Below are 107,380 nucleotides of genomic sequence, written 5' to 3'. Positions count from 1 at the left end.
TCTCGATCGGTCGGGATCCAAGCCTCGATCGGTAGTCGGGCTTCGGCACCGTAAACCAGGGCGAAAGGGGTCTCCAAAGTAGCTTCTCTCGGGGTCGTCCGATAAGTCCATAAGACATATGGCAACTCATCGGCCCAACTACGACCGGCCGAGTGTAACTTCTTCTTCAGACCTTCCAGTATCGTCCGGTTAGCATTTTCCACCTGTCCATTTCCCCGCGGGTAAGCGACAGACGACCGGACATGAGTCGTCCCGATCGTGGCCAGGAAATTCTGAAAATATTGGCTCACAAATTGGCGACCGTTATCGCTGATGAGATGTACGGGCACGCCAAAACGGGAAACGACATTGCGCCAAAGGAACCGAGCACACTGCTGAGATGTGATCGTGGCTAAGGGCTCGGCTTCTATCCATTTAGAGAAGTAATCCACGGCGACGATCACGAACCTTCTCCTACCGGACAGCTGAGGAAAGGGGCCCAAGATGTCTACCCCCCACCTAGCGAAAGGAACTGCGGTCGTGACGGGCTGGTAGAACGTTGCAGGTCGTCCAGGCATCCGGGCGTACAGTTGGCACGTCTCACATTCCCGAGCTAGCTTCTCACAGTCTAGCTGGAGGGACGGCCAGTAGTACCCGATCAGCATGATACGACGGGCCAGGGATCGACCTCCCTGATGTGAGGAGCAGATTCCTGAGTGAAGCTCCTTCATTACTAAATCCGCCTCGAACGCGGTTAGGCATCGCATGAGAGGGCCTCCATACGATCGTCGATACAGACGATCGTTCACGACTTGGAACCTCGGGGCTCTCAGCTTAGCTTTTCGAGCACGCTGCGGGTCGTCTGGGAGTCGACCGTGCTCGAGATATTCCTTCAGATCGGTGATCCAGCTATCTTCCACCGGTTGGATTGGATTGACCGGCAAGCGATGGATACTGTGTTTGGGGATCACCAAGATCCGGGCTATCTTCGACATGTGTTCCGGGGCATCTTGGGCCAATTTGGACAAGATATCCGCATCGGCGTTATCCAATCGGGGTATATGTCGGACGGTGTACCCCCGGAACTGTGCAAGCTTCTCCACGGCGAGGTCTCGGTATAGTTGTAGACGTTCTCCGTTGACCTCATAATCTCCGAGAACTTGCCCGACTACGAGCGCAGAATCGGTTTGGGCTCGGATGTATTCAGCCCCCAAGTCCCGAGCGCATTGCAAGCCATTCACAAATGCTTCATACTCGGCTTCGTTGTTGGTCGGGTGGAACTGATACATCAGAGCGAAATACACCTTGAAACCTTCTGGGCTCATGACCACTACTCCTCCGCCCGCTCCTTTTTTGCTACTTGACCCGTCAGTAGCTAGCGACCACCACTCGGCCTCGGGATCCTCAACCTCGGGGGGTCGGGTATCCCGGGCGGTGCACTCGACCAAGAAATCTGCCAGAGCCTGACCATTGATTGCTGGTCTCGGTCGGTATTCGATCGCGTACTGGGTCAGCATTAACGCCCATTTGACTAGGCGACCGGATGAAGAGGCGGTGCGAAGGACTGGTCCGATCGGCTGATCGGTCAACACGCGAATCGCTCGACCCTTGAAGTAGGGAGCCAACTTCTTCGCGGCGGTATAGAGGGCGTAGACGACCTTCTCTAACCGGGAGTACCGGAGCTCGGGACCATGTAGCGCGTGGCTTACATAGTACACCGGTCGCTGGACCCCTTCCGGATCGGTTCGGCACAATACTGCGCTTACTGCACGATCGGAGACGGCGAGGTACACGTCTAGCTCTTCCCCGAGCTCGGGCTTTGAGAGCACAATAGGTGACATGAGGTACTCCTTCAACTCGTCAAAAGCTGCTCGGCATTCTTCGTCCCAGACGAACCCACTAACTTTTCGCAATACCTTGAAGAAAGGTAGAGCACGCTCGGCTAACTTGGAGAGGAACCGGCTAAGGGCCGCCAACCGACCGGTCAATTGCTGGACCTCCCGAACGGTAGAAGGTGGTTGCATGTCCAGAATCGCTTTAACTTTGGCCGGGTTGGGCTCAATTCCTCTCTTGGTCATCATGTAGCCGAGGAACTTGCCGGTCTGAACCGCGAATGTACACTTGGTCGGGGTTCAGCCGCAACTGGTACTTCCTCATGATCTGGAAGCACTCCCGGAGGTCCCGAGTATGGTCGGACCGGTCCCGACTCTTGACCAGCATATCATCAATGTAAGCCTCCATTGTTCGGCCCAATAGATCGGCGAAGAGCATATTGACCATTCTCTGATAGGTCGCTCCTGCATTCCGGAGGCCAAACGGCATCACTCGGTAACAATACAGCCCGTCCGGGGTTACGAAGGCTGTCTTGCTCTCGTCTTCATGGTGCATCATTATTTGGTGATATCCCTTGAAGGCATCCATGAAGCTCATCAACTCGGCCCCGGCCGTCTCGTCGACCATTTGATGAATGCTCGGTAGAGGATAAGGGTCGAGCGGACAGGCCTTGTTGAGGTCCGTGAAGTCTATGCACATCCTCCAAGCTGGGGGCTTTGGAACTAGAACAATGTTTGCCACCCACTCGGGGTAGATAACCGGGCGGATGTGCTCGATCGCCGCCATTTTCTTGACCTCTTCTCTGACAAACTCGCGGCGATCGGAAGATAGGTGTCGTGTCTTCTGCACGACCGGCCTCGCCGCGGGATCGACGGCTAGCTTATGGCAAATGACCGATCGATCGATCCCGGGCATGTCCTCGGGTCCCCACGCAAAAATATCAGCATACTCCCTGAGTATGCTCAGAACCTCCGCTCGGAGCTCGGGGGTGAGGGCCCGGCCAATTTTAATCTTCCTATCCGGGCGGTCCTCGGATAGGGGAACTTCTTCTATCTCTTCGGAAGGTTCGGGTTGCTCCTTCCGTTCTTTGGCCTCCTCTTTGGCTATAGTGTTCACCCGGGAAGACGGACCGGAATCGCGTCTGTTGACCGCTCGGGTGTAGCACTTCCGGGCGGACTGGACATCGCCACGGACCACACCGACCCCACTTGGGGTGGGGAATTTCATGCAGAGATGGGGCATGGAAATTATCCCACCGATCTTCATGATGGCGGGTCGGCCTAGGATGATGTTGTGGACGCAATGGAGGTTGACCACAACGAACTCAAGCTCTGTCTTGATCGACTTCGGGGGGGTGCCGATCTCGACCGGGAGAGTGACTTTGCCTTCGGGGTAAATGAGGGCCCCGGTAAACCCCGACAGTGGTACACCGACCGGAGTCAGCTCCTTCCTGTCAAGGCCAAGCTTCTCGAACACGTCCAAGTACAGGACGTTCACACTGCTACCCGTGTCCATCATAACCCTCTGGACGTCCGTTCCCTTGACGTCGATTGTGACCACGAGCGCCTCCATGCCGTGGTCACTGCTGCTAGGTTGGTCCTCTAAGGTAAAGGTTATGGGCTCCATTTTTTGTCTTTTCCCGGTCTCTCGGGAATCCACGATCGCAACCGGGCAATTCGTCCTCGGCTGGGAAGCGTCTTCTAAGCCACCAAATATGACATGGATGGTGGGCTTGCCGACCGGGCGACTGCTGGTCGGGGGATCAGGGTCCCGTCGGTCTTCATGACGATCGTCCCTTCGATCGTCTCTTCGGTCCTGACCCGACCGATCGGAGCGGTGATGAGATCGCCTGTGATCCCTCCGATCGGTATTCCTCTTGCTTTCTTCTCTCTTCCCCACGCACTTGTCCAATTTTCCCAAATTGAGCAAATCTTCCAACAAGTGGCGCAGGTGGGTGCACTCCTCGGTATCATGCCCGGCGCATCGGTGGTAAGCACAGTGCTTACTCTTATCAGGGCCGTCTCGATCGGGATGGGGGAGTTTGATGAGGTTGCAAGATTGAGCATACTGCATGGCCTCCGCTGCAGATCGGTTTAAGGCCGTAAACTCCGCAGGCCTGGTGCGGGATCGGGGACGATCGTGTCCCGATTGATGTTCCGCCCGGCCGGCCGGTTTACGGGACGAAGAACCGACCTCTTGTGAACGTTTCACGGCATTCGCCTCACCAGCATTGGCGTAATCCGTGACCCTTCGGAGGGCCTCCTCATACGTGGTCGGGGGGTGGAGGATAAAATCCTGGTACAGGTACCCCGCCCGAAGGGAGATATGGAGCATGTGGGTGGCGGTCGCATCATCCATGGGTTCGACCTCCCCGACCGCTGCTTTCCACTTGATGAGGAAGTCGGTCAAGCTTTCCCCTTCGAGCTGCTTGGCCTTCTCGAGGTACATGTAAGACTTCCTCACCACTTTGGAAGTAATGAACTTCCGTACAAACTTGATCGCCAGGGTCTCAAATTTGTCGATCGACCCCGGGGGCAAGGTGCGGAACCACTCTGCTGCCCGACCGGTGAGGGTTGAGTAGAAGGCCCTGCACATCACGGCGTCTGAAACGCCCTTCAGCATCATGTTGCTGAAAAAATCGTTCACGTGAGCCTCAGGATCTGTCCGACCGTCGTAGCTCTTCTCTCCCGAGACCTTTAAGTCGAGCGGGTAAGGCTGAGCCATTACCGCTGCTGTGAAAGGCGTCTAGTGGAGGGTCGATCGGTCGGCCGAGGGTGCTGTAGGATATGCACTCCTGAGCTGCGCAACTTCGGCCTGGAGATTGTAGAGCAATCCTCGGGTTTCGTTGAGCTCGGCGTTCTGGGCGGCTTGGGCTGTATCCCGAGCGCGTCGACGTCGATGTGATCTCGACCCGCTGTACCCGGATGAAGCCTCGTGGCTAGCTTCCTGCATTTGTTCGTCCTCTTGCCTGGGGTTCGGGTCCTGGGGTCCCAGACGCTGGCGCATCTATGGTCGGAGACGGTCGAAAGCTACCGCTCGGGCAACTTCCTCGGGGTCCTCCGCTTGAACGGCCTGAACTGGTGCCTCCATCGCATCAGCACCCCCCGACCCCAACCGCGAATGAGCCGAGCGTCGAGCCCGGGAAGTGGACTGACGCTGCGGCTCTACCTGTGCGATTGGTTGTACTGGAGGGGCGGCGGCTGGAGCTGTATAGCCAGGCGTATATGGTGGATGGCCAACCGGGGAAGTGTAGCACATCGGTTGGCCTGGCCAAAACCCGTATGGTGGAGGTGGAACTGGATACGGGTACTGGGCGGGATACATCATCGGCTGCTGCTGGTATGGCAGACCGGGTGGTGGGTATCCCGGTTGTATATAATTCACCGGCTGCTGGGCGGCCGGGTACGTATTTGACGGATGTGGCGGTGAGAGATTGAGGTTGAGGTCCATCGTCTGACCCTGCTGTTGGGTAGCATAGTGGTCGGAGGAGCTCGCCGCATCCGCCTGGTCGTCGGCGAAGTTGTTGTGTGCCCACGGATACATGTTGGAAAAGAGACCGGGTGCTCGTCAAGATGTTGGCTCGTTGCACGGGTCCCCACAGACGGCGCCAAAATGATACTGCTAATTCTACGTAAGCAATATAAATAACACAAGACCAATTAAAGCAGGTAAAGTCTTTATTGATCAAGGTAGAGTTCCTAAGTACAATCTACTTGGTTGCTCTGAGTACCGACTGAGTGCGGTCGGGATTCTCTAATAACAACCTATCGATCGTCCAAAAGTCCCCTACACTGTAGCTACTGTGGGTATTTATAGCCGCGACGCCGGAGACAAGCTTCCGGCCGTTCGGCATGCTCTCCACGTAGCCTCCACGCGTCCTCCTCCCGGGTGCCCTGCCTGTCGTCGTAGAAAGCCGCCACGTGTCTTTAGCCAGCTCTCTCGCCTAAGGACCACCGCTCGGGGTTCATAGCATCGCTCGGGCAACTCCCGGTCGGTCACCGACCGGGTTCTCCTCAAGGAGCCCGACCTGTTACCTGCAAAGATATAGGCAAATGGACAAAGGCATCTCGGTCGTGGTGGAGCTATGTCGGTCGGGATATTCCCTACCATATATATATATATATATATATATATATATATATATATATATATATATATATATATATATATATATATATATGTGGTTCCCGGGAAAATGTACGGTCATTGACCATTAGGTATGTAAGAATGCACTACAACGTGTTCAGAAATGCACCAGAGTATAGTCATTGTTTGGTTAACAGCGGTTTGGAGCAGCGAATTGCTCCAAACCGCTGATTTTAGAGTTTCTCTTTAGCGTTTTGGGCAAAAATGCCCAAAACACCCTTATATTAAAAAAAAATTTAATGTTATTATTAAAATGAGAAGCCTCAGTGCCTGAGGCTTCTAATTCCCTGCCCATCCGATGTGGAAATCAGATGGGCTGGGATGCAAAATGGGGTGTTGAGTTTCCCTTTTAATGAGGAAGCTCAACGCCCTTTTTTTTTTATTTGTTTTCGATTTGGGATCAGATTTGATCCCACATCACATTTATCTTTTTTATTTTATTTTTTTTTTTAATTTTGATGATGATGATGATGATGATGATGATGGTGATGATGTGATGGTGATGGTGATGGTGATGGTGATGGTGATGATGATGATGATGGTGATGGTGATGATGATGATGATGATTATTATTATTATTATTATTATTATTATTATTATTATTATACCATTTTGGTCATTATACATGTTAACCGTTAATCTAAACCGCTAATTTTACCAAACATATTTTTATAGACCGCTGATATAATCCGCTAGTCAAACCCGCTAACACAATCCGCAATTTGTAACCGCTAACCGCTGTTTGCCAAACAAGGCCATAGTGCATTTTTGTGGTGCATTTCACCTTAGTGCATTTATGAACATGTTGTGATGCATTTATGTATACCTAATGCTGCATAACCGCATGTCACAGGGTTGTGCATTTGTGCATTTCACCCTGGTGCATTTTTGAATATTTTGTGATGCATATCTAATGGTGTAATTCGCACTAGAACATAACGCAACATTTGAACCACTATATATAGGATCTGGTTCGTGTCCGGTCATGCACCATTAGGTATGCAAAAATGCACCATGACATATTCAAAAATGTATCAAGGAGTACTGCATTTTTTTGGTGCATTTCAACCTGGTGCGTTACTAAACATCTGGTGGTGCATTTATGCATACATGTTAGTGCATGACTACACGTCCTAAGGAGGGTGTGGTGTATTTGTAGATTTTATCTTGATACATTTTTTGAATATGTTATGATACATTTATGCATAATTAATAGTACATTACCGCATATTTGCACCAAAAAACCTGTCTACATTTGATCAAGTATTTATATAAAAGTCGTTCTGTGGAAGGAAATATTTTTAGTCAAATGTTCATACTTCGTCACATACAACGTAAAAGCAAACCATGGTAGGTGGTCAAACTTGTATTTATTACTATTAATTATTAAATTTATTTGTTTTAAATTCGCCTCATACAATGCGAAAGCTAAGTAGCTAACCATGGGGCATGGTAGATAGTCAAACTTGTATTTATTACTTCAGTATTTATTTGTTTTTAATTTTATTTATTAAATTGTACTTTGACAAATATCACAATCACTAATATTTGTTGCCTACACATATTAATCTCACATTGATGCACCACTTCTTCCTATTCATTAAGCATTGATTGATTTTTATCACAAATATAATAAAAATGTTTTAAATTTGAAATTACGATTAAATATTGCCTAAAAACACAAGAAGTTAAGAATAATACTACACTTACTTTTTACACCCGTAATACAATATTTTTTATACTTTGAAATATGTTACGTATTAATGTATGTCTTCAGTGTATAATGTAATTCAACTAGTTGACCAGTTTAAAGTTAGATGTGTTTGAATTTGTATAAGATTAATCATATTGTTGTATGTGTAAAAATACATTTTGAAGAATTTATAAATTGTTGTAACGTAACACATTTATTATTGCAACGGAATCGGACATGTAACCGGGGTAAAATTTGTTACAAATATACTTATATAATTATAATTATTGGGAAGCTAAGCAAATTGAAATGGAAAGAAAATGAAGCATATAGGTAAAGATAGGATGTTGCAACAATAATTGGCCTGGAAGGGGTAGCAGCATTGCATTAGTGATCTCTTGAGGATACGGGCAGGTGTTGAATATGGCGTTGCGCTACTGTCATGGGCCCCACTTCTTAATACTCACAATTTCAACTCCTTTTTTGCACCCTTTTCAGTTTTCGCACTAGCACACGTTATCTCCTTCACTGTACCCCCCTCGCCATTTTTTTCCTTTTTTGTTTTTAATTAAATTCATTATTATAAAAATAAATCGGTAGCCAGTAGCATTCAAAAAAATAAATCGGTATTCATAATTTTGAATTTCAAACCTAAGGTCCATTGCATGTCCTTTGGTGGTTTAGGATTATATATAGATAGTTTTGATTAAAGAATTAATATGATTAAAGAATTCCAAAGTAGGCTAACTCATAATCTAAATTTAGGTGGCAAGGAATTAAATTCTGTTAAATGTTTAACTCATATTAAAAAAGAAAAAAAATATTTCCTCAATACGGAATATCTTATGCCAAAGACCTTGACAGTATATAACTATGGCTCTCTCAAATAAAAGGTTACAGGTTTAAATTGATTTTTTATATTTCAATAGATTAAAAAAATATAGAAAAATAATATATTGTATTGAGTTAGCAGTACCTAAAAAAAAATACCTTACAAAATTGTTACACATTTTTTAATAATAAAAAAAATATCATCATATTATAATCAACCACAAAAATTGTAAAATTTTTTTGAATGCTACTGGCCCTATTACAATGTAGTATCTGTTCATATACTTTCTCAACCTACTAAACACAAAGAACCAATAACACCTCCAAAAATTGAAAAACTTAATTGTAGTATTACACATTTTTCACCGCTTTATTTGGTATTGATGATACAAATACTGTTAATATAATGTTAATATAAAGTATAATTTATACTAAATTATACTCCGTATTATTTAGTATTGATAATACAAATACTGTTAATATCAAGTATAATCTATACTTAATTATATTATTTAGTATTAATAATAAATATATTGTTAATATAAAGTATAATCTATACTTAATTATATTACTCTGTATTTAGTATTGATAATACAGATATTGTTAATTAATATCAAATATAATCTATACTTAATTATATTACTCCGTATTTAGTATTGATAATAATACAGATATTGTTGCCTGCATGGGTAGCTCAATTGGTTATAGAGGTGAAAGTTTGGAAGAATGACTAGGGATCGAGTCTCACCAGTGGCAGTGAGGAGGGCTCCTTGTGCGCAGTGAGCACCGGTCTAGTTGATTTACATGTGTGTGGGGGGCAACCTTTAGGGTTGGGGTTCTTCCTTTTGGAAGAATAATACAGGTATTGTTAATATAAAGTAGGGAAAATAACACTTTTTCCCCCTGAGTTATATACTTATAGTCTTTTAGGGTTGGGGTTCTTCCTTTTGGAAGAATAATACAGGTATTGTTAATATAAAGTAGGGAAAATGACAATTTTCCCCCTGAGTTATATACTTATAGTCTTTTTTCCTCCTCAATTATTTAGGTAAACACATTAGCCCCCTCAATTATTTAAAAAATGTTCAGTTGAGTTACCATGATTTACATGGGTGTGGGGGGCCTTTAGGGTTGTGGTTCTTCCTTTTGGAAGAATAATACAGATACTGTTAATATCAATTATAATCTATACTTAATTATATTACTCCATTTAATATTGATAATACGGGTATTGTTAATATAAAGTAGGGAAAATGGCACTTTTCCCCCTGAGTTATATACTTATAGTCTTTTTTCCCCCTCAATTATTTAGGTAAGCACATTAGTCCCCTCAATTATTTTAAAAGTGGTAGTTTTTCCCCCCTGATATATTAAATTGACATTTCTACCCTTAAAGTAAACATTTTATTTATTTTACTTTTCCAAAAAATTTCGCATATACGTAGGGATGACCACGGTTCGGATCAAACTGAACCGGACACTATAGCAATTGAATTAAAAGTTTCCGGTTATGATTCAGATCTAGAACCTAATATTTGGATTTCAATTTATTAAAATTATGAATAAAAAAATTGGATCTTGAACCGTGAATCGGCGGTTCGCGATTTTGAACCGTCTTTATTTTAAAATTTTATTTTTTATTTTAAATAGTCTAAATTCAACAATAAATGTATTTTATTTTTTCAGTTCGGAACATGAACTGTCGTTCCGGTTCGCGATTTTAATAAACTCTAAATATCGAGTTTCGATTCTAAATTGTAATTGGAATATTTCGGTTTGGTTGCTATAGTGTTTGTTTGGTTTGAACCAAATTATGGTCATAATTTGTTGGAGAAGGAAAATAAATGAAATATTTATTTTAAGGGTAAATATGTCCATTTAACATTTCAGGGGGAAAAACAGCCACTTGAATAATTCAGGGGGGGGGGGGGGGGGGGGGGGGGGAATGCTATAAGTATATAACTTAGGGGGAAGAAGTGTCATTTTCCCTATAAAGTATAATCTATACTTAATTATATTACTCCGTATTTAGTATTGACAATACAGATACAGTTAATATCAAGTATAATCTGTACGTAATTATATTATTTAGAATTTGATAATACAAATATTGTTAATATCAAGTATAATCTATACTTAATTACATTAGATACTATATATAATAAAAGAAAATATAAAAAAAGGTACTCCGTATTTGGTAAATCATTATACAAAATATTTTGTGTTCGAGTCACATGATTATTACGTTCACAAATCCTGTGGGGTTAAGATGTTGGACTCGGTGAGAATTTTTGCCTTTTGTGAGCGAGTACACACTTTGGGATTGAATGACATAATTTACCACATTTATGAACCCTATTGAATTTAAACTTCAAAAGTGAGAAATTTTATTTTTAGTGGAGAAGATAAAGCAAAACACTTGTCCAAAATATTAGTGATATGTATGAAATTAATAATTAATTAATAATAATAATAATAATAGGAGGAGGAGGAAGAAAAAGAAGGTGATGATGGCAGGGCATAATCTATACTTAATTATATTACTCCGTATTTAGTATCGATAATAATACAGATATTATTAATATCAATTATAATCTATACTTAATTATATTAGTCCATTTAATATTGATAATACAGGTATTGTTAATATAAAGTATAATCTGTACTTAATTATATTACTCCGTATTTAGTATTGACAATACAGATACGGTTAATATCAAGTATAATCTATACGTAATTATATTATTTAGAATTTGATAATACAAATATTGTTAATATCAAGTATAATATATACTTAATTACATTAGATACTATATATAATAAAAGAAAATATAAAAAAGGTACTCCGTATTTGGTAAATCATTATACAAAATATTTTGTGTTCGAGTCACATGATTACTACGTTCACAAATCGTGTGGGGTCAAGATGTGGGGCTCGGTAAGAATTTTTGCCTTTTGTGCGTGACAGTATTTTGTGATTAAATGACATAGTTTACCACATTCATGAACCTTATTGAATTTAAACTTCAAAAGTGTGAAATTTTATCTTTTGTGGAGAAGATAAAGCAAAACACTTTGTCCAAAATATTAGTGATATGAATGAAATTAATAATTAATAATAATAATGATAATAATAAGAGAATTGAAGCATGTGTTCCATGTTAACTAAAAATTTAATTTGATAGTTTTGCAACTTAATGGTAATATGTTCAACACGCTCCTCACCGTATGCGGTGGATTCCACTCTGATATCAAGTATGTGTTTTATCTCAATTAAAAGGTTAAATTGATAGTTAGATTACACATTAATGGTTATATAGTCAACAAGGAGGAGGAAGAAAAAGAAGGTGATGATGGCACGGCATGGCATATCTGCCTGTCTTTCCCGAAAAGCTAACACAGCATACCCCCATGATCCTTGTCCTCTCACCACACCTGACTCTCTCCCTCTCTCCTCTTTTTTCATTTGCATTATTCCCTTTTTCATTTAAACATTACACTTTCAATTCTTTATTTCCTCCACTCCACTCACTTCATTCCCTCTCCCTCTCTCTCTCTGTAAACTCCGATCCATCTCTAAGTTGATACAAAAAACACAGCCATGAAGAAGCTGGAGATGGAGCTGAGCTCCCCGGAGCCAAAACAGATGGAGTCGCAAGTGGAAGAAGAAGAAGAAGGAGCAGCAGGAACAGCTACATTCCCAAGGGAAGCCAGATCAAAGGGTGGTCTTGTCACCATGCCATTCGTCATAGGTGACAACCTGCGCGGTTTAGCTTGCTCTCGATGTTTCTTGTTTGATTAATGGGTGTCGGGAATTTTTTTTTTTTTGGTTGCAGCGAATGAGGCATTGGAGAAGGTGTCAAGCTATGGGCTTGCGCCCAACATGATTCTGTATTTGATGAAAGATTATGGAATGGGTGTGACCAAAGGCCAAAACTTGCTCTTCTTCTGGTCCGCTGCCACCAATTTCATGCCTTTGCTTGGGGCTTTTGTTGCAGATTCTTATCTGGGTCGTTTCCTCACCATTGCTCTTGGCTCTGTGTTTAGCTTCCTGGTAAAAATCTAATCTTTTTCCTTTCTTTTCATTTAAAATGATATGTTTCTGTTGTTTTCTTCTTTAATTTGTTGGTATCTGCAACTTCCCTTTTAAGCTTTTTCTTCTCCCTTCTTCTGATTTCTACTTGGTTTTTAGCGCACCATTTGTTTACTAGTTAAATGTGAAGAAACCGATGCGTTCTGTGAATTTATTATTACTTGTTTCAGCGTATTAACATCGTTTTCTCGCTAGTTGTTCCAAATACGCTTCTCTGCGAAGGTAAATTATAAATGTCGAATTAGACAAAACAAATTGTCATGGTTTCCGCTGATATGGTCAGAGGATCCAATGCATGTGAATTTGCTATAATGATGAGCTCTCACTTGGTAGCACAGTGTTTCCTAATTAATTGTTTGATGGCTGGACCAATAGTGACATGTTTGACCAATAATCAATTGTTTGGGATAGTGACATCTTGTGGGATGATTGTTGCTGAAACCTTAAGTTCTTGTCTTCAACAACACAAACCAATTCCATTTTAAAATGATGCCCTCCACCCAAATTGGTCAGACTGGTGATTTGGTAATCATAAAGTTACAAATTCGACTTTCAACGAAAGCAGTCTATTTGTTTTCTTGGTTTGAACTGGTCAGCTTAAGCATTTTGTGGGTTGAAAACATGAAATGAATTGGGACATAATAACCTTAAACTGCTTGTTTACAGGGAATGGTTGTTTTGTGGTTAACTGCAATGATTAGGCAGTTAAGGCCTGCATGCACTCAATTAGGGCAGCCCTGTAAAACTGCTTCACCAGCACAATACTTTGTGCTGATATCTTCATTTGTGCTCATGTCGATTGGCGCGGGTGGGATAAGACCATGTTCTCTAGCATTTGGAGCAGACCAGTTGGACAAGAAAGATAATCCCGAGAATCGGAGGGTACTAGAGAGCTTCTTTGGTTGGTACTATGCTTCGGCTGCTGTTTCGGTTGTGATTGCTCTGACTGGCATTGTCTACATTCAAGATCACTTGGGTTGGAAAGTCGGGTTTGGAGTTCCAGCAATCCTCATGTTGGTCTCGGTCATTCTCTTCATTGTTGCCTCCCCGTTGTATGTGAAGCGAAAAAGAGGAAGGAATTTGTTCAGTGGCTTTGCGCGTGTGCTGGTGGCTGCTTACAAGAATAGGAAGCTCTCTTACCCATCTAAGGCTTCTGATTATCATTGCGACAAAGGTTCAGACTTTATAGTGCCCAGTGGCAAATTAAGGTATGAATCTAACAAAAGTACAAAACTTTTCTTTTCTTGATATGATCTTTAACATTTATCTGCTCTGATATGATCTTAGGTTCTTAAACAAAGCTTGCATTATCAAGAACCCTGAAGACTTGAAGCCAGATGGCGTTCCAACGAATCCATGGGGTCTTTGCACAGTCGAGCAGGTTGAGGAGCTAAAAGCTCTGATTAGAGTGATCCCATTGTGGTCTACTGGGATCATGTTGTCCATAAACCTAAGCCAGAGTTCATTCCCTTTACTTCAAGCGAATTCGATGAACAGACATGTGACAAAAAGCTTTCAAATCCCAGCAGGATCTTTTGGCTTGTTTACAATCTCAGCTCTAACAATATGGGTAGTCCTGTATGATCGCGTGATCCTTCCATTGGCCTCGAAGGTGAGAGGGAAACCGGTTTGTCTCAGCCCCAAATCAAGAATGGGAATTGGGATATTCCTGTCTGCCTTGGGGATGCTAACCTCGGGGGTTGTGGAGCATGTTCGACGAGGAAGAGCAATCGAGCAAGGGCTGTTGAACAACCCAAAAGGCATGGTGGAGATGTCAGCAATGTGGCTCGTGCCACAACACTGCCTGAACGGATTAGCTGAGGCTTTTAACGCGATAGGGCAGACTGAATTCTACTACTCCGAGCTCCCGAAAAGCATGTCCAGCATTGCCTCGTCTATGTTCGGGCTGGGGATGGCGGTGGCAAACCTGTTGGCAAGTGTGATTCTGAGCACGGTGGATCGTTCCACAGGAGGAGAAGGGAAAGAGAGCTGGGTTTCGAGCAACATAAACAAGGGTCACTATGAGTATTACTACTGGCTTCTGGCTATCATGACGACGATTAATCTGCTCTACTTTTGTGGTTGTAGTTGGCTTTATGGACCTTGTGTTCAAAAGTTGAGGAGCAAAGAAAACATTGAGGGTGATAATAATGCACCCAAGGAAAGGCTTTCAACACCAGGAGTCCAGGAGCACCATTGAGAGTAATTGGCTAGTGTAGTAGATATAGTTGTATTTTAAGGATATATATATATGATGTGATTTTGATTACTAAATTTTACTGTTATTTGCAATAGTTTTATTGAGTGTCCAATCTGCTAGCTGCTCTTTTGTCTTGGAATTGGTATGTGTATGGGTCCAGATATAAAGAGGAAAGGTTGCCATGGCCCATCCGCCCATGGGAACAAGTATTATAAGGCAACTCAAGGAGGGCAAAGAAGATGTAAGGTCTGCTTTCATTGAGAGTCGAACTCAAGACCTCCCGCTTACTAAACGGGTGCTCTAACCAACTGAGCTATGAAAGCTTGATGGCAAAATTGGAACGACTATTTATATGATTAATTATATTCTATGCGATTTCAAATAGAGTCTACGGTTTTGAGTTGAGATATAACATTTTGGTTTCTTAGGTGTAGTTGTATATATGAATATGACACTATATCATCATAATTTTTTATTTAAAAAGTACCAATAGTAAAAAAATAATAATAATAAATCAAATTTCTCATTTATGAATTAATTGTAGTATACTAATTGAGTAGAAAAGAATCAAGAAATAGAGCGACGGAAGATGTGAATAGTAACTTAATGGAGGCATAATGACTTGGAATGGGCTAAGCTACCGGTTAGGAACACAAAAGGCCAACATTAAGCTTGGGGAGTTAGGGATGGTGAAAGCATGTTCCAGTATATTTAATAATGGAAGACATCCTCTTCAAACTCAAAACTTATTCTTAAATATTCATAGTCATATATCAAAATTTCATTAACTAATAAAATACTATTGGAACTCAAATAGGTCCATAATTTGTTCAAATTTACTTGTTTACACTTCTACTACACTATACAGAAAGAATTGAACAATGCTAAAAATGACATGCCATAAACGTTAATATGCTTTAGCTTTGTACTCTTTCTTTCCACCTGATGTGAAAATAGGCATAATGTCCATCAGTGTTATTATTATTATTATTAAAGTAAATAAATGAAGTTCCTTATTATTTGTTTCCACCCGAAAAGTTGAGATACAGGGTTGAATTCTGGTGCAAACAAGGTTTCGCATGAGAATGTGTGGATGCACCTTCAAACAAGTATAAATATACCGTAAAACATTTTTAAATGTACCGGCACTATTGATTGTTAACCTTTGATATGCACCGTCAATCATTTCTGAATGCACCAGTTAAAAATCAATGAGAATCAAGGAAGCATTTCTAAAATGCACCATGAAGCATTTACCAATACACCGTCAAGCATTTTTAATTTCTAAATGTCTGAGACTTGACAATCAATGAGAATCAAGAAGTGCACTATGCATTTAGACATACTTTACAATGCATAATTGCTTGCCAGTACATCCCACGTGTTCACACCTAGCAACCTGTCCGCATCTAATCTCACTCCTAGAGATACATAAGTAAAAGGAGGTATGCCAAGTAGACTTAAAAATAAGAACTGATAAATATAGTGCCTGAAATCCCATTACAAAATTTCCCGCATGAAACCGAGTAACAATATTTCAAAAAAAAAAGTCTCAAGAATTCTTGTGTTACAAATGTAATGGTAATGGAGGAATTATTTGTGTTTCTTGCATCACTCCAACTATTATCTGGAACCCAAGCTAAGGGCATCCCACACCAAACTATTATTCATGGACACTAATGAGGAGCTGATCTTACGCTATTTTCCTACTTGTACACAACCTCACATTGTCACTGTGACTAATATCACACGTCCCATTTACCCTATAAATATGCGTACTTGTGTTGTGTATATATACTATACTAGTAGTAGAGTATGCATGCACAGACCTCCACACTGAAGAGCATTGCAGATTCTAGAGTCCACATCCTGCATTGAATGGCGAGAGTAATTGGTGCATATGAGAACGGAGGGTTCTGTACCTGTGTCCAATGTACTGATTCACAAACAGCTGGGATGTGCATAGATCCATCCCCAAACTAATGAGACAGGACGAGGGCAAACTCGATTTCTTGAAGTGTTTTCCCCTTCGTTTCCACCACATTCTTCCGCACAAAGACCACTGCTATCAAGCAAAATGAGGCAAACGTTGTATACACAACTTGCGGCCCAAGTTGTTCTAGCATACGGAGAAACAAAAGACCAACGAAAAAATTTATGACCTGCCATATCCCAAAAGACTATTTAGTAAAATGCCACTGTCTCGCAGTTCTCACTCAATGAATGAGCAAAAGAAGAAAGAGAAGAAATTACCCAATGCACAGCCATGCAGATAGCCATTGCCTTTGCCCTAATCCGCCCAGGGAATATCTCTGACAGGAGAAGACTAGGTACTGGCCCAGCGCCGAAAGAAAATGTCAGGACACACCTACATAATCAACTCTAAATTAGTGGGTCTTTATGTCATGCCAAGCCATCTAAAGCTCCATAGTTCCTATTTTTAGTTTCATCAACCACTTCATAAGAGACCTCATACTATAATTTTCAGTCAGGCTGGAAACAATCATCCACAGCTTCTTAAATTGTCATAATATGGGATCTGAACTTCAGTTACAAATAAGACAGCCATTTTATTTATAATGACCTAACTTTCAAGTAGATTACTCACATTAGGATGCCACCAACAGATAGATACACTTTTGCTGAGTCTGGAACAAATGAGGCTGCTGCCAATACTTGAGAAAACATTGAGCATGCCTGAAACAAGAAATCAATCTCAATTCTCAAAAATCCTTATAAAAGCTTTTAAAATGAACTCTCTCATTGCAGCATTATTGATTGGCCAATAATAACTCCGGAAAAGAATATTTCTATTACCATGCCAAAGAAACTCCAAAGAAGAAGCACCTTCCTTCCTAGTCTATCCATTAAAGTCATTGCAATAAAGGACCCTACAGTCAATAGATGCAACAGATTAATTAATAACCATCCACATGTATATCTTGCTTTCAAGGATAAAACAGTTGGCAAAAACATGAAAGTCAAAGAGCTCTCCATACCTGTCAAATTTACAATCCCTATGCAGATGTTTGCAATATCTGAAGGTACTCCAGCACTTTTAAACACCGTTGAAGAGAAATAGAAGACAGCATTTATACCAGATAGTTGTTGCAAAGCAAATAAGGAAGACCCGATGAATACCACTGCCCAAATCATAGTGAGCATTTATATTTATGAAGAGAGAATGATACACTGAAATTGCATTTTCAACATTAAATACCTCTAAAGTGAAGACCATAAAGTAAATCTGACATTTTAACATTATCACCCTCATCCACTTTTTCAGTCTTGGAAAATTCTGCCATAGCAGATTTAACATGTGATCCTCCGACAAGTTTCTCAAGTTCTTCTTCAGCTGCTCCAATTCTTCCTCTCTGTGCCAAGTTCAGAAAAAAAAAAAAGAAAAAAAAAAAAAAAACTCAAAACTCAAGTGAAAATGACCAATACAAGAACAAGTAGATATTGACAAGTATGAGAGCACACGGTTTAGAGCTTGGTGCTTTCTTTGTAGTTTGTACATAGTGCAGAATATATGCATATATGAAGACACTTTTAGGTTTATAGGCTTCTAAAAGGTGCTTTGTCTGAATATAGTGCAGAACTTATTTCTTTTCAAACCACCTATTAGGAATAACAATTCTCAACATATTAAAAATTTCAGCATCCCTATCCAAGTAAAGACAAATGACTAAAATGCACAGTGGTCAATGAAATTCTCACCTTAACAAGCCAATGGGGGCTTTCAACACAAAACTCCATCAAAATAGCAAGTAGTGCAGCAGGTACAGTAGATGCCCAAAAGCAAATTCGCCACCTGTAGATCATTACACAAGACAACAGTAATCAAGTGTTTAAGCTAACAAGTGGCTTATTGTGATTAAAAGTGACGACCTATACTGTATCTAAGTATGAAGTGAGCCAAAAACAAAATTGTGTCAAATGCTTCTTCACAAGCAGGTTGTGGCCTATGAAAGTCTAGATGATGCAAATACAGATCATGATCCAACTCAAAAGCATCTTACCAACCAACAACATTCTTGGATGGAATACCAATGAAGAGAGAGCCCATAATACCAAGGCATGTTGCAATCTGAGTGAAGCTCCCATAAGTGCCTCTTACAAAAGCAGGTGAAACCTGCTCAAATAGATAACCATAATGCAAGGTAAATGTAATAGTTGAATGAGACTTAGATATATCTCTTGGTTGGAAAAAGATATATAGAGATATAAAGTGTGTACCTCTGCCACATAGAGAGCAGCAACAGGAGGACCGAGACCCATTCCTGTACCAACAAAAAGTCTTCCTAGAAGCATACTTCCAATAGTACTTGTTGTGGCACTGCACTTAAGTGATTGAAAAGCCTTCAGTTAAATTAAGAAATAGTAGACAATTTCATCAAATTCAAGGTCAGAATTTCTCATTTTGCTCTTATATTCATTCTGATCCCTATAACAACCATGTCAAATTTTACAATAAGAGCTAAACATGGCCTCATTTTGGCAAAGCAAAAATAAAAGGACTCTTTCTATACTCCTTAATATGCATTCCATGTCAAATTTTACAATAAGAGCAGAGAATGTGAGACTCCAACCAGTCTCTAGTAATTACCATTCATGTGAGCATGTAATAAACTATTGGACATATTTTACCTCATAGAAGCACCAATAATCATTGGTAGAGCAGACAGTTGAAATGCTCTGCGCCGACCAACCCCATCTGCTATCCAACCACTAAATACGGAGCCAACAAATGCACCTGCTAAACATGTACTCACAACCAGACCTACAGTTGAAAACAACAGCTCCATAAAGAGACTAAATTGCAAAAGACTAAACAAGAAAAGTTAAGGGGAACAGACTACAAAGGCAAATAAAGTGAAGATCCATCTCAGAAGATACCTTCAGCCATAGTACTACCACCAAAGCCAAGATCCAAAGAAATAGTTTCTAGAGTCTCATTAACCACCCTATAAACCAAAGAGTCCAAAATTAAAGGCATAGAAAGATATTTAATTTGCAAGATAGTGTTTAACAGATTGAATTTCAAAATTGAATATATACCCAAGGTGGTAGCCAAATAAGAATGAAGAAAGTGTAGCCACCAGTATGTGTGGCAAGGGCCGCTTCCAGGAGGGATTCCCAAGTTCTTTATAAAACCCATTTTGTAAAAGGCCTAGGCATTCAAACCAAGAACTAAAGATCAGGTATCTAATCTTATGTTAATCTTTTACATTGCATCATCCATCAGGTATGTTCATCAAAGCATAGGATGTCCTCACATATACCAACTATTATTATTCAATTATATACCCTTTACTTTACTTTATCTGGGGAGCATTAATATATTATTGGAACTGCAAGTTGCAAGTTTACCAATATGCAGACTAAAAAAATAATAGAAATAGCCCCTTATATATAATCTGCTCTAAAATCACACAGATTTCTACACAACTGAGGCTCAAAAAGGTAGATGTTTAAATATCTCAAAATGAGTATGTAACTTTACCTGCTTCTTCCTTATCGTGAGGATAGGGATGTTCCTCCCTCTCGTAAGAATGGGAATGTTCCTCCCTCTCGTGAGGTTGTGGATGATCCTTACTAAATGCACGTTTGTACATCGAGTATATATCTCCCTCACGCCCTCGCATATCAACAGCTGCTTAGGAACTCAAATCAACTCTGCCAACACAAATTCATATCGTCATTTTATTACAATGGCAATCAATCCATGCAAACAACGCAAGGAGATCGATCATCTACACTACATCAGAAATTTAAAAATGAATTCTAGATCTGATATCTCCACTTAACAGTGAATAAAATTGTTTCCAGATCTGACGCCTCCACTTAAAACTAAATAAAAAATGAATTCCAACACAACCACCGATATCTCTACAAACAACAAAGAATGAGAGATTTGCGAAATAATTATGACACTCTAAAACGTTACGATTACGCACATTACATAGAGACACGATCATCAAAGGTGGCAGGGGAAGACAGAGCAAACATGCAGATTGCAGAGTATTACCTGGAGCTGGCAGAAAGTTTGAAATCCTGAAATTGGTAAAAATAAAAATGCAGAGATTGTATATAGAGGTGGGAGGTGGCTAAAATGCGCCCGTGGCGAAAGAGTTGGAGTTACGTAAAGGCGCCACGAGAAAAATGCAGAAATGGATGCTAGAGTGCGCCGTGAGTAAAGGTTTTGTGTTTCGGTCGGTGGACGGTGGTATTGCTTTGGCGGTGAGAGTGATCCACCGGAAACCAAATCTTATATAAATCGCCGGTGAGAGTTCTGTGTAGATTTTTTTTCTGTTGTCTCTTCTGTGAGAGAGAGAGAAGTGTCTAGAACGCTGCGAGAGCACGGGGACCAACATGGCTCCTGGCGTTTATGATTTTGTGTTTCACCGATTAGTTACAGAAAGTTTCGTCGTTGTCCCTGTCATCTATTGACACGTAGAGATTCAGGTCGCCTTTTTCTTTGTCCTCAAGTTTTATAAACATTTTCCATCTTTTCATTTGTACAAATTTAATCTTTTTGATTATGAGACGATCACTAATATAGTAATATGAATTTAAAAAGTTGGAGTATGATTTTGTATGCACAGATAGTTCAGTTGATTTTAGTGTTGAAATTAATAAAATATTTAGAGAAAAGTGTAATATCAAGATATTCAAGACAATAAATATTCAATTAGCATAATTAATTTAAAAAATTAAATAAATCAAATTTCAAAATTTCGAATCAACGTAAATGTGATTAAGTTATTTTATCTTCTTTGTGAGAGGTTGATTGTTGTTAGGTTGTTGATAGGCTCACTATCATACTTGATTGCTCAAGAAAGCTTTAAGGCCAAGCTTTCTACATGAATTTTTAAAGAACAATAAACATTAGTTTTCTAGTTTAAGAAGAAGAAAATATTGTAATGATAATCTTAAAAGTTACGGAATATTTTTTTTCTTTATTTAATTTTTTGTTCTCTAAAGACATCGGGGAAGACATGATTGATTTTGAAAAAAAAAAAAAAGAGAAATGACATGGGAAAAGAAAAATAGAAAAACTCATATGAACACACACACCAATATATATATATATATATATATATATATATATATATATATATATATATAATACACTCTAACTCTTGTGATTGTACTATCAAAATTAAGCAAGAAATGAGTATAAAATTGAAAATAAACAATAAGGCATCCATCAAAAGTTAAAGATACAACCATTTTCACTTGAAAAATGCATAACGTTGACAAAAGACTAAAAGCACTTCACGCTTTATAAGTACACATAGATATGCAAGAAAATGTTCTCTTCTTTTTAGGTTAATGCAAAAAACACCCTTATAAATATGTACAAACAAAACCTCGTGATCTATCATTATGGTTTTCACTTTTACCTCGTAATCAAAGCATGAATTAGCTATAATGAATATATCTACGTGTATTCAAAAGCGATGAACGTTCAATTTCAATTGAAATAACAATAACAACGAAATTGGGATATAAAATATGACTCCCAATTAATCACAAATTCGATTCTTATTAACACATTCTCAATCAAATCGTATAAAAAAATAAAAATAAAGCAAACAAACGAGCCCCACAATCAATAAAATTGATTTCCCCACTCACCAGTTACAACTATGACACTTTGTGCAATACCTTTTTTTCTTTTTAATTTCCTAAGAAAACCAAGAATGAATATTGTAAGTTGAAACATGTGCAGAGTACCTAGTAAGGTGATATTGACGTTAGCTTTGCATTCAATGCATCAGTTCACATTATCATATGAAACTTCTTTTTTTTTTTTTGGTTCAATATGAAACTTAGCAAACACTATTTATATGTATGCTAAAACATTTAATTCAAAATCATATTTACGTTGAGAATGACAAAAGTAGTTGAACCAAAAAGGCAAAAATAATATGTAATTTACCAAACCAAAAAGAAACAAAAAAAAATAAATAAATAAATCACCAAAGATCACAATACCATATGAACATCACAGCACAAACAGCAGGGTTTTATAACCAATATTTCTCTTCACATAGGTGTATAGAGATTACATTACATAAATTACATATTCATAATCCTTTCGAGTTACTGACCCAAGACATCTGAGATCAATTTATTCACTGATCGATACAACTCTTCTCTGCACGAAAAATAAAATAGAGTAAATTTCGTAAGACAAGAATACTACAACTCGCAGTGCACAACCAGTTTTGAGCATGTCACTTTTAGAGACTTGAATAGTGGGTAAATCAAAACTAAGATCCAATGCAAAGAATGTTTTGCAATGACCAACCCTATGAGGTTTATCGATACTTTCACCGATAGCAATAGTTTAAAAGACGAGGATGGTGAGGGGGGTAAAACTGTAGATCATAAGACTTTGTTTAGTAGAGTTGTTTTTACCTGTCAGGTTTGAACAGGAGGTAGCGATATACGAACCACTGAAAATAAAGGAGGAAACAGAAGATCAAGTTAATAACTGAAGATATATTAGACAAGATAAATAATGAAAAAATAAATAAAAGATAAAGCATCCACCACAGGTTTTTAACATTTTTTGCTTCCATTATTTCAGAAAGATTTAGCGGGATATTAGGAGTGGCAGAGAACTTACAGAAGAAAACAATATTCCTATAAATTCAAGCGTACTTGGGACTATAGGAAGTTTGTCGATAGCCTGTTTGTAGGAGGAATTTTGAAGGAGGTTAGAAGATAATTATTATCAGTATGAACAAATCTGTCATGAACACGTCAAAAAGAATATCATGGGAAGTATGGAATATAAATATAAGCCACGAAAAAGATGACTCCAAAACTATTACCGCAACAAGATTTATTGCTGCCCAAACACCAACAATACCAGCAAATCCCAATCCAATCAATGCAATACGGTCTTCTGATTTATCCCACTGTTCAACAATGAAATAACACATCAGACAATAAATAAATAAATAAATATGCTTAAACCAGTTAGGAAGACAATTAACAGCAACTAGAAACTGCAATGATCTTTGAACTTATAAGAGGATCAGTTAAAAAATAAGAAACCACAAAAAGTACTCTATAGTGTATTTCAACCGGGGAAAAAGAATCTAATAATTAGTAGAAAACTATATCAAAATGCAAAATTTGTGTTGGAAATTTTGGTTATAATAACAACAATTATGAAACAGAAGGTGTATCTACTGTGTAAGGATAGGAAAAATAAAGGCTGATCTGATGGCAGTGACGGGTACTCACAACATTCCGTATAGATTTAAAAGAAATCGAGGTAGAAGATTCAGAGCCTTGACTAGTGGCCTTTGCAGCAATTGTTGAACGAACTGGTTTCTCTGAAATAGAAGAATAACACAAATCAATGAAAATAAGTGATGGAATGGAACTTTCAACTCTACCCATGTACCAAGAGTGTTTGCTTTAGTGTTTTTTTCAATCAAATTGTATCAAGTAGAGCATTTCTGGTTTTGGAGTTTCATTGGTCTCTTTCTCTCTTTCCACACATTACGATTTGATTTGAAAAATATAAAGCAAATAACTAAGGATTTCACCTATGTTTTCTTAATATTCACCGTTGGGGTTGTTTGGTAAATAGCAATTAGCTGATTGAGTTAGTAGGTTTGACTAGTTGATATCATTAGTTGATTGTAGAAAAGTGTTTGGTAAATTAGCTGTTAGCTGATAGCTGATTATATGCAAAACGACTTTCTCAAAAAGCTGATCGAAAAAAGCTACTTTCTCAAAAAGCTAATTAATTAAACACTCATATTGATTGTTTAACCAAGTCAAACAGCTAATAGTGGCCAAATAAGCCAAAGATGGCAGATAAGCTAACTATGTTACCAAACAGGACCAGTATCTAATCAAAACTTAAAAGGGTTATGGCATTTGCTAGATTTTGCACCATTTGTTAACATTCATCTTTACTATATCCTTACAAATTTTGTTGATCATAATTCTAACAGCCTTGCATCTTTTAACATAATAAAAGCATGAATAGCACCTCCCGAACCAAATCTTATACTTTGGCATTAGTAGTTTTAACATCTGCACTATCCAAATGCCGATAGAAGGTTGCATTCACCAACAACATAAATTATTTAGACATAGAAACCCTTAGACAATGAAATGTAATAAACTTTTTAGTTCCATCAATCTAGTCAACATTTCCACATTATGAGAAGCAGTCGCATCTCACGCTTTAATTGGAACCACTTTATAGTGTCAGGATCTTCCAGAGCAAACCAGTTCTACGAAATTCTTTTTGAATAGAAATACTATGCTGGCTAAGAGAGCATGCCATATACAGTACTTTCTTCATCTTCTTAAGCAAAAATATATTTCTATCAAATGGACAGACAACAGACTTCCACGAATAGAAGAAATGCATAAAAACCTAATTAGAATACAGTGCTCCATCTGTCATGTGAGCAAGCTGTCAAAATCTGATCCCAAAAAGCTAGAATGACAGAATTAATCATCTATTTCATCCCAAAGATCTAAAATCTTCAGCAACCTCAAGCATTGTACTTATTTACATAACTCTTTTCTAACTTAAATATGACACAATAACAAAAAAAGGCAAAATTCCCTTAAAAAGCTTGCATCTTTACTCGAGCTCAACAATCTAGGTTTCTTGATTGAATCATAACTTCTAATGTCACAAAAAAATTACCCAAATTCAAGGTCAAATTTTTGAACCTTGAAGGGCTAATATATATATATATATACATAGTACCATAAAAAGAAGCCTACCCGAAAAAGTACGAAGAGTAGATATCGGACTAAGTCCAAAAAGAGGCCGTCTTCCATTGATAGACACAGCTGGGTGGGGAGGCAACCTCGCTATGACGGAGGCCATCTGAAAAATAACTTGGCAAAAAGTGGAAGCGAAAAATTGAGGAGGAGAAGCTGTGGGTGTGGCTGAGTAGTATACCTGGGTGAGGTTGGATTGTTTGAATGGTATTTGGGAGTGTAGTACAATCTCAATCTCATATTCGTACTAGTACACTTTCATATTCTTAGTACACTTTTTTAGTCATCCTAGATGAATGGATCAAAAATTAGTTCATATTTGATCATGTTTATATATATATATATATATATATATATATATATATATATATATATATATATATATATATATATATGGTAGGGAATATCCCGACCGACATAGCTTCACCACGACCGAGAGGTCTTTGTCTTTTTCTCTTTGTCTTTGCAGGTAACAGGTCGGGCTCCTTGAGAAGAACCCGGTCGGGGGCCGACCGAGAGTTGCCCGAGCGACGGTGTTGACCACCAAGCGGTAGCCCTTTGGCGAGAGAGCTGACGAAAGACACGTGGCGATTCTCTACGACGACAGACAGGGCACCCGGGAGGACGACACGTGGTGGCTACGTGGAGGACATGCCGAACGGCTGGAATCCTGTCCCCGGCATAGCGGCTATAAATACCCACAGTAGCTACAGTGTGGGGGACTTTTGGACGATCGATAGGTTGTTGTTAGAGAATCCCCACCACAGTCAGTCGGTACTCAGAGCAACCAAGTAGATTGTACTTAGGGCCTTTACCGTGATCAATAAAGACATTTACTTGCTTTATTCGGTCTCGGCTTATTTCATATTGCTTACGTATAATTAGCAGTATCATTTTGGCGCCGTCTGTGGGGATCGTGCAAGAAACCAACGTCTTGACGAGCACTCGGTCTCTATATCAACATGTATCCGTGGGCACACAACAACTTTGCCGACGACCAGGCGGATGCGGCGAGCTCCTCCGACCACTATGCTACCCAACAGCAGGGTCAGACGATGGACCTCAACCTCAACCTCTCACCACCGCATCCATCAAATGCGTACCCGGCCACCCAACAGCCGGTGAATTACATACAACCGGGGTACCCAACACCCGGTCTGCCATACCAGCAGCAGCCGATGATGTATCCCGCCCAGTATCCATACCCGGTCCCACCTCCATCGTACGGATATTGGCCAGGCCAACCGATGTGCTACACTCCCCCGGTTGGTTATCCACCATATACGCCTGCTTATACAGCTCCAGCCGCCGCCCCTCCAGTACAACCGACCGCACAGGTAGAGCCGCAGCGTCAGTCCGCGTCCCGGGCTCGACGCTCGGCTCATTCGCGGTTGGGGTCGAGGGGTGCTGATGCGATGGAGGCACCAGCTCAGGCCGTCCAAGCGGAGGACCCTGAAGAAGTTGCCCGAGCGGTAGCTTTTGATCGTCTTCGACCGGAGATGCGCCAGCGTTTGGGACCCCAAGACCCGAACCGCAGGCAAGAAGACGTACAGATGCAGGAGGCTAGTCAGGAGGCCTCATCTGGGTATAGCGGGTCGAGATCTCACCGACGGCGACGCGCTCGGGATACAGCCCAAGCCGCCGAGCTCAACGAAACCCGAGGATTGCTCTATAACCTCCAGACGGAAGTTGCGCAGCTCAGGAATGCGTACCCTGCAACACCCCCGGTCAACCAATCGACCCTGCACCAGACGCCTTTCACGGCAGCGGTAATGGCCCAGCCTTACCCGCTTGACTTAAAGGTCTCTGGAGAGAAGAGTTATGACGGACGGGCAGATCCTGAGGCCCACGTGAATGATTTTTTCAGCAACATGATGCTGAAGGGCGTTTCGGACGTCGTGATGTGCAGGGCCTTCTACTCGACCCTCACCGGTCGGGCGGCAGAATGGTTCCGTACCCTGCAACCGGGGTCTATCGATAAATTTGAGACTCTGGCGATTAAATTTGTGAGGAAGTTCATCACTTCCAAAGTGGTGAGGAAGTCCTACATGTATCTCGAGAAGGCCAAGCAGCTAGAAGGGGAAAGCTTGACCGATTTCCTCATCAAATGGAAAGCAGCGGTTGGGGAGGTCGAGCCTATGGACGATGCGACCGCCACCCACATGCTCCACATATCTCTCCGGGCGGGGCATTTGTATCAGGACTTCATCCTACACCCCCCGACCAGTTATGAGGAGGCCCTTCGGAGGGTCACAGATTACGCCAACGCCGGCGAGGCGAACGCCGTAAAGCGCTTGCAGGAGGTCGGCTCTTCGTCCCGTAAGCCGGCCGGGCGGGCGGAGCATCGGTCGGGAGATGACAATCCCCGATCCCGCACCAGGCCTGGCGAGTTTACGGCCTTGAACCGATCCGCAGCGGAGGCCATGCAATACGCCCAGTCCTGCAATCTCATCAAACTCCCCCATCCCGATCGAGACGGCCCTGACAAGAGTAAGCACTGTGCTTACCATCGATGCGCCGAGCATGATACCGAGGAGTGTACCCACTTGCGCCAATTGTTGGAAGATCTGCTCAACCTGGGAAAATTGGACAAGTGTGTGGGGAAGAGAGAGGACAACAGGAAGAATGCCGATCGGAGAGATCATAGGCGTTCTCATCACCGCTCCGATCGGTCAGGTCAGGACCGAAGAGACGACCGAAGGGACGATCGTCATGATGACCGACGGGACCCTGACCCTCCGTCCGGTAGCCGCCCGTCCGGAAAGCCTACCATCCACGTCATTTTTGGTGGGCTGGAAGATGCTTCCCGACCGCGGACTAATTGCCCGGTCGCAATAGTGGATTCCCGGGAGACCGGGAAGAGGCAGAAGATGGAGCCCATAACCTTCACCCTCGAGGACCAACCTACCAGCAGCGACCACGGCATGGAGGCGCTCGTGGTCACGATTGACGTTAAGGGGACGGACGTCCAAAGGGTTATGGTGGACACGGGTAGCAGTGTGAACGTCCTATACTTGGACGTGTTTGAGAAGCTTGGCCTCGACAGGAAGGAGCTGACTCCGGTCGGTGTACCACTGTCAGGATTTACCGGGGCTCTCATTTACCCCGAGGGAAAGATAACGCTCCCGGTCGAGATCGGCGCGCCTCCAAAGTCGATCAAGACGGAGCTGGAATTTGTTGTGGTCAACCTCCATTGCGTCCACAACATTATCTTGGGCCGACCCGCCATTATGAAGATCGGTGGGATAATTTCTATGCCCCACCTGTGCATGAAATTCCCCACCCCCAATGGGGTCGGCGTGGTCCGTGGTGATGTCCAATCCGCCCGGAAATGTTACACCCGAGCGGTCAATAGACGTGACTCTGGTCCATCTTCCCGGGTGAACACCATAGCCAAAGAGGAGGCTAAGGAACGGAAGGAGCAGCCCGAGCCTTCCGAGGAAATAGAAGAAGTTCCCCTATCTGAGGATCGCCCGGATAGGAGGGTCAAGATTGGCCGAGCCCTCACCCCCGAGCTTCGAGCGGAAGTTTTGGCCATACTCCGGGAGTATGCTGATATCTTTGCGTGGGGGCCCGAAGACATGCCCGGAATCGATCGGTCGGTCATCTGTCACAAGTTAGCCGTCGATCCCGCAGCCAAGCCGGTCGTGCAGAAAACACGACACCTTTCCTCCGATCGCCGCGAGTTTGTCAGAGAAGAAGTCAAAAAGATGGCGGCGATCGAGCACATCCGTCCGGTGGTTTATCCCGAGTGGGTGGCAAATATCGTTCTTGTTCCTAAGCCCCCAGCATGGAGGATGTGCATCGATTTCACGGACCTCAACAAAGCCTGTCCGCTCGACCCGTATCCTCTACCGAGCATTCACCAGATGGTCGACGAGACGGCCGAGGCCGAGTTAATGAGCTTCATGGATGCCTTCAAGGGGTACCATCAGATCATGATGCACCATGAAGACGAGAGCAAGACAGCCTTCGTGACCCCGGATGGGCTGTATTGTTACCGAGTAATGCCGTTCGGCCTCCGGAACGCAGGAGCGACCTACCAGAGGATGGTCAACATGCTCTTTGCCGACCTACTGGGCCGGACGATGGAAGCTTACATCGACGATATGCTGGTCAAGAGTTGGGACCGGTCCGACCACACTCGGGACCTCCGGGAGTGCTTCCAGATCATGAGGAAGTACCAGTTGCGGCTGAACCCGACCAAGTGCACATTCGCGGTTCAGACCGGCAAGTTCCTCGGCTATATGATGACCAAGAGAGGAATCGAGCCTAACCCGGCCAAAGTAAAAGCGATCCTGGACATGCAGCCACCTTCCACCGTTCGGGAAGTCCAGCAATTGACCGGTCGGTTGGCAGCCCTCAGCCGGTTCCTCTCCAAGCTAGCCGAGCGCGCTTTACCTTTCTTCAAGGTATTGCGGAAGGTTAATGGTTTCGTCTGGAACGAAGAATGCCGAGCGGCTTTTGATGAGTTGAAGGAATATCTCATGTCACCGATCGTGCTCTCAAAGCCTGAGCTCGGAGAAGAGCTAGACGTGTACCTCGCCGTGTCCGATCGTGCAGTAAGCGCAGTGTTGTGCCGAACCGATCCGGAAGGGGTCCAGCGACCGGTGTACTATGTAAGCCACGCGCTACATGGTCCCGAGCTCCGGTACTCCCGGCTAGAGAAGGTCGTCTACGCCTTATACATTGCCGCGAAGAAGTTGGCTCCCTACTTCCAAGGTCGAGCAATTCGCGTGTTGACCGATCAGCCGATCGGGCCAGTCCTCCGAACCGCTTCATCATCAGGTCGCCTAGTCAAATGGGCGTTAATGTTGACCCAGTACGCGATCGAATACCGACCGAGACCGGCTATTAAAGGTCAAGCTCTTGCGGACTTCTTGGTTGAGTGCACCGCCCGGGATACCCGGCCTCCTGAGGTTGCGGATCCCGAGGCTGAGTGGTGGTCGCTGGCTACAGATGGGTCAAGTAGCAGGAAAGGGGCAGGAGGAGGAGTGGTGGTCACGAGCCCGGAAGGATTCAAGGTCTATTTTGCTCTCATGTACCAGTTCCACCCGACCAACAACGAAGCCGAGTACGAAGCGTTCATTAACGGCTTACAGTGCGCTCGGGACTTGGGGGCTGAATACATCCGGGCTCAAACCGATTCCGCCCTCGTGGTTGGCCAAGTTCTCGGAGATTATGAAGTCAACGGTGAGCGTTTGCAGTTATACCGAGACCTTGCCATGGAGAAGCTCGCTCAATTCCGGGGATATACCGTCCGGCACATACCCCGATTGGATAACGTCGATGCAGATATCTTATCCAAATTAGCTCAAGACGCCCCGGAACACATGTCGAAGATAGCTCGGATCTTGGTGATCCCGAGGCACAGTATTCACCGGCTACCGGTCAATCCCATCCAACCGGTATATGACAATTGGATCACCGATCTGAAGGAATACCTCGAGCACGGTCGCCTCCCAGACGACCCACAGCGTGCTCGGAAGGCCAAGCTTAGAGCCCCAAGGTTCCAAGTCTTGGACGGTCGCCTATATCGACGATCGTATGGAGGCCCCCTCATGCGTTGCTTGACCGCCTTTGAGGCCGATATAGTTATGAAGGAACTGCACTCGGGAATTTGCTCTTCACATCAAGGAGGCCGATCCCTGGCCCGTCGTATCATGCTGATCGGGTACTATTGGCCGTCCCTCCAGCTAGACTGTGAAAAGTTAGCTCGGGTATGTGAGACGTGCCAACTGTACGCCCGGATGCCTGGACGACCGGCAACCTTTTATCAGCCGGTCACGACCGCAATTCCTTTCGCGAGGTGGGGGGTAGACATCTTGGGCCCTTTCCCTCAGCTCTCTGGTCGGAGAAAGTTCGTGATCGTCGCCATTGATTACTTCTCCAAGTGGATAGAAGCCGAGCCCTTAGCTACAATCACCTCTCAGCAATGTGCTCGTTTTCTTTGGCGCAATGTGGTTTCCCGCTTTGGCGTGCCCGTACACCTCATCAGCGACAATGGCCGCCAATTCGTAAGCCAATATTTCCAGAACTTCTTGGCCACGATCGGGACGACTCACGTCCGGTCGTCGGTGGCTTACCCTCAGGGAAACGGTCAAGTGGAGAACGCGAACCGGACGATTTTGGGCCGATGAGTTGCCATATGTCTTATGGACTTATCGGACGACCCCGAGGGAAGCTACTTTGGAGACCCCTTTCGCCCTGGTTTATGGGGCTGAAGCCCGACTCCCGATCGAGGCTTGGATCCCGACCGATCGAGAGAGAACCTACAATGCCGAGGAAAATGAACATGCTATGGCGGTGGATCTCGATGGGGTCGAAGAAAAAAGAGAGCTAGCCGCTCGACGTATGGCCGAGTATCAGAAGCGAGTTAAGAGTTCTAAAGATGTTCGGGTCAACCCTCGTTATTTTCAGGTTGGAGACTATGTTCTGCGACGAAGGGAGGCCAGTCAGCCTTTGGAGGGCGGAAAATTGGCTCAAAATTGGGAAGGGCCGTACATCATCAGTGCGATCATACGGCCGGGTACATACCGACTGGAGACGACAACTGGTCGGGTAATCGAGGGGACTTGGAATTCCGAGCACCTCGTTATGTTTAGGCATTAAGCCTCTTTTTTTTGTAATCTTTGGACGAAGAGGGGGCTTGACCTGCGTGTAGGGCCCGGTCGTCGTTTGTAATTAAATTCCTATGTTTGTAAATATTTACTTAACCGCCTGCGAGCGGGAAGGATTAATGTATATACGATCGGTGATTGCTCGACCGTTTGCATACGGCGGCCTGATCGGTTATTTTCTATACATTCAGTGCATGCAGATCAATTTATCTTCAAGCTACACCGACCGGGCGAATCTATCGACCGGTCAGATGCGCTCCACATCGGCGGACATTCGAGTCACGCCATTGATCGGGGAAGCCAGGAGCCCTCAGCATAATTCCCCGATCCGTCCAACTTCTGTCCACTATCGCACCCACTCGTGCCTCGAGGGCACAATAGTGTGGGGGCTGGGATAAATGAAGTGGTGATAGGCCCATATCGCTCGGAAAATTCGTCAAGACCTGGAGACCGGGTAAACTTGGTCGGGTAGGTCAATATTATGACGAATCTACTTTCAAAAAATCGTCAAGGCCGGAAGATCGGGTAAACTCGGTCAGATTGGCCAATGTTACGACGAAACATCAGATGTGCGACCAAGCCATAGGCCTTAAGGTCGGGCGTTAGCAGGGTCGAGTATTGCAAGACCGGGCCTGAAGGCCGGGCGGTCAAGCGATGGAGATCAGTGGGTGCTCGAAGATGAAAGGGATAAGTTGGAAAAAAAGTTAATTAATTTTATTAATCAGCAAAAGCGCCCGGTACAAAATTCGGGACCGGGCTCCCGATCAGTGTCCCTTTACAAAAAAAACAGACAGAAGCTTATCCCTACTTCTTCGCTTCCCGAGTTCCAGCAGCTTCCCGAGCACCGGCAGCTTCCTTCTCGCTCGCGGCGGCCGCAGAAGACCCGCCTTGCTCAGTTGTCTTCTCTTTGGGGCTGAAGGGAGAAGGACCGGGATCAGCCAAGTCCGGGGGCAGCGTCGAGAGAACCAGCTGAAGGTCCTCCCCCTCGAGAGCTTGCTCCATCCGAGTACGAGCCCGCTCGAGCATCTTCCGTTGCCCGGCCTTGAAGGCCCACCGCCCGAACGAGAGGATCAGATCCTCCCCGATCTTTGTCCCCCGGGCTGCTGTGAGGAAGGCTGAGCCCGAGTCGCTGTCTTTGAAGACCGCTTGCGCCAACTCGCTCGGGTTACCGAGCTGAGCCTTCAGCTGTTTGGCCTCCTCGATTGCCCGATGGGCAACCTTCTCCGCCAGGGCCCGGTCCTCGTCGCTCTTTTTTAAGGCCTTTTGAGCCTTCTCGAGCTCAGCTTGGAGCTCTTTAACCTCCAGAAGGCGACGGGCGGCCGTCTTCCTATGGTGGTCGGCTTCCTCAGCCAGCATGGCCCGACCCTGTAATAATTGGGCCGCTCGGGAGATCTGCAAAGACAAAGACAGTCGGGGTTAGCCCGGTCGAAGACACAAAAAAGATGAATAGCTAAAGAAGGCTTACCTCGGCCAGATCATAGCCGATCCTCTCGGCTACCTGTGTGGGGGTCATCTTCCCCAGATCTTCTTTGGCTCGCCCCGCATTGCCAATCCGGGCCAATATGGACGAAGCGTCCCTTTCTCGCCCGACCGAAGGGCTCGGGCTGCGTTGCTCGCGGCGGCGTTTCATGCCGCCCACCTCCCTCACGCCCTGCTCGGGCACCTTCTCTTTTTCCCGGGCGACTTCCACCCGGGTGACTAGGACGTCAGATGGTTCCACGACGAAGCCCTCGGCCGTCGTCACGGTCGAGGCGCTTAGCGGTCGGGCCAAGGGGATCTCCTTTTCCCCCGCTGGCTTCGCCTTCGTTTTCTTCTTGCCGCCAAGGGAGATCTTGGCGGGCGGGGGAAGGGGGGCATCTTCATCACCGAACTCTGCCATAGCTGCAAACAAAGAAATCAAGTTAGTGTGATCGAGGCATAAAGTTAAGTCGGGAGGGTTAGCTCGAGTTAAAACCTTTCTTCGTTCACCTCGACGGTTTGGCGACCGTCACGCCCGTCGGCACGGGCAGATATTTCTCCTGTAGCTCGTATGTAGGGGGCGGGAGTTTAGCCGCCTCGAGGCTCTCGGCCGTTCGGAAGATTGTATACTCGTGCAGCTCGCTCGAGATCCGACTGACCGTCTCCCTGAGCGCTTGCGTCTCGTCCGGCACCACTTGTTTCCGAAAGTGGGTGCTCCAAGCGCGGTCAACCGGGAGAATCCAGGAGTCGTATTTGAGGGAGAAAATCCTATTCTTCCACCCCTTGTTGTTCCCGGGCAGGCCTCTGATTGCGCACATGTCGGCTCGGGACTGTAGCATCAAGAACCCGCCCCCGTAGCTACCCGGGAGAACTTTGACTTGGTAGATGAAGTTGAACAGCTCCATCGTGCAGGCGGCTTCATGCCGAGCGCATATCTGCGGAAAGCAGGCGATGATCCGGTGCGCATTGGGGCAAATCTGGGCCGGGACGACCCGGTAGTAGGCCAAGAAGGCGTTCAGGAGGGGGGTGAAGGGAATGGCGATCGGAGCCATCAGGGAGTCGTAATGCATCCCGATCCATTTGCCCCGATGCCGATCGATGACATTCCCTAACTTCCGGCTCGTATCGAATTCCACCCGACCTACGAGCCTTTCAGCAATCTTAGCCGCCTCGCCTGTGGTCAATCGGCTCATTTGTTGTTCGACATTCTCGCTGTTCAAGAATTCGAACTCTGTGGCGGCTGGTGCGGCCGGCCCGGTCGTGTCTTCCTCGGCTTGCTCGGGGGTGTTTTCCCGGTCGCTTCCTCGAGCAACGGCTTCCGGGTGGTCCCCAACCACCCGGGTCGGCGTTTCCTTAGCACCTTCGACCGGTGAACCCCGTCTGCCTGACGAGGGTCCTTCTTCCTCTTCTCCGGAGCTCCCCGATCCGCTTGAGCTGGAACTCGATGACTCGGAGGAGCTTGACGCGTCATTTTGTTCGGAAGCCCGCTCGGGGGCTGGCGCCGGTCGGTGAATGGCCTCGGGAGAGTAGGACATGATGTCCACTTCCTCATCGCTGAGGTACTCGACCTCCTCGTCGTAGTCCGCAATTGAGGCGTTTTGGCTGTCAGAGTCCGTCATTTCGATCTACCTAAAGGTCGGTCGGGGTTAGTAAAGGACTTGAGACGTCCGGGACAGTTAGTTGACCTAACGATTCTACTTATAAATGAAAGCGTAAAGTAAAAGAAGGGTTGAGAACTTACCAAATGGAAGAACTTTGCGAATGAAAGCTTGAAGTCTTTTAGCTCGACTGCCTCGCTAAGGTGCTCTGCTCGGGGCTCTCTGAGGGTACCGATTGAAGCAAAAGAGTGAGGAAAGTTCAAATGAGGGCCTCAAGGGCCTATTTATAGAAGAGCATTTAGGCGGGAAAGTCGTCCACTTGCGTGACACGACCAGCGCTGATTCCGAGGCGACGGTTGCAGTCGCAGAGGCCGGCAGTGGCCGACACGTGGCGGAGAAGGGAATGACAGCTGGCCGGTCGGTTTAGCGACCGGCGGTTGGGCTTCTTCATCCCGGCCCATTTTTTCCCGGACGATCAAAAAGGCCCGGGCTGGGGAGCTCTTGGTAGGGAATATCCCGACCGACATAGCTTCACCACGACCGAGAGGCCTTTGTCTTTTTCTCTTTGTCTTTGCAGGTAACAGGTCGGGCTCCTTGAGAAGAACCCGGTCGGGGGCCAACCGGGAGTTGCCCGAGCGACGGTGTTGACCACCAAGCGGTAGCCCTTTGGCGAGAGAGCTGACGAAAGACACGTGGCGATTCTCTACGACGACAGACAGGGCACCCGGGAGGACGACACGTGGTGGCTACGTGGAGGACATGCCGAACGGCTGGAATCCTGTCCCCGGCATAGCGGCTATAAATACCCACAGTAGCTACAGTGTGGGGGACTTTTGGACGATCGATAGGTTGTTGTTAGAGAATCCCGACCGCAGTCAGTCGGTACTCAGAGCAACCAAGTAGATTGTACTTAGGGCCTTTACCGTGATCAATAAAGACATTTACTTGCTTTATTCGGTCTCGGCTTATTTCATATTGCTTACGTATAATTAGCAGTATCAATATATATATATAAATAAAAGAGCGCTCATATGCGGCGGGGTCTTACGGTGCGGCGGTGCGGTCAAATTCCAGAATACACCAACAGTGTAATAAAAACACACCCCAATGAAATGTAATAAAACATCACAAAATACACTACAGACTCAAAAAAAACACACCATATAACTCAACACCCCCAATGGTGTATTTTCGAACAGTGTATGGTGTTTTTACTCACACCTAATGGTGTGTGTTTGGTGATGCAGGACTCTGTTTACTCTGTTTTGTGTGGTGTATTTCCTAACGTTCATGGTGCATATTTGGTGAACTATTGGTGTTGCCGCACCGTAAGAAATAACCGCACCGTAAGACACTGCCGCACCTGAACCCGCCTCTATATATATATATATATATATATATATATATATATATATATATATATATATATATATATATATATATATATATATATATATATATATATATATATATATAGTAGGGTTCCAATGAGAACACTTGTTTAGGTGAGAACGTGAATACAAATCATGCGTATTCATCTAATATTTTTTTAATAGTCTAGATTACTCTCCCTCCCTCCCTCCCCCCACCCCCACCCCCCAAACTTGAAATCCATCCTAACATGGCGTATAACAATTGGATGTCATGAATTGGAGCCCCACTAATTTATTATCAAAGACTACATCATCAAATGAAAAGTGTATTTTGCTTGATAAAAAATAATAGTACAATATTTATAAAGTAATGTACAATTGCACTAATATAAAAATACAAACAAAGAATAGTAATACCATAATAACCTAAATTATTCCCAATAATACAAAAGCATTGTTAAAATATTTAGTATTGTTCTAAATAATAACAAGAATATTAATTTAAAAAAAAAAAAAAACTTTACCAAGATTTGATTTTTCAAAAAAATACAAGAAAACAACTTTCAAGATTCTTTATTTGTAATCTTTCATACTCAACCTTGAATTCCTTATTTTGATAGAATGCGTATTTAGGAAAAGTAAATGATATAATAAAGTGTCAATTAAAAAAATATTACTTATTTTCTTCACATTTCTAATAATTCAATTCCTCCCTACCAAAGAATTTAATTCGAATTCCTACTTTATTTTTATCTTATTCTTTTCACGCCAAATTATAAAATTTTCACCCTAATTCTCTATTCTCAAATCCCAACCAAACTCCCCGTAAAGGATCTCCTTATGGCCAATGCTATCGACAACCCTAGCTAGTACACAACATGGAGGACTAAGTAGCTTGACCTTTGGGATCGTTGATGTACCAATATATATAATCAAATGATACCATCTTTTCCCGTGACACGATTTTTAAATGCATATAAGTTACTACACGAATGCACACAGACTAGATTGTATGATAAACATAAACGGAAAAAAGGGAAATAATTACACACAATTCCAAACTTGAAACTCTTCAAAATTAGTATGTAAAATTGATCAGATTAATGCTATGTTGATGTGTGAGATGTTATCAAATTTTGATTGAATTCCAACTTTTATAGTCATAAAAGTAGTCTTAGAATGCTTGAAAGAGATAGTCAAATAAGTAAAATATGATTTTTAGTCAAGTCTGTTGCATATTATCTTTCTGTTGTAGTTGTAAAATGCACAAAAATTTGAAAAGAAAACTCTAATTCTTTAAAACGTGTGCATGAATTAACTATAATCTTGGTCCATTGATTACAGTTTTCACATTGATTGTAGAGATTAGAACTTCGAATTGCTGTGTGAGTGACCTAAATTTGAATGCTTATAATATTTTCATATGATATGATAAATAACAAGAATCATACTTCCAGAGAAAAATCGAAATATTCTATGTTGCATCGAAATTAAGCAAAATCATACAAAGATCCTTCTTTAATGGGTTAGCTTCTTGGACCTTTTGTCCGACCTCTTAGGCCCAAGTCCAAACAATGTTTCTGGAAGCCTCATCGAGTAGGTTTGAATTCCTGTCTTTGGGCCACATTCAATCACATAAAAAATTATATATTATACTCAAAATCATCGATCGTTATGCCATGAAACCGTGTTCACCATCCATGGTGAACACGGTCCCAACGGTGTTAGTGCACCGTTATCTTTTTTCTTTTTTCTTTTTTCTTTTTTTTTTAATCGCGTGACTTTTCTTCTTCATTTTCACAATTCGCGGTTTCACTTTAATTTGAGGTGAGCAATGATTTCGGACATTCATAAATTATGAATCCATGCTTGCACATTCACTTTGGACCCGTGCCTACACATTCCCGTCCGAAACCATGACTGCTCCTCTGTAACGCAAGCTTCTTCAACATTCATAAATTTTGAATTTCCTGTTATGAAATTATGAATTTTCTGTTATGAGATTATGAATTTTCTGTTTTGAGATTATGAATTTTCTGTTTTGAGATTATGAATTTTCTGTTATGAGATTATGAATTTACAGTAAATTCACTCATAACAGAAAATTCATAATTTAATACGGAGTAAATGTTTTTCTTTTATGCGATTATGAATTTTCTGTTATGAGATTATGAATTTACAGTGCATTCATAATCTCATAACAGAAAATTCATAATCTGACCAAACGAGCGCCGTTAACACCACATCCGCGAATTTATTTTTATTTTTTATTTTTTACGTAAAAACAGCGTCGTTTGGACCCGTGTTCACCATTCATGGTGAACACGTTTCCAGGGCATAATTTGCCCAAAATCATGGTTCTGGCAAATTATTCCGTCGATCCGGATCCATATTGCAAGGTGGATTCTGATTCAAAATACACAATTTATATACTGAATATTTACAATTTTGTAAAAGGTAAATTGTGAACATTAAGTATGTAAATTGTATACGTAAATTATGAACATTTAATATGTAAATTGTGTATTTTAGACCCGGATCCATGATATAAGTATTGCATGGTTCAGTCTGCAATATGGCCACTAATATATATATTCATTTTTAGTATACTAAAAGTTTATTTTTAATGTATTATAAGTTTATTTTTAATATATTATAAATTAATTTTTAACATATTATTTTTAAAAATGAACATGTAGTACATTAAAAATAGACTTTCAGTATACTAAAAATGAATATTTATAATGATTCATAGTATAAGTTGTCAAAAATTACTCAGGATTCTTTAAATTAATAGTTCTAATGTGGCTGATCACATAATTACGTATGAAAAAAATATTAAGTCTACTCTTAAAAATATATATTATTCCCACGTTTTAATTATAATGAATGAAAAAAAAAAATTGTACTACTATCATACACAGAGCTACAGGTGGGTGGTGGGTCATTGTCCTGATTTACAATTCAATTTTTATTTTTTGTCATAATGTGATATCAATCAAAATCATTTTACTAATTAAGTAATAGTGTGGTGGAACAATTTACTAATATCCAATTATCTCGCATCATATTATTTGCTAAATATTGGTCCAAATAACATTATTTTTTTTGTAAGTAAAAATTAAATTCGAATTGTGATGAAACTTGTACTTAAATAAATAACTAATTTGAAAACTATTGGAGAAGTGTCAAATACACACTTAAACTAGCAGCAATAGTGTAATAAAGCTGTTGAACTAAAAAAAAAAAAATCAATTAAATCATTAAACTTGTAAAAGAAACTAGTATTTTTACTAGGTCATTATTATGTAATATGTTGAAAACATGACATGTAATTTTTTTTATCTGATCTAGTATTGAGTTGTATATATTTTAGAATTATGTGACAATGTAATAATAATAATAATAATAATAATAATAATAATAATAATAATAATAATAATGTTTGATTGTTATATTAAAAAAAAAAAAAAAAAAAAAAAAAACTTGGCTAGCAAGTAGCAACAAAGCTTTCGTCTTTGTCCCTACTAGGAAAAAAATACGAGGCTTTTCATCTTTGTCCCAATCAAGGACAAAGGCGAAGTTATTATCATCGGAATAAGACAAGTTTAGGCGGAAGGCGTATGCCGACGGTAAGTAGTTGTGCCCGGAGGATTTAAAATAGTTTTTAATTTTGTTTTAATCTTTTAATTTCAAAATTCAGATATTATTATTATTATTATTATTATTATTATTATTATTATTATTATTATTATTATTATTATTATTATTATTATTATTATTATTATTATTATTATTATTATTATTATCACCTAAAAAAAATCACATAATAATATATTGTCCAATTAATAAGTTACCTGCTTAAATTATTACTTAGGGTGTGTTTGGTTGGTGGGTTTTGCCCATAGGAATGAGTATGAAAGTGATTGTTGTTGTTTGGTTGATAGATTTTTAGAACACTACTATGGGTTTCGAATACCCCATCAATTGAAAAACTCATACCTAAATACAATAAGGGTTTCATTCCCTTATTCATTCTCAAGCACTAGTATTAGTAACCATTCCCATTTCACCCTACTACCAAACATGTTAAATATTTTCACCAAAACCCATTATCGTTACCAAGTATTTGATACCCATTCCGATTCCGATTCCTATGTGCGAACCAAACACACCCTTAGTGTGTGTTTGGTTCGCACATGGGAATCGGAATCGGAACGGAATAGGAATCAAATACTTGGTAATGGTAATATGTTTTGGTGAAAGTATTTTGCATGTTTGGTAGTATGATGGAATTGAATTGATTACCAATATTGATACATGTTTGGTTGTGTATGACCCTATAATGGGGATAAATGTTTTAAAAATACAAAAATAAAAAAATGAATGTAATTAATCCTAATATAATGACATCCAAAGCATCGATATGAACAAAAAAAATCAAAACAAAAATCTAGAAGTACTCATCCAAATTTAAAAATTAGATTACCAATAAGATGGAATGATACTAATTTTTAATTAGGGAATGGAATTTTTAATTGAAGGAATAATTAAAACCCATAGTTGTGCCATTCAAAAAAAAAAAAAAAAGAAGAAAAAACCATAGTTATGTTTTAAAAAGTTATCAACCAAATATTAACTATGACTTTGATTCTCATTCCTAAGGTGTAAATTCATGGACCAAATTAAACACACTCTTAGTTTTTTTTTTTTTTTTTTTTCTTTTACGAATTTAAATGTCTAATTAAAGTTTTCTTTAAAAATTTATTTATTTTGTTTAGAATGTAAATGTAATTACACTATTACTACTGGTTGGATGAGTTATTTAAGTATTTGAAGTTTTCAAAAAAAAAAAAAAAAAAAAAAAAAAGTATTTGATGATACCTAAAAGGATTTGGGTTGGAGGCGTTGGCGGTGGACCGTCGGTTAAAATGGTAGGTATTTGATTGCTACTCTTTTACGTGTTGTTGATAAGTAGGCCCTTTGGCATAATCCGCACCTACGTGGATCATGGCTTTAGTTTTTCTTTTTATATACTACTAGTGAAGTACTGGTATTATTTTAGGGGTGTTCACCTAAAATTATATACAATAATTATGGTGGTATTCTATGAGCATAGTTGCCTCAGTACTTTTTTTTTTTTTTTTTTGAAAATTACTGATTTTATTACATTGTAGTATCTGTTCATTTATTTTTTTTAATCTGTTAAAGCACAAAGAGTCAACATTACCTTAATTGAGATTCGATAAATGTTAAAAATGTATGAATTTATAACTTTTTTTTGGTAGAGAATGAGTTTATAACTATATATATATATATATATATATATATATATATATATATATATATATTTCTCTCGCATCATCAACTTATATATAATAATATTCCATATATCTCATTTTATCTATCATGTTTATTATTTATTAGTTAAATTAACCTTTATAAAGTGAATTATAGTCAATAGTCTCTACCAAAAAAATAATAATAATAATAATAATCAACAGTAATGATTGATATCTAATATGTTCCTCTTAAAAAATATAAAATAAACAAACGAGAAATAAAAGTTAAAAAACATATTTTTCCCCCCAAAATTTGACTTTATACTAAACATATGAGTTAATTTCATTTTTGGTGTTATATTTATAGGTAACAGTTCACTTTTGGTCATTTTTTTTAAAACATCTCACTTTGGTCATAGTATTATTGTGACATGGCCATTTTGTCATCTACCAACAAAATCGTTGAAATATCGTTAAATACAAGAATATTTAATTTTATTTTTTTTTTGTATAAAATCGGTTAAACCGTTATATTTTTATTCTTACTTTTTTCAAAATATTCATAATTAAAGACCTAAATGTCCTTATATTTTAGAGAATTTAAACTATTTTGTTGATGGATGACAAAAAATGACCATACCACAAAAATACTTAAACTAAAAAAGATTACAAATGAATGGCCACCCATAGATTAAAAAAAAAAAAAAAAAAAAAAAAAAAAAAAAAAACTCTAAACATATTTATTTTACTTTTTATGATGAAAATCAACACGGATGGTGCAACAGTAACCCCGTTGGCAGCATATAGTCCCATATTGTTGATGAAAAATATCTGACAAATTATGCCCCGGAAACGTGTTCACCATGAATGGTGAACACGGATCCAAACGGCGTTGTTTTTACGTAAAATAAAAAATAAAAAAATCATGGATGTGGTGTTAACGGCGCGCGTTTGGTCAGATTATGAATTTTCTGTTATGAGATTATGAATGTACTGTAAATTCATAATCTCATAACAGAAAATTCATAATCGCATAAAAGAAAAACATTTATTAAATTATGAATTTTCTGTTATGAGATTATGAATTTACTGTAAATTCATAATCTCATAACAGAAAATTCATAATCTCATAATAGAAAATTCATAATTTCATAACAGAAAATTCATAATTTATGAATGTTGAAGAAGCTTGCGCTACAGAGGAACAGTCATGGTTTCGGACGGGAATGTGTAGGCACGGGTCCAAAGTGAATGTGCAGGCATGGATTCATAATTTATGAATGTCCGAAATCATTGCTCACCTCAAATTAAAGTGAAACCGCGAAATGTGAAAATGAAGAAGAAAAGTCACGCGATTAATTTAAAAAAAAAAAAAAAGATAACGGTGCACTAACACCGTTGAGACCGTGTTCACCATGGATGGTGAACACGGTTCCATGGCATAACGATTGAAAATATCTTCTGCTGCCTTCTTGCTTTATTTAAATCTAATGTGGTCCAATAATAAATTCATTAACAAAATAAATACTATTGCCTAAAATCCGGGCAAATTATGCTGTGCATCATGCATGGTGCACACGAATGTAAAAACGACGTTGTTTTGAATAAAACACGTGTCCCGCTTAAAAAAAAATCAATTTCGATTCCCGGCTACAACATTATGTTGTGCATAATTTGAACTATATATCCAGAATTAATGAACTAAAAATTCAGAATCAATGAACTAAAAATCCAGAATGAATGAATTAAAAATACAGAATGAATGAACTAAAAATCCATAATGAATGAAGTAAATATACATAATGAATGATCTAAATATTCAGCATGAATGAAAAAAAAAATCAGTTTCGATTTCCGTCTAAATATCAGAATCAATGAACTAAAAATTCAGAATCAATGAACTAAAAATTCATAATCTATGAACTAAAAATCCAGAATTTATGAATTAAAAATCCAGAATGAATGAACAACATAATGCTGTTGAGGAGAATTGAAACTGATTTTTTTTTTAGTAGAACGCATATTTTTAATCAAAATGACGTCGTTTTTGCATCCGTATACACCATGCATGGTGCATGGTGCATACGGATGCACAACATAAAGATGGTAAAATCCGCTTTTGGAGTTAATTACTGACCTACGGCTCTGGAAAACAGTTTATTTTAGTGTGCTCTTTTAGCTTTGTACTGTTTTAATAATTAACTTTCTTTAATGTATTACGTTGCATATTTCGTAACGTCTATTTAGTGTATCATACGTGAAAATTAACTTTGGTCACGAGTTAAATTGACAATCTTCTTTTGATTAAATTTATTTTAAAATGATCTTTTTAATATGATTTATCTCTGTAATTATAAGTTATTACACAATAATAAATTTACATGCATACCGTTCGATAATGATTTATGATTTCCCTCATTAAAATAAATAAATAAATAAATAATTTCATTATATTGAAAATATTTCATGCAATTCTTTGTTACATGTTTTTGTCTTTTTTTTTTCGGTTCTTTTGTTTTGTTTTTTTTTTTTTTTTCGGTTTTTTTTTTTGTTTTTGTTTTTGTTTTTTTTTTTTTTGTTTTTTGTTTTTGTTTTTTTGAATATGGGCACACAAGTACACTAAATATAAATAATTTTGTTTTATTATAATTTTTGTTCATTTTGAAAAAAGGGGTTAATAAATGTGTTTTTCACTCTTTCTTTTTAAAGGAAAATGTTATTTTTGTCCCTAACATTTTTTCCCATGAGGTCATGCATGATGTGACTTATAATCGTTTTTTGAGAGGATATAAATCAACTGAACATGAGGCTAGGTTAAACCTTTGCTCACTGCGCACAAGGAACCCAATCAACTGAACATGAGGCTAGGTTAAACCTTTGCTCACTGCACACAAGGAACCCCCCTCAATTTGAGAGGTAGCTCTCACACTGTTGCTCGTGAGACTCGATCCCTGATTATTCTTCCAAAATTTCATCTCTATGACCAGTTGAGCTGCTCATGCGGGTATAATTGTTGGTATCATAAATTAGGTGATTACAGCATTAATTAAAAAAGTTAGTTGTATAATTAGAAAATGTTATATAAATTCTTCTAAAAGGTTGAACCTCAACTCTAAGGCCTCCCACACTCCGATTCGATAGAGTATTTGGGAGGATGTAAATCACGGTAATTCAACTGTATGAACCACATAGACTAGAAAATGTTATATAAATTAAAAATTGGAATGGATTTGGATGGATAGATATCGTTACTCTCTTTTTAATTGGAAAGTACACTTAATAAAAACAATACTATTGAGCAAGTTTTTTTATTATCCATTAAAAAATGAAAATTTAAAACATATTGTAGAAAATACAAATCAAAGAATGAAACACCGTACCAGGGTCTCATGTTCTAAAATTCTTCAATAATATTTTATGAACATTTCATCAAACCCTATCATTTAGGCTCTGTTTGGCAAAGCTTATTTAGGAGCTTATATCTTATTTTAAACTACTAATAAGTTATAAGCTCTGTTTGGTAATGTTCTCAAATAAGTTCGTAGTTTAAAATAAAAGCTTATTTTGGAACACCACCGTAGGTAGCGTTTCAAAATAAGCTAGTAGCGTCCTAACTTTTTTTTTCATCTTTGACCTTATTATTTTAAAGAAATGACATCCTTTTCCCTTCCCAAGTAAAATCCTTTTATGTTCTCCTTTATCCGCAACTTTCACCGCAATTATTATTATTATTATTATTATTATTATTATTATTATTATTATTATTATATGAAAGAGATTTGCAACAATATTGCTACTTCATTATGTGATGCTAGATCATGATTATGCTAATAATTTTATTTCAAAATGTTAATTTTTTAAAGACAAAATGTTAAAATTTAATATGTAAACAAATTAATTTGAATTTTATGAAGATATCCTTTTTTGTGGCTTATCAAAAAGCTAATTTTACCAAACACTTTCAAGCATAACATCTCTTCAGTTTTCAGCTCCTAACTTATAACTTTTCAATTTTCAGCTAAGTTTGCCAAACATAGCCTAAACATATGAGGATATTGTAAATATTTAATTAGACTGAATATAAAATAATTTAAAACAATTTAAAAATTAAAAAAAAAATGAATGTTTTCTATCTAAACTACAAAGGTGAAAAGTATTTCTGATCTGATCCCCCATGCATTTATTAGCAATTAATTGAATTGGTCCATCACTCATCACCACCACATGGAAGTGGATACTATCCTTTGTTCTTGCACATTTATATTATTATGAAATTAGTTCCTTTCGTATTATTTCCCATCATTATTGCGTATACCAAGATCCAATGTTTTGATCATACTATCAAATAATGTTCATTTAATACATAAATTATGTATTGTTAATATATTAACAATGTAACTGTATTCAGAAAAAATACATTATTTAAGTATTAAAATACATTATTTTAGATTATGTATATACATTCAGTATTCAAATAATATACTTTTGGTATATTTAAAATATATTTTTTGTTATGATCTACGTAGCATTGTGTGAACTATAGAATACACAATAATTTGCTTATTACCTCATTGTTGGCTAGGGTTTCGTGTCTGTGAGTGGAGGGACCAATTTAGCAACGAACGGGGACTAATTCGATCAATAACAATAATGTAAAATAAAATTTATGACAACGATGGAAGAAATCAAGTAGTTCTGATCGAATAATAAAAAAAAGTTTTTGTTCTAAACTAAAAATTCAAACCGTCACTTAATATACAAATTTATTATTTTATATTATTTATTCTCAATAAATCTTCATGTGTTAACTATGACATCAAGATTTAAAAGTGTCTCCAATAGTTAAGATCTGCTGACATCTTGTAGTTTAACTAAAAACTATGACATCAGTTTTTACATGGGCTTAAACCCATTCTTTTGTCCGAAAGAATACATTCTATCAAAATTAAAAATTTAATAAATTATTAATGAATATAAAGTTATAAACATTATTTGTTATCAACAATAATAACATATAACATTCTATTTGGTTGGAGGGGAGGAAATTAGGTGGGAAGAGAAGTACAATTCTATGTGAGAGAAATAATGTGGGAATAAAGTGAAAATTTAAATTCCAGTATTTGATTTGTAGAAATAAAATTACTGGGATTTTCAATTCCAACATTTAGTATACATGGGAATTGAAAGGAAATAAGTAGCATAAATATCAATATGCTAGTACTTATTATTATTATTATTATTATTATTATTATTATTATTATTATTATTTGTTGTTGTTGTTGTTATTATTATCATTATTATTAAAAATCTTAAATGACCAAATTCAAATTTTAATTTTGAAAATTTATGTAACACACTGTAAATAAACATCTAGAATTGCATAACGAAAGCTAAAAAATAGATAAGAGAGTTTTGAGAAAAACATACTTGATTGAGGTTGCCCTACTGATTGATTTACATTCCGTGTTGAGAGTAGAAAGACGACATGCTATGATAGAAAGGGAGATGTCAAACATCAATTTTTGGTTAAATAAACGAAAGGGGTAATTTTGTCTTAATGTTCTTTTTTACTTTCTAAAATCCATGGAATTAAAATATTAACATGGCGTTTGGTTGGAGAGAATTTAAATTCCATTTCCACTTAATTCCCACATAATTCTAAAGGCCACTAAATTCATTAATTTGGTTGGAAGGAATTGCAATTACACGTAATTGCAATTCCCTCATTTTCATGGAATTTAAATCTCATGCTCCCCTCCCCCTCCCCCCACTTGGGATTTTAATTCCATGGATTTTAAGAAGAAAAAAAAAAAAGGATAATGATGAGACAAAATTACTCTCCCATTTTGTAACCTAAAATTGATGTCTAACAACAACAATGGACATTTTGGACTTTATACTACTTATTCCCTTTCAATTCCCATGTATAACAAATTTTGGAATTGAAATTTTCAGTAATTTTATTCATGTAAACCAAACACTGGAATTTAAATTCTCACTTTATTCCAGTAATTCCTCTTCCATGAAATTACAATTCCTTTCCCACGTAATTCTCTCCCTTCAACCAAACGCCCCGTAAGGGGAGCATATGATTCTAATTCAATGAAAATGAGGGAATTTCAATTCCACCTCCAACCAAACGAAGTAATTTACTTGCCTTCAGAATTATGTGGGAATGAAATTGTAATCCCTCCAATGTAACCAAACTCCCTGTAAATTTATTGTAACTGCAAAATATTAAGTAGTGATGGAGGTACTAAAAATGACCCAAGAATATAGACATGAGGTTCGAGAGCGCATGACCTGGGACCCAATAAAAGCCATGGCCTTAGGAGAGCCATGACACACGGCCCAAGAAGAGCCAGTGACTCGGGGGCTAAGAGAAAGGTTGGGCTATTCTGGGCAAAGGGCGAAGGTACCCGGGGCCGGTCTTCGGAGTTGGTATCAGGCCGCTAGTCGTACCTGCCCCGGAGCCTGTAATGGTGGACGCCGACCTTGACTTAGTTTCACGACCCACTCTGTTTTTAGAAGTTTGTTGGACATCTTTTTTTGTATAAATTATCATTGCTTTATCATTACAAATCATGTTCAATTCTATTACTAATCTTGTAATATATTATCTAAAAGAATATTACTATAATTATTCGACTTACTATTTTACCTTCATAATCTATGCGAACTACCCAAGTGAATTAGTATAGTATAGCTAATTAAGGTGTAAAAGATCAGAGGTAGTGAAATGTAAAGTGTATGGTTAAAGGGGAGCTTTCAATAAGTTAGAAGAGACAAAGAGAGGTGGGAGAATCTGTTTCCTCTTTAATTTTGTCATTGCATGGGAGGGGTGGGCAGATTCATTTTTTTTTAAATTATTTTTTTTTTTTTGAAAAGACAGTGGGCAAAGATATATATGGATCATTGATCATCATCATCATCATCAACTACGAACAAACAACATTAAAGAAAAGTGTCCGGACACTCATCAGTCTCTTTTTGGCCTGCCCAGAAACAACAGACGAGATAATATCATTCATTCATGACCCCTCCATTCTTTATTGTCGTCTTAACACTATCATCATTTTCTTCATTTCTACCTTCTTTTTACTGCTTTGCCCCATATATTATTATTATTATTATTATTATTATTATTATTATTATTATTATTATTATATCTCTCTCGGATCCGACCCCCTGACCTTCAACCGGTCATCGCCATCGCCCTTTTCTGTCCCTCGACTTTTAACCGCCCAGCTGCCCGCCCTAAATCTCCAACATAATTCATAATCAGGTGCGAAGTGATCTTAATCTACGAACTTCTGAAATATTACACCGCATTTACTATATAATTACAGTATACCCTGATACAATTACACCACATGCAAGATCCTCCAAACATGTTTGGAAATCGAATTTACAAATTCGCAGGTTAATGTTAATTATCACCTGATTATGATTCTATATATATCATGCATCATATCCATCAAAAGTTGAGGATGGACGGTATCGGATTAACGCGCTGATTAATTAGTGCAAACTACTTTAATTTGTCCTCAAGTCTAATAAAGATGTTCATAAATAAACCTAAAAATAGGAAATGTTAGATGAACTGGGTCTGGGTGGCAAATTAAAGGCATTATTATTACATGATAGTAACTTTTTACCTGACTTCAAAACTAACATTTCCTACGTCTACTCTTCCGATCCTCAGCTAACGGTCGCGTTCAAAAGTCAAAGCTTCATTTATACTACCAAACCATGTTTTCAACATCAAATCATGCTAATTAATTATGTTCATCTTTTTCTTTTTTTTTTTCTTAACTTTTATTTTCTCTTGTTTCCCAACCAAAGTCCCAAGAGGGAAAATGAAAATTAAATAATATCTGGAAAAAATATTGCAATCCATTAACTATGATCATAAACAAATAGTCAAATACTAATCATTATGAATTTCAAATGTAAGACTCACTTATTGTTTATATCTATGACCTCGAAATATTTGTACACTAAATGACTAAAACTTAAAATAGGATCAAATTTATATTTCTTTTTTATTCTTGATAGGATTCAAATCTTATATCTAGCAGTGGGTAGCAACATATATTTTGGGTAATGGAATAGTTAATATTATACACAAATATTACATACTATAATCACACCTTTTCTCACGGCAACTTCTCCAACCATGATTATTAGCCTTTTTGTTCATCGATAATAATTACTGTAACACCTAATTATATGAAAGAATACAAATCCAGAAAAAAAAAAGATAGATCTGATTTGATTGGGAGGATCTTACCATTATATTCTATTTTAAAAACTACTTTAAACATTATATTATGGAGTTAATTCTATTTTTTGTCATAAATTTATAGATGACAGTCCTTATTTATCATACCATTCACTTTTGATTCTAGTATTAAAGTCTATGATCATAAATAAACATACTACTGCAATTATAATTGAATGAGTAAAAATAAAATAAACTTTAACAAGTTATGAACCTGAGTAATTAAACTTAATCACGTTAAGTGTAACAAAATTATTATGTTACATTTTCCATTTCTCCTTAATTCCCATGCCTTTCCACGGCTCTATGATTGTGTTCTCACTCGAATTAATTTAATGTCTTTTATTTACTTAGAGAGTAGGTCCATGACTTGGTTTGCAAGGAACCATTAAGAAAAATTGGAATTAAAGCAATAATCAAGTAAGCTATCTTTTATGGTCCTAATTAACTTCTATTAAATTTCATATGTTTCATTTTATTTGTCCCTTAATTAGAATTAGTTCAAAAATATTATAAATTTTGTTTTTTTTTTTAATTTATTTCAATTTTTTATATTGACCGTACTTCAAAAAAGTATATGATGCATATGCAAAAAATGACAACTTTACACGTCTATAATTGACAGATGTGTAAAGTGATCTTTTAAAAACTTTTGATCATACGCGCTTGTACCTTATCGAACCACTGTCAGTCTTGGGTACGTTTGACTAAATCATTAAATATACAATTCCAGTCTATTTTGTGAACTAAAGATGCTATAATATTTTGAACCAAAATGATTATTTTGACCATTTTGGAATATGAAAGTTGCTATTTTTTACCACTCCATTGTAAGTGTTCAATAACACCAACAAATGTCGAAATTGATCATTATATATATATATATATATATATATATATATATATATATATATATATATATATAAGGTTTGGCCTCCATGAGAACCATGTTTTGGGTTAGAAACTATGGAGAAACCCAAATAATACATTTAAATTTACTATAATCCTGTTTGGTAAAATAGTTAGCCTATGCGTCAATTTTGAATTATTTGACTACTGTTATTTGTTTGACTTTGTTAAAAAATCAACATAAGTGTTTGGTTAATTAGCTTTTTGTATTTCAAAATGTTAAAATTCAAAAAGCTACTTAAAACAATTTTTTTCAATTAATTTTTTTAGAAAAGAATTTATACCAAACAACTATCGGCTAACAGCTAATTTACCAAATACCTTTCTACAATCAGCTAATGTTATCAATTAGTTATACCCTCTAATTAATTCAATTAGCTAACAGCTAGCAGCTAACCGCCATTTATCAAACAGAACATATATGAATAACCCAAATTTACCCACAATTGTTAGGGAAAGTTATTTTCACATTAACTATAATTCATATGCATACACACACACGGGGCTTGCTAAGGTTTGTGTAAAAGTAGTAACGTAGGATGTATGCAACTGAAGCGTTACTGTCGTGTCTGCCGACATTAGGAAAGCTCCTTAGTCCTTGCCCATTGGAAGTTTAATTTAAAGAAGGGCGGCAACAAGTTGAAGGTAACTCTTCGCATGTGATGAAACTGGATGGTTTGGCTGTTCTAGGGTTAATGCCTTTTATCTTTTAGTCCCCATATAAATTGAATTAACGTCCGTTACGACAACAATAATTAACCACTCCTGCAATTTTCAAAAAGACAATAATGAATAGACCTCACATATTATATACCATGAATCTCTCTCATCATATATTAGGATCCCCTTCTCCTCATTTCTTTCCACTTTTTCCTTGCTATCTCATTCTTAGTACCGTTTATTTCTCTGGTATGATTTGTAGATTATTACATAAGTACACAATTTATTCATTAACATAAGTCACAAATTTGATTGGTAATAATACTAAATTTTATGTACAATTTACCTTTTTTAATTTATGTAACTTACGTAGTACAAACTATTTTATTCAATGAATATTTTCAAATACTCAAAAAATAATAGTGCATTAATTAGTTTGTAGTGATTTAAATGGGATAAGGACACATAGATTAGACATGTGTGATGATAAGAAAATCTGGTAAGGACCCCTACCATCCTCCACGTGTGTTATCTGCTCTGTGCTTCCACCAGTTAATAGCCGCCGTACGGTTTGACCAATTTAATTTATAATATTATATTTTTGTAGGAAAAACAATTTCTAATATTATATAATCACTTTTTATTTTATTTTTTAAAATTTATATTAACAGTAATATGCTCTAATTAATATTCAAAAGGAGATGAATTATAATTTTTATATTTTTCCCTTTCAACAAAACTTGAACATATAATAATGAGATTTGTATCTTATGAAAGTACACACATATTATTTTGCTTAGATATTACTGTCAAATAATGCGTGACACTCATCAATGGCCTTTTCATGGGCGGTCCCCCCTACTTGATTTCGTTTCTTTTCATCCCAAATCACCGACTAGCGATTCCGTTGCATTTGGGTAAATCAGCTTTAGACCAGCAATCCGTACAGTGAATTGTGAACAAGGAAAATGGGGATAGAAATTTAATAATTTGAGAAATATTTTAATGTGGTGGATTTTTTGTGATCTAGAGTATAATAACATGTTTGGTTCATATAATTTTTTTTTTTAAATTTAATGAAAAAATTTTACTAAGAATACTAATTTTATTATTTGTTTCATGCAAATATTATTTCAAGAAATAATATGTATAAAGACTAACACTATAATAATAATAATAATAATAGTAATAATAATAATAATAATAATAATAATAATATAATGGTACTTGGCTCTATGGCTTTTACACATATATTTTGCAAAACACAAAAACTACCCTTTGTATTTTAATTGATGTGAATGATGTGTTCTTCAAAAATTTTACTCCTACAAAAATCACGAGAATTAAAAAATGCACTTCGCACCCTAAGCGGGGGCGTCAGAGTGATTGCCAGCCGGAGGCCACTCTGACTCAAAAACCATTGTTTGCTATTTTTTTTCTTTTTCTTTTTTCTTCCTCCCTCCCTTCTCGCTCATATGTAGCACTTAAAAACCACAAAAAATTTTCACTACTATTGATGCTCTTAGAATGTCTACATTTCTTCCCAATGACATTAGAAAATAAAATATTAAGGGAAATGCGTAGAACTTATTTTCCTCAATTTTGGAAAATTTATTTTCCACTCAACCAAATATTTCATAAGAATTATGCAAGTTACTCAACACCTTAGAAGTGGTTTGGATTTGTCCACAAGTTTTCACATGAACCAGATTCTATATATATATATATGTGTGTGTGTGTGTGTGTGCACCCGTGCGTGTGTGCGTGTGTGTGTGTGTGTGTGTGTGTGTGTGTGTGTGTGTTCTCCTATAAGAATCATTTCTCATATGAGAACTATGGATAAATTTGGATGTCTATTTAGTAGATCTAACTATTGAAAAATGAAAAAAAAAAGAAAAGGAAAATGAGGTTATATATATATATATATATATATATATATATATATATATATATATATATATATATATATATATATATATATATTAAAAATTTCAAAATTTATAGTATTTATAAAATTGACTTTACTCATTTTTAACTATTAAATTTACTATATGGATAATTCAAATTTACCCACAATCCTTAGCGAAAGTGATTTTCACATTAACTATAATTCATATACATATACACACACGGGGCCTTTTGAACAAAGAAACTGAATCAAAATTTACTATATGGATAATCCAAATTTACCCACAGTTTCTTTTCATCTAGGTTGGCCTGCACTAGTTTTGTAATATGACGGGTTAAGGCCACAAAAACCATGGACAACAAAAATGCGGGCTTGACGAGCTTGACATGCGCGGGCTGCTGGCCATGCTCTTTATATACGTGTGTGTGAGAGAGATTAATGTTTATTCTTGTAATATATTTTTTGTTATTTTCTTTTTATTCTTGTAACTTTTTTTTATTTATCCATTAATAATGATTTTAATTGTTAATTACCACATGGGACATATTGAGTTACAAGAATTCTAGCCGTGGATTTTGAGGGTCGGAGTGCAATAACACCACCCCCCTCCAAAAAAAAAAAAAAAAAAAAACCTGCGGTGGGACAGACCAATCCGTTTTGACAATACTAGCTCCAATCGTAGCACTTATACTGATAACTGAATCATTTCTATTCCCATTAAACAAATTGATAATAATAAATCGTTACAAATAAATGAAATCATCACTTTCTGAAAGGCATCCTTAATTAATACTCCGTAATTAGTGTACAATAAAACACTCTGGATGGGTGTTGGCCTATCGGCACCAACTTCAAGTCGTATGCATAGTAGATGGAGGTTAGAACTACTGCCTTCAGTGCCTTTTTTAATACTCTATGTAACGCTTGCATGGACAACTCAATTGGTTATAGGGGTGAATTTTAGAAAATATAATCAGGAATTGTGTCTCACCAGCGACAGTGTGGAACCAATCTCTTAAAGTGAGGGGCACTTTGTGTGCGCGCAGTAAACAAATAATCTAACCTCTATGATTCAATTGAGTTACTATAATTTACATCCTCTCAGATATTCTGTTGGATCGAAATTAGAGATTCAACCTTTTAGGAAGAATAATGTATGTAACATGCATACATTTATATCCACTTCCGATCCATTTGCGCATCCAATAAAGCGGTTCATTACATTATTGTGAAATTAATATCTTTTGCCGACTGCTGTACTTAGCTTGTTTGACTCCAATCATGGGCTAAAATTTACAAGATGAAAGCAACAAGGCAGTAAGACATAAACAACATAAATTAAAGATGATGTAAATCTTACATAAGTAAGAAAAGAAGGTCATAGTAAAATAGTAAAACAAGATATATATATATATATATATATATATATATATATATATATATATATATATATATATATAGTAGTATACCAAACCAACAATTAGGCAAAAGGAGGAATAAGGCCAACAATAAGACATGCAAGCACTATCAAACTATCTTTTCAAGATATATATATATATCGGATCGTCTAGGAGGTTCTCAAAACAAATCAAACATTATATGAGGTATCTCACTATTAATTTTGAACCTTGACACATTGATAAATGTTGATCATTGTCTAAACAAGCAAGTTGCATAAAAAGGAGTGAAAAGTCTGAACTTAAGGATAAGTTGTAAGCAACAGTTGGTTAAACGTCTACGTAGGAGTGTCGGGATGATACATAATTGCATATTTCAAAATTGTTTCTTTCCAACGAGAAAATTTGAATCCAAATATAAAGAAGTGTGAAGAATATTACTAATAAATTTTTCCTCTAGTCAAAAAAAGGAAAATATAGAGTATATGACTTATATCATCCTCAAACTACTATAAATATTACTCTCACTCCTTTATTGCACTATATATTCATACTTATAAGTTTTATTATTCATTATTAAAAATGTTCTTACATTTATAAATTATTCAAATGTGCTAAACAATTTTTTTTTTTGAAGAATGTGCTAAACAAATTTTTTGTTGCCAAAATTTCTTAAATTATTTATTGCTATCTAGTTAAATTTCAACATATCGTTAAAACGTCTGGTTGAAAAATAACTCACTTATTCAGTCTTAAAAAATTTCTATACAATTGTTAACAAGTTTTAAAATTGCCTATAATAATTCTATTAACTCTTCCAGACTTATACTTATAATGGGACAATTTGTCCTCAACCATTATTAAACTTTGACGGTGCAGAGACACAAATGTTTAAGCCGATCAATATTTATTATTTAACTAGTTTTATACGTGCATTGTGATACTGATTTAATATCTAATATTTATATTTAAATAAGTACTACAAAATATATACGAGAAAATTATTATTGTTGACATTAAAATTAATGTTTAATTTGCACTTTTCTAAAAACAATTATCTAATACTTCACAACTTGTATTGAGACCCTTGCATACTCCTCAATCGTGGGCAAATTATGCTGTGCATCCGTATGCACCATGCATGGTGCATACGGATGCAAAAACGACGTCGTTTTAATAAAACGCGCGTCTCCCCTTAAAAAAAAAAATCAGGTTCGATTCCCAGCAACAACATATGAACTAAAATTCCATAATCGATGAACTATAATTCCATAATCTAATCTATGAACTAAAAATTCCAGAATGAATGAACTAAAATTCCATAATCTATAAACTAAAATTTCAGAATCGATGAACTACAATTCCATAATCGATGAACTATGATTCCATAATCAATGAACTATAATTCCATAATCTATGAACTAAAATTCCAGAATGAATGAACAATATAATGTTGTTGCTGGGAATCGAACCTGAATTTTTTTTAAAGGGGAGACGCGCGTTTTTTAATAAAACGACGTCGTTTTGACATCCGTATGCACCATGCATGGTGCATACGGATGCACAGCATAACGATTGTCAATCGTGCCCTTAATGATATTGTTCTCTCACTCATTTGCCTTACAAAAAAATATAAAATAGTTATTGGTGAACAAGTGAGTAATTGTCGGAGCTCCTCTTGCAACCCAAATATCATGCACCCCTCGCCCATTTCCCCGCTTGTTTAATTATTAAGTAGTAGATGCTGCTTTTGGTTAGAATTACTCTAAATTTTGTTAATCCACTTTTGGATAGGTTAGTCATTGTCTTCGTTTTCATTGCTTGTCCGCTTATTTTATTTTTTGTTGGTAGTACAATGTCTCATGTGCAATTGGGTTATTGGTGTTAGTTTACAAAAAGAACATATTTGGTCTAATTAGTTTTTACATTAAAAAAATAGATACACGAAATTCCTAAGTTGATTCACTTATACTAATATTTATAAAATTGATCCCGTCATCTTTTAGCCATTGATCATTCTAGATGGATGGATCAAATTAATCCGCACTTGTCATGAGAAAACCTAGTTTAATTTACATTTGATCATGATATTTATGGATGACATACAAAAACCCTTTATATATATAGGATTTATATAATATCAAATAATATTAAAACTTTATTATATTAGACCAATTACAAAATTCTAACTTTCATAATTGCACGCACTCCAATAATATATAATTTGTTAGACAGAAGTTTAGAAAGTCTAGTCTAATATCATGCCATCAAAACATGACACTACTGTTACATAATTATAGTTTTTAATGTAATAATAAGCTGTTTATATAACAATTGATATTAGAACATGTCTCGTCCCTACCAGCTTCATCCTCACATCATTCTACTTATACTCTAACATGACCCCTACCCCTACGAACATGTGAATTATACAAAAGGTTGCCCCAAAAGTCTTTAGATATAGGTCATCATCACAAATTATATCCTTAGAGATATCATGGTTGTGTGACTAGGTTGACTAAAGAACCTGGCCGGCCGGTTCGCAAGTTCTGGTGATTAAGGTGTTGGCACAAAGATAACAATGATACAATGATGCGAAGATGAGACTGTGACATACTATACGGTGCTTATTGCCATTGCTTTGTGGTCTTTGGGCATTTATGATCCATAGATCAAAATTATCTTTTTAATTTCCTCCGTCCAAATCGACTGGCTGGGAAGCTTTACAATGCTTTCAATTCAATTATTAACTACTTTTATAATTATGATATTATTTTTAATAATACAAATAAAGATAATAGTTAAAACAATAACTAATAATAATAAGTTTAAAAATAAACTTATTTTAAACTTTACATCTAAAACTAAAAATAATTTAATTATAATTCAAAAATAAAACAATAGACTTGTATCCTTATAAATCATTTTACGTGTTATCTGCTAATTAGTAAACAACTAATTTATTTATTTTTTCAAACCGTTAATACTACATGTTGGTCAAAACTGTTAACACAATTAACTTTTAGTTATTTGCAAACACAATCAATTATCAAATGTTGGTTAATTGTCAAACACTCCAATATTTAATTGATAATTAGATTGGAATTTTTTTTTTAAAAAAAAGGTTTTTAAACCATATTTGTCATAATAAATAATAGTCATAGAGAAGTGTCCATTTACTTGAATTTAGAATTTGATTTAATTGGCGTAATCCTAGTTGAGTTGGTCAGATAATTGATTTCGTAATCACAAGGAAGTTTTATATTGATCTTTTTAGTTTGAGTCTCAGTTATGCAAAATTAGACTAATTTTATTATGATCAGTTTTACTTAAAATGCAACTTCACGTAATGGTTACGAGCTTTTTTTGGAAATCAAAGAATTTGATTTAATTCTTTAGTTTTTATGAATTGTATAAAATTTTACATAACTCTTCTCTTTCCTCTTTCTTGATTTTTTATAATGACTTATTTGGTAAATAACATTTTGGCTCAACTTTTAACTGTTTGACACGCTCCATTAAACTTTATTTGAAACATTAATGGTGGGATGTATTATAATTAAAAGACTATATGGCGTGTCATGTAAGTTAGGTCAGGTTTATTTTTCAAAATTTAATTTAGACATTTAGTTTTTTTTTTTGAAAACAATTTAGACATTTAGTTAATATTGTAGAACGTGTCCCCAAGTTTGTAAGTATATAGTTTACTAAAATAATTAAGAATTTTGACCAACGTTGTTAAAAACAAAATATAGAAAATTTTATAATATCTTTACCAACACTATTTTTAAATGAAAAATAAAGTATTTTGATCATGTTAACTTGATTGAGGAAAACAGATTAATATATATATATATATATATATATATATATATATATATATATATATATATATGTCTAAATTACAAAAATGTCGCTATTATCTCTTTTTGTCAAACAAAAAAGAAAAAATATTGTAAAACTTTCCTGATGTCTTATACACGATCAAGAATCATATTTTTCAAATTATCTTAAAACATTATGTTCAATGAACAAGGTAGCCCATCTGTTAGCTAGGGAATCTGGTTCTTCGTCTGATCGTGTAGTTTGGATTTCTGTTCCTCCTTTGTTCCTTGTGACTTTTGATAACGAAGTTTAATTCCTTTGGTGTCAATAAAAAAAATGTCATAGATCACACATTATAAGATAAAATATTATTTTCCGGATTTCTAGTGTTTGACTAGAGGTGAAAAATTGAAGTCAATGGAAAATAAGAGTGTGTTCAATGAAAAATAGATGGAATTTTTCGAAAAATAACTTCCTTTTTTTATTTTTGAAAGTTATTTTCCGTTTGCAATAGTGGAGCAGCCAATCACCCGTCACCGCCGCCGCCACCACCACACCTTCATTGTATATTTTAAATATTTAAAATTAAAAATAATTATGCTCATTTATAGGAAATGACCCAAACACATCAAGAAAGTTTTCTAGAATGCAACTAAACACGGCAAATAAAAATATTTTCTGAAAAATAACATATTTTTCAAATCATTTTTCTGTTTTCTAAAAACACCATAGAAGAAAAATAGTTTTTTTGTTATAAATATAGTTTGGTGTATGTATAGTTGTTTGGATTAACACAAGTAGTGAAATCAAGGTGTTGCGCAGCCAAATAAACCATATACATTTTAGGAAGAACAGTTGAATCGAATAAAGTTAGTTGAGTCCAAAAGCTTAAACCCTTCTCCCTCATATCTAACGGTCAACTCCTACCAGCCCCCACACGGCCAAGCGGAACCCCCCTCTCTCTCTCTCTTAAACCGCCCTATCCATCTCCATCAGTTCTTCATTTCATTGTTTTATATCCTTAAATCAATCATACCCCACCCCCACCCCCACCCCACCCCTACCCTACCCCCACTACTCCTACTACTCCCTCGTCGCTCCACTCACTCACGCAACGCTTTCCTTCCTTCAAATCGACCATGTCTTCCTTCCCCATAAATTAAAACTGACGCCATTTTTCACAGCTTAACTGCCATGGGAGTTGTGGAAATGTCGAATAACCCCCCCGACTCCTTTGCCTCTCCGGCTCTCTCCCTCAGCCTCGTAAGTCTCCTTCAACTTCAATTCTTCTCGCTCCGATTTTCTTATCTTCTGTGTTTTAATCCGCTCTCGATTGTGCTGTTTTCGTGTCTGGATTCAAGGCCGGGATATTCCGAGATGCGGCGGCCGCCAGGGCGGCGAACGCCGACGCGGAAGAAGGGAGCGCCGGAGGACCGCGGCGAGAGGAGACGGTGGAGATTAGCAGCGAGAATTCTGGCCCGGCCAGATCGCGCTCCGACGATGATTTCGACGGTGATAGGGAGCACGACGATAATTACAACGATGAAGACGACGATAACGCCAAGAAGAAAAAGAGGAAAAAATATCACAGGCACACCGCCGAGCAAATTAGAGAAATGGAAGCGTATGTATACTCAATTCTCCTTTTTCATCTTCTTTTTTAAGGTTTTTTTTTTCTTTTTTTTTTTTTAATTTCAAAAATATATATATTTCCCCCGAAGATTAGGTTATACATGACACATTCCTTGGATTTCATGTCGGTGTGCATGCATTTAATTAATTAATTAATTACTCCTTTATACAATACGATTATCCCTAATTAAACTACTAATAAAGGAAATAGTTTTTAAAGTGGATTTGGTAGTAGGATTCCTCCTTTGTCAGTTTTCTTCTGAGTTCTGACTTTGAACACGAAGACTTCAGAAAATCAAATTAAAAAAAAAAAAAAAAACAATTCCACTAAGGGATTTAATTTATTCTACTACTTCTAATGACATGCATGAACTACTTAATTACATTTAATTTGGATTTTTGGTTTAATTCTTCCTCCTAAAGTATTATATATATCTTTATTATCTTGAAAATAAAAAGAGCTACATGCAAATTAAATTAAAACAAATGTTTTCTTAACGATTAACAGATTGTATTAATAACTAAACGTTAACCCGCTTTTCAGGTTATTCAAAGAGTCCCCTCATCCAGATGAGAAACAAAGGCAGCAACTAAGCAAGCAACTAGGCCTTCATCCAAGGCAAGTCAAGTTCTGGTTCCAAAATCGACGAACACAAATCAAGGTACAGCTAATAGCTATTTACCAAACATCCCAATAAATTTTTAGTTGAAACAGAATATATATCAATTTTGTTATTAAATTATTTGAGTTGCATATATTAGTGGTTGGGTTTTGATTGAACTAATCACGCTCTACCGACAATTACATAGTAATTGATTAATGTTCGTCATTTTGTGTCTGCGCAACTACTGTCTTACTGAACATTTTCTTGGATGCGAAAATAATAGCGTCAGTCGTACCCCCAGGGAACAACTTGTTGTTATGCAATTTAAGACCTTGTTTGGCTGCATTTGTACAAATTATGATGACTACTGGTGCCTGCAGGCCATACAGGAACGCCATGAAAATTCATTGTTGAAATCGGAGATAGAGAAACTCCGGGACCAAAACAAGGAATTAAGGGAGACCATTAAGAATAATTGTTGTCCTAATTGTGGATTTGCCGGCAGCGCCGCCGGCAAAGACCCCATGGTCGCCGCCGGAGGAGAACAGCAGCTGCGGATTGAAAATGCCAGACTCCGAGCTGAGGTAGTTTCAAAACATCATTAAATCATTAAATTAAATAATGCTATATCATCATCGTGACTTAAACGGATTATATATAATTAATGCAGTAATTATAATTAAAAAATTACGATATATTATTCTAGTGAATATCTTGCCTGCATGTCGGATACTATAATCTAAATTTATTTATTTTTTTCAACTATACGTTAAAAAACACAAACACATAAATTTTTAAATTAACACATGATATGCATGCGATTTGTGCTTATTGTTTAACCACCCCCCCCCCCCCCCCGCCCCCCCCCCCCCCCCCCCCAAAAAGCTTTAATTTAATGTGCATCTCCAAAAATGGCTACTGCACACAGTACATAAATGCAATATTTCAATTCACTTGTTTAAACATGACATGTGCATTATTGTATACTTATATTGATAGCAACCAAGAACTTTCATTGGTAACAAAAAATGTATATTAAAACTTACATATACTTAATTATTTACTATTATAATTAATCTATAATAGATGAAATTTTTTACAATGCAGGATAGTTTATAAGTTTTTATCCATTATAAATAAAAAGAAGGGTGTCATTTTTGTTTATAGTGAAAATAAAACTTTTATTTGATTTATAAAGATGTCATTGTCTCATACTTGTAGTATTCAACATTCTTAATATATGACTTTGTAAAAATTCACATAATAAAATAGTGTACAAAAGTTAGCCTCATGGTTAAATTAGTCAAGATATAGTAATTAGTGTTGTGTGTTTTAAAGATACAAGGAGAATATGTGTTATTTGACCTAAATCTATATATAATAGAATAAAAAGTTTTATAATGCAGAATAATTAATAAGATTGTTTAATTTACCATTATAAAATAGAAAGAAGGGTGACATTTTTGTCTATAGTGAAAATAAAATTATTATTATTATTATTTTAAAATGTCATTGTTTCATACTTGTATTCAATATTCTTAATATCTGACTTTGTAGAATTTCTCATAATAAAATAGTGCACAAAAGTTAGCCTCATGGTGAAATTAGTCAAGATGGCAATTAGTGTTGCATAGATACCAAAATGATGGTTTTTTTTAAAGACACAATTACTATATATGCTAGTTTACCTAATCTTGCCTACAAAATTGTGCCTTTAAGTAAATATATTTTAGCTAATTAATTTATAATTATATCATTAGAAAATATAAATCTTAGTATAAAGTAAAAAAAAAATTATTTTGAACAAAATTCAAAATTGAGACAAGTACACTCCCTTTGTCTCAGTTTACCTATACTCTTTACAAATCATTTTTGTTGTCTCAGTTTACCTATACTCTTTACAAATCATTTTTGGCCAAACTAATGTTCTTTACTTGTTCATTTTCTTTAATATTTTAAATAATTTTTAAATGTAATAATTTATGATTAATACTTCTCTGTTCCATTTTATGTGGCTGGTTCAATTAACCATATTTAATTGAAGTTATTTTATATTCAATTTTTCATAATATTAAATTTAATATTAGTATCCAAAATGTATATATTTAGAAATTACACTAAAAGTAGTATTAAACACAAAACATCAAATTTAAAAATAAGTAAATTATACTAAAAAAAAAGTTGGTTTGACAAATAAATAGTGAGTATGAGAGATAAAATGGGACAGAAAGAGTAATACTTTTAATGTAATTTTTAAATATATGAATTTTTCACACACTAAACTAAATATGTATGCAGGTGGAGAAGCTCCGGGCAGCGGTGGGAAAATACCCAGCAGGAACATCGCCAAACAACTCATCATCATGTTCAGGAGGGAACGAGCAAGAGAGCAGAAGTGCACTGGATTTCTACACCGGCATTTTCGGCCTGGAAAAATCTCGGATTATGGACGTGGTTAACGTAGCCCTGGAAGAGCTGAAAAAGATGGCCTCCTCGGCGGCACCATTGTGGATAAGAAGCTTTGAGACCGGTCGGGAGATTCTTAATTACGACGAATATGTGAAGGCCTTTTCCGTCGACAAATCTGCACCCACCACTGCTCTGCCGCCTAAGAGATCCTCCATCGAGGCCTCCAGAGACACAGGGATTGTGTTCATGGAGCCTCATCGCCTCGTTCAAAGTTTCATGGATGCGGTAATTAATTAAGACCATATCATATCTACGTACTAAACTATGTTACGTTATTTTGATGGTTTGTTTCATTTACGTACGTTGTAGAATCAATGGAAAGAAATGTTCCCGTGCATGATCTCAAAGGCAGCCACGGTAGATGTTATCAGCGTTGGAGATGGAGCTAATGGTAACTGGAATGGCGCAGCTCAGTTGGTAAGTTGTCTTTTAAATGAGAACCATTCTTAATGTAAGACCGTGCTAACAAGTGCATGAGTGCACACTAACTAGTCAAAGGGTTTACACCGTCATTCAGGCACGCTTGGAAGTAGTTAGTGTGCATTTATATATTCATATACATATATATAATAGATTACATTTTTCAGTAATATTGTTTTAAGAAAAATAATATTATGTGAACTCTCATTTTGTATTTTTTTTAAACACTTGATAGAAATTATATTCTACCCCTACCATTTTCAATATATATATATATATATATATATATATATATATATATATATGTGTGTGTGTGTGTGTGTGTGTGTGTGTGTTGGATTGGTTAGCTTGAGAGCGTAGGAGATGCATGGACAGGAGATACGAAAATGGCAGTAAGAAATGATTGAAGGACCCACACAGGAAGAGAACAAAAAGCTGGTGAAAATAGGGTACATGGGTAGTAGATAGGGGAGAAAAAAGAGATAGGTCATATCTTTGATATGATGATGATAAGATTCAGATCAGCTAGTGTAAATACACGCAGGAGAGCTATATATATATAGAGAGAGAGAGAGTTGTACTATATAGACTCCCAAATTTTACTCCTAATGTGTCGGGTACTGATATGTTACTTTTTTCATTTGAGTCTCAATACACGTGTTTACATCAAGAAGATTTTGTGTGTGAGAGTACAAATTGGAAGTTGAAAATGAGAGTACGTGTTTTCCATATACATATATAGAGAGAGAGAGAAAGTGAAAAATGTATTAATTGATGGTGGTACAGTGGTACATATATAATAGTAAAAGTAAAAGAAAAATAAAATGGGGTTGCATGGCATGCACAGATGTTTGCAGAAGTGCAGATGCTAACACCAGTGGTGGGCACAAGAGAAGTGTATTTTGTCCGTTACTGTAAGCAGTTAAGTGGAGATGAGTGGGCGATTGTTGACGTTTCAGTTGACAAGGTAGAGGACAACATTGATGCCTCTCTTGTCAAATGCAGAAAGCGTCCCTCGGGCTGCATTATCCACGATAACTCCAATGGTCACTGCAAGGTACTCTGTCCTGCTCGGACTTCTCTTTTCTCTCATCTCATATCTCTTCTTTTATTTCTTTCTACCTTGTACCATTATTATTATTATTTTTCAACAAATAAGGATAACATGTCAGACAAATTAGTTGGCCGTTAACTTAGTAACTATAATGTTATAAGTATAACTTGCAACAGGAGTAGTTTATTAATTTTCTTGATTTTCGATCCCTTTTCAGGTGACCTGGGTGGAGCACTTGGAATGCCAAAAGAGCACAGTTCACTCGCTGTACCGTGCCATAGTTAACAGTGGTTCAGCTTTTGGTGCGCATCACTGGATGGTAACGCTACAGCAACACTGCGAGCGCCTCGTCTTCTACATGGCAACAAATGTTCCCACAAAAGATTCAACTGGTGAACTTCCACTCATATTTAAGTCCGTTCAACTATCAGCTTAGCGTTCTAGTTGAGATAGAGCACATGTTTCAATTTTGTATGTCAGAAATGCTTTTCTAATTAAGCAGGTGTTGCCACTCTTGCGGGGCGGAAAAGCATACTGACATTGGCGCAGAGGATGTGTTTGGCCTTTTTCCGTGCACTTGGAGCTTCAAGTTACAACACATGGAACAAGATCCCCACCAAAACTGGGGATGATATCAGGGTGGCTTCTAGAAAGAACTTAAGTGATCCTGGAGAGCCCCTTGGGGTCATCTTGTCTGCAGTTTCTTCTGTCTGGTTGCCAGTTTCTCACCATGCTCTTTTCGAATTCCTCAGAGATGAAACTCATAGACATGAGGTAATTAATTAGTATTTACTATTAAGGTTTCGTTTTGGGAAATTAAAACTGAGAGGTTAGTTTCAATGATTTCTATCTGTTGTGTTTGTCAAAGTGGGACATCATGTCAAACCGAGGTCCAGTGGAATCCATTGCAAATCTAGCAAAAGGGCAGGACCGAGGAAACGCTGTCACCATTCTTGTGAGTAATCTGATATCACTGCTGGAAATTATGGAATTTCCGACCAAATGTATCTTTTCAATCCTCGTACCTTAAACAAATGTATGTACATTCAACTTATAATGTTGTGTCTGCCCAGGCAACGAAATCGAAAGAAAACAACATGTGGCTCCTCCAAGACACATGCACAAATGTTTACGAATCGATGGTGGTGTATGCCCCTGTAGACATTGGCAGCATGCAAGCTGTGATGACGGGCTGCGACTCCAGCAACACAGCAGTCTTAGCTTCGGGTTTCTCAATTCTCCCCGATGGCCTCGACTCCAGGCCATTGCTAATCACTTCTAAACCAGAAGAAAAGAGCACAGAAGGGGGATCCTTGCTAACAATTGCCTTCCAAATCCTAACCAGCAACTCTCCAACAGCCAAGCTTTCTATGGACTCGATCGACTCACTCAACAACCTCGTATCGTGCACTTTGCAAAAGATCAAAAAATGTTTGCAATGTGAAGATGGATAATAATAATCATCATACCTCAACTGATGATTATTATAGTAGGAACCGAATTGAACACCTTCTAATCATATCTCAACTGATGTAATGTGAACACCATAACAGCTGCTAGAACAAAGCTATATATATATATTACTACAACATATATAGAGATCAATGTATATGGTCCCCCATAATAATTATATATTGCAGGCAAACACTTTCTATACTTTATCGTTTTTATATTGATACAATATGTGAATTTTACTACAGCAACAACTTACATGTCTATTATTTAATACATGGAAGAAGGTTGGCTTGAATCAATCATGTCCCAAAAACCCGGTAAATGTACTAACTTTCACTACTTACAAAATGGGTTACCGAGTGAAGTGGCAGTTGGGGTTTGATGAATCCGAGGTTGAATCAGCTGCCAAGTGTTTATTGGCGTGCTATGGGACTTCCATAACTGCCTATGCTCTCGACGTAGGAGCCTTTCTTGTTGGCTGCTGGTATGTCCGGTGGCTTATTTGCTGCCATGTCGCCTTCTTTGCCTGAATCATCGCTACCATCGTTCCTTGGGGTGCCGCTATCTCCTTGGTCCAGCCCCCATCCCATGAAATCCAACAATGTCATCGATGTTGTTCTGTCTGTGGCAGCACATGCCCTCTCCCCGCTTTCTTCCTCTTCTGGGGGATTCGTTGCAATTTGATCCGCGTGGAGGACATCTTCTATTCGTGATAACACCGTGAATGCCAGGCTTTCAATTATTCGCGAATAGCTCTCCAGAATTGCATGCCCCACATCCTGAAGGAGCATTATTCAAGAATCAGAAATGAAATGAAATATAAAGAGAAAATATATGTGTGAGTGTGAAGGATAGTTTAAATTTTACTCGGTTATATTGGATTTTGCTGATGTCTAGGGAAGACTGAGGAATTCCAGGGAAGCGATGCTTGAGAATGAGCAATATAGTCTCTGCTCGCTCTTCAAACAGCTCTCGTTTCTCAATACTCACAGCAGAGCTCCAAGTTGATTTCTCGTTTTTAGCAGTCATCTTCCTTTTCCAAATCACCACAGAAGCCTCAATTCTATCTTTAAGGTCTAGGATTTTATGTTCTGAAGTTAAGTCCATGGACGACAGGAAATAATCTGGGTCGAAGTATTCATCCGTGATGCTCCTATAAATCGAGTCCCCAAGGCTTGCTCTCCCATTCTAGCATAAACATAACAAAAAAGACAAAACTTTAAGGAGCCTGCAGGATTCCAAGAATTCTAATTAGTAGTGTTCGTTACGTTACCTTTGGCAAAGCTTCTATATAACTCTCGGGGATCTCCATTTCTGCAATGACTTGAGCATTTATAGCCATAGCTGCTTTATGCACCTGGTTTACGGAGTCCTTCTGAGACTGTATCCATTTCTTTGAAGCTTCAGTCAAGCCATTTGGAGGGACTTTCGGAATAGGTAACCACCATTTGTCATCTTTCCTGCCCTTCCCTTTTGAATCTGGATCATCCTTCGATGCATAGGTGAACTCGTTTTGATCTTTAAAGCTATCAAGACACGCCTGTTCGTTACCCATTTTTTTAAAAAAAATCATCAGATCAATATAAGGAACACATATTTGAACAGATACTACAATGTAATAGAGTCAGGAGCATTCAAAAAAATATATATATATAAGGAACACATACCAAATAATATAATGCATAAATTAAAAGAAGTGCATTATATCTAATCTTACACCAAGCATTCCATCTAGCTTGCGAAGTGCAGGAATGTTCATGTGTAGATCATTTCTCTGCCTTGTTACCATAATCTGTGACAAACATCATCATCATTGTTATTATTATTATCAGTTTTGAATGTTTGGTGGTTAAAGAACTAATTACCTCCATGGTTGATCCATCTTTACCCTTCTGTTTGGAAGGAACAAGTTCAACAATGTAATCAGTGACAGATAAAAGCCAATCAATTTCCTTTCTCCATCTCGCCTTCCTTTCTGGCGGCATTGGCTCTAATCTCTTTATTTCTCCAAACACAGAAGCTGTGATGAATATCGGTTTGGAGGAACAGATCATTAGATTCGTCTCATAGTATCTGATACAATCATGCATACTATAATACCAGATACAATCCGAATAACATATTAGATTGTATCAGATACAATAAAGCATATTATAATAATGGATACAATCAAATCAAATATAAGATTATACATATATACCTGCTGTATTTGTGATGGCATTTGACAATGCCAGTGCTGATGAAACACCCTTTCCACCACCAGACATATCTTCTCCCAGAAGTAACTTTGCAAACCTCTCCTTCATCAGAGCAATGTCTAGATCAATGGCAGCAAAAAACAAAACACATATTAAAGAGAATCTTAAAAAGCCTGATCCATAAAACATATATTTCATAAAATAAAATAAAATAAAACATGAAAAAAGCAGAATTGCCTGATGGGTGTTTGTCTGTGGCCTTAGGGCTGTTGGTGCTTCCTCCTCCATTTTCACTCATTCCTTTGGAATCACTGTTATTAGCGTTCTGGGAATTCTCCTTTTCTTCCTCAACAACTCCAACCATGTTTTTGATGATTCAAGCTGATGATGTTGGTTTTGATTTATGGATTAGGAAACCATGAAGAGGAAAATATCCCTTGATTAATTCATTTTTTTTTTTTTTTGGTTTTTGTTTTGTTGTTTTTTTTTTTTGTTTTTTTTTTGGGGTTGGAATGGGGAAAATGGAGGCAATGGTTTGATGGGAATGGAGAATGGATGTTTGTGCTGAGCCTTCAGCTGTTTAATGTTGTTGAATGGCTGAGAGTATGTTGTGGTGCATGTTTTCCAGAATGAAATCAAACTATGACACCTCAGCACTAAGTAGTTTCGATTTCACACAAATCCTCTTTTTTTTTTTTTTTTTTTTTTTTTATTAGGAAATTAATTATTCATGGTTGTCATTAACATATATACTCCGTAATTATTAATTAATAGGATTGAAATACTTACCATAAATGATTATTTATCATATATTTCATTGTTAAGCTATTAATTAATTTTGGTAATAAACAATACCTATAGTCTATTTAGCAACATTACTACTATTATTTGTTGGCATGGGGTGGTACTAGGGCAATTGTTATGATGTGGAATAGTGTGTAAGGTGGATACAGTTTTTATGTTCATAATTATTGAATTATATGTTATAATTATAAAATTATATATATTCATAATTTTTAAATTTTATATTCATAATTATTGAACTCTACATTCACAATTACAGAACTTTATGTTCTTAATTACTGAATTATATGTTTATAATTATAGAGTTATATATTCATAATTTTTGAACTTCATATCCACAATTATTGAATCTCTATATTCATAATTACAAAATTATATGTTCATAATTATGTTCACAACTCTATGTTTATAATTATAAAATTATATGTTCATAATTTTTGAACTATATATTCATAATTATGAACATTGCAAGGTGGACACAGTTCCACAGCACAATTTGCCAATACTAGGGCCTACCTGGTAGGTCAATGAGCGATTTATTAATTGGGCCTAGCAACTGCTCAGTGAGAGCCCAAAAGGTGAGGAGGCAATCGTTATGCTATGGACCCATGTCCAGCAGAGTGTGGACACGGTAACGGTGCCGTTAGTGGCACCGTTATCTTCCACTTTTTTTTTTTTTTTTTTTTTTTTTTAAATTTCAGACTGCTTCGTTATAGGAGCATATGTTCATAATTTTATCACTATATGTTCATAATTGTAAGTTCATAATGTCAGAGTTCTGTGTTCAAATAATTTCATAACTGTACATTCATAATTCCGTAACTGTACATTCATAATTCAATAACTGTAAATTCATAATTTTCGAAGCTCTATGTTCACAATTTTAGAGCTCTATGTTCATAATTTTATCACTCATAATTGTAAGTTCATAATGTCAAAGCTCTGTGTTCATAATTCAATAACAGTTCATTCATAATTCCATAACTGCACATTCATAATCACATAACTGTACATTCATAACTCCATAACATACATTTATAATTTTCGAAGCTCTATGTTCACAATTTTAGAGATCTATGTTTATAATTTTATCACTATATGTTCATAATTGTAAGTTCATAATGTCAGAGCTCTGTGTTCATAATTCCATAACTGTACATTCATATATAACGTCATAATTGTACATTCAAAATCGCACAAACGAATAACGTCGTTAACGGTGAGACAAAATCAATTATTTTTTTAAAACTGGAATGACACGTTTTCCCTAAAAACGACGTCGTTTTGGACTCGTGTCCACAATGCATTGTGGACACGAGTCCAGAGCAAATTTGCGGTGAGAAAGCATAGCGGTTAACGCCGTTAACAGCGTTAACGGCGAGACAAAATCATTTTTTTTTTTAAAAAAAAAAAAACTGAAATGACGCGTTTTTTCTGAAAACAACGTCGTTTTAGACTCATGTCCACAATGCATTGTGAACACGGGTCCAGGGCATAATTTGCGGTGAGAAAGCATACCGACCAGTCAAAGACTCAAAGTGATAGGAATAATATTTATGGCAATCTAGCATTAAATGAAAGTAATTATGACGATCTTATAGTTATGGAAAAACAACCCGATCAACTTATATTATTTATACTTTCTTAAATATTCTTTACTTTCCTAAGTGACCTTTACTACTTATTACTTAAAGGGAAAAGTGTCAAATTGGCCCCCTAAGTCGATCAGATAGTGCAATTGGGTCCCCTAATTAAAAAAAGCTCCATTCAGATCCCTTAAACCTGTAAAATTGTTCAATTAAGTCCAAAGTGACTTGTTTAACAAGTTAAATCTTCACATTGTTGACATGTGTCATTTTTTAAAAAAATATATTTTTTAAAAATTATTTATTTATTTATTAAAATATATATTATATATAAAAAATAAAATAAAATAAAATAAAATAAAAAAAACAGCCACCTACAGCTTTGTGCGTTTTCAAAAAAAAAAACAGCTTTGTTTTTTTTTTTAATTTATTTTTTTTATATAATATATTTTTAATAAATAAATCATTTAAAAAAAACAACTTTTTTTTAAATGACACGTGTCAACAATGTGAAGATTTATAACCTGTTAAACAGGTCACCTTGGACTTAATTGAACAATTTTACAGGTTTAGGGGATCTGAATGGAGCTTTTTTAAGTTGGGTGTCACCTTGGACTTAATTGAACAATTTTACAGGTTTAGGGAATCTGAATGGAGCTTTTTAAAGTTAGGAGACCCAATTGAACTATCCGATTGACTTAAGGGGCCAATTGACACTTTTCCCTTACTTAAATATCTTTACCTCCCTAAACTCACCTCCACTGCCTAAATATATTTATCTTTCTTAAGTTACCTCTATATTCCAAAATATTCCATTCTACCGTAGATAATCATATACGCAAACCCCATTACAATATGCAAATATGCAATACTGTTGTTGAACTATAAAAGGAACACAATTGGAGACCAAAAGGGACGAACACAACATCTACACAATGGCATACTCAAAGTACCTATGACGTCCTGTACTATAGTGTTTTGTTCAATTTAGCCTTTCTACTTTAATTTTGTTCATATTAGTCCATATACTTTAAAAATTGAAACAATTAAAGACAATAGTTTATGTGAGCAAATATTTATGTATTTATTTTGGACATATTAATGTAATATATTGATAGTAAAAGTAATTAATTTTAAATATTTATAAAATAATACGTGAGTTGGCATGTAATTATGATGACATGGCAAAGATAATGTCAGCGCTACATAAGCTATTGTCCTTAATTGTTTCGCTTTTTAAAGTACAGGGACTAAATTGAACAAAATTAAGGTAGAAGGCCTAAATTGAACAAAACACAATAGTACAGAGACCTTATAGATACTTTGATTCAATGGCATCTCCTCATCTCTCTCTATACAAAAATTGTGGCTCTGTTTGGTAAATGATGTTAATTGTTAGTTGATTGAGTTAATTAGAATGTATAACTAGTTGATAATATTAGCTGATTATAGAAAAGTATTTGGTAAATTAGATAATTCATTTTTTCAAAAAGCTAATTGAGAAAGTTGCTTTGAGTAATTTTTTTAAATTTTAACAATTTAGAGTTACAAAAAGCTAATTAACCAAAGACTTACATCAATTTGTTAACCAAGTCAAATAATTAATAGTGGTCAAATAAGCAAAAATTGACTATATGTTAACATTTTACCAAACAGGGCCTGTATTTGAATTAAATTATGCAAATATAGTGAATTTTGGCAAACCATCACCATTATTATGTCTAGCCCAACGAGTTGATACCATATCCATAAACTCCCTCTCATTTGAAAGAGTCACTTCATGTCACTTGACCACAAGGTCTTTTACACATAACATTATCATCTACTTCTATGAAAATGTCACTAATCTTTACTTCCCAGTATTGTCGCAATTTCTTTCTAAACCATGAGATTAGGGAATCATTATTGTGTGGATCGTGATTCACATAGCTGTGTGGATTATGTTAAAAAAAAAACATATAAAATGTATTATTTTAACACATAAAATATATTATTCTAACACATATAATACATTACTCTAACCCATAAAATACATTATTTTACCTTAGAGTGTACATTATTCTAATACGCGGAGTAAGAATTTTTTTGACATCAAACAACATCGTATTGGACCGTGATGGAGAAAGCTACAATAATTTGCCTGTTGCCTTGCTATTCAACCCGACCCAGACCTGTCACAGTCCGCTTCGCTCTGCTTTGAACTTCACTCGCTGCTGCAACCAAACTTGAGAAGCCACACTGAATCAAAAATGGAGAACGCGGGCGTGTTGATGACGTGTCCAATGTCATCCTATCTCGAAGCGCAACTCCAGAAGCGGTTCAAGCTCTTCCGATTCTGGGACGCTCCTTCCAACTCCGATTTCCTGAAGCACAACTCCGGGTCAATCCGAGCCGTAGTCGGAAACGCCTCGTGCGGGGCTGATTCATGGCTCATCGATTCCCTGCCCAACCTGGAAATCGTCTCCACCTACAGCGTGGGGTTCGATAAGATTGACTTGCCTAAATGCAGAGAGCGGGGAATTAGAGTTACCAACACTCCCGATGTGCTCACTGACGAAGTCGCCGATACGGCAATCGCACTGGTCTTGGCTACGTTGAGGAGAATATGCGTGGCTGATAGCTTCGTAAGAAGTCGGTTGTGGAGGAATGGCGATTTTGAGCTCGCTACTAAGGTTTGTCAAACTCATTCTCATAACCGGATTAGTAGTTTGATTATTCGTAATTGATTGGCATCATTGTTTTGTTCTATAAAGTTATACAAATTTTAGGAATAAATCTCAAATAGTTTGTGTAATTGGCTCATGAATCAAATAACATATATTTTGATTGTTTGATGATTTGATTGCTACTCGATTGCACAAACGCAATAAGTTTCAGTGACTTATTTGACACTTTTTCTTAATTTTTATGCTGAAAATGAAAATGTTACTCCTGATAGTGATAGTTGTATGTTTTTCGTGGTCCAATTCAAGGGATTGAACTTGAATTTGGTTATGGGACAATCATTTCTGCAAGGAATACCAGAAAAATGGCAAAGCTTCCATTGAAGATGAAGTTGAATAAGAACATTTGAAGTATCATGTGTTTATATTTGCTTCTGTGTCCCCTCTTCAATTTCTTGATTTTAATCTTTTGTTCTTCCAGTTCAGCGGTAAATCAGTTGGCATACTTGGATTAGGCAGAATTGGTACAGCAATAGCTAAGAGAGCTGAAGCATTTGGCTGCAGAATTAGCTACACCGCCAGGTCGAAGAAGCCGAATAACAACTACAAATACTACTCGAATGTTGTAGATTTGGCTGCCAATTGCCAAATCCTTGTTGTTGCTTGTTCGTTGACAGAAGAAACCCGGCACATTGTCAATCGTCAGGTGATTGATGCGTTAGGTCCCAACGGCGTTCTCATCAATATAGGGCGAGGCGCTCATGTAGATGAACCTGAACTTGTGTCTGCTTTACTTGAAGGCCGGTTAGGTGGGGCTGGGCTTGATGTTTTCGAGAATGAGCCTGGCGTGCCTGAACAGTTTCTTGGGCTAAAGAACGTTGTTCTTCTGCCTCACGTTGGAAGCGACACTGTTGAAACTTGCAGAGCCATGGCTGATCTTGTCATTGCAAATCTGGAGGCTCATTTTCTTAACAAACCATTACTCACTCCTGTGGTTTGAGCATAAGTTCAGACCTCTTCAGATTTCTCTAATGTGCTATTCTCTTACTTGGTGTTAGGATCAAACGCTTACCAAAAGCTATAGCTAGTAGCGAAGGCACAACTTTTTTCCTTATACCGCCACCAGATTTTCGAGAGCCAGACGCTAGACTTGACCCTTTACTGGTCTCGCCTAACAATTCCTCAAGCCACATGGTGCTGGAGTTGGCCTTTTAGTGGCCTCCGCCCAATAGTTGCTACATAAAAATCTCACCTCTTTCTTTACAATAGAGCACTGGAGGCTTGAATTCCTGAAATTAGGTCTTGCGAGTCTGCATTTGACTAAATGCCTACTGATATTAGCATATGCAATCAATTCATCTGCAGTATAGTTTTTGTCATGCCTCCATAATTGCTGAAGCAAGGTATCAGATTAGATGAGTACCAATAATACAGTGGAGAAAGTGGAGCAGACAACATAAATATAGGATATGAGGTGCTTAATGTCCTTTGATATTGTATTCTTCAATTGATCTATTTGTCTTAAGCATGGGTTTCCAGATTATATTGAGATATACTCCGTCCGTCTCATTTTATGTGTATAGTTCGATTAACGAGGCTTGACTGAAGTTATTTTTAATTCCATTTTCCGTAATATTAAGTTTAGTATTAATATACAAAATTTATATATTTAGAAACTACACTAAATCTATACTATATATAAAAACAAAATCTTGAAAATTTAACTTCCCGCCCAATTCCTAAAATATCTCTCTTCCTAATAAAATATATTGATTTCTACTTTCCCATTCGTACAATAATTCTGCGTTAAAATTCTGTTCTAATATTATAAAATAGTGTAATACAATCTATCTATCCTGAAATTTTAACTTCCCGCCCAATTCCTAAAATATCTCTCTTTCTAATAAAATATATCGATTTCTACTTTCCCATTCGTACAATAATTCTGCGTTAAAATTCTGTTCTAATATTATAAAATAGTGTAATACAATTTATCTATAATATATATAAAAACAAACTCCTGAAATTTTAACTTCCTACCCAATTCCTAAAAAATCACTCTTCCTAATAAAATATATTGATTTCTACAATAATTCTGGGTTAAAATTTTATTGTATTATTATAAAATTGTGTAATACTATTCTTATTCTAATCTATATCTATTTTATATATCAGTGTTGCAAAAATTGTGTCGCTGGGCGCGGCGAGGAATGCCGGAATCGGCCTCCTCAGCGGCCGCCTTGCCGGTTGAACCGGCCTTTAATTTTTTTTTTTTAAGTTGTAAAGTGTCAAAAGTTCGGCAAGGCATAACTTTTGAATCCGTTGTCCGTTTTGGACAAATGTTTTTTTGAAATCGCATATTTTTTCGAGATCTATCCACCACAAACTGCCGTAGGCGGTTTGGCCCACCAATTTCTAAAAAAAAAAATACTTTATTAAAGTGTTTCTAAGAAAAAACTATGAGAACCTTATGTTTTATTAATGAATTTTTAAAATTTTTAATTAAACAATTGTCCCGTGCATTATTTAATAATCTTTCTTTATAATTGGTCAAATTATTTAATTATGGTAAATTTGGGAATAATTAATGATGGTAATAGAAATCCTAGAAGAATATAGAATTGAACAATATTTAATTATTGTTATATTATTATTGTGACTCACGGAATACAAGAGTTAATGCCATTTTTGGTCCTAGACTTATTGGGGCAGTGACACTTTTCATCATCCATAATAAAAATTGCCACTTAGTAGCCACTGTTATTGATCGTTGGACAGTTTTGATCCTCCGTCAATGACGCCGTTTGTTGACCGTGAATTAGAAGGGTTTTTCTTTCTTTTTATGTTCTAATCCTTGTATTTCTCCATCCATTGGTCACTGCTACATCAATTTCTTCAAACTGAGGTTATCCGCTTCAGTCCTTTCTAACATTAAGAAACCATCTTCACCCAACTAACAATCACGAATTTTACATGTGACATCAATCTCACGATAATGGAAACAAGTGCGGTTGGAATAGAAAGGGCGTTAGTCCATGCTTGTGGAAATTTTGTCGAGCATACAACATAACTAGCAAAGTCAGGAATATCACCCAACCCATCCCTTAACCTTTCTGCATCAACTATAATAGGTATGCCCCTACTCTTTGCCTCCTGCACTACAATCAAAGCAGTCTCATGCAGCCTTCCATCTAAGTAGACAATATTTACTCTAAGCGCTGAAGACAATTTTGATTTGGGCATGTAGACCCTCAGATATTATGGGTGGATATCCTGGAGTGAAAATGCATGTGCGAGTTTTTTTTTTTTTTTTTTTGGTTGTCAACAATGACATATGTGAATGGTGAGTTTCCTCCTTTGGACACCACCATAAAAGATGTATCAACACCATCCCTTTCAAGCTCATCAAGTATTCTTTCGCCATGCGAGTCATCAGCAACCTTAGATATGATCCTTGGATTAAGACCAAGACGAATTTTATCATCCGGGTTTTTCCAAAGCATTGCCAGTGTTACCACCTCCTTGAACCTCAAAGATGGTGCTATGAATTTTATCATCCGGGTTGGGGAATGAAGCTACAGCAGCCAGGAAGTCAACACCGGCCATTCCAACACCTCAGACAATGCGATTTTTGGGGAACGGCGGATTCCACATTTTCAGCTTGAAACTTCAATGAATTTCAGGTAGAATAACAGAGTTTTTGAGGTTGTGCACCAAGTAGTTGTGGTCAGAGAGAGAGAGAGAGAGAGAGAGATGTGAAGGATATTTGTGGTCAATATGGAAGGGGGGACTTACAGGTGCAAATTCTACATCGCGCCATCTACAACTACAACTGATATTTACCATAGGAGGGTTCGCCGACCTGCTGCCCTCTCTGCTTCACCGAACCAAAAACCACCGGTGAAGGCCCCAACCTCGCCGGATCTGTTGCTGCACCGCCAGATCTGCCTTACTGGTCCGTCGCCGGAAGGAGTTACTGCCTCGTATGCTCGCCGCCGTACCCACAACTCGTCGGAGAAGAACCTCGCTGCTACTCACTACCGACGGTTACTACTTAGCCGCCAAGTCTCGCCACCTCGCCTCACAGGAGTCACAGTAGTGCTGGTCTAAACAAGATTAGAAGAATAAGACATAAAAAGCCAGAAAAGCCCTTCTAATTCACGGTCAACAAACGGCTTCATTGACGGAGGATCAAAACTGTCCAACGACCAATAACAGTGTCTACTAAGTGGCAATTTTTATTATGGAGGATGAAAAATGTCAATGTCTAAATAAGTCTAGGACCAAAAATGGCATTAACTCCAGAATACAATACAAGAATATTTAATTATGGTTATATTATTATTGTGCCTCACGACCATTATATACTAACAGTACTTGAAAAGAAACTAATAATAATAATAATAATAATAATAATAATAATATAATAATAATAATAATAATAATATAAGTGGTAATAATAATATTTAAAAGTAATTAAGTGTTAATAATAATAGTAAGAATATTAACGTAAGAGTTGTAACATAGAATAAATTGTAATAATTAATAACTATAGTCTAGAATTAAATTTGGAATTGTCAGGAAAGATAAACGACCTCGGGTGAAATTAACTCTTAAATAATTATATATCAATTTAAATATTCTTAATATATTACAACAATTCCACTCCGTGCATCGCACGGGTGAAAATACTAGTACTATTAAACACAACAAAATCAAATTTAAAAAACAAATAAAAAATAAAGGGAAAATGACACTTTTTCCCCTGAGTTATATACCTATAGCATTTTTCCCCCCTGAATTATTGAAATGGCTATTTTTCCCCCTAAAATGTTAAATGGACATATTTACCCTTAAAATAAATATTTCATTTATTATTTTTTTTTCCAACAAATTATGACCATAATTTGGTTCAAACCAAACAAACACTATAGCAACCAAACTGAAATATTCCAATTACAATTTAGAATCGAAACCCAATATTTAGAGTTTATTAAAATCGTGAACCGGAACGGACGGTTCATGTTCCGAACTGAAAAAATAAAATACATTTATTGTTGAATTTAGACTATTTTAAAATAAAAAATAAAATTTTAAAATAAAGACGGTTCAAAATCGTGAACCGCATCCGGAACCGCCGGTTCACGGTTCAAGATTCAATTTTTTTGAAACATAATTTTAATAAATTGACATCTAAATATTGGGTTCTAGATCTGAATCATAACCGAAAACTTTTAATTCGATTGCTTTATTGTCCGGTTCAGTTCAAACCGAACCGTGGTCATCCCTACGTATACGCAATAATTTGGAGAAGTAAAATAAATCAAATGTTTACATTAAGAGTAGAAATGTCAATTTAATATATCAAGGGAAAAAAGCACCACTTTTTAAATAATTGAGGGGGATAATGTGCTTACCTAAATAATTGAGGGGGAAAAAGTGCTATAAGTATATAACTCAGGGGAAAAAGTGCCATTTTTTCAAAAATAAACAAAGAAGACAGAGTTGATTTGACCAATAAATAATAAGTAGGATAAATAAAATGGAACAAAGGGAAAAATCTTTAGAATTTGGCAAAAAGAGTGAGATTATCTCCCAGATCTTTATCTATAAAATTGATCGCGTTGTAGACAATAGGGTGTGCAAGTATCACAATTTCAATTATAAATATTATAATATTTATCATTAGTAACAATCAATTTTTATTCTAAATAGTATCACAATTTCATATGTAAATATTACAATATATCTATCATAACAACAGTATCACAATTTCATTGAACATAACATGGCATTAAACAAATAAGAAGCATAAATAAGGCTTTTCAATGGCAATTATGGTGATCCACAAAGAGCTTTTGCAGGAATTTCAGCCTGCAAAATCTTCAACTCTACCATTACCACTAACCTCACAGCCTATTCAGATGTAGCTTAGCAGACAAAAATCCCACTGGCTGGGAAATAACAGAGAGGAAGGGGTAATTACACCACCTGTTTCTTTGACTACCTAATTAATCTCTCCTCCTTCAAAGTTGAAAGTTGAAAGTTGAAACCACCCAGCAGCTTTGATCAAACTAAGGAATAGTTGGGGGAGAAGCAGTAGCTCCTTTGAAGATGAGGAAATTTAGAGTCTCCAATGTGAAATAGATGAAAGTTCCTTTAGTATGTGTGAAGAAACACCCAAAATTTGTTCCCACCACACATTGCCACCCATTCCCATATCTCTTGTCAAAATCCTGCAAATCAAATCAAAAACCCAAAACTTTCAGGACAAATTAAAGCTAGGAAGAAGCTAAGCTAGAGATCGAGCATGCACCCAGATTACCTTCTTGATATGAGCAGCAATGGATTTGCAGTCCAGAACATCATAAAGATCCAGAGCTTGATAAGCACAAGACATAGCCTGAATCTGCATCTTCATCGGCATGTCGGTATCTTCAATTAAACCTTTACCTTCTAACATCTTCTCCCAGTCCCACAATGAAAAAAGGATAAGTCTTGGTTTATGTTAACTGGAGAATATATGGGCTCTATCTCCATATATTTATCTTCTAAGCCTTTGCTCTCCGTGTCTTCCAAGGATTGACATGTAATGTAACTTCCTCACTTTAAGGACATCATAACCTTATTCTAATAGCTGTCTACGTCATCATGCGATGGAGATACTGGATAACGATGTTAGAGATAAAGATGGGCATGGGCTTAATTGGGGAAAGTTTCACGCCGCATTCCAATTTATATATTCTATTTAACTCAATATTTCATGGATAGTTACCTATTAAGATTATGTATTTTATCAATTTTAAGTTTTAACATTCTTATTCCATCTTTGAATATTAATGGAACTCTATTTTGTGTATCAATAATAAAATCCTTTCTAGGAATTATTATGCTCGCGGGATATCTTGCCAATTAATCAATAAGATCATATTAGATATTTTGTCTTTTTTTTTTTGAATGATAAGTGAAACTCGCAGCTACAATTCAAAAGTGTGCACTAAGTAAACATGTCACTGCATGTCTCCCGTTAAATGGGGTTGCTTGATTGCTTCTAATTGTACAAAAATTTAAATTTAGTATGAAATTAGTATTTATCTTAAAAAAAAAGTATGAAATTAGTATTTTAAAAGGTTTAAAATATAATTGGTACGACAATAATTTTTTTTCAATTTAAAATATTAGAGCATCCCTATCAGTAGTTTATTTTGGACTATTGGAAGAGTAAATGAGGATGTATTTTCAAAAAAAAAAAAAATGAGGATGTGGAGGGAAGAGTGATTTGGGTTCTTCTAGAAAGGATGAATATTAAAACAGTATTTTTTTTTTGAAATTATCACTTGTTGTGCGCGTTTCGCGCACAGCAGGTGGCCACACGGGCACTTGCATTGCACGCACTTTGTGGTGCGTCAGGCGCGCTCAGCGCCCCTTACGCATTGTTTCTTTCTTTTTCTTTTTTTTTTTTTTTTTTTTTTTTGTAAATTCAGTTTTTTTTTTTTTTTTTTTTTTCATTTTTCCCTCCATATTTTCTTTCCTAATCACACTTACAAAAACTCATCAAAAACCGCAAAAAAACTCTACTACTATGGATGCTCTTAGTCTAACAAAATTAAAATATGAGTTATACTATGCGTACTCCCAAATTTTACTCCCTTACTTATACTCCCTAAGGTGTCAAACAAGGATGGATTATTTTCATCATGTGGGTCCACAGCAAAATGTATATATCAAGAATATATAAGATAGAATACAAGTTAAGAGTATAAAATGAGAGTACATCAAATATTTTTCTTAAAAATATACTCCCCGGATTTGAGATACGGTGATAATCCCCGTGTAAGTTAATCCACTTTTAGGGATTTGGTGAGGGAAAAGTTGATTGTAATATTGCTTTTTGGCACATACAGCTCAGAAAGCATCATCTTTTTCCTATTTTCTGGTAAAGTGCTTTGTATATAGGTAGAGATGCTGACAGAATTATTATGAACTACGATAGTACGATGATACGCATTTTCGTTTCTTTGTTGTAAATAAATGGATAAGTATCATTTGGTACTGAAAAAAAAAAAAAGAAAAGAAGAAGCAGCATATACTCCAACAATTGAACGTATGTACGTGGTCCCTAAAGAAACTATTTTGATGAAATTATGGCAATTTTTTTAGTACTATCTAACCTATGGTATTTAGAAAGAAAATTAGATAAACTATCTTAAAATTTACTCTGTATATGTAAAAGTAGTAATTTCTTAAATTTTTAAAAATTGTAATTAAATATTTAAACTCAATAAAAGTATTGCAATCAAATCCACTTTATAAGTTATCAGTAAAAGAACGATGACATGACATTTTTTTGTTATAATTTTTCAAATTTTTTTCAACAACAAGAATGGAAAATGATCACATATTTAAGGAAGACTTCGTCCACGATTTGAAGAAGGTGACCATCGGTCACACTCATTTTCTTTTGTTTGAAGAAGTGATCGATGAACGTGTGCTGGTGTGTTGTAATGGGGAAAGTATTGATGATTTTTTTATAAGGGCATCCCAAAAGGATATTTTGAAGGGATTTTGGCACAATATTTTAGGAGACAAGGGTGAGTTGGAAGAGAGATAAAGAGGAGGGAGTTTTTTTTTTTTTTTTTTCTCTTGCAAGCACCCCAAAATTATCAAAATGTGGGATCCACAATTTGAATGGAGTGCCTGAGGCGCAACTCTCGCGCACGCGCCAGCCTGGGCGCGTAAATCACTTTATTTTTTTTTCTTTTATAGCTTTTAATTTTAATTTCTTTTTTTTTTTCCTCCAATCCTATTTTTTGTTTCATAATCACACTTACAAAAACTCCTCAAAATCCACACCAAAATCCTCACTATTGAGGATGCCTTAATAGTTTTATTATTTTAAATATATTTTAGTTTATTTTGAAAAGTAAGCTGCCACTTAGTACATATTCAGTTACTCATCAATTATAATGATTTATTCAATTTTGATGGTTTTATTGGGACCGGGTCCACCATAAATCGGGTATAGGAACATAGGACGGGGGCATGAAAGTATTGACTTTATTACCCGGACGGGGGCATGAAAGTATTGACTTTATTACCCGGGGCGCTAGGCCCTAAACAATACGTATAAAGCCCGAGGTACAGGCCCAGAATGATGGCCCAAATACAAAGAATAAAGCCCACGTGGTGGGGTATAGCTAACTATGCTAGTGGTAGGAATCGAACCCAGGTAGCTGGGTTGAAAGTATAGATCAAGACCACTAGACCGTAGTGCTTGTCGTGTCTGAGTTGCCCTTTGCTAAGGATCCAGGACCCCTATTTATAGCATACCCCTCTCCTCCCTTGGCATCTACGTGCCCCACGTAATTCCTTGTCACTCCCTCATTTGTCGCTACGCATGCGGGCACGTTCACCATAGCACCACACCTTACCGTCCGCACCACGCGACCCTCACGACCCAACACCCCCTTGGGAAGGGGGGGATGCCGTTGACAAGCTCGGGGGCGCACCGCCCCCGCTGGCCGCGCCTCGGCCTGAGATGGCCGGCGGGACCCGGCGCCGGCCAGTCGCCGGCCGCCCAACGGCCGGCCATGGAGGCTGCCCACTATTATCGGAACAAATATATGCTGTCGCGCCTTAGTACTCATGTGATGGTGTGGTCTGATAGTCTTGGCTTCACGCTGCAATGCAGGAGGGCGGGGGTTCGAAACCTGTTTGCTAGTGCGCCCTCTTTGATTATAGCTTTTTACCCCCATGGCCAGTGGCCTTCGCTGGCCACGCCCCGCCGCCGGGAGTCCGGCGGGCCACCACCCCGGTGGATCTCCGGCCGGCCGCCGGCGGTTTTTGCCCCGGAAATCCCTTCTCTCTCCTCCTTTGTGCTTTCCTGGGCCACCATGTCCCCTTAGCCCAATAAAACTTGGATCAACCTCTTTTCTTCACCACCCTAACATGGGTCCATACTTTTTAATAAAATGGACCCCCGGGTCCCATATCCCTATCAGATTTAGTCTAAACATCTTTTGTTCTTAATTAGGCTATTGACTTTGATAATTTTACTCAATTGAGTCCTCAACTTTAATAGTTTTATGTTTAAAAAAAAAAAACTTTAATAATTTTATCTAAGTTAATCTTCGACTAGTAAGAATCGAACCTTGGGCTTTTCACTTGATTCTGTGCACCATAAATTATATATGGGCGGGGACACAATGGAAGCTTTGAAGAGGAGAATGAATGGATGGCAGTAATTATAACTTATAAGCAAGAAGAAGATGGTGGAGACGTTGCAGAAATGGGCAAATGGGTGACGAAGGCAGAACCAAACCCCACAAAGAAAGTGGACTTTCTGTATTTTCAAGTACAGTATGGTCCCCTCTCAATTCTCATCAATCATTCATTATTAATTGGAATATTGTCGCCTACCCTACTTTCTTTAAAAATTAAATCCCTCCACTACTTTCTTGTTTTTTGGTTCTCCACTTACTATTTATCATCTCTAAATTCTTCTTATACCCTCATAAAATGCATCATTTCTCTAATTTTACCAACCATATTCAGAGATCGAATCAATTTTGGTCTCCACTATTATGCTTTCATACGTATTAAAAATACAGAGTATGCCATTTTTAACCACAAGAAGTTGACTTTCAACTATTAAAAATACTTCATTTTTTAAAATCTCTTATGAGAACTAAAAGAGACAATAATCGATGAATAATCAAATTTAGTCAATTTTAAACTAAATAATTAAAATTTTAGAAACACTATAGTTGAAAGATCAAAATTAGAACTAACTTCTTATTTGTTTAATATTTTAGTAAAGAACCATTTTCTATACATTTGTTGTAACTTTTTTATTTAAAGAATTTTTACATATTGAGAATTAAATCTCTTATTGTTGTTGTTGACTTTTTTTTACTAATCTCCTACAGATGACTCTTCCACTCAACCACACCCCTAAGTTAAAGTATAATTTTGAAAGAATAATACTCTGTATTATTTTTTCTCTTAATTTTTTATCTCTTGACATGGTAGTATAATTTTTATTAGCTACCGTGAATTGCCCGAACTCATCTAACATAAAAAAAAAAAAAAAAAAAAAAAAATTACTTATTACACCCACTCACCGAAGGTATTAGAGAGGATACAAAAATTAAGAACTAAAATCAAAAGAGAAGATAGCACTACTCTTTGTAAAATGAGTGCCCGTTATTTTTATTTTTTTTTCATAAATCAAACAGTGATTATTATTAACCAAGACTATGTGGTCTAATGGTACCCGGGTTGGACTTCCATTTAGAAGGTTGTGAGTTTGAGCTTCAGTGGAGGCGTTATTGGTTCTTTGTGTTTCAGTAGGTTGAGAAAATATATGAACAGATACTACATTGTAATAGAGCCAATAGCAATAGCATTCAAAAAAAACAGTGATTATTAGAACGCCAGCATTTAATCTTTCAAAAAAAAAAAAAGGAGCATTTAATACAATTATGAGCACAACTCATAATTATATTAATTAATTCATAGGCAGCCTCGCATGCTAATTAAAGATGGCAATAAAAATAGGGTAGGTAGTGGAACACCACAGCAATAAGCAGTGACGGGCGCAATAAAATCCAGAATCCAAATTAGGTGAAATGCCCAACATTCATACTGCATGCTGCCTATGCCCTACCTACTGCACACCCTTCACTCTTATTATAAAATATAATACTTTGTCAGCATGTGGCAGCTCAGTTGGTCACAAAGGTAAAGTTTGAGAACAATGATTCGGGATCAAGTCTCAATGTAAGAGCAATCTCTCAAAGTGAAAGGAATTCTTTGTGCGTAATAAGCAAAGGTCTACTCTCTATTTCAACTGAATTACCATAATTTACATCATCCCATATGCTTTGTCGGACCCTTGAATTGTGGATTCGATCAACATTTTGAGAACAACAATAAAATATAATACTCACAATGTCCCATTATATGTGTTGGGTTCACTTAACGAAAGATAAAATGAGATGACAGAGAGAAAAAATTATTAAATTATTATCAAGTACAACCCAACCATTTTATTATTTCATTATTTATGCATATATCACACATTTGTGAAAGTGTTAAGTGATACTCCATCATATTTTTACAACTTAAATCTTATTTTAAGGAAAATCACATTTTTGATCAGTTTTTCCGTTGTCATCGTAGTTTAAATGTAGCTCATCAGTTGTTCATTGTGTAGATATAATTTTTAAATTCTTAGGTATTCTACACACTGGTAATATGTATGAATTGCAAGCTAAATATCCATTTTCACATTATTTTTTTTAGTCTAGGTGTATTGCAAGGATTTCTAGCAAATATAACACCATCAAACTTGTGGCCTTGGAGCCCAATCTTTTAAAAAAATAAAGTTAAATGTTATTATTATTATTATTATTATTATTATTATTATTATTATTGTTGTTGTTGTTGTTGTTGTTGTTGTTGTTGTTGTTGTTGTTGTTGTTGTTGTTGTTATTATTATTATTATTATTATTATTATTATTTGTGAATAAGTTAGGAATTATTATAAGGATATAGATAAAATAGAGGTGAATTATAAATATAAGTTTGAACCACAAACTTAAGCGTCTCTCACCGCTCTTATCTTTGAGACTGGTAGAGGAGGTAAATCGTGAAATGCACATCAATTAACCTACAATGTCCAAATGCTTGTACGCTAATGCACAGAACAAGGCCAAGTTATCAAATTTAAATAAACCTTGTGAACTTATTTTGGGTTAATTAGTTGACAAGTTGAGTTGTTTTCTAAGGGCAATGAATTGCAATTTGCAGATATGATAATATGGTAGTACGACTTACTTTTAAAAGTGTAAAAGTATTTAATGGATGTGGATAATAAAGTGGTAGATAATCACTAAAGTCTTTTTAAAAATCCCATTATGAATTAAATTTGTCACTTTACAAAAATAAAAAATTAAGAACTAAATATACGCCAAGGAACTAAATATGCTCTATGATTACAATTGAGAGCATTTTAAAATATATTTTCTTATGAATGATCCCACATAATAATGTAGAAAATCTTATCATAGGCAATTATACATAAATAATTTAAGTACAGCGTCTTCTAATTATGTATGGAACGTACTACTTTAAATATTGAATAATTATAGTTAGTCAAATACTATATATAGTTTCCTTACCCAAAAAAAAAAAAAATACTACGGAGTATATATAGTTTACCAATTCAGTGTCAATCATTAGGTGGTAAGAAGTGGAGGACTTGCATAAATCGATCTAATTAAAAAGATGTTAAACTATAACTATCTACACCTTATCTTATTAAAATAAAGAATTTATTTTATATCGCTCATTTTATATAACTTATAATTCACTATTTATTAATTAATCAAATAAATTCTTCTTCTTCTTTGTTTTTTTGAAAGCTACTGATTCTATTACAATCAGGGTTGTAAAAATCGGTCTAGGCGCCCGCCTAGGCGCTAGGCGCCTCTAGACCGTGGCGATTTCCCCCCTAAGCGCCCGCTTAGGTTACCGGCCGCCTAGGCGTCCGCCTAGCGCCTAACTCGGCCGATTTGGCCGCCTAGCATCTAAGTTAGTCGAGTTAACTCGTTCATTTCATTCGAGTTAACCTGATTGGCTCGGCCTATTTTTTTTTATTATATATGTGTGTGTGCGCGCACGCATACATATATATAATATGACATATATACACTCGTAGACTAGTTTGATACTTTGAATCTTTGGATGATTGAATATTTGAGTATTTTTAATTTTTAATATTGTTTTAATGTTCTTTATACATATATATAATATGACATATATACACTCGTAGACTAGTTTGATACTTTGAATCTTTGGATGATTGAAGTATTTGAGTATTTTTAATTTTTAATATTGTTTTAATGTTCTTTTTTAAAATCATTGTTTTGATGTTATGACTTATGAATTATCATTAATTCATTTATTTGGATGTGTTATTTGATTAAATATTGAAAACAACCTCATTAAAATTGTCAAACTGCAAGTCTACCACTGTTTTTTTGGCGTCCAACCATGATTACAATGTAGTATCTATATTGATTGCACAAAGAGTCAACACCTCCTCCATTGAGGCTCGATCTCATGACCTCCCATATGAGAGAGTCACTACATGTCATCTGAGCACAAGATGTTGGGCTAAATTCTTCTTCTTAGTTTACTCTTAAAAAAAAAAAAAGGAGAGTAACAATAACATCTTAATTTATTCTTTTGCGTTTAATACACACCCAAAACTTTAAAAAAGTGTACAATATTAAAAAGACATTGTGCTATTAGATATGCACGGTGTAATTTTTGTGAACAATTATCATTATATTTAAAATATAGAAATTTTATATTTTCAAACAAATATAACTAACATTGGTTATCTTACATATATGTTGAATCAAACACACTCTAAATGTAATATATGGTGAAGTTTGGTGAAATGTTAACAAAATGCGGGCATTTTAAACATTTAAAACAAAAAATTGAACAAATCAAAATTGAGAACCAAGATAGAAATACTCAAATACAAATACCACTATAAACAATTGAATGACCAAGTATAACGATATTGACTTAAGCGAAAATATTTTAGTTTCAATAAAAAAAAATGTTTCAATTCAAACCTAATAAAGAGAATAACATACAGAATCTTAAACAATAACTTAATTTTGAATCAATTAAGAGTTCAGTATAATTATAAAATACTTGAAGTTATATCTTCAAAAAAAAAAAAAAACATGAAGTTATAGTGCAACAAAAGAAATAATAAGTAATGATAAATATATTAATTTGATCCATACATTATACTATTTTTACAAATTTTAAACCAAATTATTAAATTTCAACAAAAAAAAAAAAAAAACAAGGAGGGGGGGGGGGGGGGGGGGGGGACAACATTTGACAAAATCCAAATAAATTAAAATGTATAGTTTTGTGAATAAAAAATATTACATATAGGTTCTGTTTTTTTTTTTTTTTTTTTTTTGAAGGGATAGTTTCTGTTTGATATATTTTAGTTTAAGCTACTTTTTTTTTTTTTTTTTTTTGAAAGCTACTGACTCTATTACATTGTAATGTATCTGTTCAAACATACTTTCTCAACCTATTGAAGCACAAAGAGTCAACAACGCCTCCACTGAGACTCGATCTCATGACTTCCCATATGGAAGAAGTCACTACATGCCATCTGAGCTACTTATGAATTATATAACTTTATTTGGCAAAAGTCAAACATCTTTAAAAATAACTTATTCTGAAATGATATTCTTCATATCATTTCAAAATAAGGCTGAACTTTTCATTTTTATCCTTTTTACTTTAAAAAAATAATTTAATATATCCATTCCTATTAAAACCTAATTCCTCCCCATTCCAACTATAATATTATATGTTTATTATGAGATATTAGATGATAAGTGACATAATTTTATTATTATGTTTATTATTTAATTTTTTTTTATTATTTAACAGGGTTTATCAATATATGTATCTTAGTATATTAATGAGTTAATACCCAAAATCGTCCTCGACTATAGTGGTTTTTCTCAATTTCGTCCTAAACGACTTTGGTGACCTAATATCGTCTCAGACTTTTGTGTTTCGCTCAATTTAGTCCCAGACTTTTGTGTTTTTGCTCAATTTAGTCCCTCATTTGTTATTTTGTCCATTTGGTGTTAAATAAATAGACAATTCAGTAATTTTAATATTGGCATCTCTTTACTCATAGACATGTGAACTGCGAAATCTTTTTTTTTTTTACGAATTACTCCCATAATTACTCCTAAAACTACGAATATAAAATTTGATTTGCAGGTCCGGGAGTAATTCTGGGTGTAATTCGTACAAGAAAGAGGAATTTCGCACTTCACAAATTGAAAGTAAAGAGAGATCAATATTGACATTACTGAATTGTCCCTTAATTTAACACCAATTTGACGAAATAACAAATGGAGGACTAAATTGAGCGAAACACAAAAGTCTGGGACGATATTAGGTCACCAAAGTCGTTTAGGACGAAATTGAGAAAAACCACTATAGTCGAGGACGATTTTGGTTATTAACTCGTATATTAATTATACACATAACTTTTAACTATACTCTATGAGTTTTTTACACTTTTGGTCCCACGACTATAGTGGCACTAGCAGAGTTGATCCACGACTTTTGAACCTTGCAACTTTAGTCCACGACTATTAATTTTTTTTTGCAAAAATGGTCCTTCTGGCCACTTTTCCATCAAAATTCCACCGGAAAAAAAAATTCTCCATTTTTGACAGGGCTAAAATTGATATTTTACTTATCTCAACAAAAAATATATATATAAGCGATTGCATTTGAGAATTTCCGCCGCTTCTCTCGCCGAAAATCTATAAAGCGAAGCTTTTCCGATGTCTTCGAATGATCCGGTAGGCGTGCTTGCTCCGCTTCCAATGCTGCTGCCGGATAACCCAACTAGCCCAGGGAACGCCACGGCCGCTCCACCGCTTACTGATAGCCCTGTCTGCTCCAGGAACTCCGCCGCCTGAGGCAGTAGTATGTAGCCCAGTAATATTGTATGTACTATGTAGTCAAATGTCAATTTTTTTCTTTTTTTTGTTGAGATAAGTAAAATGTCAATTTTAGCCTTGTTAAAAATGGAGAATTTTTTTTCCAGTGAAATTTTGACGAAAAAGTGGCCGGAAGGATCATTTTTTACAAAAAAATCAATAGTCGTAGATTAAAATTACAAGATTCAAAAATCGTGGATCAATTCTACTAGTGACACTATAATTGTGGGACTAAAAGTGCAAAAAACTCTATCTTTCTAGTAAACTATTGAGTTAAGTCAATGAAGACTTTAACTCTAGTATTTTACTTGCACTAATCCCTATCATTTTCCCATAATTTGTAGTAATGATTATCTCGTGGCAGGCCCCCTATGTGATAGTGACGCCTTGCTGCCGACACTTATTTCTGAACCACCCAGCTTTTCTTGCTTTACTCTTTTCTTCTACTCCCACAAAAACCTCCATTTCCATGCACATATATAAATTTATATATATAATTTGTACAATTTTGATGGCAATTAGGAACTGAAAATCAAGAATTAAAGTCGCCGGAAGATGTTGCATACGAAATCAGAGTCCGATATAACCAGTTTAGCTCCATCTTCCCCTTCAAGATCACCCAAGAGGCCTGTCTACTTTGTCCAGAGCCCTTCAAGGGATTCTCACGATGGCGACAAGTCGGCGTCCATGCAGCCGACTCCCAGCTATAGCCCCATGGAATCGCCGTCGCACCCTTCTTTTGGGCGCCACTCCCGGAATTCCTCGGCCAGCCGGTTTTCCGGCATATTCCGGCAGTCGTCCGGGAGGAAGAACAGGGGGAAGAGGAACGATAAGGGGTGGCCGGAGTGTAATGTGATTGTTGAGGAGGGGAAGTACGATGAATTTGAGGAAAAAGGGTTTACTCGGAGGTTTCAAGCTTTAATGGCTTTTTGTGGATTTATTGCTCTTTTTACTGTCTTTTGTTTGATCATCTGGGGCGCAGCTAGGCCTTTCAAACCACAGATTACTGTCAAGGTTTAATTTAATTTTCTTTTTCTTTACTATATTATTTCATATTCAATTCTCTCCCTTTTTTTTCCTGCGGAGAATTCAAGAATTTGATCCATTTTTGCAGAGCTTGTCCATGAGTAACATCTATGCCGGCGAAGGTTCCGACTCCACCGGAGTTCCGACTAGGTTGCTGTCGGTGAATGGGTCTCTGAAGATAAGCGTCTATAACCCAGCTACTTTTTACGGTATTCATGTCAGCTCTACACCCATCAATCTCGTCTATTCCGACATTACTGTCGCCACTGGACAGGTAACGGAAAATATTTCCGTGATAATTATTATAATATCACAATTAATAAAAGAATAGTTTCAGTCAATTCCTGTTCTCGAGATTATAAACTAAAACGGGTCTTTCCTCGTATTATTAGTTGAAAAAGTATTTTCAGCCGAGGAAGAGTCACCGGACCGTGGACGTGAATATACAAGGAACAAAAGTGCCGTTGTACGGCGCGGGATCCAGTCTGGTGGTGTCGACCACCGGCGCCGTCCAAGTTCCGTTGACGCTGGATTTTGAACTGAAGACGAAGGGAGATGTGGTCGGAAAATTGGTGACGACGAGGCGCCGGAGAAGGATCTCCTGTGACGTGGTTATTGACTCTGCCAGCAATAAACCTATCAAGTTCAAGAAGAGTTCGTGCGTTTACAGGTGAAGATCGAAACTGTACTCCATGGTTTTTGTGACCATTTTGGTGTATCAGATTTCTGTAAAATTGTTTCAATTTTTTTTTTTTTTTTTTTTTTTTTGAGGCATCATATATCATAGTAATAAGGCAAAATAGTCCTTTTGAAGTTGTTTAATTAAAATGTGGATGTACAGAGTGAGAGGTGAAACATGTTCATCCGAAATGAATAAATGTTCAGCAACTGATTGTGTATAATACATTGAAAGAAGTATGAATTTGTGAGTGTTCAGAATTGATATATCTGTAAGTTTTGCCAATAAATGTTGCAGAATAAGAGAGAGATTGTAAAAATTATTTAGAGTGATAAACACATTTTTAGTTCATCATTTATTTGTTAGATCTTTTCTTTCAAATATAATGAGTATGAACAACCTTAGCTTCAGACAATCAAAGTTATCTGTTGTTGCTGGTGTAAAATGTATATCAGGGGGGTCAAAATTACATAAAAAAATTTGTAATGTCAATCAACAATAGTTCCAATCATGCATGATATCATTATATACCATACATTATATACCATACATAATTATACTATATATGATCGATAATAGTTTTTAATGATAATTTATGTAACAATAGATATCGATGTCAATCGATACTCTAAAATTTTTTACATAGCACAAAATATATACAATAATAATTTTGCTTGTCACTCTTATATCAAATATAAAAGTTGTCATTTATTTTGTTGGCAACATTTATTTTTACTAATTAATTAATATTCATTTTACTAATTAACTTAATATTCCAAAATTTAAGGAACTTTCAAAACTAGTCTTTTGAATTAGCAAATGTACATCCTAAAGTGTAAATAAATAATAAATATACATAATAGTTAATTAATTAATTACTTGATTTATTTATTTTTATTTGGTGAATTTGGACTTCAATATATGTCCTAGACTTATTTAATATATACATATTAGAATTTTTTTAAACAAAAAATTGAGGGGGACAAAAGAAATTTTTTATTCTTAATATAAAATATATACATAAACACAGAGTATTTATTAATAAGTTTTGGATAGGGTAGACGTTAAGTTTTTACCTTTGCAATATACATCCCTAACTCTTCAAAAAAGTTACATTTTTAACATCTGAAGCAACAAAACTATTAAAATTTTACTTAATACATAATTTTTTAAAAAAATTGTATTATCTTTGTTTTTTCCTAATTTTTCCTTTTAATTGTTGCACATCTTCCATATTTCCCTACACAACTCATTTAAAATCATGTTATTTATTTTACAAATGAAATATCGAGACTAAACAAGAGTATAATTAAAAATAAAAAGTACTAAAATACACGTGTTAGCTAAGTAAAATTTTAATCGAGTACAATAATTTTGTTGTCTCATGTGTTAAAACTACAATTTTTTAAAAGAGTTAAATGTGTATATTGCAACAGTAAAAAGTTAAGATCTAAAACAACTAGCAAAGAACAATTAAGGGGCTCTAATTTTTATTTAGACCCGGTCCATGATATAAATCATATAATTGCCTAAAATGAAATATGCATTGAAAAAATTGTAGTTTCATAAAGACACCACCGTAATTCGTCAAGTGAAGAAAAAAGAATCCCAATACTAATCACCCCCTGAATTACACTTGGAGATAATCAAGAATCTTAAAACTACACAACCATACACACTAGATATGGGTTACAATTAACAGCATATAATCAAATTGAATTACTGAATTCGTTCCAGACCGAAAACAGACATTGAAATGAGAAAGCACTTCAACACTCGCATCCTGTTGATCTTTGTTGATGCCCACCCGCAACATCAATGGTGTCTGGGAGATATCTGCCACATAACAAGCATGTGAATGTTTAATACGAGTTGAACACCAAAATTAGCATGGTGTTAATCACACTTGGTGGAATATCAAAGGAAAAACAGTCTTAGCAAATCGTATGGGAAACATGCTTAAAACGTTTTATTTTTTTGTTAGAAGTGTAATTGTGTAATTATAGATCTTCCGTCAAGTGTGGGAGAAGCAATTATGGACAAGTGTAACTAGGTAGATCAAAAGCATGCATTTTAACTTTATATTTTACCCTTCAAAGATGGAAAGATGAAGAAAGACTGATGGAGAGGAGTCTCAGGATCAAAGATGGAAAGATGAAGAAAGACTGATGGAGAGGAGTCTCAGGATCACATGATTAGTAAATGTATTATATTGATATATGGAGTACTTACATTTCTTCTTCAGGTTCATTCTTGAGAGCATTTTTGGCTATGCATTCAAAAGCTGCATCCACGTTGAATCCTTCCTTTGCAGATGTTTCAAAGTAAGGTATATTTCCCTTAGAAGCACACCATGCCTTGGCTTTCTTCTCAGAAACCTGAATACCAAACAGTCAATTTTTTAGCAAGAAACAGGCGGGAACACATAGCAAAACAAAAAAGCATAATCAATCTAGAAGAGAATTTTCCGATGAGGAAAAGAAACTTACCACCCGACTATTGCCACCATCAACATCTACCTTATTCCCCAAAACAACAAATGGGAAGTTCTCAGGATCAGAGGGACTGGCCTGAACATTAAATGAAAAAGATACTTTATCATCTATTGATTGCAGAAAATGCAAAGTGAAACTTCAGTAATTTACAATTTGACAGATCAACAGTCACCTGGATTAGAAATTCTTCCCTCCAGTTGTTAAGATTCTCAAAAGATTTCATGACATTGACATCATACACTAGAACACAACAATCTGCTCCTCGATAAAATGCAACACCTAGGCTCTGAAACCTTTCTTGCCCAGCTGTATCCCATATCTGAGGAAACATAGAAAACTCCAAATGATAAGCCGTTCAGATTATTTCAAATTTTCAAGCACTCATTAGGTCAACCGTACATGTTTCTAATCTTCAACAAAAAAAGTTAAAAGTTCCCAATAGAAAAAACACGACAACAAATCAAAATTGTTACTCTTCCAGGATAAAAAGATAAAGTGTACAAGAAAAGAGAGTTAAAAAAAAAATGCTAACAATACAGGATAAAGAAATTCAGAAATATTCATTAAACAAAATACTTATGAATATTATAGTTCACTAATTATTGACTGCTTAAACTGGCTGATGGCTTGTTGGACAATCCCTAGATGCAAGATATGAAATTTGCATTAACTAGCACTTCAAGGTCCACGGATCAAGTGCATAGTCAGACCACACAGTGATCATTTAAACTTTGATGTGATCGTGATGTCAAATGTATGTATTTCCTAATTCAAACACTATACTATACTACCATTAGTCCATTAAACTTGACAATTACTGATCGTTATAGAAAGCACCAATGGCACTAAATATCATTCAACAAAAGTTACAAAACTAATCATACAGTGATTAATCAAATTATAAAATACATGCTATAAGAGAGGATATTTGTATCCTAGCCTCCCATCAACAGAATAAGTTGAAGTTTAAGAATCATCTATTGACATTATGCATAGCCAACAGTGGAAACTTATGGGCTGATAGAAATTATGTGTTACTATGACCACAAGTTAAATAGAGATTCAACATAAATCAGTGGCAAATAAACTTCCACTGACAAAAATAAATGGTAAGCTCAATAGATTTTTCAAATTTTTTTGAGTCTAACCTGCAATGTGTACAACCTATCTTCAAATTGAACCTCTTTTGTCAAGAAATCAGCTCCAATAGTGGCTTTGTATTGATTGCTAAACTTACGGTTCACATACCTATAAAGCAATAGCATAAAGGACACATTAGAAGAACTATAAATAGAAGTTTGAAACTCATAAATTAAAGTTGCACAAATCTGAGCATACTGGTTCATCAATGACGTCTTCCCAACCCTGCCAAACATTCAAATGACACCAATTCAAAGTTAGTTATAAACCAAAATGCAAAACTAATAAACTCATATATTTACTAACATCAATATTTACACATCCAGGCACAATTCAGTTAGATTCAGGGGTATACCTAGTTGGAGGCTAGGGGTAGCCCAAACAATCATGCCCTATGGTATTGTTAAAAGAGAGTATTTCAGTTACACAAGCATTTCATCTCTGATATCTAATACTCATCTTTTCAAGATGATTGAGTTAATTTTTGTGTAAATGGATCTAACTTTATAGTTCCCCCCATCACCCCTCTCAAACCTATCCTCTTAGACTATCTCCAAACATAGTAGTGACAGACAAATTTTACTACTAGACAGTTGACAGACAAAAGAGACAATTCGATTCATCTAAGATTACAACAATACTCAAAATTTATTCATTGCTAAATAAAGCATCTATTTGATTGTTTTGTAGCATTTTCTCTTCCTCTGATCCAATATTAATCCAGTATAGTTACAAATCGATTTGTTTGATTTATGAACTGCTAAATGTTAACCAATCTGAAATCTATACAATCCTTGATTAAGGTTGACCGGAGGGGAACAAATCAAACTCATAAACCAATATAGCCGGCGCAGATTTTGTCTAGCACAATAAGCAACAAAAGCAAAAGAATCGGGAGAAAACCTGAGGTTTCTTTCAATCTATCGAAAATGAAAAAATTGAAACAAAAATTACCCGCTATCACCGAGGATTATGACCTTGAGAAGCATACGGCGGCGAGAAGCCATTGTTTCCGGAAACGAAGGTGATTAAAAGCAGCTAATACCAATTTGAATTTGATTAGAATTGGTTGCTGCTGGCGATGAAATGGGGGAAGAGAAAGGGGGGAAATGATTAATTAATTGGGTAAACGCGCACTGTCCACAACGCAACAGGCAACTGCCAATTTCACAAAGACAGCGAGGATTGGAATTGGAATATTAGAGGATTTCTTTTCAAAGATTCCTTTACGGAGCGATTGGTTGGAAGGATCAGAATATAATTGTGTTGTATTCAATAATAATGTTTGAGAGTATATGGAGCGAATATATAGAGATGTTAGATAGAATCTTAATCTAACACAAATAATATAGTCTTAGTCTAATATGAATAATAGAGTCCTAATACTCCCCCTCAAGTACAATTTTGGTCAGCCAAAACATTGAGCTTGGAACGGAGTAGATTAAAACGTACAGATGAAAGAGACTTAGTAAAAATATCCGCTATCTGATTTTTGGTAGAAATAAAATTGACTTGTAATTCCTTCTTTGCTATTGATAGTGTTAATTGCCATGTAAGCGGAAATAAATAAACACAAGACCAATTAAAGCAATTAAATGTCTTATATTGATCAAGGTGAAGACCCTAAGTACAATCTAAATAGCTGTTCTGAGTACCGACTGACTGCGGTCGGAATTCTCTAACAACAACCTATCGATCGTCCAAAAGTCCCCCACACTGTTGCTATCGCGGGTATTTATAACCGTGGAGCCGGAGACACAAGTCCGGCCGTCCGGCATGTCGCCCACGTAGCAACCATGTGTCGCCCTCCCGGGTGCCCTGCCTGTCAGCACGTAGCGTTGCCACGTGTCTCTTCTCAGCTCTCTCGCCTAAGGGCTACCGCTCGGTGGTTCTTCTAGGAAAAATCCGACCTGTAACCTGCACAAACAAGAAGAAAAAGACGAAGGCATGTCGGTCGGGGTATTCCCTACCAGCTACTTTATCGCGAACAAAGTGGTAGTCGATCTCAATGTGTTTGGTGCGAGCGTGAAACACCGGATTAGCACATAGATAAGTTGCACCCAGATTATCACACCAGAGTTTGGGCGCAGAAGGTGGTGCAAACCCAAGTTCCTTCATCAGAGATACGAGCCAAGTAACCTCTGCAGAAACATCAACGAGTCCTTTGTATTCTGCCTCAGTTGAGGAACGAGCCACAGTACACTGTTTTCGACAAACCCACAAGATAAGATTGGTCCCCAAAAACACAGCAAAACCACTGGTTGATTTTCGATCATCAGGATTGCCAGCCCAATCGGAATCAAAATAAGCATGAGTATCCAAAGAGAGAGAGGAAGTAATTTTAAGATCGAGATGTAGTGTCCCATTTACATACCGTAACACCCTCTTGAGAGCCACCCAATCCGCAGTGGAGGGAGAGTGCATGTGCTGACACAAACGATTGACTGCATAGGAAAGATCAGGACGAGTTACCGTAAGAAATTGTAGAGCACCTGCAAAGCTGCGATACTGAGTGGGATCAGCATATGGCACCACGACACCAGTCTCGGCCTTCGCGGTTGAAACCGGAGTGGCCACGGGCTTGCAATCAACCATACCTGCCTGTTTTAAAATATCCTTCATGTACCGTTGTTGAGACAGAAGCATGCCACCAGACAATGGAATAGTCTCAATACCCAGGAAAAAAGAGGGCACTCCCATATCACGAACTTTAAATTCAAGAGCCAACTTGTCAATAAGATCAGTCACATGAACCAGATCAGAACCCATAACCAAAATATCATCCACATAAACCAGAAAATATAGACGAGTATTGCCATGTGAATATATAAATAAAGATATATCAGTCTTGGAAGTTGAGAAACCAACAGAAACCAGAAAATCATGCAAACGTGTGAACCAAGCACGGGGAGCTTGCTTAAGCCCATACAAAGAACGTTGAAGGAGACAAACGTGCCCGGACATCGTTTTGTCTTCATAGCCAGGGGGCTGGCGCATATAGACTGTCTCAGCGAGATTGCCGTTTAGGAAAGCATTGTGTATGTCTAGCTGTCGAATAATCCATCCACGAGAAATAGCTAGGGATAAGAGAAGACGTAAACAACGGGACTAAAGGTCTCAAAGAAATCCTCATCGGCAATCTGATTGAATCCCTTGGCAACTAACCGAGCCTTGTAACGCTCAATCGAACCATCAGCCTTTCTCTTGGTTCTAAACACCCACTTACATCCAACTACATTCATACCTGATTTAAAGGGAACAAGCCTCCATGTATTGTTGTGCACCAAGGCATTAAATTCCAAATCCATTGCATCCCGCCGTTCAGGAAATTTAACCGCTTGAGTAAAACATGTAAACTTAGGAGTAACAGCAGCAGATAAAGCAACATGATCATGTGGTCCCGAACTTCTCGTATTCATTCCATGAGAGCGAACGGGTGAGGGCGCGGGACGAGACCGACCACGAGGCCGGTCTCTTGGCCGAGGAGCCGGCTGGTCCGTGACTGTCCGCTCGGACTCGGTCACGGGCTCGGCAGTAGCAGGCTGCTGGTGGTGGTGGTCAGAAGTGGCTATGGGCGCGACAGGAGGGTCACGAGCCGTGACAATAGTCGGATCACCACCAGAAACAATTGGTGCAACACCCCACGGCTCCGGGCGTGGTTTTGGAACCTGCGAATCCACAGAAGCAACAAAAGGAAAGACAGCCTCATCGAATCGCACATGGCGACAGATAAAAAACTTGTTAGTGTTAGTGTCTAAACAACGATAGTCACGAAAAGATGGAGGATATCCTAGAAAGACACAAGGGGTTGACCGAAACTGTAGTTTGTTGCGATTATAGGGACGCGGATTTGGAAAGCATAAACACCCAAAAACACGCAGATATGAATAAGATGGAGGAGACCGATGCAAAAGATAATGAGGAGATTTATCTGATAAGACAGGAGTGAGCATTTTATTGATTAGATAAACCGCAGTTTCAAAAGCATAATCCCAAAAACAAGACGGAACAGAGGATTGAGCCATTAATGCTAGTCCTGTTTCAACAACATGCCTATGCTTACGTTCTACCCTGCCATTTTGTTCATGAGTATACGCACAGGATTGCCTGTGACGAATACCTAAGGACGCAAGAGTGGAACCAAGCTTTTTATATTCTCCCCCTAAATCATATTGAAAAGAAATAATCTTGCGAGAAAAGGAACGTTCAACTAGTGACCGAAACTTATCAAATATAGCATACAAATCAGATTTAGCACGCATGGGATAATACCACATATAACGAGTGTAATCAGCCACAAACAAAACAAAATATTTAAAGCCAGACGCAGAAATTAATGGCGCAGGGCCCCAAATATCTTAATAAATTAATTCCAAAGGATGCGTACTAGTAGTTTCGACACGAGACAAAGGAAAACGAGAAAATTTTCCTAATTGACAAGAGGAACAGACATTGGGAAGATCACTAGAATTAAATGTACCAACATACGAAGACGCTAAAATTTTACGTAAGACTCGAGAATGAGGATGCCCCAACCGCATGTGTCAAACGTAAGAGGACCGTGCATCAACAAATGCAGCAGGGGAAGCAGAAGACGCAGGCCATGTGTAGAGACCCCCCAGACGCATGTCCCTTAAAAAGAACCTTCTTGGTCAAAATGTATTTCACATAGAAACAAAGAGGGTGAAACTCAAAGAAAATATTATTGTTCTTTGCAAAACGCTGGATAGATAATAGAGAAGAAGAGAGACCAGGGACATGCAAAACATCATGTAACTTAAAAGACATAGAATCAGTAGCTAACGAAGCAGAACCAACATTAACAATAGGCAAACCTGTACCATTGCCGACTCGCAGAGTCTCCAGGCCATCATAACTTGTCGCAGAAGTCATCAAAGAAGAATCATGCGTAGCATGATTTGTAGCACCAGTGTCAGGGAACCACTGATGAGGACCGTTGGAATCACCATTATCACCAGAGACGACCACATTAGCCTGAAAACCCGGAGCCCCTAAATAACGCCGAAAACAGTTGGCTCCCGTGTGACCAAAACATTTACAAATTTGACAAGGATCATCATAGCGCCAAAAACAATTGGCTCCCGTGTGACCAAAACGGTTACAAATTTGACACGGATCATCATAACGCCAAACACAATTGGCTCCTATGTGGCCGAAACCTTTACAAATTTGACACGGATCATCAGTGTCACCTCGTTGACCGGACTGCTTCTCATACGGTGTATCTTGGTTCGATGTCATCGGCTACTGCTACGAAGTGAGGAACATGAATGTTGGAAAAGAAAACCCTAGCTAACTGATACCAGATGAGAATATAATTGTGTTGTATTCAATAACTAGTATTTGTCCCGTGCGATGCATGGAAAATATGTTATAAAAATATACCCTATATGAGGTTTATTCATATATAAAATTTTTGTTATTTAATAATTATTACCCGTGATCGCGCGGAAAAAAAATTATGTTATTATAAATATAAATAAAAAATAGAAAAAATAAAAATATTTTAAATTGTTTAATATAATAATATTTTTTGAGCTTCCATTGGTCAAGTATTTATTATTTTTATAGAATACAAAATTACAATTAAAATTAAAATTAAAATTAAAATTTTGTATGGTTAATATAATCTCTAATAATGTACATATTCAAATAAACTTATATAGAGAATTTACATACTTACATTGATTTATTCTTAATTGTATTTCATCTATATTATAATTTTCACAATACAAATAAATACTAAGATAATTACATTACATTTAGAAAACAAAATTTCAAATTTTGTATGATTAAATTTGAACTCTAATTGAACACATTTTTTTTATATGATTATATAATATATTCTTTATGCACATGTCATTCCATAAACCCAAATGTCATTCAAGTCCAAGACCACTTTTTGTGGAGATAATTCAAATGTATTTTTTTTTCTTTTAAAAGTCCTAAGTTTAGAAATCCAGAAAAACATTAAAGACCTATACGATATATATTTTTTTGAAAGCCAACTTAATCAGATTATATTAGCCATACTAGGCAAAAGAAAGAGAGGAGGACCATCCCTCCAAACAGAACGCGCCAAGGTAGCGCTTACATGCTTAGCTAGAGCATGAGCTGCCCGATTTGCATCCCTGCTAACATGTTTTACCACAGGATTTGACATGAAAGTAAGTAAACGATTACAAGATAGCAACACAAAACCAAGATAAGAACGAAAAGTACTAGCATGTCTTAAATTTGAAACTAAAACCAAACTATCTGAGCATAAAGTGACTGCAGTATAACCATTGTCCTTCAACCATGATAAAGCTTCACACATTGCCAGTGCCTCCGCCAAGATAGGATCATACGAACAAGATAACGGACCATTCGCCGCTGCCATAAAAAATCCATCCGCATCATATATAATGAATCCATACGAGGGTGCATGCTGTGGACCATGAAAACCTGCATCTACATAACAGATTACACCAGTTGATGAAAAGGGATCCGGCTCTGATTGTACTGGCTGTACTGGCGAGTTTCGGACATGATGCTGACAATTTAACTTCCACGCCTCCCACCTAGCTGAACTACCACATAAAAGTGTTCGCGGATATGGCAAAAAACCCTCCCATACTGCAGCATTCCTGGAAGTCCATGTCATATAAAAAATCACAAATCCTTCCTTTGGTGTCAGCAAGCCAGCCTTCCACCCATTGATTAAAACTCCTACCGTTAAAAGATGAAATAGGCAATTGAGATAATGACCAAACATGTGATGCAAAAAAACAGGAACATAAAGCATGCATAACATTTTCCTCATCCAATCCACACGATGGGCATACATTAATAAGATCCACCCTACGCATAATCAAATTATCCAACGTAAGCAGAATATTCAATAAGGCTCTCCACAGGAAGATTTTCCACTTAGGCAGTACCTGTAACCTCCATAGCATACCCCAAACCTCCGAGGTTGGGGTATCTTGTTCAACCAGCCTTCTATACCCATCTTTCACTGAATAACAACCCCTTAAATCCCGTTCCCAAAACCACATGTCCTCAAAGTCCGCATTAATTGACAGCCGTTTAATTAACTCCACATCTCGAGAAGCAAAAAGCTGATTAATTAAACCCTCATTCCATTTCTTAGCATCATTATCAATCAAATCCGCAACCAGCAAGTCATGATTGACACTCTGGTGGGTCAAACCCACATAGGGGTCATGTGCATCAGGTAGCCATGGTTGTAACCAGACTTTAGTAGTCCTTCTATCCCCAATCCTCCGCCTGCACCCAGACCTTACCAACTCCTGACTAGCCATTATACTTCTCCAGACATAGCTTGGATTACCACCTAAAACAGCTTCATAAAAAGAAGTAGTAGGATAATACCTGGCTTTAAAAACCTGCGCTAACAAAGAGTTAAGATTCGTTAACAGTCACCACCCTTACTTAGCCAGCAAAGCCACATTAAATTCATGCAAGCGTTTAAAGCCTAATCCACCATACTTCTTCGGGACACACATTCTGTCCTAGGCTAACCAATGGATACTCTTTTCAACTCCTTTCGTTCCCCACCAGTACCTGTTCATCAACCTTTCAAGAGCAGCACAAAGAGTTTTAGGGGGTAAATATATGCTCATTGTATATGTGGGCATAGCCTGCGCAACACTTTTCAGCAGTACCTCCTTACTGGCTTTAGATAAAAGCCTTTTGTTCCAAGAACCAAATCTCTGTTTCAACTTCTACTCAACATATGCAAAAATAGCCTTTCTATTTCTGCCTACCACTGAAGGTAGACCAAGGTACTTACCAAAATCATCAGTCTGGGCAACCCCCAAAGTTCCAGCAACAAGATCCCTATCACCAACAGATGTATTACGACTAAACGTAATACTAGACTTGTGAAAATTGACTGCCTGCCCCGAAAAGGCCTCATACATGCTTAAGCACTTTTTCACCTCCAATGTCTCCTGCAGATTAGCTTTAAAGAAAAGCAAACTGTCATCTGCAAAAAACAGGTGAGAGATAGGAGGTGCCCTCCGGGCTACCCTGCAACCATGAATAAGCCCTTTAGACTGAGAATCCTACAACAACAACGACAGACCCTCAGCACATAAGATGAATACATAGGGTGACAAGGGATCACCCTGTCTTAACCCCCTAGTTGGGATTATCTCTTCTGAAGGGGCGCCATTCACCATGACCCTATAACGCACAGTCTCAACACACAACATCACAAGTCTAACCCATCTTTCATCAAACCCCAACCCCAACATCATCTGCTGAACAAACAGCCACTCCATCCTGTCATAAGCCTTAGCCATATCAAGCTTCAAGGCCGCCCAACCAACCTGCCCTAACTGCTTCCTTCTCAAATAGTGGCCAACCTCAGAAGCAATAAGGATGTTATCTGAGATTAAACGGCCAGGCAAAAAGGCACTCTGCGAAACTGAGACAATACCCTCAAGCAGCGGTTTCATTCGATTCGCCAGCATTTTAGCCATTATCTTATACAGCACATTACATAATGCAATCGGTCTCAGATCAGAAACAAACTCAGGGGTACATTTCTTGGGGATCAAAACTATATTCGCATCATTCAAATTAGCAGGAAAAGTAGACTGCGTAAGGCAATTAATAACAAAATCAGTAACATCCTTACCAGTTACATCCTAGAATGCCTGGTAGAAGCCCGGATTCATGTCATCCGGACCGGGGGATTTGTCCTTGCCCATAGAAAACAGCGCACATCGTACCTCCTCCGGCTCAAACGGACGCAGGAGGTCCTCGTTTTGCGCCCTAGTCACCCGTGGTTGCATAGAATCCACCTTGAAAACCCCAGGATTTCCACCCGTGGCAAAGATCTGCTTGTAATAATCGGCAACCACCGTGCTCAGTGCACTACCTTCCCTCCAGACACCATTACCATCTTTCAACTTCACAATTACGTTCTTCTTCTTACGGTATGACGCATATGTATGGAAAAACTTAGTATTTCGGTCCGCCCCCCGCAACAAGTGCTGCTTAGCACGCTGTCTCCAGAAAATCTCCTCCTGAGATAGAAGTTGATTTAACTGGCCATCGAGTAGCCTAAACCGGGCTAGAGACGCGGGATCAAAATAACCCCGTAACACATTTAACTCCTTCCGAATACTTTCAATCCGTTTCCCATACTTGTGATGCTGATCACCACTCCACCTTCTGAGGCCCCGCCCACAAGATTCTAGCCTTGCTTGCAAAGCCACACCAGGTGTTCCATACCACTCCTTCTCCACCACCTCCATACACCCATCATTTAACAGCCACGCATTCTCGAACCGGAAGCCCCGCTGCCTTGGTCCATGTGCCACACCATAAATGTCAAGAAAGAGTGCAGTATGATCAGACGCATCAGTATGGATATTAAACAATCTTGCCCTGTCATACACATCCAACCAATCCATATTTGCCACCACTCTATCCAGCCGCTCCTCCACCCATCTATCAGTCCCTTTCCCCATCTCCCAAGTGTAAGGATAACCAGCCATAGGGAGCGTCACCAAACCACAATCATCCAACGCCTCTCCAAAACCCTCAATCAAACTAGCCGGATGCGGCAGCCTCCCCCTCTTCTCAGACTGCATCAACAAATCGTTGAAATCCCCTAAGACCACCCAAGGCAAAGTAGATACCCCCCTGAGAGACCTTAAGAAATCCCATGCAGCCCTCATCCTACTCCTCTGTGGATACCCATAATAGCAAGTTAATCTCCACTGATCCCTATCTGGCAATGAAATCAGCAAGTCAATATGGATGTCCGAATACTTTATCAAACTAGCACAATTATTCTTCTGCTAAAGAAAACACATGCCGCCCTTCTGCCCATCACTATCCACACAAAAGCACCCCTCAAACCCCAACCTTACCCGTAACTTCTCTGCATGACTTCTATCGACCATCATCTCCATTAAAAAAACAAACTCGGGCCTCTTCCTGGACACTAAGTCCACCACCTCTTGAACTGTCCGTGGATTGCCCAGCCCACGGCAGTTCCAAAACAAAGTACTCATTGAGAGCGGTGGGCCTGGTCCCCAGGTCCCACCAAATTCAAAGATATCGTATCCATCTGCATGTCATTCCCCCCTCCAACTCAACCCCCTCACCCCTCCTCCTCCTCTTAGGTTCTACCCGAAACCCTTCCCCCACCCCCTCACCATCCTCCGGCAGCACCACCCCCCTTCCCGAACCCTCCACTGGTGTTTCCGGCACCATACCCGAAACCACCCCACCCACCATCCTTCCCGTACCCTCCCTTCCCGAATAATAAACAGCAAAACCGCCTCCCATTCCAACACCACCATACCCTATCCCCCGACGGCTCTCACGGCCAAGTTGGAACCATTTATCCCCCAACTCCCTCGTCGGATTCATCCCTCCTGCCCTCAGCCCCGGACCATAAAGATACTGCGCCGGCTCCAGAGTAGAACGCCGAGTATCCAAACAAAACTTGTCTGTATGACCCATCCACCCGCAGAAGAAACAGAACATGTGCAGTCTTTCGTATTTAAAACTGATCCAAACCCAAAAACCATCTCGCATAATCATCTTCATCCTCCGCTTCAACGGCTTAGAGACATCATGAGTGACTCTCACACGATAGAATGCAGTGTAAGGCCTCTCAAAACACCTCTCATCCATACGTATAAAAACGCCAATATAATCACCCACCTTCTCAAGCACTTTCTCTGTTCGATATCCGATCGGCACATCAAACACCTGCACCCAGAAGTCCACCGTATTCAAAGCTACCATCTCCGGGTTATCATTCCCCTCCAGAGGCTGGCATAGGAACGTTGAGTTCTCGAAACCCCATGGGCCTTCCTCTAGCACACTCTTCCGGTCAGCATCATCAAAGAAAGTAAAAAGAAACAAACCTGGACGGATATCTGCAATTTCTATCCCCATTAATGGCTTCCATGATGACGCCATTACCCGCTTCACCACCTCCGTTTTCAGATTCCTATCGGTTAGAAATCGTCCCACAATAGACCAAGTCCGTCGTTCTACAGCCTGCACCTCGCCCCCAGCCGGATCATCGTCAAAGTGTACGCCCAAGTCCTCATCCTCAAGTGTTATATCGGCAGTGCTGTCTATAATCGCCTGCAAATCCATGTCGCCAGACAGCAACAACAATTCGACGCAAGAAAATCCTAAACAAACGTATGCAGAAACTCGATCGCACAGTAAACCCTGGAATCCAGGGAGGAAAAGTCGAGAGAGAACCCTAGAATCCAGGGAGAAACCTATATGATATATATACATTTGTATATATTTAAATTTTTATTTATGGCTGAAATGATTTTTTTTTTTTTATTCTGAAGTCCAATAATTGACCCACGGCCCGCAGCATTTGCTTTTTTCATCCTTTTTCGCTTCTGCTATTTCTTTGAAGCATTTGAGAGGGAGAAAAATTATATGTAGAGGCTTGCATTAATTGCACTGTTTCAGATATCGAATAGACTTTCATCGAAAATTTAATTAATATTGTAATCCCCAGAAGCACCATAAATAACAAAAGCATATCAAATAAACTTTCATTGTAAAGCCAGAGATTTAATTGATATTGCATCGTTTCATATTTTCTATTAATCGGGAATCGGAATCCTTAATCCTAATATCATAACATTTAATAACTCCATTAATTCAATAAATGTAATCCT

At 37.4% G+C, this 107,380-nt stretch overlaps 11 protein-coding genes, 2 long non-coding RNA genes and 1 other non-coding gene across 16 annotated transcripts; 6 read left to right on the top strand and 8 right to left on the bottom strand.

Moving 5' to 3' along the window:
- Positions 1–4,440: 4,440 nt before the first annotated feature.
- Positions 4,441–23,404, top strand: LOC109190663. The gene is made up of 3 exons (XR_002055755.1): positions 4,441–4,452; positions 10,971–10,986; positions 23,288–23,404. It is a non-coding gene; the product is annotated as an uncharacterized LOC109190663 (long non-coding RNA).
- On the top strand, positions 11,818–14,869 carry LOC109190659 (protein NRT1/ PTR FAMILY 1.2). Its single transcript, XM_019341208.1, has 4 exons — positions 11,818–12,234; positions 12,319–12,536; positions 13,242–13,783; positions 13,863–14,869. Exons 1-4 carry the CDS (start codon positions 12,084–12,086, stop codon positions 14,773–14,775), a joined length of 1,824 nt encoding a protein of 607 aa, XP_019196753.1. The 5' UTR covers positions 11,818–12,083; the 3' UTR covers positions 14,776–14,869.
- TRNAT-AGU lies at positions 15,025–15,098 on the bottom strand. Its single transcript has one exon. It is a non-coding gene; the product is annotated as a tRNA-Thr (tRNA).
- LOC109190660 (probable plastidic glucose transporter 2) lies at positions 16,088–21,140 on the bottom strand. Its single transcript, XM_019341210.1, has 14 exons — positions 20,807–21,140; positions 20,282–20,454; positions 19,837–19,948; positions 19,675–19,742; positions 19,426–19,558; positions 19,015–19,114; positions 18,798–18,910; positions 18,496–18,589; positions 17,996–18,149; positions 17,775–17,918; positions 17,593–17,666; positions 17,384–17,472; positions 17,029–17,143; positions 16,088–16,937 (listed from the first exon to the last, which is right to left on the bottom strand). The coding sequence occupies exons 2-14, from the start codon at positions 20,421–20,423 to the stop codon at positions 16,755–16,757; spliced, it is 1,521 nt and encodes a 506-aa protein (XP_019196755.1). The 5' UTR covers positions 20,424–20,454; positions 20,807–21,140; the 3' UTR covers positions 16,088–16,754.
- On the bottom strand, positions 22,757–25,789 carry LOC109190661 (protein CURVATURE THYLAKOID 1C, chloroplastic). Its single transcript, XM_019341211.1, has 7 exons — positions 25,736–25,789; positions 25,555–25,660; positions 24,043–24,134; positions 23,625–23,711; positions 23,417–23,479; positions 23,206–23,243; positions 22,757–22,942 (listed from the first exon to the last, which is right to left on the bottom strand). The coding sequence occupies exons 2-7, from the start codon at positions 25,658–25,660 to the stop codon at positions 22,888–22,890; spliced, it is 441 nt and encodes a 146-aa protein (XP_019196756.1). The 5' UTR covers positions 25,736–25,789; the 3' UTR covers positions 22,757–22,887.
- LOC109190662 lies at positions 24,142–25,377 on the top strand. The gene is made up of 2 exons (XR_002055754.1): positions 24,142–24,372; positions 24,656–25,377. It is a non-coding gene; the product is annotated as an uncharacterized LOC109190662 (long non-coding RNA).
- An 8,247-nt stretch (positions 25,790–34,036) lies between the features above and the next one.
- LOC109190336 (P17/29C-like protein DDB_G0287399) lies at positions 34,037–35,251 on the bottom strand. The gene is made up of 2 exons (XM_019340803.1): positions 34,746–35,251; positions 34,037–34,055 (listed from the first exon to the last, which is right to left on the bottom strand). Exons 1-2 carry the CDS (start codon positions 35,249–35,251, stop codon positions 34,037–34,039), a joined length of 525 nt encoding a protein of 174 aa, XP_019196348.1.
- Positions 35,252–59,925: 24,674 nt separating this feature from the next.
- On the top strand, positions 59,926–66,752 carry LOC109190801 (homeobox-leucine zipper protein GLABRA 2). 3 transcript variants are annotated; one of them, XM_019341421.1, is made up of 12 exons: positions 59,926–60,132; positions 60,231–60,493; positions 61,046–61,163; positions 61,487–61,690; positions 63,405–63,800; positions 63,885–63,992; positions 64,843–65,052; positions 65,267–65,441; positions 65,549–65,823; positions 65,918–66,004; positions 66,123–66,511; positions 66,550–66,752. In XM_019341421.1, the coding sequence occupies exons 1-11, from the start codon at positions 60,064–60,066 to the stop codon at positions 66,501–66,503; spliced, it is 2,286 nt and encodes a 761-aa protein (XP_019196966.1). In that variant the 5' UTR covers positions 59,926–60,063; the 3' UTR covers positions 66,504–66,511; positions 66,550–66,752. The 3 variants fall into 3 exon arrangements, with proteins under 3 accessions (XP_019196966.1, XP_019196967.1, XP_019196965.1); XM_019341422.1 differs by having other exon boundaries at positions 65,552–65,823; positions 66,123–66,748; XM_019341420.1 differs by having other exon boundaries at positions 66,123–66,748.
- LOC109190802 (rop guanine nucleotide exchange factor 12-like) lies at positions 66,657–69,312 on the bottom strand. Its single transcript, XM_019341424.1, has 7 exons — positions 68,940–69,312; positions 68,705–68,821; positions 68,370–68,524; positions 68,222–68,296; positions 67,778–68,044; positions 67,372–67,692; positions 66,657–67,283 (listed from the first exon to the last, which is right to left on the bottom strand). Exons 1-7 carry the CDS (start codon positions 69,064–69,066, stop codon positions 66,918–66,920), a joined length of 1,428 nt encoding a protein of 475 aa, XP_019196969.1. The 5' UTR covers positions 69,067–69,312; the 3' UTR covers positions 66,657–66,917.
- A 3,963-nt stretch (positions 69,313–73,275) lies between these two features.
- Positions 73,276–75,345, top strand: LOC109190254 (hydroxyphenylpyruvate reductase-like). Its single transcript, XM_019340728.1, has 2 exons — positions 73,276–73,764; positions 74,237–75,345. Exons 1-2 carry the CDS (start codon positions 73,342–73,344, stop codon positions 74,753–74,755), a joined length of 942 nt encoding a protein of 313 aa, XP_019196273.1. The 5' UTR covers positions 73,276–73,341; the 3' UTR covers positions 74,756–75,345.
- Positions 75,346–79,505: 4,160 nt separating this feature from the next.
- On the bottom strand, positions 79,506–80,434 carry LOC109190379 (dynein light chain LC6, flagellar outer arm-like). The gene is made up of 2 exons (XM_019340843.1): positions 80,081–80,434; positions 79,506–79,991 (listed from the first exon to the last, which is right to left on the bottom strand). Exons 1-2 carry the CDS (start codon positions 80,216–80,218, stop codon positions 79,830–79,832), a joined length of 300 nt encoding a protein of 99 aa, XP_019196388.1. The 5' UTR covers positions 80,219–80,434; the 3' UTR covers positions 79,506–79,829.
- Positions 80,435–90,781: 10,347 nt separating this feature from the next.
- On the top strand, positions 90,782–92,388 carry LOC109190226. The gene is made up of 3 exons (XM_019340684.1): positions 90,782–91,346; positions 91,447–91,632; positions 91,751–92,388. The coding sequence occupies exons 1-3, from the start codon at positions 90,888–90,890 to the stop codon at positions 92,030–92,032; spliced, it is 927 nt and encodes a 308-aa protein (XP_019196229.1). The 5' UTR covers positions 90,782–90,887; the 3' UTR covers positions 92,033–92,388.
- Positions 92,389–93,559: 1,171 nt separating this feature from the next.
- LOC109190834 (ras-related protein Rab7) lies at positions 93,560–96,834 on the bottom strand. Its single transcript, XM_019341460.1, has 7 exons — positions 96,627–96,834; positions 95,871–95,897; positions 95,681–95,780; positions 94,705–94,851; positions 94,527–94,607; positions 94,270–94,415; positions 93,560–93,873 (listed from the first exon to the last, which is right to left on the bottom strand). The coding sequence occupies exons 1-7, from the start codon at positions 96,677–96,679 to the stop codon at positions 93,807–93,809; spliced, it is 621 nt and encodes a 206-aa protein (XP_019197005.1). The 5' UTR covers positions 96,680–96,834; the 3' UTR covers positions 93,560–93,806.
- Positions 96,835–97,540: 706 nt separating this feature from the next.
- Positions 97,541–98,267, bottom strand: LOC109190335 (uncharacterized mitochondrial protein AtMg00810-like). Its single transcript, XM_019340801.1, has 3 exons — positions 98,145–98,267; positions 97,747–98,099; positions 97,541–97,589 (listed from the first exon to the last, which is right to left on the bottom strand). The coding sequence occupies exons 1-3, from the start codon at positions 98,265–98,267 to the stop codon at positions 97,541–97,543; spliced, it is 525 nt and encodes a 174-aa protein (XP_019196346.1).
- Positions 98,268–107,380: the final 9,113 nt, after the last annotated feature.

This window comes from Ipomoea nil, unplaced genomic scaffold (genome assembly GCF_001879475.1).
Source record: "Ipomoea nil cultivar Tokyo-kokei standard unplaced genomic scaffold, Asagao_1.1 scaffold1576, whole genome shotgun sequence".
Taxonomy (NCBI): domain Eukaryota; kingdom Viridiplantae; phylum Streptophyta; class Magnoliopsida; order Solanales; family Convolvulaceae; genus Ipomoea; species Ipomoea nil.
This window is presented reverse-complemented; position numbering and strand designations above follow the sequence as displayed.

Bases quoted from the DNA above. Each gene is read 5' to 3' on its own strand.
- LOC109190659 (XM_019341208.1), top strand. From the start codon at position 12,084: ATGAAGAAGCTGGAGATGGAGCTGAGCTCCCCGGAGCCAAAACAGATG. The intron at 12,235-12,318 runs GTGACAACCTGC...TTTTGGTTGCAG, and splicing joins CACCATGCCATTCGTCATAG to CGAATGAGGCATTGGAGAAG. The intron at 12,537-13,241 runs GTAAAAATCTAA...GCTTGTTTACAG, and splicing joins GCTCTGTGTTTAGCTTCCTG to GGAATGGTTGTTTTGTGGTT.
- LOC109190660 (XM_019341210.1), bottom strand. From the start codon at position 20,423: ATGCGAGGGCGTGAGGGAGATATATACTCGATGTACAAACGTGCATTT. The intron at 18,911-19,014 runs GTACACACTTTA...CTATTTGAGCAG, and splicing joins CTGCTCTCTATGTGGCAGAG to GTTTCACCTGCTTTTGTAAG. The intron at 17,144-17,383 runs GTGAGTAATCTA...TTGATTATGTAG, and splicing joins TCTGTTGGTGGCATCCTAAT to GTGTGTCCTGACATTTTCTT.
- LOC109190661 (XM_019341211.1), bottom strand. From the start codon at position 25,660: ATGGCCTCCGTCATAGCGAGGTTGCCTCCCCACCCAGCTGTGTCTATC. The intron at 23,712-24,042 runs GTGAGTACCCGT...ATTGTTGAACAG, and splicing joins TTAAATCTATACGGAATGTT to TGGGATAAATCAGAAGACCG. The intron at 23,480-23,624 runs GTAATAGTTTTG...TCCTACAAACAG, and splicing joins CAGCAATAAATCTTGTTGCG to GCTATCGACAAACTTCCTAT.
- LOC109190336 (XM_019340803.1), bottom strand. From the start codon at position 35,251: ATGACGGACTCTGACAGCCAAAACGCCTCAATTGCGGACTACGACGAG.
- LOC109190801 (XM_019341421.1), top strand. From the start codon at position 60,064: ATGGGAGTTGTGGAAATGTCGAATAACCCCCCCGACTCCTTTGCCTCT. The intron at 60,133-60,230 runs GTAAGTCTCCTT...TCTGGATTCAAG, and splicing joins CGGCTCTCTCCCTCAGCCTC to GCCGGGATATTCCGAGATGC. The intron at 60,494-61,045 runs GTATGTATACTC...CCCGCTTTTCAG, and splicing joins CAAATTAGAGAAATGGAAGC to GTTATTCAAAGAGTCCCCTC.
- LOC109190802 (XM_019341424.1), bottom strand. From the start codon at position 69,066: ATGGTTGGAGTTGTTGAGGAAGAAAAGGAGAATTCCCAGAACGCTAAT. The intron at 68,045-68,221 runs GTAAGATTAGAT...GGTAACGAACAG, and splicing joins AGCTAGATGGAATGCTTGGT to GCGTGTCTTGATAGCTTTAA. The intron at 67,284-67,371 runs GTAAAATTTAAA...ATGCTCCTTCAG, and splicing joins GCAAAATCCAATATAACCGA to GATGTGGGGCATGCAATTCT.
- LOC109190254 (XM_019340728.1), top strand. From the start codon at position 73,342: ATGGAGAACGCGGGCGTGTTGATGACGTGTCCAATGTCATCCTATCTC. The intron at 73,765-74,236 runs GTTTGTCAAACT...TTGTTCTTCCAG, and splicing joins ATTTTGAGCTCGCTACTAAG to TTCAGCGGTAAATCAGTTGG.
- LOC109190379 (XM_019340843.1), bottom strand. From the start codon at position 80,218: ATGTTAGAAGGTAAAGGTTTAATTGAAGATACCGACATGCCGATGAAG. The intron at 79,992-80,080 runs GTAATCTGGGTG...TTTGATTTGCAG, and splicing joins TTGCTGCTCATATCAAGAAG to GATTTTGACAAGAGATATGG.
- LOC109190226 (XM_019340684.1), top strand. From the start codon at position 90,888: ATGTTGCATACGAAATCAGAGTCCGATATAACCAGTTTAGCTCCATCT. The intron at 91,347-91,446 runs GTTTAATTTAAT...CCATTTTTGCAG, and splicing joins AACCACAGATTACTGTCAAG to AGCTTGTCCATGAGTAACAT. The intron at 91,633-91,750 runs GTAACGGAAAAT...TCGTATTATTAG, and splicing joins TTACTGTCGCCACTGGACAG to TTGAAAAAGTATTTTCAGCC.
- LOC109190834 (XM_019341460.1), bottom strand. From the start codon at position 96,679: ATGGCTTCTCGCCGCCGTATGCTTCTCAAGGTCATAATCCTCGGTGAT. The intron at 95,898-96,626 runs GTAATTTTTGTT...AATGTTTGGCAG, and splicing joins ATAATCCTCGGTGATAGCGG to GGTTGGGAAGACGTCATTGA. The intron at 94,852-95,680 runs GTTAGACTCAAA...ATGTTTCCTCAG, and splicing joins ATAGGTTGTACACATTGCAG to ATATGGGATACAGCTGGGCA.
- LOC109190335 (XM_019340801.1), bottom strand. From the start codon at position 98,267: ATGGTTGATTGCAAGCCCGTGGCCACTCCGGTTTCAACCGCGAAGGCC. The intron at 98,100-98,144 runs GTAACTCGTCCT...CGTTTGTGTCAG, and splicing joins GTGCTCTACAATTTCTTACG to CACATGCACTCTCCCTCCAC. The intron at 97,590-97,746 runs GTGTGATAATCT...TTGTTTGTGCAG, and splicing joins CCTTCTGCGCCCAAACTCTG to GTTACAGGTCGGATTTTTCC.